Below are 132,978 nucleotides of genomic sequence, written 5' to 3'. Positions count from 1 at the left end.
TCCTGTCTACTGCTGTAGACAAAGAAAACAGGCGAGACCAAACATTACAGGTTTAGTTCAAAACATAAAAACTACTAGTTCTACTTTATGTTTTTTGTCTTCATAAATATGTCAGTGAACTAACTGCTAAATAAGTGGTTAGGGTTATCGTTGCACCAGCTTTTGAGGGAAGCATTAATCGACACTTGTACCACGCAAAGTCTCTTTTTGCTTAAATATAAACTTTCTTGGTTAAACAAACTAGCACAAACATGCATAACAGGGTCAAACTGCTATGACCCTAACAATAACCTTAATATGAAAATTTGAAAAGATTTGAAACACTTTTGCTTTACCATTGAAGAACTAAATAACAAACGTTGATTGGGTAGACTAAGAAAAACACAGCAGTTGATGACAGAAACATTGTGAGAGCTGGGAAGTAAGTTGTTAAACTTAGTGGCATTAAACCAACGACCTCTAGAGGGCAGGAGTAAAGGTATCACAATCTACTGTTTGCAGTAGAACCAGAATATGCAAACCCCTATGACTATGTTTTATGGACTCACGAGTCAAAGATGAACCTTTATCAATTTGATGGAAAGGCTAAAGTTTGGGATCTGCTCGTGATCCAAAACATACAAGCCTATCTGTGAAACACAGTGAAGGTATTGTCATGGCTTGGGCTACATGGCTTCTGTGACAGGCTTAATAATTCATTAATGATGGAACACATGATGGAAGCGGCCAAATGAACTCAGAATTCAAAAAAATTTGTCTGTTAATTTAAAGAAAGATGCAGCAAGACCCAATGATCCAAAACACACTGCCAAAGCACCAAAGTTCATCAAAGTTCATCAGGGGCAAGAAGTGAACAGTTTTAGACTGGCCTAGTCAGTCTACAGAGTTAATGCCTATAGTGCATTTTACCTGCTAAACAGGAGACTCAAGGGAGTAACCACCCAAAACAAACAACAACTGAAAGAGTCTGCAGTGAAAGCATCACAAAGGAAGAATGAAAAAAATTGGTGATATCAGTGGGACACAGGTTTGATACAGTTATTGTAAGCAATACCTAGTCTTATTGACTTTAATCTACTTTAAGTCTGTCTGTTCCAATACTGGGTTTAAACAAAGGTGCTATCTTCTATGTTGTGTATCAGATCCAGACATAACCACCTGGAATCTAGAAAGCTGATCTCGATCTTTTGTCTCATAATCATATTTTGCTGTCAAACCCAGTCTAGTCTTTAGTCTACAGCAAAAATAAAAGAACTTGCCTCACTGTTCCAACACATTTGGAGGGGAGTTTAGATAAAGTGAGCCACTGTATTGTATGTGTTGTGGTTTGCACATTTGCACAGAAGCTTAAGATGCTCTTAACTGTTTACTATGCATTTAAAGATTCAATATATAAGGGCCAAAAAAAAAAACAAACAAAAAAAAGACTCTTCATCCACAAGAACTTGAAGACCTTTCCCAACTTGTCCAATCACATTCCCTGTTACATAATTAAAACCCCTAGTAAAGTTAGTTGTGGTAAATCTTTTACAGGCTGACTCTGGATTTGTCTGCACTAACATGTTTTTAATGACATCACGGCCTCTGGGTGTAACATGTGCAGCTCACAACATGATGATACACAACAGTGCTTCCAGATCATCTCTGTTGGTGATTTTGTGTTGAGGCCATAGATGAAATACCATCTTCACTGCAATCTGCTATTTTAGTGTGGAGCCGGGGGGGAAATTGTGGGGGTCCTGCCTGCGTAAGCGGTTTCCATCTCCAGACAAACTTCCTCTACTCTGGAATAAAAGGGTTCTTGCAAGATCATGCTCAGAACTCCTTATGTCATTTCCTGTTTTAAAAAGCTCTTCAACGCCATAAAAGGACATTTCAGCCATGTGTATCCTCCCAGCTATGATTCAGCTGGGAGCAGTGGATCCTCTCTGCAGCCAATGGACAGCTTGTTTGGAGCAAGGAACAACAAGAGGCAACTCATCTATAGCTCATTCAGCTCTGAATCTTACAGCTGCTACACCGTCTTCCTCAATCTTGAATTCTTATTGTTCAGTTGCTATATTGTTATACAGGACACACACCCTCCCAACTTCTTCTGATTTACTACCCCCAAATCCAAGACTGACAGATAATACTGTTCCAAAATGCAATGTTGGGAGAGTGTACACTGTGAATTCGCCCCGCTCCACCCTGACTTAAAGAGGAAGTGCCAAGTCACAACAGTAATTACTGCTGTTACTGAAAAATGAGGAAGGGTGCAGTAAGGCCATAGCAGCCAATCACAATTAGTTTGAAAGGGAAATGACAAAAACAATAAAGAGGATGGGAAAACATTGATTTATATATTTTATAAATTATGAAAATGTCATAGATGCTGGTGATACATCTATTTAAATGAGGTTGGATGTTAGGGGACTACTTCTATAGCCCTTTCATGCAACTATGACTCTGGGAATTACTTTACTTTATACTGTGCTGGGGGCATGGTGTGATTGGTGTTTAAAAGTTTAAAAAATACAGTTGTCTTTGCTCACTGGTGAACAAACTAACTTTATCATTAGTGAGCCAACAGCATGTGGGGTCATGACCTGAAGCTTTACACTGAATATTCCCATTCAAACACAATGTGTCTGAACAAACACAGGCTGGTGAAACTAATCATGTGTACAATGGCTACATTCCAATAAATACTGGTGCTGTACATGCTGCATCACAGACATGCATTTCCTGGCACATTTAAGTTTAATTCAACTCTGCACTTATTTCCATGCTTTCAGTTCAAAATGAAAAGGAAGCGGTTGGCAGTTTGCACACAAAACAACTGACCGAACCACTTCATTTTCATTTTGAAGGTTCAAGGTTCTTGTGATTGTCATATGTTGCTATATTAGTCATACAGCTTTTTTTACATTCTGTTGTATCTCACATGTGCCAATATAGTACAAGCCTGAAGGCCCATTGGAGTCAAAGTCAACATGCAAGAACCAGAGTTGAGGAGAACTGTTGTGTCACATCATTTCACTTATAGCCTTATCACTCTGGACTGTGCCACAAAGTCAGACTAGGTGGCCTGTTCTCCTCTTTCAAAGTGGAGAACTGAAGAAGATCTATGGCTGAGGACTTAGATATACAAATTGTAAAAAAAATACAGCACTTGGCAGTGTTTGTGTAGTATCTACACACCACTCTCATTCCCCACAGGGATTTCAGTCTTGGTTTCTGAGCCATTCCAGCCCTATTGAACACAAAAACTACGCTGACAGACCCTTGCTGCCATCGACTTCTTGGGTCATGGTCCAAAAAAAAAAGGTTCTTTCCAAAAATTGGTTAGCAGCAAATCTAAATAACCTAAACAATGGGTGAATGTGAGTCTAATATGTTCCAGGACTTCAAGTATAAAACGGCACAAATACAAGGAGGAGACCATGGCAGGTGTTGGAGAAACAACAACAACAGTGGTTGAAAATGTATTTTTCTGATATTCTGATGTATTTAAAAATTATTTTTGAACTAAATGTGATGCGGTATAAATTTAACTACTGTGTTAAAATGTTGAAATAACATTGTTTATTTCTCAGCTTTGGAGCCTGAGATCCCTCTTACTCACCGCAGTGAACATGGAAAACACTTAACAAGTAAGAGACAAAAGATGAGTGCCAAATATGCCATCAGTAACTGGTCTACTGTTGTGGCACAACTAGCATAGGTGGAAATAGAGCAATAGACTGTTTGAGAGACACGACAAAAGTCCACTCTGGCAGAAAGCAAAACAATAATCGCTGCCCTAAACACTGCTTTTGCATTCTGATGTTATCAGGACACTTAAACCATGTTGGGGCACATTTTTTCAAAGGCTGCTATAATGTGAACACGAGGAGAAGTTCACTCCTTGCAGGGAATGTTGACTGACAAATCGTCCTTACACACATCAGAAAGAGCGTAGAGGGTGTGTTTAAGGCTAGCTACGGTAGCTACCTGATCATGACTTATTTGGGAGCTGGTAGTAACTGTATTTATACATGCCGGTCGAGGCAAATGGCTGCCCACCGTGAGCCTGGTTCTGCTGGAGGTTTGTTCCTCTAAAGATTTTTTTTTCTCTCCACTGTTGCCTAAAGCTTGCTTAAATGGGATTGTTGGGTTTTTATAATATATCATATTATCATATTTATTTTTATAATTTTCTATACAATTATACTCTGAAAGTTCTTAAACCTTACACTGTAAAGTGTCTTGAGATGACTTCTGTTGTGATTTGGCACTATACAAATAAAATGAATTGAATTGAATTTATAGGTGTGGCAAGGAAATTAATAATTATGAAAATGTGTGCTGCACTAAAAGTGGTATTTACCCTTACAATAAATACAATAATTGCAAACTTGTATTGTGTTTGTTTATTCAGATACAAAAAGAGAAGTCAGGAGGTGGGCATATATTTTCTCCCAGCACTGTATACGGTTTGTGAAGCATCACATTCTACATCACAAGTGCTTAGAGACCTCTCTTAGCTGACTTCACCTCCTGTCAGTCCAGTCCAGACTTCCACTGTAAAGTGACAGTAGTCAACTGTTATACTGAAGCCATACATCCGGTTTATCTGAAACAGTCAGATATTGAACATCTTAGCCTGTATCTTATGGCTTCCAGGCCTGACCAACAACAAACAGAGCAATTTACAATAACTTATCTTATTATGCCAGAACAACACATTTTACTTTGTTTAACATCTGCTCTGCAGGGCAGATAAGTCCAGCATGTGTAACTGAAGATTCTTAACCTAAAGGGGCTAAAGAAACCATCAGCCAAGCTCCTTAAGCTTTTAACAGAATATGTTAAATGCATTGCTAAGACATAAATACTGCAAATATTATTCATTAATTTTACTCAAGGTAATAACATTTGAAGTACTGCAGATGTACAGTGGCAATAAAAAGTATGTGAACCTTTTAGAATTTCATGGTTTTCTGCATTAATTTGTCATGACTCTAAGTCAAGAATATTAACAAATATAATGTGCCTTAAATAATAAAACAAAATTAATTCTCTCATGTCTATTGAGAACAACCATAAAAAAAAACTCAGTGATAGTGGGAAAAGTATGTTGTTGATTCTCACCATGCTGGAAAAATTGAAAAATTATTTCTACATGTTTCTGTCAACTGTCAGATCATTTACAAAAAGAAGTATTCAACACCATTGAGACAAGAAAAGACATGAAAGATCAGGAATATTTTGTCATTATTTTAGGCACATTATATTTGTTAATACTCTTAATTGAAGATAAGATAACATTTTATGAGAGTTATAGAAAAAAAAAAGAATGGTTTAAAGGTTCACATAAGATGTGCTTAAGTCAGATACACTTCAGTTGGCATGGGAGCCAACTGAACTGTAAGTCATAAAACAACCACTGGCCCCTGTTAACTAAAATACTAAAATTGAAGACTAAAATAGAAGCAATGTTGACTCAATGTTTCCCTCGGACAACCAAAATAATCTGTAGCACCAAAACAGAAAAATATGCTCTGCTAGATCAACTCACATTCTTATCTAGTGATGGTGAAACTGTGACATAAGCCAAGAAAAAGCATGCCATTCATCAGAGTCACAACTTTTAAATACCACTAAGTGGTAGAGAAAAATATATTATGATGTACTTTAGAAATAAACACTTAATAAAATAAGATAAACGTTACAGATTACAGATAAATTTGATAAAATCTGATGTCTGATCCATTTTCTAATGCTTTTTTGGTATTTTGTTTTGTTATAATGAAAATAACATGCCATTACAGGCCCATCCTGAACTCTACCTGAAACTTGCTATAAAGAAGAGGAAAGAAATTATGTACACAGCAGTAAACAGTAAACAGTTTCTCAGAATTGGTCCACAAAACAGTTCGCAGTCAATTACTGGAAGTGGAATAAGTATGCAGGTATACACTATACAAGTGTATACAGTTTTGCTGCCTCTGGACCTGCACAGCTTGTAATCATTGAGGGGAAAATTAATTCCTATTTTATCAGGGAATCGTGCAGGATAATGTCAGAGAAGCAGTCTGTAAGCCGGGTGAGGCAGCACAACAATGAAGCAAAACATCAGAGTAAATCTGACAGAATCCACCTTTGGAGGCCCAGTCAGAGCCCAGAGCTAAACCCAACAGAGAGGCTATGGAAGGACATGAAGAGAGATGTTAACACCAGACTGAAAAACCTGTCTGAAGCAGTTCTGAAAGGAAGAATGGTCCTAAATTCCTCCTGGATGTTGTGCGGGTCTAATCCAAAGCTACAGGAAGAGCTTGCTTATTGCTGCCAAAAGTGGTTCAACTTTATCTTTTTACTTTATCTATTATCACTCTGTTTGTTTATCTAGTTCACTTGCTTTTTCTTGCAACTGTAATTCTCCCATTTAAAAATCAGTCAACATTTCTCTATTTTGTTCTAGAACATAGGGAAAAAATATGTTATCAGGCTCCTCAGACCACAGCTGTTAGGTCAATAATCTCATTTTGGCTTTGTCTCTTCAGCAAATATGTTGACAGAAATAACAGAAAGGTAAACCGAAGCCCGTCTTCTCTTCTCATCAACATATACAAGTGTTGACTGTCAAGCGCTGTATCAAAAGTAAAACAAGCTGTGGTGAAGAGCAGTTTATGAGTTCACAGTGCTGCACATTACATACACGTCTTTGCAACACATGAGGTCTTCTGTCACTTCCTGTGTGATCACGGAGCTAACGTGCAGCCTTGCAGCCCTGCAGGCCGACGTGGGTAAAACAATACTGCCTCAGTCCCTGAGCACTCTGTACAACTAACATCAGCCTTTTTTGGGGGTTGTTATAAGACTAACCCATTTTAGCTGTCATCTTTTACTTTCCTCAATATGGACTGCCATCGCAAGTCGCCACAAAAACAAGAAGCCACAGTTTGGAAGTAAAATACCAAAAGCAAAGTCATAAGAAATGCTGCCACCGTTGCTGATTATTGTACACACCGTTCAATACATGTTGTTGTAACAATACTTATATTAACATTATATAAAATGTTTGGTCAGCGTCACCACTCTGAAAGCCCTATTAGCTGTCCGAGTAACAGATCACGATGCGGAACAACTAAATCAAACTGAGCCATCTGCTCCTATTATTAGATGCAGCTGTGTTTACCCCACTGCGACACTGTCACAATGATCTACATCTGATGAGGTTGTAATTGTGTCTACTTGTCCACCCCATGTACAGTTAAGGTGGGAGGTTTACTTGCTTTGTTAACACCTGGCGGCCTCTGTTAGCCTTTAAGCAGTGTAACCTGAATCAAACACTTGTGGAGCCCAGTTGACTCTCAGTACAGTCAATTAACCAATTTGAACTTTCTGAAATCATAACATCAATTTCTGAAGAGACAGTGAAAGTGATGGGTGTAAACGTCTGCCTGACTGATGGTGGAATAAAAGTGAAATAAATGTGTCTGATTAACTGTGGGAAAATAAAGCAGTACCTCAACTGTAGCTCAACACTGCATGTCACCCCTCAACTCTCCCACATTTTTGCCCTTTCATTTCCTGTCTGATTAACTACTGAAAAAGTTCTGACAGGGCACTACTCTAGAGTAAACAGGAAATCCAGGAGGGAACTTGGGGAAAAAAAGAAAGAAATTCAGCTAATTCATTCCGTTTCAAGATCTGGATTGTACTGCACACTTTATAGTGCAATAACTTTCATTTTTAAGGAGCATCTGGACTCTTGCAGCAAAGTAAATTTAGCATGTAGCTTTAGTCTAAAGCGGAAAGTTGTTCAACTTGAACCTGGGTAATAATTTATTAATAAGAACCGAGTGCTGCGTTTGTGCCCGGACACATACAAATTCAACTAATATCTACATACTTTCTCAATTCTATTCTTAAGATTCAACTAAAATTAGACTTTGATTTCAGCTCAGCTTTGTATTTTTATTAACCACCATACAATGAAGTCTTAACTTTTCTGTTAAGATTAGGTTAATAAAAGATTAGGCTTATAAGGGAGACTGATATTTCAAACCATAGATCCATCCCAGCCACACTAGAAAAGCACCAAACAAACTCAACTGCACCAGGCTCAGGTCAGGTCGAACAGAAATATTGCAGCATGATCCACACTCTACTGTGAACCAAAAAGGACTTAAAGACACAGAAGTAGTCTGTCAGCTATTTCTATTTTGGGGTATTTTAGATTTACATATCTCTAAATTCTCTTCCTGTAAAATGTTAATATTTCTGACGACTCATCTTGAACTTAGAACAACTTAGAATACAGTTAGAGTAAAGTTAGTCTGAACTTGACAAATATACCTCTGTGCTTAGAGACACTTTCATTTCAGAGACTTTTATGCATCTGGCGCCACAACTGCTGTGCATCGTTCAAATGAGGTACTGGAACGTATTTAGCAGGGCAACACGAGCCCCATGCTGCAGGGCTGCTCGGTTGCCTCCAGCCCAGCAGAGGATTCAACTGCACATTCCTCTGGAATACCAGCATCAGAACATAGAGACAGAGAGACAGAGGAGAGAAGAAAGAAGAGAGGTCTTTATTCAGCCTTATGTCACTAGCAGCCAGGACAAGTACTAAATGTGGCCAGTCCCAGTGGAATAAAGGAATGTGAAGAGGCAGAGAATTTGTGGCAGAGGGAAGATAGCATCTCATCTACAATCAGAGCCTGTTTTCAACTGCAAGGGAGTCAACTAAAACAACGCAATGTGTAGTGTATGCCGTTTCCTGCATGCATTTACATTTATTTCAACACAGGATTTTAAACTGTTAACTGAAATAGCTTTTCGTTCTTTAGTTATTCTTTCGACAAACCAATACAGTGGAAATGTCTGCAATATTAACACAGCAACTACTCACAGTCCAACAAAATGCAACATTACTAAAACAGCTCAGTAGTTCAATGTCACAATGAAATGGTCTGCATAGTTTAGTGTCGTATCAAAGATCTCGCACATGAGCAGACCATCAGCCACAATGTGAGTATCAACAGTTCAATTCATCAATTTGAAAGTGAGAATGAAACACTGGTTTCCTATAGCTCTATGCGGCGCCAGTTTCTGTGTGAGTCAGTAAAGTCTGAATGGTCCTAAGTGTGTCAATGGTGCTCACAGGTCAAAATCAATCACTAGGGGCTATGTCAAAGTCTCACCTTACACCTCTACTGTGCATTTATTCAAATTTACTACTAAATGTCTCACTACAAATCATAATATAAACTCTGCATGCACTCCACAACTTTGTCCAAAACACAGCACGTTATTATTATTGATCTGAAAAGATTCTTCTTGTGAATGCTTGGTTTTCTCAGTTTTCAAGTGCCTCTATAAATGTTCAGTAGGGTCAGGTCAGATGACTGTGGAGGAAGATCCTTGACAGTTAGCAATCCTTGGTCTGCTTAGGTCTTCAAGTAGCTCTCTCAAGTCTTTAAGGTGTGTCTGGGGTCATTCTCCTGCTGCAGTATGAATCCTGCTCCACAAAAGATGCACAGGGTGCAGCAAGTAGTCTGAAGTCTGAAGAATTAAGTGGTATTTCACTTTGGTCAAGGTCTAATCAATTTGGTGCAGGTGTCGGCCAAAACTCCCCAAGACTGGAAAACTCCTACCATTGTGGTATCAATCTTCCTCTGGGGCCCTGTTCCAGTTTTGTCGGATCTTCAAACACACTTGAGAAGAGAAGTGGATTTAAAAAACTATTTATCACCAACTATCGCAGCGTTACTGCCCAAAGTAACAAAGAAACCACGTAAGTCCACGCAAATGATGGTATGGTGGTTGTTGACTTGGCCCAAGGGCATGCCAACAGCACAGAACATGGCCACCCTGGGAAACGATTTGGCTGCCCCTGCCTATATTATATCCACACTTCAAACCAGGATGCATTATTTGTATAATCTTTGTATTACATTCAGAGCAAGTACAGGCGCGATAAGAGCCTGAGAAACTAAAGTAAGTTACAAGAACACTCCAAGAAGATCAATGAATTCCTTTTGTCATTAAAGCAAATTGTTTTCTGTGTGCTGTCAAGACAAAAGCAGACTAGGACTAGAGGAGGCCAGACTTAATACTTACTGAATGCTCAGAATGCTTGTTAGCCCATTAGGGCACTGAAGGGGAGGGCAACAGTAGAGACTTTATTGGAGGAAAATTTATTTCAGTGACATATTATTTTATGTGTGAATTGCATCATGGACCAATGTGATGCAAATCTTTTGGATCAGCATGATCACACTGCAGAATATTTCGCAATTTCACGTTGGATGAACTGACAATGATAATTTACACCAGCTATTATAAAGTTCATCTAAGATGCAATCCATGCTCTTTCATGTTAGATGTTTTTTTGTACAAGTTTTTATCTAACTTCAGAACAAAGTACATCAATGGCTGTACAGGCCTTTTAGGGGGAATTGTGATTTATCATATTGGACTATATAAATATAACTTGATGTGTTTACAATGATAAAATCTGAGAATAAACTGAGTAGGTCTAAGATTACAGAAGTGTTAAGGGGTCAACAAGTTCAACAAGCGTGTGGGTTCTCTTCCCAGATTCTTGTTGATCTCTAGGATTTTGTCACATTGTCAACAATAGTGTAAGCTAATCCGCATATGCCCTTCTTCTTACATGCATCCTCATTTCCATAAATCTCCAACTTGGATTAATCAGTAAACATGACATGAAGAACTTTTAAACTAAACTGAGGAACAGCTACATGTGGCCTTCTCAGCATCTCCATTCGTGACTGTGTCTTTAATACGATTGTTCATAGTCAAGAAACTGGCAATATGAGTCTATATGAGACTCTATATGAGAATATGTGTCTTTGGTGGACATGTATGCAAACATATATAGTGACATTCATGATGTGGCTCTAAAGTAAACCTTTAACCTGTGAAAAGCAAACCTTTATCTTAGAAGGTTTGCAAGCTGAACCATCTGTGAACCAGCACTAACACGAGCCCAGAACTAACACAACATTTGAAGAAGTCAGCGTGGTCAATGTCACAACTTTGCATCCATTTGAAAATGTCTAACCCGCAATTACAGCAGAATCTACAATCTGCAACTTAGGCCAAGGTCCATAAACCTGCTTTGATACAGCTCTGCTTCTCTCTTTACCCTTTACCCTTCAGTTAGTAGTTGTTATGATATTACAATAAATAAGAGGTTTACAAAACTTCCTGATCAAGTAGAAATCCTTACTATTCTGACTAATTAAAAGGAGGTGCTTCAACCAAAAGCCTTTAGCAGCAGATATCTCTGCACCTTTGCCAGTGTCACAAGTGACTTGGAACCAAGTCTATGGTGGAACATATTTCTATTTTTTTTACATATTCTAAAAAGGTTACTGTAGCTTAAATTTAAATATTTCTTTTTCATTTACATGTATGAACTTCCTTTATTTCTAAATCCTCAAATGTAATGATTATTGCCAGGACTAGATGAATATATTCATACCTCACCTTCTGGCTAAAATGTAATGTAAAATAGCACATATTTCTTATGTGGCAACAGATGTTTTGGCCACAACTTTCCTAACTTAAACCCTAACTTACTACTCTATATGACCTTTAATATCTTTGGAGAGTCCTCACTAGTCTGACTGAACTCCCCAGGCATCTGACACAGGCTTGGGAATTGGCTCAAGTCTTAAACAAATGATTTCTTGTGCTGGAGGAGTGGCAGCACATGTTGTCTTGACCAAATATGGCTGAGTGAAAACACTACAGCCTGATCTCTGCAGCACGCTGGAATGAAAAGCAGGTTTCCTTAACTGGTGTGGGAGTGGGCTATGACAACACACTGACACCTATCCTGGAGAGCCTTAAATCTACAGGCTGTTTGTCGCACGTAAATTAGTGATCATCTTACTGACATGCACTCATCACAGATTACACTGGAACTAACATCATCTGTAGATATTCTTATATAAATGTTGAACTCACAATAAAAAGTTTCACTCAGTGATTTTGGTATCATCATCACTTACATGTGGTGAGTAATATATTTACATGTGGCTAAATGAAAAACCACTAAAGTAACTAACTGCAGTCTTTCCATCAGATTACTACACATGTTCGACTATGTCACCTTTGAGATCAGCATGGAACGTGTGAATGTTTTCCACATATTGGTTAACTAACGAAGCCTGTCAATTATTTAATAGCCTTCTTTACAAAATGTCATTAGTAGCAGTGAAAAAGGTAAAAAATGACCATCACACATTCCCGAGCATGATGATGATGGTGTTAAATTGGTTTGTTTTGTCTGCTCAACAGTCCAAAATCCAAATGTGTCTAAATTACACTGAGAAACAGAGAATCATCATCAACTCATACTCTTATGCATCACCAAAGAGATGTGGTTTGGGAAAGCACCAACTTTGACTGTTTCACAAGAAACAAACACTGAGATGACTGAGTAAACACATCCACCCTCGCACACCTCACTGTGGGCATGTTTGAAACAATCCTGTATATCCCTGTGAACTTCCATATTTACATGTTTGTGGAAGAAACAAGCTAGAGGAGACCCAGCACAGGTGCAGCGCATTCGACAGAGCTGTGTGGTATGCAGTAATAACATGTAAGTGATAATAATTTAGTCTGGATAGTTTTACTATAACAGTAAAACACTGGTAAATTAAAACACCTGATGAACAGCTGCATAAGAAAATTAAATGATGCTAAATAAAGTGATGAATTTCTATTCACTGCCAGGTTATTACAAGTACAGTGTGATGCTGCACAATATGGAACAACTGAGAAGCATTGGTCCAAACTTTAGAGACCTGATGGACCTGCAAGTCCAAGACTTGGCTCAGATCTTCTGTAAAGAACCTAAGTGCGCTCTGACAGACCTGAGAGTTGACTGACCCCCAACAACAGCTCAGGACGCCTCCACCTGCTCCATCTATGACACTGTGACATCACTATTTAGAGTGGCTTGTTTAAACTACGCTGATGGAAAGAAGATAATAAGGAAACTCGAAGCATTAGTTTGAGACAAAATGACCATGGTACTATTAGTTATTTCACATTTGCACATCTGGGACGTCAGGGCAGTCCCATCCTGCTGCAGCATGCAGCATGCCCTGCAGCGCCGAGTGCAAGCTGTCATTAGGCCTCACTCAGTCCTCCCACAGCACATTGTGCCCGCTTTAGGACATGTTTTCAGACGGCAGACCGCCGTCTAGCCCGTTACTGACAGCACTGAGCTGCTTCATGTAAACGTGTATCCGCGTTAGGCCCGCTCCTGTGGCCCACAGCACATCTCCGCGGTGTAAGAATGTGCACCCGGAGGCTACGTTTGCTTTTCTTGCTGCTCTGGTAGCTGCGTTAACACGCCCAGCTCTCGCTGTGCCGCTTCGTTACAGCGAAGTAAAAGGTGACAGAAAGTCAACTGTTGCCCCGCACTAGCCGGGGCTCCCCCCTCTCCGTCTCTGGGTGCTCGTCTGTGTCGGGCTGGACGCTGCTGGAGGTCAGAGAGGGAAGAAACACAGCAGAAAAAACAAAAAAACAAAAAAACAAAAAACGGAACTCTGCTTTCACAAGAGTCAAGAAAGCGCGCTCTCGCTAATAACCCGTGCGCGTGCGCGGCCACACACACACACACACACACACACACACACACACACACACCTCATCAAAATGCCAGCCGTCCTAAGTTACCGTGCAGGGACCTGAACACGTTTCTCGCCGGGGCCGCGGCTAGCAGCGGACCGTTAGCGGGGCCGTGGCCTCGGTTCTTCCACACACACACACACACACACACACACACACACACACACTGTGTGCTGACGTCAAAGGACTCCTCGTCGCTACAATGGTGGAAACTTCTCAAACTTAGACACACTGAGACACTGAGACCGACCTGAGCCCAACACTCCACTCCCGCCGCTGGCCCCTCGAGCTGTGCAGACCACAAACGTTCGCGGTGTTTCTCGTATCCTCCGGTACGAAGCCGTTGTTTTTTTGGCGAAGGGGAAAAGGCCAGATAGCTACTTTTTCTGATTTCCCCTCCCTATCCGCTCTCTCTCGGCTCCGCTGCTCAATAAACTCCACCCCGAGCTACGTGCGTCGGCGTTCAGCGGGGCGGTGTCCCACCTCGGAGGAGCTCCTAGCGGGCTGCTGCTCCCTGCCACACTCCGTCCGCTCATCTGTTTCACGGGACATCATTCAAGTGGAGCGAGGCCCAAGGCAGGGAGGACAACACTGTGATGTCTTTTCATGCATGATCCAATGTGTTCATCTCCAGCTTAACGTTTTTATATTAACATCAGTCAACACCAGACTTGTCCAGAACAGTCCAAACTGGAAGACGTGGCCGGTTCTGAATGTCCTCCTCAGTTTCATCTGAATCTGTCAAATGCATAAATGGGAATGTTGATGTAAATAAAAGCGAATGTCTCTGACTTAAAGAGGAAACTTCTGTCGAATCATGATCTAAGGGGAACTAAAGTGTTTTTATGACTGAATTATATTCTCTAATACATCTAAGCTGCTATAAATGAACATAAAGGATTTGCTTTTATCACATAAATGTCCACGATGTAGCCCAATACGATAACAGATTCTTTGATCTGATGATGGTTTGTCATGGAGCCACTGTACAAGAGTTTGGAATTGGAATCTGTATCTTAGTGTCAAATTCAATTGAATTAATTTCAGCTCCAAATCACAACAGAGGCCATATCAAGGCACTTTACAGTGTAAGGTTTAAGACCTTACAGAGTATAATTGTATAGAAATTATTATATAGATATTATATTCCATATGTTATCATATAGGAAACCCAACAATCCCATTTGAGCAAAGCTTTAGGCAACAGTGGAGAGGAAAAACTCCCTATAGAGGAAGAAACCTCCAGCAGAACCAGGCTCATCTGCCTCAACCGGTTGGGGTGAGTGGAAAGAGGAGAGAGAAAAGAACAGCAGGCAATAAGACAACAACAAGCAGCAAGAACATTGGGCAGGTGAACTGGATTCTGGAGATGTACAGATCCAGGCCGAGGACACCTGCAGAAAAGTACAGAGAGAGGGAGACAGAGAGGGGGAAACACAACTACAGGAGAGAGAAGACACAAAGTTAATGACATGAAATGGTGGCATTTAAATGGATAGAGGAGAAAGGAGAGAGGAGAGAAGCTCAGTGTATCAGTAGAGGTCCCCCAACAGACTAACCTATATCAGCATAACTAAGAGATGGTTCAGAGTCACCTGATCCATCTCTAACTATAAGCTTTATAAAAAAGGAAGGTTTTAAGTCTAGTCTTAAATGTAGAGAGGGTGTCTGCCTCCAGAACCTGAACTGGGAGAAGGTTCCACAGGAGAGGGGCTTGATAGCTAAAGGCTCTGCCTCCCATTCTACATCTGGAAACTCTAGGAACCACAAGTAAACCTGCAGTCTGAGAACGGAGAGTTCTGCTTGGAAAATATAGAACTATGAGGTCTTTAAGATAAGATGGAGCCTGTTTATTAAGTGATTTATAGGTGAGGAGAAGAATTTTAAATTCAATTCTGGATTTTACAGGGAGCCAATGGAGAGAAGCTAACATAGGAGAAATATGATCTCTCTTACTAATTCCAGTCAGAACTCTGGCTGCAGCATTTTGGATTAACTGGAGGCTTTTTAATTAGTTATTGGGACAAACTATTAATAATGAATTACAATAGTCCAGTCTGGAAGTAACAAATGCATGGACTAGTTTTTCAGCATCACTTTGGGACAAGATGCTCCTAAACGTAAACAAATGTTTTGCTCTCTGTTTCCAGGTAGTATGAGTATGAGAGGCAGTATCCACCTTTTGGACTGACCCAGTCATAGGCCAGATCTAAACCCAGTAGAAAACTGGGAAATTATATGAAGAGAGACGTTCACACGAAGACATCCTAAGAATATGTCTGAGCTCAGGCTGTTCTGTATAGTAGAATGGTCCAAAATTCCTCCTAGATGTCTAGATGCCAGGTCTAATCCACAGCTACAGGAAGAGCTAACTTGGGGTTATTGCTGCCAAAGGTGGTTCAACCAGTTCAAAAACCATCAAAACACAGTTTCACTTACTTTTCCACCATGTCTTTGTATGTTTAATGTGTGTGTTCAATAAAGACATGATAGATCACATTTGTTTGTGCTTGTGTTATCAGCTTAGAAATATAGTCTTTGTTGATATTTGTGAATTTGGTGAAGAACAGATCACATTTCATGACCAATTAATGCAGAAAGGGTGTTGCCATGAATTTTTTCTAACTGTACATGAGTCAGGTCTTCGTACAACCCCAGAGAACTGATGTTTGTTGACTTGTTCACCTTTAAACATCAGACAGATGACCAATGATTATTACTGAAACAGATTTCTCACAGTTTAAGTTAGATCAGTGTTTAGGAAATAATGACTCAAGGTGAAATAGAAAAGAACAACTTATTGCTCATAATTTTACAACAATTAAAGGGAATCTGTTCCCACAGTGTTCTCTTGCTCCCTTTCCTTCCCTTTCCCATACTCCTTGCTTGGTTTATCTCTGGCCTCACTTGATTCATTCAGTTAAAATCATATACATCCCACATGCTCCCAGTCTCCACAGGTGTGCCCCAATGTTCTGTCCTGGGACCCTTGCTTTTTATCATTTCCATATTCCCCCTTGACTAATTTGATCTAAATATGATTTTCTCTTTTACACAGATGACACCCAGCTATTTCCACCAAACCCAACTCTACCCTTTCTCCTTCATCTCTTACTGACTGCCTCTTCGAAATAAAATTCTGGCTCATGTGCAACTTTCTCAAATGAAACAATGGTAAAACAGAAATGTTACTTGTTGGCACTCAATCTATATAACCAGATCCAACAGTTTACTATATCTATTGACAATTCCACCATGTCTCCATCTCCTCAGGGTAAGAGCCTGGGTGTCATTCTTGACAGCACGCTATCCTTTACTTCCTACATTAATAACATATGTAATAATAACATATAATATGACAGTCAGCCTACATCCACCTTCACATTATTAAATCCCTAATCCAATGTTTAATTTGCTCCTTTTGATTCCAGCTACTTATAGCTCTATGAGTCTGCAGGAGCTTGGGTCTGTAGACCTTCTCTCATCATATGCAAGGACACTAGGACCATGCAGACACATCAGCCAGTCAGGTGACAGACACAAACTGTAAGCTGTCTCTGTACTTTGTGACTGTGTTAGCTGGTGACTCTGGTCAACCTGCGTATTGTTTTTAATACAGGTCATTTGGGAAGGGAAGTCTCCTCGTTCATACAGTAGTACAGCAGCTGATGGTGGTTTCCAGTCAACCTGTAGGGGAGAGTCCACTCACTTCACACCAATGTTTCTTAGAGAGCAGCAGCGTTCTCTGTTGTGTCAACTTAGATACAAATCTGGCCATATTGTGTGGGGGAGGTACACATACTTGGTTCCAGCTCCCAGTGGCTTTGACTCCACCAGGGACATTATTGTGTAAGGCCACTGAGGACTTTTATTACAGCAGTGACTCCCACTGAACTGTTTGTTCAGGATGGAACTTGTTGTGGGACAGAGTGAAGCCCCCACACATTCCACCTGCCTGAGCAGCACTCTGCCTAATGGTTCAAAAGGTGCTTTACACTAATAATAAATAGAGCCACACATTTAGGGACTGAGAAATTGTGTATTTTTAATAACCAAACACACACTGAAGTCAGTAAAGTAGTCACAAGTCAACATTTTAATGAGCTCTGACTTTAAAGTAAACATTTATGTCTTAGCTGTTTGCATTGAATGTATGGGAATGTGTTAATGATGTGTGTGTATCACATGTGAATTATATATTCCCTCATGTGAATATGTGAAATAATTGCTTTTACACATATCCATCACCAAAATATGGTGTTATTGGAAAACAGTGTGCAGCAGGAGGAGTTTGGTGATTTTAGAGTTGGTTTAACACGAATACTGACGATGCTACAGAGCCTATAGAAGTCAACATATTTGACCATGTGTGTAGGATCATTTTCACGTCTTACAACTGTCTTATAAAGCAGAACTTTACAAGCTACCAGCCACGTAACACAGGAAGAAGTTAAACTATGGGTAGTGCAGCACATTGTGTTGGTTTTGTGACTTAGCATTAAAGCACCTTCTCCGAACATTTGCCAGTCAACATAAATAATAAATACTTGGCTTTGACTATGGCCAAAATATAGTGCTAAAAAAAATGAGTTTAACATTAAATCAATTAAACCTCTGTAACATTGATCTGATCAGTTAAGTAGCATTGGATGAAATGAACAGAGCAACAACAGCTGCACTAGAGGGGCAACAATGATGGTAGTATGAGGTGATACCTGGACCCCACAGAGGTTGAACAGACAGTTCCATCTATTCCAGGATGGCACATCAATACGTGTCATTGTAAGAAGGTTTGCTTTGTCTCCCAGCACAGTCTCAAGAGTATGGAGGAGATTCCAGGACACAGGGCGTTACTCTATGCGAACTGGACAGACCTCCAGCAAGCCAATGGTGTGAATGTCTCTGACCAAACAATCAGTTACACACTTCATGAGTGTGCCTTGTGCTCACTGTTTGGCAGCGTGGAGCTCAATTGCCATCAATTTCCGTAGAACACCAGCATTAAGAGGCCCGCCACTGGTGCCCTGTGCATGGTGCACCCTGGTTCACCCTGAGCATGTGACAGACGTGAACCGGTCTGGAGAAGCCATGGAGGATGTTATGCTGCCTGTAACATCATTCATGGTGACCAGTTTGGTGCTGGGTCAGTGATGGTCTGGAGAGGCATGGATGGGGCGCACAGACTTCTACAGGCTAGACAACGGCATCCTGAGTGTCATCCTGGTTGGGGGTTCCTCGTTGCATGTTGTGTGTCTATCTTCTTCTCTCTGCCTGTTCCCTGTATTTGTCTTCACTACTGCTACCAAATTAAAACTAAATAGCGCAAAAGAAAATATTTGTAACGTTTCAATTGATGTCAATAAATCAACTATGTTTTGTTGAATACTTGGCATGAACATGGTTGATGTCAAACATTGAACACTGTAAGCCCATGGGAATGTTGTCAAAATGCTGCCCCCTTGTGGCACAGCTTAGGCAGAGTAGATGAAGACTGGTGCGCTGTTCACACTAGGAATCCTGCACAACCTGTGGACGGAGTGAAAAGCCTTCCTCAACCTGAGGCACAGTGTGTACAGCCTCAGAGCCACAAGTTCCCCACGCCTAAAGAACTTGACCTCTCCCATTTCCTATTGCAGATATAGTTCCACTGTACATGTCCCTAGAGCACACAACATTTAAAGCTGCCTTTGTTTGTTAAGGTCGGCCCCTCTGTGTGTGTTCTGTCTCATTGGTTGGTGTTTGGTGGTTTGACTGAGGTATGCTTTATTGGTACACAGTGGTTGTGGAGGTCACCACAAATGTAACTGTTTTGAATTCTATGATATGTAGTGTAAGGACTTTGGAGGTGGAACCTCAACTGTCAAATACTAAACAGTTTGTTGCCCTACTTGTCCTTTAATACCATTAGGAATTCATGCTGTTATTTATATTGTCAACACTTTGCTACACTGTCTTGAGTTTATAGAGTGGGGGTGGGGATGAGGTTATGGTATGTCATTATGACAGCAATGGCTGGGAAGTATGGGGCTAAGCTGTGTAGTGTGTTGATGTAGAAACCCATGTGACTGACATCCTCAAATTGCTTTTGAGCACTCTCTCAATGTAGGAATCCATAGAAAACCTTGTTTGGATCAATTGCTTTAACTCTGATTGTAAAATGTGCTTGACTCATAAAAGCTGTGTCTTGTAGCTTTAAGATATTGTCCTTAATGTCTAATGAAAGTATCTCCAGATGACATCATCCGGAGGAGTTTTTCAGTTCAGATGATGTTCTGTGCATTCACTCATGATTGAAATGAAGCATAACTGTCTTTAAATAAAAACAAATCACATGCACAAATTTGAGTTTTGCCCTGACTGTAACTTTTGTTTTGATTTGGTGCTATATAAATAAACTGAATTGATCCTCGTGCATCTTTGTGTTTTCAAAAGATGTAGGGATAGTGTACATTTTTGACAGTTTGAGATTATGTTCCTTTACTTTTCAATTCAGGAATATTTTTTCCTCTGCATGACACATATTTATTGTAGAAAAAGTGAAATGCTAATGCATAGAAATTATATAGGATAATTACATTAAATGTAATAAGAAACTCCACCCAGACTGTATACAACACATTCATATTTTTTTAATTAATTCACACACACGAAACAGAACAAACAATTTCACATGAAAAATAACCTTTGGTTTAAGTGTGTCCCTGTTAATCAAACTGTCCATGGACCGGTTACTTAATCACTTTAATCAGTTTGATTAATAACTTTAATCACAGTGACTGTCACTGTGTGTACAAAACCTGGACCGGGGGGGACATTAAGGCTGTGCTTGACTGTAGCTGAGACACACAATTCTCACAGATGAGAATTTGACACCAAGACCAATTTAATATTGTCTAACAGGTATTATTAAAGAAACAGTCTTGAACCTTGAACTCATCTTACTCAACTCAGCCATGATCTCTTGGTTATTGTATAAAAATGGTCACAGTGTTTAACCTCCTATCTGAACACTGCAGTCCAACACGGCTGCTTCACAAGCTGACTGTTTGTGCCCTGGTGAGGTTGTCTTTCCACAGCCAGTTTGAGAATAAAGTGCTGCTTAGACCATCTTATCTGTGGCCATTCACACAGCCTCTAACTCTAACATAACAGAGCAGCGCTTTAAAGTGCAAACAGAGACGCAAATGAAGAGAGCCTCCAATCTCAGAGCTGGGCTCAGACCATCGACTCCTTGGACAGTTGCTTTCCTCGTTGCAAGCCTTGTAAGGGCCGCAGCGCTGACAGTTGACCACGTGACTTAGGGAGGAGGAGGAGCACTTTCTGATTGGACTGTCGCCACTCTTCATACAGTCGACAGTGATACCTGAGAGACACCTGGTGAATAGACAATGTAGGACAAAGAATGACACAGACAGAAAGAAAGAATATTGCTGTATAACATTAAGCATACACTACAGACTATAGGTGTAGAGTTTAAAAGATTCAATTCAATTCAATTCAATTTTATTTGTAGAGCGCTTTTTACAATTGACATTGTCACAAAGCAGCTTTACACAACCAAAGAAGATTGTGGCTGTTCAACATGCAATGAGGCTCTGATGAAGAGATGTCTGTATAGCTGCACTCTGGGAAATGTAGGATTAAGTGTTTTTGTAGCTTGAACTCCACTTGCACTGTTCTGCATCTGGAATACAGCCACTCAATAACAAGAACTCATCACACTATTCAGGGACAGGTACTTAGTCATGACCTCGTACCTTCTTCAAATGCTCTGCTTATTGAGTCTTTCACCTGTGTGTTGTGAAAACTTCTCGCTTGCTGTGAGAAGAGAGTGCTAACCACTGTTCTGCTCATGGATTAGCTCAGTTTTTATTTCTGTTATAGCTGTGCAGAGTTCCTCATATCGAACTGGATAATATCAAACTGTCTCTATAAACCTCTACCAATGAAACCTGTGCTTGGACAGGCAAGTAAACTTTGTAATTAACACTGTACAGTTCCCACACCTCAGCACACTAACCAGAGTCCAGAAGAGGTAAATGGTGAAGAGAGCAACAGTTAGCGTAATAAGTCCCACAGCTTCAAGCCGGCTGGACAAGTGAAGGTGATCTATGGCACCACGAAGGCAGAGCCAACCAGAGATGGTGGCCAGAGGGGTGATGAGCAGGAAACACACCATGTCACCAAAAAGTGTGCGCTTCTCCTGACGTAGACCGGGGTTCTGCATCCACTATACCACCACCAAAAAGAAATATCACATTGAGCTTTTGGATTAAATGTAATGGCACAACGGAAATGTATTCTTATTGTGGAGGTTCCTGTGTTATCCTGTACCTCGAACAGCGACCTGGACTTCCTCTGTACAGAGAACTGGTAGTGGCAGAGCTCACAGATGCTGGTTCCTGAGGCAGACAGCCAGTGCTCCAGACAGCTGCGGTGAATGGTGGCCAGAGTCCCAGAACACTCACAGGGGGACAGGAGCTCCTCCTGGGTGCCACTGTCATGACAGATACGACAAATGGGGTGGTTCTCTGGCACGGCACTGAAGAGAAGGACAAGAGAAAACTACAGGAGTAGGCCAGTGATAAATGGATGCACAGATTTCCACTGGAGGACACTGGATTTAACACATCGCCATTTTTTTAATAACACATGTCCAGGTTAGGCTTCATATGGAACAAAGATCAAACATTAGTCAATAAAACAACAAAGCTAAAACATTTTAACATTCTGACCAAATCCACTACTTACCACTGTTTGGTGTATGTGTCCAACACTGGAGATACCACTGGACTGTCCAGCTTGCTTGACACCTGTGTGTAATACTGAGGCTGCTTGCTGGTGGACATGCTGCTCTCCTCCATGGTGCTACCTGGGAGAGGTGGTTCTGCAGAGAACCTGCAAATGGGCTCAGAGTCCAGCTCGGGATGACCGTTCATATGGGCCAACAGACACTGGTTTGGTAAAACTACTGGTAACAATGTTTTGTGACTGGCCATCATGGATGAGGAGAGTAGAACAGTGGCCTCTATTTCCCATCTACAGGAAAAAGAGAGACAGAGATGTTTCTGTCATTCAGCGCAGCCTTACTGATATTAATAGAACATACAAAATCATAGATTCACCTGCTAGTATAATAGTTCAAAGTGGTCAAGAAACATGAGCAGTGATTTCGTCAGATACGTTCGAAACAAACCAAGAGTTATTCCAGAAACTGATTTGAAACTTTGTGTGAACAACTACATTAAGTACAGTACATCAAAGTTAAAGCAGTTCATCTTTACTGTTTTGTCTAAAAAAGAGTTGTTTTCTGACTTCCTGCTTTTAAACCATTTCTTTTTGCTATCACTTAGAAAGAGAAATAACAGAATAGAAATCAGACACATGATTAAAGCTGACTTGCTAATAAAGAGTTATGTGCTTGGAAACAGTTATGAGCGCCACAAAAAAGGTACTATGTGGTCTTTAGGTAAATCCTGTCTCCTAACTACTTTCCTTCAAGCTTAGCATGAGAACAACATCTGGCCCTTTAGCTACCAAAACATCCACTGGGTCTGTCTGCTGTTTGCTGCTGAGGAGGTCAGAGTGTAGAAAGGCTATAAAATCAAAACAATGAGCCAGAAGATGCTACATGTTCATCTGATGAACTGTACAGGTACAGGCACCTGTCAATGCAGCTTCAGTATCTAAAACTAAATGACTTGCATCAGACATATTAAAAAGCTATACCATAACAGGAAACACGTGTCCCTGTGTACTCATGTAACGGCAGTCCAGTCTGGTTGTGTTGCTGAAAATCCAATATATGAGGAATGTAAAAGTGGTCTGTCAACAGGCTGGGGAGTGTTTTCCCCCACACACTGAAGTCAGTCAGCGTCTAACTTTACCAGTTGGTTTTCCACAAAGAACCCGTCTGTGTTCAAAATGTGGTTAGGTTAGCTAGCTAACACGTTAGTACAGTACACACTGTTTATGTCTTATAACCCAAGATAACCGTCAACAGGAGCTATAGGTCAACACTGAAAACAGCTACAGTAAAGACAAATAAAGTAATAGCATTAGCTTACAACAACATAGCGACTTGCTAGCTAAGGCTAGCTAAGGCTAGCTAAAGTCATGCTGTCGGAGCAGTTCACTCACTGTTTTGATGTCAACACTGTGGAGAAGTTACAGTGACGTTAGGCTCATTACAAGCCACATCTCAGCGCTCTGTTTGTTTCACATAACGTTACTTACTTCTAGTCGACGCTCGGAATTCACAGCACCGCTAGCTTAGACAGCACAGAACGATTCCAATGTAAATATGTAGGCCATCTTTTAAAGAACTGTGTCAGACCGAAACAGAAACAACGGGATATGTGTTGTGATTGGACGCTGCAGCTGTCACTCTGTTGTGACGCAGCGCCTCATACAGTGGCACACATTTTATTAATTGAACTCTGAACACAGTAGTTAATAATGATAATAAGGATTAATAAGATAATAAATGAACCACTCGCATGTTTCCTCACAAATATTTATTTTAATTGATCGTTTATTTCCCTATTTCCTACCCAGTGTCAGTCTGTTGTCGGTAGTAAACACGTTTAAATTGAGTATTATGTAGTCAGATAGATGAATATATAATAGAATAACAATAACCTGGATAATTTTGTAATTGATTTATAAAAAGGATATTAATAATTGCAGAAAAAAATTTAAAAAAAAAAGATTGAAGCCTTGTTAGTCTATGAACTTGTCCTATGTCAATTACAAACAGTGGTTCAATGGTTCCGTTTAAAAAATACAGGTTTCGATAAATGCTGATATTTGTAGAACTGCTGAATTAAGCAGAAATATTTTGGTCATTTTTGTCAAGTTGCTGAGTGATGCGGCTGTGATCAGAGACAGATTTAACAATAAAGAATGTATCCACAGCTGCCAGATAGTTCATGTTGTCACTACCACAGGGTTTCGGTATCTTGTCCAAGGGCACCTTAACATGGAGCCAGAAGGAACCAGGAATCAAACCACTGGCCCTGGGATTCAGAGACAACTGCTCTACCAACTGAGCTTCTGCTTCCCCAGAAGTGGGAGTGCTTGTCATTTTTTTGTAAAGGTGGTTCTAATGTTTTGGCCCCCTAATTTATGTAAATTGATGACTGATGCTTACAGAACTCCACTTCACCTAGGACTCCTGAACTTCACCCCAGTACTTAGTCAAATGCGCAAACCCCAGAGCAGCTTAGGGATGAATCAAACATCCCTTCCTGGAAAGAATCACCTCCTCACAGAGGTTATATCTACTGGCTTCCTCTCTTTGTTCAGTCCTTCTCTTCGGTCATGTGTTGTATGTGTCCATGTAGGTTTAATTTAATCTAGAATCTCACATAATATTCCTGTTTGTGTTTTTTTTAGTTCTGTTGTTATCTACTTTCTTCATGTTTGTCACATGTTTCTTGTTGCAGAGCATAAAGCACAAATATACAAGGCACATGGAAAACAAACAACCAAGAAACAAAGAAAATAAAGAGCTTGGTCTTGAATCTTGTGAGTTCTGGTCTCATCAATTTATGGGTCTCTCAACATTACTCAGCATGCACACTAAAACTAGAATTTAACACCCAGAACAAAGGCAGTTAAGGTGTGGATAGATGGTGCTGCCTGTTATGCAGCACAGGTTTCAGCAGCAACCTCTCGGCATTTTCCCCAACCAGAAGTCCTGGATGAGGAGGTCAGCATCCTCCTCCAGGCAGCAGAAGCAGCATCCATCTCTGGAGACAGGAAGGCCTATAGCTGACAAAGAGAGGGGGAATCTCACAGAAGTATAAAGCAGGTTCAGCTGCTCTGATCCCAGATAGTGTGGCAAGAAATACAGACCATCCAGACTTCTTCTTCTTCTTACTTCACGGAGGACTCATGTCTGCAGACTGTGTTACTGTCTATTACAGTTTGATTTATGACCATCACACATCTCATTTTTCAATAAGTGTGTCATGACTCTGGACATTATTAGTTGGAACATCTCCACCTGTTTGGTGTTCTCCCTTAGTAGTCCGTACATGATGGAGCTGTAATTTACATCAAAGTCCAGACTGAGACCTTCCAGGACCGTCCACACCTCCTGAGCTCTGTAACGGTCCATCAGGAGCTGTTGCTGTGTCTCACCTTCGTTGCAGTAGATCATGGGACACTGTTTAGTTACATGTAACTACTGCTCTGACAGAAAAGTCTGTCCACACTTATCAGCCAGCGGACGTCTCTCATACTCTTTGACTAATGTTTTTTTTCAGTACTTTTATCGCCTACTTTCTCTGTGCTACTTCTACATGTTTATAACTAATTAACCCTCCATATTTAAAATCATTTATTACATTAAAAATGCTTTTACCTGTGCTCGTCACCGAGCCAGAGAGCATCACGGGAGGTGGCTGCTGAGACGTCCTTTAGGAAGGCGATCTTTAACTTTAGTTCTAAATCTACTGAGTCTAGACCTCCAGTCTGGTGGTTCCCAAGATTAAGTTTACACAATGTTTATTAAGTAACAACACTCTGACATATTCTTCTTGGACCTCTGGTGTAAGCAGCTTTCCTCATGTCATTCCACAGCTACTGGTTTAGTTCGGGGCTTGATTCTGAGTCTCTGAGGTCATTCTGTTGTACATTTACGTTGATGTTTAGGGTCATTGTCCTGCTGCATCACCCAGCTTCTACTGACCTGACATTATCCTGTAGGACACCCTGATAAACATAGGAATTCATTTTCCCCTCCAAGAAGACAAACAGTCCAAGTCCAGAGGCGGCAAATAAATCATCTTAAGGACACTGTTTTTTTCTGGTCATTGATTCTTCATCGCCCCTGTTCATGCCTTGGTACCTTACAGCAGGTGAACTATACCTGACGCACCTGGAGTCAGCCTCGACCCCCCCGAGGTTCCCACTGCCGAAGCTGACCCGACGACAGATCAAGCCGGGGACAGGAGGATAAGTTTATGATCCCCGGTGGTCGGTTCTAGAGAGAAGTGGTTCATTTCGCAAACGCGCCTGTTTATCGGACCTTTACACAGAGGAGGAACGCCCTCCTACACATGTTCACAACAACTGTCACATGACTTCACGTACAGCGACACTCCGTCAAGTGGCCTCAAGAAATCACCAAACAGGAAGTATGTCTTCAAAATAAAACACTCACAGTGGCCCACAGCCCAGCTGTCACTGGGCGGGAGGCGGGGTACGCCCTGGACAGGTCACCAGCCTTTCACAGGACTGACATACAACTTTCACCTTCTATAAATGTTAGTTTAGTTCGTTAGTTAGTTAGTTGATTTAGTTGAGTTTACTCCATTAATTAAGCACTTGCCATTTCTGACGTGTTCCATAATCTGTTCGTGAGTATTATTGTGTTCTCGATTGTTATTGTTGTGTAACAAACACTAATGCTGTAAGACGAATGACGACACTCGGAGCTGCTCTCATGTCCTAAAATGAATTATTCTGGTGGCTTTTCTTCACTTATAACACACCAACCAGTTTTATTTTGAAGGCGGTGTCGCTCTTCTTCCGGTCCTCCGCGGTGTCCCCTGTGTGGAGTTACATCACTCACACAGCCACTGTTTATCACCTGGACATGTAGTAGTGTGCGCAGTAAAGGGCGCGCTCGTCTCCCGTCAGCGTCTCCAGCCGTCTCTCCGCCGTGTCCTCTCCCTGTCTCAGCCGCGGACATGACTCTGTCTGTGGGGTGGCTCTCCGCTGTGGTCGCGGGTCTCTTCTCCGCTCGTGTTTTACAGAAACTCTGCTTCCCGTACTTCTGGACCGACGTCTTGTTTCTGCTGAACGTGATCGTGTACGGGGTGAAGCTGGAGCTGAGTAAGCTAACCTCCAGCGTGTTCACGGTGCTCGACAGGTTCGTCCAGCAGGCGGAACGCATCCCCGACAAGCCGTTCGTCATCTACGAGGGAAGGACCCACACCTACCGGGACGTGGAGCGGCGCAGCAACAGGCTGGCTCACGTTTTCCTCCACAGAGTCCGGCTGAAGAAGGGAGACTGCGTCGCGGTGCTCATGAGCAACGAGCCCGACTTCCTGTGCGTTTGGTTCGGCTTGGCGAAGGTCGGCTGCTCGGTGGCTTTCCTCAACACCAACATCAAGTCCAAGTCCCTGCTGCACTGCTTCAACTGCTGCGGAGCCAAAACTCTCATCGTTGGTTCAGGTAAAGCTCTCACCGCATCCCAAACACAAGTGAATTCAATTTTAGTTCACATGTGTCTCAGAAACAACTTTGCTGCACAAATCTCTTAAAGTGTTAGAGCAGAGATTCATTCTCTGGAGCACGGCTGGATCTAGGGGGTGGCCTGGGGGGGCTTTCTTAACATACATGGTGCCACGGCTTCAGCAGCTCTTCACAAGATTTACCTAAACTCACAGATCATTTTAAAATAAATGAATGAATGATTATGTAGATTATTTAAAGCTTTAAAACATTGAGGGTGGTGTGGGTACTGGTAATGTCTCTGGCCACCTCTATGAAAATGCTCTGACTCTGCCACTGCTGTTTGAAGGTTGATGCTTTATTATACATTATTAAATATGTCAACATGCTTAATAGGCTTTTTAAAGTTTTGTTTCAGAGCCGATTTAATCATATCCAACTTCAAATATTATATTATATGAATGTTTTGGACCAGTCATGTCTAGCAGCTTATAAAGTACTTTATTATGGTTGGTTGACAAATAATAACACATGTGGAAATTTGTGACTTTTCAAATGGTCAAACAGTAACCACTATGTGGTCATGTTAAATATGACTCCATGTAGGTATTAGTTCCCATGTTTTTATCATTATCATTATCATCATTTTATCTATGATTTAGCTTTTGTCTTAATGAATCAATGTCTTGTTTCAATACTAATGTCAGCAATTGATCAAATATTGCTACATGCAGCATTACACACAGTTTTATTAGTACTAGTATCAGTACTAAATAGGAACACTGAAGATGTGATTATTCATCACACCCCTACCAATATACAGTAGAGAACCCCAGTCTGTGAATCAGCAGCCACGTCACTGCAATGTGACAGCTATGAATTGTGTGGAGCTTCAGTGAGGGACCTGAATGATGTGGACTCTGACAACATCCAAGCCTGCTGTAACGTGGTTTAATGTGTTTAATATACTACTGTTTAATAGATTTGAAACATATTTACATACCACCTATGCTTCGCTGCAAGAATCCTGTTTGCACAGCTAATAGGACTCACCATGCCGCAGCCATGTGACAGGACGGCAGATGATTGCTAAACCTCAACAAGCATGATGTTGGTCAGGGACACTGTCCTCACCCCAACCCTAGAGAAACAGGAGAAGGATTCATGGAATAGCTGGAACAGTCAGGGGCTGATCAGAGTAGATGTGGTGCCCACAGGAAGCTGTCCTGTTGGTCACAGTATATACATCACACAGAAATCACATTGGTTTACAGAACACTATTAAAGCTTTATGACAGTGCCAAGTACCTGTCTCATAAAAAACTTGTGTGTCTCTGTCTCCCAGAGTTAGTGGACTGTCTGGACGGTATTCTAACCACCCTGCTGGAGGACAACATTCAGGTGTGGGCCATGAAGAGCCACAGCGAGCACACACAGGTCCACACTCTGTTGGATAAGATCGATGCGGCCTCTGACCAGCCTGTTCCTGCAGCATTACGTGCCGCCACCTCCCTCAAAACCCCCACCCTCTACATCTTCACCTCTGGAACAACTGGTGAGTGTGTTGGTTTTCTACAGCTCACTGAGGGGTGACATAAAGTCAAGACACTTCATATTAACAGAACATACGGAATCTGTTGTTAGAAATGTAAGGCAACATTGCACTGTGAGAGTTTTTGAGCAAAAAAATTATCAGACAAATCACCACTCAGTAAATCTGCGTACTTCTAAAAGACTGCTTCAGTTTTTGCACATTTGTATTGCAAATTTAATTGGAAATTAAATTGATTTCTAGAAATATTTTTCACCTTATTAGAAACCAAAACTGCTTCTACTTTTATATTTTCTAGTCCAGCTGTCTACACAGGCCAGGTTATACAGTATGTGCACTATTCATTGGTCATTTTGAGTCTTTTAAATCTTTTTGGGTATTTTTCTATTTTATTCAAGTTTTTCTGCATTTTACTTGCAGAACGTCTTTTGTGTTTTGGGCTCTGAATGTTTCTAAAACAGGGGTGGCCTATACTCTAATGTATCTAAAGGCCTGTGTAGAAACACTGCATGAAACACAGGCCTGTATGAAGAGGGTCACTAGGGTGAAAATTGGTTGTCTGGCATGTGAGTGAGAAAATGTTTCTAACTTTTCATTGTGTGGCCCCATACTGACACAACGAGCCGACATCAATGAACTAGCGGTAACTTTAATCACCTTACCTTGTCTTTGTCTGAACCAGGAAGTGGCACTACAACATTCCTCTCTATTTTAGCAGGTGGCAGGTAGTTTGTATTTATCATTCACAAAGTGAAAACAGAAGAAGAGCTGGGACTGCAAAATAACACAAAACAAAATGAATTTGGTAAAATCAATGTCATTACTGTTTTATTATTTTATTATGTTCTGATGATTTTACAGATGTTTTTACAGTTCTGGTCAGAGTCGCGCTTGAATGTGAAAACTAATTCAAGACACGTGTTAGTCAGAGTGTGAATAGATAGCATTTCTAATCCATCATAAACTGAATTCCCCGTGACATCAGCCTTTGCAGAAAGACACTCAAAGTTTGTTCCTGCTGGACGTCATCTGTCTGTCAGAACAGAAATGCTTTGACTTCTGCTAATACTACTGCTCATTACCGTCACAATCACATGCACATCACTACTGAAGTCAGAAACCTCTCAGGGCTTCTTCTCAGGAGCAGCCACACATTTATTAGAATATCAGTACAGTTACAATGTGAAGCTTTGCTTGCGTTGTGTAGTCATGGAAGCACCACACAGCCGCATTGTCCCTGTGTAAATGTATTTCCTGCAGTGTCATGTAATGCACTTTAATGTCTGTATTATTACAGGGCTCCCTAAGGCTGCAGTGATCACTCACCTCCAAAGTCTGAAGGCGTCAGCAGGTTTTTGGGCTTTCGGGGGAACCAAAGATGATGTGGTGTACATCCCCCTGCCGCTCTACCACAGTGCTGCTTCCCTGATTGGTATAGGAGGAACCATAGAGCTGGGTAGGCCTCAGAATCTCTCTATCTATCTATCCATCTCTTCAGATGTCACACTTTGAATTAAACAGCACTGGCTATTTAGTCAACAGTTGAACACATGATGTAGGGAAGATTCTCTACACACCAAGGCTGTGTAATAAAGAGTAACGTTGAGTCTCAGAGCCCTGCAGCAGCCCTATGTCTGTGTATTTCACTTTACCATCTACTTTGGAAGTCGGAGCTGTGGATGACATCACACAGAATTTGATTACATTCCACTACACCAGTCAAGTCTCTATGAAAATACCAATCCTAGCCAGGTTAGCCATTTTTAGCAATGGCAGTTTATAACAACACATTATAGTGTATTTTGTGTCTAGAAACATCATGTCCACAGACACAGCTGAGGGTGGATGCTACTGCGAGTATTAATGTATTAATGAGACCTAAACAGGACAGAGCTGCAAATAACAGTATATCACTCCAGCTTTCACACACTTGGTGAGGTTAGTTTAACTTTGCGTCAGTCCTACTCAACTTCAGAGGGTGTTACAACCATCTACAGATTTCTGACTGGGAACTCAGATATTCTAACTTCTCAGTTCATACGCACCACTAATCCAGTAAAAGAAATGCTCCTACAAATAAAAGATTTAGTCTAAGTAATTTATTAATTTGTCTCACTCACATGTAATTGAATGTTATCTGGGGCTTTGCTGAAACAACATTAGAATTGTTGATGTTTAGTCCATGACCACAACATAATTAAATATGTAGTGATCACCTAGTGGCAAAAGGAAGTGTGTTAGCACAGCAGCAGCAAATGGAGCTTTATAATTAGGTGTTATCATTCATGAATAGTAATTAATTTTAATTTACAGGAAAGCACCTGTCTCAGAATGACTCCGGAGATCCATCACGCCACAATATTTGCAATTATAATAATATTGTAAAAAATGTTTTCATAAAAACATCCAAACCTGCCAGGGTGTAATTATGCAGATGCAGAATGTCGACTCCTTCTTTGCTATTGGGAAAACAAAACATTTCAATTATTTCAGATGGTGATCACAGTCACAGAATGATGAAGGCTGAGGCTGAACTCATTTAGGTGGTGGTTCAATTCAGTGCAAAAAGAAGGTACCAGCACAGATATCTAGATCATCCAAGCAGAAGATCATTGAGCAGAGCTCTCTCAGCAAGCAGGTGCCATGACAGTGTCCACTGTCCACAGAGAAGCTGCTGAACTCCGTGACCCCTTTAAGGACCTGCTGTTTCACTTCGACTAGCAGCTTAATTAGAGGCTTTAGAGCAGAAACCGGACACTGTTCATTGTTGCTGTGTTTTCCCCTTCACAGATAGACCTTCTGTGTGCAGCCTCGTCTTCGGGTTTAGATGACTTAGTTATTCAGCACAAACTCTAAAGTAATGCTCAGTGTATAAAGTGGTTTTATATAGGCAGCTATCCTGATGATGACCCCCTTCTTTCATTTTCTGTATTAGTTCCAACTGCTGCTAAAGTTCAGTGTCCGTCTCTGAGAACAACATCCAGACACAGTGGGGCCAGTGACCTGACAGGTTTAGATAGTAAAATGTACTCAACTTTGTACACATTTGTCCAATAGCTGATGTAACACGTAAAATAAAGAACAAATCATTGATTCCGAACCTTTCCTAATGTAGAAATCACATTTAACCAAATTAGTGATTACGCTAGTTATAGTTTATGTTCTTTTCTAGATATATCTATTGAAGCACACATTCAGGTGGATTCAGAAGTCTGCTGAGTTAATTAAGCCTCAGTCATTTGTCACCTGTTAGACCTGTTGTGGGCCTCAACTTTCTATGAGAACATTGCTGACTAAGCAGCACTGTCATAGTGGGAAACATGGCATTAGAACTAAGCTTATTCTAGACAAAGAGGAAATGTCTTAGCGTCAATTCGCGAAGGTCTCTGGTTCTTTAATATACTTGGAAACAGGATCAGTTTAACCCTGAGCACACTCAGCCACCTTAAGTGGCCACACCATCAGCTTTGCTTACGGAGACATAGAAAAGCAACTTTGTGACAGATACAGAATTTAATTAAGCTAAATGAAGAACACAAGACTCCAGTCAGCTGGGATGCTGTCTAAAGGAGACTTTCCCGTAGTGGTCTCTGGGTGGGAACCAAGGCCAAAAGCTTGGAGAGTTGGCTACAGAGCTGCCGACATTTTACAGGGGATCTACACGTTCTGCAGAGTGACTGCTTATGTAGCGATTTCCAGCGTAGAAGCAGGAACATGTTGTCCCTCCGAACTGTAGCTGGCTAGTCTAGACTCAGGCTACAGCCAGTGTCGGTTTTTTATTGTTGGAGACAGAAAGAATGCCCTCGTAGAGCCTGGAAAACACGCAAAAAAACATAAAGCTGTGTGTGAACCTTTAGCACCAGATAACTCTGGCAGACATCACGTCCTTGTTATTTGCAATAGATTAGTTCAGTGGGCCAAAGAGAATGCTACACATGATACTTTATGTTTGGAGTATCAGTATGGCACTTTGTGTTCTCACTGTTTGTGCTACAAGTATATAGACAAATGTTTCCACCTCTGTTTGTGGAGGGAGTCCCTGCTGACCAGGGAGATCAGGAAATGGGTATGAAAGGGTTGAAGTCCAAAGAACTGCTACAGGTTCTTTGCCTGGTGTATTGTCCTTGATTTTTCTACATGTTCTACATGTATGAGATTCTAGCTGGAAAAACAATGGTCACAATGTGATTTTTCTCACTCAGATACTTCTGACAGAGAACTGCTGAGCTGATCTCTCTGCTCAAGAGTTAAAAGTGTGATGCAGTTAAACGACCCTAATAAGTATTACAGGCCTGTTTGCACTGGAACATTTCCAGTACTTTTCTTTCCTAGGAACTAAAGTCCAGGAACCTTCCTTGGGGTAAAAGTCTATAACAGGGCCAGATTAAGCAGATTAACCCAGTGATATATCAAAAGCACGGCAGCCATTTTGCATGTGCAGCTTGTTCTTAAAAATAGCGACTTTCAGTGCTGCAGGTCCCGTACCAACAGTCACTGCACCTACAGGAACTATTACCCACTGACCAGACTTTTTGGTAGAAATGCAGATAGAGCAGCTAAGGTCCTAAAAGGTTAATGGCCCCTTAGAAAAAAGTAAATGCCCTTTTTCACCTGTGGTGAAAAAAAATTGACTTAAGTGCATATAAAGGAGTAAACGTAACCTGATACTACCCAGATGCGGTAACTAGGATACAAGCTTGTGATCATACAGTACAGTAACCAATTTCAACAAGCAGATTTTTCTGAATTACTTTGTGAGCTTGTGCGAAACTGAAATAAATAAAAATAAGATTGATCACTGTTTCTGAAAAAAAAGTACACCATGAAAAGTAAAGTTTGGTTGTAGAGTAGAAGTCTCTGTCGTTGCTGACCTGTGTGTGTGTACACAGGTTTATAGTAAGCAGGTGACTGCATTGCACGTAGAGTCACTATATGACAACAGGCTTTTCCTGCCTGGTGTGGATCCACTGGTAACACTGGTAACTGAACACTTATATGTTCAGACTTTGTGTTGTGAGTGTGGCGATCTTGTCTGAACAGTAAGAGATTTAAACAATATGTGGAGATGTGGACTGTTTCAGATGTGCAGTACATTGAACATTAACCACTAATCTATATAATGTATGGTATGCAGTACATATGCTAGGTATTTAAAATAAAGAATCTATTCTGTAATAATCCTTTTAATGATGCTGCTGTCTGTTACAGGTGCAACCTGCGTCTTAAAGAAGAAGTTCTCAGCCTCCATGTTCTGGGCTGACTGTCGAAAGCATGATGTGACTATTTTCCAGTATATTGGTGAACTCTGCAGATATCTCTGCAACCAGCCTAAGGTAATCCTGAGTTCAGCAATCAGCAGGTTAATAACCTCTTACCAAAATAAAATCATGCTCAGTGTTTGAAATGTTTGTTTCTGGTTGATCGGATGTAAAACTACTATGACAAATGTTAATGACCTACCTACCTGGGAAGCTGTATTAAAGGGCATTCTGTCGTCTGAAGCAGCTGAAAGGCTTTACCAGACAGTCAGATATTTTTACTGGATCAAACTTGTTTTGAACTAGGCTGCACCCGGATTATACAGCAGGAAAACCCTGAAAGACCCTGAAACCCTGTAGTAGACCAATCTTACATTATGTGTGTGAATTAGTGTGAGACTTTTCAACAATTAAAACAAGCTGTTCCCTCTCGTCTTTACCCTGGAGAACATGGCGGCCTCACACAAAAACAGATCCTCTATAATACTTTCACTTTAGGTTTGTGCCTCTGTGCCCTTTGTCTTGCTAGCTTCATTTTTTGAATGATTTCTTTCTGTGTGACTGGAGATGAGTTATTGTTGATTCTACTCTATTGCAGCCTGAATCTTTAGATTTGGAAAACAGATCCAGATAATCACCAAATTTTCACTAAATCAAGTGGTCAGTTAGGGCGTCAGAGAGAGTCAGAGAGAGTCCTTCACATTCACTTCTACACTGTGAATCATTCAAGTAACAATGTGGACAACAGATAAGCAGGCTCTTTGTTTTAGTACTTGTGCCCCGGTGTGGACACAGGGCAGAGCTCGTCCCTCCCCGAGGCTCTACTCAAAGTCCTCTTTGTCTGTCCTCCCTCTGTTATTCGGCTGCGTGGGTGGACGGCTGCCTTCGTCGCTCATTGGCAAATTAAAGATGAGGACACGTAGGGCAAATAAGCACCCACTCCCACAATATCAATGTGAGCACACAAACGTGGTGACTAATTGCTGCCTGTATACTGTCATTATGCAAAGTGATGAATGTGCAGATATGGCAAAATACAGTAGAACCCATGCCAGGCAGGTAGGTGTGTAGATGCTTTCTATAGGTTCTGTAGGTCTGAAGGTGAGCACGTGCTTGTAAAAGATTGACACAAAACAGGAAACTTGCGTGTGATCAGTAGACACATGGCTGAGGGGAATCACTCCAGGCAACTCCTCGAAAATGTTGTTAAAAGGTTGAAAAGTTAGAGGATGGAAACAAGAGAATTTCCAAGCCAAAGAAGTCAAAGCTGCTTTGAAAGATTTACAAGCTTCTGTGGCTGAGGTAGTAGAAAGGAAATATTGGCTGGGGTGTCCACCAGTTAAAGCTTTATGACATTAAAACTCATATTAAATCTCAGCTAAAGTTTCTCAGAAGACGTGGGAGACTCTGGAGATACTGCAGCTAGTGGACACATAAAATGTTATGTAATACATGTAACTTGTAACTGGAGTGAGCTGTAGACATGGATGAATTTCCATGTGCTCCATAAGTACAACATGTGATTTCATTGACATTCTTGAAGTAGACGTTCGAGCCAGAGCAGTTAGAACTGCTACCACACATTGGATGTGTCTGTGAGGTATGATTTCGAGAGAGAAACTGACTTTACCAGTCCGATCAGCAGCATCAGTCACATTTAACCTGTCTAACAGGTGTGGGGCTCCTTGTGTCTCGTGAACAGACTTCACATGAGACTCACTAAATCTTCACTCACGTTCTATTGAAACCTTTAATGCAAGTGACCTGGTTAGAAATTATTTGTGGATCCAGCGCATTATATAATTGAGTCTTTAGTCTTATCCTAGTCCAGTGGAAACTATTGGAATGTGTTTGGCTCTGTGTGTGTGTGTGTGTGTATGTGTGTGTGTGTGTGTGTGTGTGTGTGTGTGTGTGTGTGTGTGTGTGTGTGTGTGGCGGGGTGGTAAAAGACTGCTTTTGTTGCAACAGATTTACTCTTGGTGTGTTCACACCAATTTGCATTTGTGGCATTTCTTTGTGGGACACGTTTTTTTTTTTGTGCAGCTGCAGTTTGACAGCTCATTACATAACTGCCTATTCCTGCATGATCCAGTTTGTCGGGTTAATGGACATGAAAAAAACATATTAATGAACTGCAGGAATTTACACATCAATGAGAAGTTGTCACCTGAAGTCATTTCATCTTTCTCCCTCCATCAGACAGAGTTAGATAAAGTTCACAAGGTGAGGATGGGGGTTGGGAACGGGCTGCGGCAGGACGTCTGGCGAGATTTCCAGAGTCGCTTTGGAAACATCAAAATGTGTGAGGTGTACGGCTCCACTGAGGGAAACCTGTGTCTCATGAACCACACTGGCAAGACTGGAAGTGTGGGCCGCTCCAACTACTTCTACAAGGTGAGTACCTGGTAACCTCAAGGTGCTAAGTAGTCATTTGTAGTCATTGTAACCATGACACCAAAGGGAGTCTCTGGTCACACACACTACACATTGCACAAAAACCAGGATACAGCACATTTTCGGATGCACCTCGATTGCATGTTCCTCCCTCCACAACACTAACACACAGACACCACTTCCTTTTCAAACTAATATGTTTTAGACATTGTTATATGGCTAAACATAGCAAATATATAAAGAGGTTATTATTAATAAGAAGAGAACAAGACATATTTGATATGAAAAAATGAATTCTTGCAGTATGTAGTGGTAAATTGAGTGAAGTTAGTCTTTGAGGGAGTTTGGGGGGGGGGGGGGTCTGATTTTCATTAAAAGTATTAGTAAAAGTAAAGTCCTGAAAATGTTACTCAAGTAAAAAGTGTCAGTGTCATAAAACACTAGACAGTAGTACCAAAAACAGAAATACAGAACACAGAATCGCTCATTTTACATGAATGACTGTGAATATTGGATTGTAATTACTAATAAATGGGATAATTTTAACCCCTTACATTGTATTCATGATCATATGTCTTGATCCAATAATTATAATTGGAATAACTTCAAATGTTGCTGGGTAGCTTGTTAATTTTACATAGGGACCAAAAAGTCCTATGATTATACAGTATTTTAATCAGATTCTGAAAAGTAACTAGTAACTGTAGGTATCAAATAAATATAGTGGAGTAAAAGTATGAAGTAGCAGAAAATGGAAATCCACAAGTAAAGTAGAAATCAGCACTTTACTCATGCAATACAGTACTTGAGTAAATGTACTGTGCACTGGCCTATCAGTTTGGAGCCGAACACATCAATCCTGCTGTTTTGTAACGACCACAGAGATTCATTCATCACATTGTTGTCATATCATCTCCTCTGCAACTTATGCACTCATCTAGCCCCATATGAGCGCACTCCTCCCTCTGTGCTTGATGAGCGACCATGATTGAGCATGTTGAACCACTTAGAATTTAGTCATAGCAGAAATCACTAGAGAGTCAGGACAAGGTCCAGGGTATAACAAGGTGCAGGTTATAACAAGGTCCAGGGAATAACAAGGTCCAGGGAATAACAAGGTCCAGGGAATAACAAGGTCCAGGGAATAACAAGGTCCAGGGTATAACAAGGTCCAGGGTAAGGTATAACAAGGTCCAGGTATAACAGGTCCAGGGTATAACAAGGTCCAGGGTATAACAAAGTCCAGGGTATAAGAAGGTGCAGGTTATAACAAGGTGCCGGGTTTAACAAGGTCCAGGGCATGTGTGTGTGCGCTCAGTTCAGGGTGCAGGGTATAACAAGGTCCAGGGTATAACAAGGTGCAGGGTATAACAAGGTGCAGGGTATAACAAGGTGCAGGGTATAACAAGGTCCAGGGTATAACAAGGTGCAGGGTATAACAAGGTGCAGGGTATAACAAGGTCCAGGGTATAACAAGGTGCAGGGTATAACAAGGTGCAGGGTATAACAAGGTGCAGGGTATGCAGACTACAACCTGAGCTGTAGCCTGTCAGAGGGGACGGGCAGTGAAGTGGCATTCCTGTGGTTGTCTCGATGGTGCTGGAGAGCTGCTGTTAATCAGAGTTACCAAAGAGTGACTACATGTATTTAGCTTAATCTCTGACCTCAGCTATTCTTAGATCAGTCTCTCTGCCTTCCCTGCTGGCTCCAAAAGCTCTTATAAAAGACAATTAAGTAAAGTTATCAAACAGGATCATTTTAAGGACACCCGTCCTAGTTTAGTTAAAAGATTGTAGCATTCATCTAGTTCTTGTCTGCTTGATTCTGCTGAATTCTCTAACTTCCAGCTCTTCATCACCATCTGTGGTACACTGATAACCCGTCTGCCATCTCCCCAGACCCTGTATGATTTAGCCACGAAGCCACGCTCCTTGAATTTTCATCCCGCACAATGTCCGTCCATTCTTGTTAATGCAGTATTTTACGAACACCTTGTGGAAATGTCCTCAAATTTGACACAAAAGGTCCATTTAGACTCAAAAACTGGTTAGAGTTTGTTGGTCAAAGGTTAAGGTCAAGGTAACTGTGCATAGATGGGCACTTCTATCAACCCTGAAGCATGTGAAAGTGGATTAACATAAGTGTGGCATTCAGCAAAGCAGCCATGATCCACCTCTCCCTGACACCCTAAACTTTTTCTCCACACACTTCGACACCCATAGGGGCGAGAAACGGGTCCACTCGCTCCAGCCAGATGTGCTGGAGCAGGAGCGTCTTACCCTACAGTGCCAGCAGCTAAGATCCACACTATGGAGGATCAACGTCAATGTCAGACACACACAAGGATTCAGGACGGACACTGAGGTCATGTATAGACCAACTATGACCAACTGTGGTCTGGACATCTTCAATCTTTCCCTGCAGCTGGCTGTGGTTGCTACCTGCTGTAAATCTTCCAACATTTTTACAGTGCCCAAGAAGCCTGATGTTCACTGCTTCAACAACTACCACCCAGTCACACTCACTCTAATCATGATGAAGTGCTTAAAGAGGTTCATCCTACAACACATCAAGGATATCACCTGACATAGAGAGCCCGCAGTGTGCCTACAGGGGGCACTGTTCCACAGAAGATGCAGTCCACTTATCCCTCTCTCATGTAGAGCATCCCAACACTTCACTCTCCACTGTGTTCACAGATTGGAGAATTTCTTACAAACTGGCCTCAAGCGAAAAGAATACACATCATTCACCTTAGTCCTGAACATAGGCACGCCGCAGAGCTGCGTGCTGAGCCCTGCTCTCCTCTCTTTACACATGACTGCACCCCTATCCACGCCTCCAATTAAATCGTGACGTTCGCTGGTAACCCCACTGTAAGGGGACCTCTCGGACCATGATGAGACCCACTACCTCATCCAGTGGTGTTTAAACAACAATCTGCCCTGGAACACCACAAAGACAAAAGAGGTCACTGTGGACAACAGGACAGTCCTGAGGACAGTACACATAGTCCACATATGGGGGAGGAAGGGGAGAATGTGGAGAACATCAAGTTCCTGGGGATCCACATTACATCTGACCTCAGCTGGGCTCTGAACACCTCTCACCTGGTGAAGAAGACTCATCACAGGCTCTTCCTCCTCAGGAAGACATCAAAGACATCAAAAGCATCCTCTTCCTCAATGTGATTGTGGAATGCCAGCTGTACGGCCCAAGACAGGAAGAACATGTCCATGATTGTGAAAACAGCCCAGAGGATTGTAGGAAGGCCACTTCCAGATGTGTATGCTGGTGGACTTCAAAAGAAAACCAGCAACATTGCCACAGACCCCACCCACCCAGGTCACAGACTTTTTGCTTCTCTGCCCTTAAAGCTCGCACTAGCAAACTGAGGAATAGCTTTTTCCCCAGAGTGGATGTACAATAACTACGATGTGACATTTCTAGTTTATACTGTATTTGTGGGGAGAAGAGCACTAAGCTGAATTTTAGTGCTAGTCACTCTTTAGTAGCCTCTCTCTGGACTTTTCAACATACCATACACTCTCTGACCTGCACGACAACTGTATATTCACTGCCATTCTCTGGTCACCATGTAGCTGGTAGTTTAATTCTGGGCCTCCTACTCACACATTAGTTGACTTATGATAGCAGGAAACAGCACAAGTGTGATGCAAGTCTTTAATAAAGGCTCCATTATTGCCTCATTATTAAGAATATTGTGTAACTTTTTGTGCAGCTCCTGTTCAAGTATGATCTGGTAAAGTATGACATGGAGAAAGACGAGCCAGTCAAGGACCAGCATGGCTTCTGTCAGCGAGTGAAGAGGGGTAAGTCTAAGTCCTAACTGCTTTCACAAATTACCATTTTTTATAGGATTTGTTTTTCTATTTGAGTATTTGAAGTCTGAGACCCTCTGACCTGTTTTTCTTCTCAGGTGAGACGGGGCTTTTACTGTCCAAGGTGAGCGCCACCACCCCCTTCTTTGGCTATGCTGGAAGCAAGCAGCTGACCGAGAAAAAGCTGATGAGAAACGTGTTTGTGAAAGGAGACGCTTACTTTAACACGGGCGATCTAATGTCTGAGGATCATGAGGGCTTCATCTACTTTAAAGACAGAGTGGGAGACACTTTCAGGTACAGTTGGATGAGACATTTGACAGATCATTTCTGCAGACACAAACCATACACCAGGACAGCCTCTGTCCATGTGATCAGCCACACATTTGTTGTAGAAAGCCTGCAACACAAACTGGATATGTAGGATGGAAGGATGTGAGCATCCAAGCAGGGAGTGTGTAACACAGAGGAGAAATAATATGGCTCCCATGAGAATTTACTGTAGGTTCTTAGAATCATAACTTGGTTTCATTGATATCCATTTAGTCCATTTTCTTAGTTACTACATCTGCAGTCTCTAAACATATACAGAGCTCACTCTGTGTTCTGCTCTTTGCACAGGCAGGTGATAATTGCACATAACTGTGGGGGGTGATTGTGAAACCTAAAAGACTGCACTTGTATCTCCGATCAGTTCAGTCAAAAGTATGATGCACATTGTGGCCACTAGGTGGGTTAAAGGACCACAAAACACACAGGGCTACATCACCAGGCTGTGTGTATTCAGTTCAGTGCAACACACAGTGGAAATGAATTGTGTTTCTAATTGAGGGTAGTTTAAAGATTAATTGAAAGGACAGACATTCTTCTGTTCAGTGAGGCTCAGTGACAGTTACAGACCACATTATTAAATGAAGGGAGGGACTGAAGGTCTTGGTCTGAAGGTGCATATGCTTGGAATGAAGATGTGCATACCTCTGGCCAGTTCCTGGTTACCTTCTCACACCTGGTCATCACTATGTAGAGTGTCAAAATGTTTTTCAAACTGATAGAAGTGATTCAAGATGAGCTGGAATAGAAAGGATTCAACAAAACTATGCACTTGTGTTCTGAATGTTATGAGGTAAACCTGCACTGTGAATCACTTTTATTGAAGTCAGTGTTTTTTTTTCTGATTTCAGGTGGAAAGGGGAAAATGTAGCAACGACAGAAGTAACAGAGATTCTCGGGCTGGTGGATTTTATCCAAGAAGTCAACGTGTATGGAGTGGAAATACCCAGTATGTTTAAAATCTGTTTTGTTCCTCCAACTCCAATAAGAAACTTTCACAGGCTTTGAAATCCTACAGTGTACATGTTCCAGTGTAGCCTCTGATAATGTGCCACATGCAGAACGTCTGTCACTGCTGTTTCTAATTCTGCTCTTGATAATGAGCACATCTGCAGTGAATCATGGAGCTGGTGAGTAAGGGGTCTAACAGTTCTTAAACCAAGACTAAGACACTCACCGCCCCCAGTGTTGGATGAGCTGCTGGGTTCTTGACCCGCCCCACCTCCCCCATGGTGGGATGTCCAGATGCCCCCAGCGTGTAAATCACCTGTGTTGTAACGTGTTCAGCAGACAGTACAGACTGCAGAAACTGAGGTCTGTACCCAAACCATGTTGTCCACAGGGCACGAGGGCAGAGCAGGAATGGCTGCCATGATCATAAGAGCCGGTCTCACGTTTGATGGGAAGAAACTGTTTGAGCATGTGACGAGGGACCTGCCTGCGTACGCTCGGCCGCTGTTCGTAAGGATTCAGGTAATGATGGCACACTGAGTCTTTATTTTGTTCTGATGAATGTTGTATTAAATATAAAGAGGGTTTAGTACAGCATCACTGCTCTCTGGTTCTAAACGTTCCGTTGAATCTGAAACACTGTTTCATCCTCGAAGGAAAATCGAGTTAAGATGACAAGAAACTAGACATAAACAAATCTATCTAAGCATATCTAAAAGAACCAAAGGACTAGCTCATTAAAACAAATGCTAATCATTTCCCACTCGTTGCCAGTTGTTGCCAGAAAATGAAAAGTTGAAGCTGTGTGAGACAAGTTCAGGTAACCAGCCCGATCCATCCCAGCATGGTGCATGGTGCATGCTGCCTGCAATAAGTGGGTTCATTCTCAGCAAGCCCCACTGTCATCCTCATTGTTACTCTCTGACACTGTAGTGAGCTCTGCAGGCTTTACCACACACGGGGCTGCTGGAGAGGAACAGAAAAGCAATGATTTTGTGTTAAAACCTGGTACGTGGGCTCAGTTCTACTTGATTTTACTGTATGTTGACTTGGTCTTGATGAAAAGTTTGAGAGAGGTGAGGTGAAAACATGTTCATACCTGTAGGACTGTTAGAGAGAGAGTGAACCCCAGCTGGTCATTAGCTGGAGGTTTTAGTAAAACCTGTCAGTCAACTTCTGTTGAGTCATCAGGAAAGGAGGGTGAGCCGCTCCCAAACCTTTACACAGGAATATTTCTACTCCACTGTGTGAAGTCGCAATAATCAACTAATGATTCAGCTGCACTGCAGTGTGTGCTCAGCAGTAGAGCATGCACACTTAAGTCAATCACCTATAGAGTCCACATACTTGTTTTATATTACTGATATTAACCTGGTCTGTGGCGACGTTGTGCTTTCCTCTCAGGAGGTGATGGAAATGACGAGCACCTTCAAGCAGCAGAAGTTCCAGCTGGTGCAGAGTGGCTTCAACCCCTCGACCATCTGTGACCCTCTCTACGTCCTGGACTACCAGCAGAAGAGCTACATTCCTCTAACTGACTGTATCTACCAGAGCATCCTTGCTGGAGAATGCAAGCTGTAAACTCACAAGCAGGGACGTACGTGAGCTCTGCTTATTGTAGGAATGTAGATGATACAAAGATACAAAGACATTGAACTAGTGAATAAAAAGGATCACGAAGAGCTGACTATATACACATGAACACCTACAGTATGTCCCTATGACACACACCACACCATAGACACACACACACTGTATATACATCAAACACACATATAACAAAAATATATAAGTTATACCTAAAGTTTTCAACAAAAAGGCAAAATGTGACTGTTGGTGGTAATTAAGAAGAGAATGAATGACACTGTGTGAAGGGGTTTCAATATATCATTAATGAAACAGTTTGAAAAAGGTTTGTCAGAGGTAAAACTCGAAGTGACCAGAGGACTAGAAGTTACCAAGGATGATGAAAGTTCTCTCTGAATGCCACGTGCTTAGAATGGGCAGTTTATAGCTGCATAAGGAGCGGCCATGTTGCATCAGCGTGTTTCTGCAGTAGCCCAGAAAGGACAAACACTGTCACCTTGAAGTGGTTCTCTGCATCCTCAGCATCACCACTAGATGCCTCTAAATCTTACACACAGAGCCTGCAGGAGTAAATGAGATAACTTTCCTGTTACTTTGTCAGTTATGAGGGATTTTAAAGCCTGTGCAGATGATCTATTAGAAAAGAACTTAATATATTACAATTCTACAAAAGTGCTTTAATTACATCAGCACTGAAGGATAGATTGATGGACGAAGGAGGCGCGTTTGATAGTGCATGAAAATGGAACTTGGACAGATTTAATGGTTCACAAATGTATCAGATGGCTTAAAATGTCTCTTATTTTTCATGAACTCAGGCTAATGTATCTACAGATATTTTCACTGATCAGATTTTAAAACATTACATTCATTCATTGAAATTCTAACAAAACTCTGAACAGTCTCAGCATCAGCTGGAACTGTTTGTTGAAGTCCTCGTTATTTATATATTGAAACAGAAATCATGTGCTGATATTTCACCACAGCAATTTTTTTACGATCATTTATATATAAATACATATCTATTTTTTAATGCAATAAAAGTGCTAATTCCATGATTTATTTTTTATTTTTCTATTTAATTATGTTTGCTGCTAAATTCCCCAGGTTTGGTGTTTCTACCATTAGTTATGAGCTTTGAGTGTTTGCAGTTTTAGTCTTAAGTGAGACATCAGCAGCTCGTTTCACGAGATGTTATCACAGCTCTGGGACTAGAAGAGAAGTTAGTGAACACTTAATGTTACGGTGACGTAACAAGTCAGTTTATGAGAACTCACAAAAGGTGGGTCAAGAAACATAAGCGGTCAGCTGGAGACAAACCAGCAGATTAAAACTTCTTACGTGGACAACAAACCAAAAAGATATGACCGCCACTGTTAACAAGCTTAATTCCTGCTTCAATCTGGACCCAGTCTGCCTACTGTTGTTCAGCCACATGACTCGTGGAGCTGATTTTTATATGAAGGTAGAATTTGTGCAGTGCTGGTGTCCAGGCTTTGACACCTAGATCACTATTGCAGCAAGTGGTTCTAATAATTTCCTCAGGGGCATGAAGACTTGTGAGGAAGTGGGGCTTTTAAAGTGCTATGTGAACAGCAGCCCCAGCAGAGGTAGACAGGGCCTGTATACAGTGAACTGTAAGTGTAGCATCTCCTAAACGAGCCTCATTTGTGCATTCACTCAGTTTCCCTGCACAGGGGTAGATTATGACACACTAGGTTCATGTTCTTGATGCATCTGACTCGCTTGTAGTTGTGATTTACTGTGTGTACAGTTCTCATTAGTCAGTATGGAGTTACTGTAGCTAATAGTAATGATGACCATAACTACACATGTAACTCTAAAGTTACAATTAAGCAGAACTATCCTTTAAAGAACTTAGACTGGGCACCCACAATGTGAACTGTGAACATTTCTACCTTTTTGTATGAGCACAGGACACAGTGACTCTGTGGAGAAGAGAAGGGTTAGAGTCAGGATGAACATCAGTGAAACTGCTGGTATAAATACAGCCGTGCTGCAGGTTCACTGTTCATCTGTGCAAAGCTGAGTTTCTTTTTCAATGTTTGTACCAGTGACGACTCAGGTGCCTTCCTGCTGATGAGTTCCTATGGTTCCTTTGTAGCCAGAGCTTCACAGCTTATATAGATGTGTTTGATACTTAATCTTCTGAAACAAGCCTCGGATGAAGCCTTGTGTGTGGTGTTTAACTCTGACCTCATGCTGACTGGACCCCTAACCCCTTTCAGAGTTACCTAACTGGTAAATAGCTCCACTGGCTCACTGTGTGTTGTAGCAGCTATTCCTATGGTGACTTCAAGAGCTCCGATGCTTGATGATCACTACGATGACGCAGGTTATTAAGTCACATTAAACTACCAGTAAACCATGTGATTTGTGCTTTGTTGATCTGGAAGCTGATTTATGAATATGAACTAAGATACAGCTGTTGTCATATTGTTTTAAACACTAAATAAAACCAACACATTCTCAGACTCCGTATGTTCATTTCTAAAACTGCTCAGATCTTTGCTCAAATGTAGGCAGATGACGATCACAAGCAGCAAGTGAAAAGACTAATGGACTAAGCATTCTTTAAACTAGAACTGCAAATGCAGCATTTGTTTTCGGAGTAAGTTGTATTTTCTTATCGTGTGTCATCATGTTAATGTTCTTATGTAAATGTGCACTGATTTCAAAACCATTAATGCAACAAGACATAACTTTTGATCATAATTAACACTTTATCACATTATGTGATATTAAATATGATGTGATAGTGACATGAATTTGATCATATAATGCAGTGACGCCTTAAAGTTTATGAACCTGTAAGAATTTGATCTCTTTCCCCATGAATATTATCTAGAATGTACCAATAACTAGAAACCAATGAAACCGATTACACAAAGCTATTCTACTTATTTAAATGTATTTACTGTGTGTGGCTGAAGTATGTGAGCACGTGGCTTCAGTTACACACTGACACACTAACTCAAACTAAATGTTTCTGGTTCATGAGCCCTGCACATCGCCATGAGGAATTTGGGGTCATTCCTCCTAATGGAGCAGCTTCAGAAATGAATTTTTTAAATCTTATTAATGCGTAAACAGATAAATTCTGATGCAGTCTGTCCTACTTGTTGTTGTTGAGACATAAGTTATGTTTGGATGTCCTTACATCTAGCACCGTTTGAACAAACCAGTTTCTCATCTCTAGCCCTGAACTCTCTGTTCCGGCTTCACTAAGAGAGGGAAAAACAACGTGAACGATCCCCCAGTGTTCACTTTTATATCTCTGCCATGATCAAGCCGAGACAGAAACAAAAACACTTTTCTTTCATTGGTCATTGGTAACTAACAGATCTTCGTATTTACATGGAGCAATAATGAATTCTGACAATATTAAATGTTGATGGGAAATAATTTCAACTCTTTCCATCTTCTCAGGACAACGTGGGACGTGTCCCAGTCATGTGGGTTTGTGCGGCTGCTCATTCTGTGTTTTCTCTTCCCACTGAGGAGTTTGACTGATGTTCTTTCTTTGGTTTTCACCTAGGGATATTTTGAATGAGTAGAATGTAGCTCCTCTGCTCGTCGTTTAGGTTTGAGTTTTTCAGACAGACCCAGAGATATGATCTGAGCTAGAACGCTCAGCTGAATGTCAGCTACTTTTCTGTTAACTTTCTTTTTTTGGGAGATCATATCACTGATTCAGAAATGAGCACATACCAGTACTTTGTTTCTTTGGTAGATGATATTTGCTCTGGTACAACATTCTGCACAGTGACATGCTGTAGTAGCAGTAGTAGTAGCAGTAGTACTGGGGATTCAGGTGTTTTGAGTTGCATAGATGAAGCCGCTGCTCTCCAAAAAGAACATTACTGCCCATCTACAGTTTACTCAGAGCAATGTGGATAAACCAGAAAGGCATTGCAAGAAGAATCTGTGGAGCAAGCTCACTAAAATAGAAATACAGCGAGACAAACACACCTGAAACACTTAAGATCTGCCCCTGGAAAGACGTGAAGGTCACTTTCAAAACTAAAGCAATTTGTGTGCTTAGTTCCCAGGAGGAAGCGTGACTGCAGTCCATTGGTAAACATGTCCTGTGCCGACTTTAGAGAAACGTCTACTGCACTGAGTACATTTTCTTGATAAGCATAGTTCGTGTGAGATTAGGAATTTTACTTTCTTGCTTATAGAAAGACCTCTTGGTGCAAATGAATGTGGCATACGTATAGCACGATGTACCCTGATGAACTCTCACGTACTGTCTGGGTTTCCCTCAGCAGCCTGGAGATCCTCTCTCGGGTGGTTAGAATCCCCCGGGGTATTATCCATTAATTATAAGTTTGTGTGAACTCAATTCAAACTCTCTTGGGTTTGAAATTGTTCTGAAAATATGGGCTGGAATGTGATTGCAAGAGTTTGAGACGTATTCAAATGTTTTACTTGAGTAAAAGAAAGATGCCACTATGAAAACATTCTCCAGTTGGATCAAGGGTTTCAAATCTGTTTTTCAGTTTCTGGGCTTCGTCATGGTGAAACAACATATCAGAAATACCTGTGAGATCATGGCAAGACCGAAGCTTTCTCAGCTTTCCCAACTGGATCAGTCGTGTGCTTGTCTTTCGCCACCAAAAAAATAGATCAATGACGAAAGCAATAACAGGAAAGTTACATACTTCCTGCTGTTCCTCCTCACACGGAATCAGATTTACTGGAATGGAATATGCCTTCAGGGCCCTTTCTTGACATTTTAACATCTGTCGAGCAGCATGGATATCGGCGTTCATGATGTTTACTTAAGGATTCAGCCGCTGATATCAATACTCCAGCTTGAAGAATTCGTTCTGGTTGTGCTGCCACAAAGGGCAGCAGTGTGTACAGACTATCCAGCCAAAAAATGTCCCACCTAAGCAGTGTGTACACAGCAGCAGTGACCCTGTGTGTATGCACGGGCTTGTTGGTCAGTAGTGCTCTGTTTGTTAAGGACTTGTAAAACCATGCAAAGAGCTTTCCCTGCAGTGTTGAGAGAGGCCACGCTTACTGTGTAGTAGCACGTGGATGAGAAGTTCGGTTTCAAGATGTTGTGAAAAAGTAAAAGTCCTCTCAGTGATTCTGCTTTGTCTTGTGATGTTGGATTTGATTGATTTCATTGGGAATGGTGTGTTGGAACTTTGCTCACTTTCTCATTTCCATCCTGGGGAAATCTCATTTGTCAAGATTTTTACATCACAGTCACATTTTTCCTTCACCTCAATATAATAGAGGAAAATGATGTTAGAGAATTAGACAGAGGTAAGAGGCAACGTACAGCCTTCACCTGGTTGCAAACTCATTTTCGGTGATGGCTGAATGTTTAGAGGATGATGGATTCTGATAGTGATCAGTAAAAATGAACGTTAGCAAACACAATGTCTCTAATCTCCATGTCCATGAATTTATGTCCTGATGATTCTTCTATATATTTCAGCAGTTCCTGTTTGTGTTACCACATCCACTTCCTTCTCCCATTTCTCCTCCAGACTGTCTCTTTAATGTCTGGTGTTTGTTAATAATTCATGATAAAAAGTTCATATGATTCTTATTGTACTAGCTTTAGATGCTGTTTGGATTTTAAAAAGCAGTTGCCTCAAACGACCCCCTTGGTTTTGCTTGATTTTATTGTAATAATCTCTTATCAGGAGGTAGCAAGATAAATCTTGTGAACTAAAATCACATTTTTCTTATACAGCTTGGAAACGCTCAGGCTCTCAAGGCTTTGCAGAAGAAAATGAACAGATTTCAAGGCCCCAATAACCACAATGAAAGTGTGTGATTTCAAATCCTCCTGTCTCTTAGCTCTACTAACAGTATTGATGTTAACGTATTCAAACCTGCAGCACACTCTCTCAAAACTCAGTGAAATCCATCCATCTACTTTCTGAACTGCTTGTCTACTTAAGCATTGCAGGAATGCTAAAGCCAATCCCAGCTTTTGTTGGGCCAGAGGCGGGGTCCACCCTGGACAGGTCGTCAGTCTATCACAGTAATGACACATAGAAACAAACTCTGGGCAAATTCAGAGTCACCAATTAACCTAACACACATGTCGTTAGATGGTGGGAAGAAGCTGGAGTACCTGGAGAGAACCCACACAGACACGGAGAGAACATGCAAACTCCACACAGAAAGGCACCTGACCTACCCGATTCCAACCTGGGTCCTTCTTGCTTTCAAAGAAATCATCCAGGATGTTTTTTGACATACATTATTGATCCCCATGAGGGGATTCCTTTACAAATCATGTTACAAATGGCAACACAATCATCGTATCTATTTTCAGTAGCTCACAGCTTTGCATTTATAGATGACACAGAGGGTTGTTATCAGTTAGAACACTGAACTTTGAGCCAACTAAGTCCCCACGAAATGTCTTAACTATGGTGCCAGAAGTTCTAACTTCATGCCTCTGTATTTCTTATCATTTCTTTTTGGTCCTCGGAGCCGTCTGCTTGCATATACAATCATTCTTTAGTTATCCCCTTGCTCCTGATACAAGATAACACCTAAACCCTGAACTCTTGCATCAGTTTCCAGAATGAAAGGGAGAGTGACATTTGCAAACCCCAAAACTGGTGCAGTCACTTTAACATAAAGTCCTTTAACGTGTCAAAAGCCCTTTGACAGTCAGAGTCCCACAATGCTCTGAATCTCTGAGTAGCTCCAGCTGAACTGCAAACATTTCGACACTGATTCACTATCTCATGCCAAGGGGCTGCAATCTCTGAAAAACCTTTAACATAACGTCTGTAGTAGCTACACAGACCTAGAAAGGACTGCAGATTGCTCATGGTGGATGGCACTGGCTGTTCCTTAACAGCTACCACCTTAGCAGGGTCTGTTGCAATGCCATCTGCAGATATCTGATGCCCTGGGAACTTGACTTCTTGCTGAAGGAAGTCACATTTTCCTCACTTCAACTTCAGTCCTGTGTGTTTTAGGTGTGCAAACACTACGTCAAGCATATCCCGATGGAACTGAAAGAATGTATGAGGTATGCTAGCATGTCCTCAAGATACACGATCATTATCTCAAAGATCAGGTAATTCATAATTGCCTGCAATTGCCAGACACCCATCGACATGCGCAAATACTCGTAAAGCCTGAAGGGTGTTGTGAAGGTGGTCGTATGCCTGTCACACTCATTTACCACAACCTGGGGGTATCCACTTGCCAGATCAATAGTGGAAAAGTATCTTGCACCTTTCAACGCATCAAAGCTTTCATCAATGCACGGTAGTGGAAACACATCTTTCCAGGTATTAAAGTCGAAACTGAGATGGTTCACAGATTAGTGGATGCTGCCATCACCCGTGCACACTATAACCACAGAAGCAAGTACAAAAGTATAAGAACTCTCACTTTCCTGGATTATGCCCTGTACAGCTTTGATATGTGCTCTTTGTATTGTTTGTATTGGTTGGGTGGGATCCTGTGACAGGGCGGGGTGACAGGTGTGTCATCAACCAGCGGTTCATTTCTGGTATCCACAGAAACCATATGCAGAAATACAACAAAACTTGACTTCACAGATTTGGCTCCTTTTAACACACTCAACAGTAGATATGGTACCTGGTCTGGTGCTTGGTCCAAAGTAACAAGCTGCTGGCATCTGCGGAAGACATTTATGGCAATGATACAGTTCTGTTCTGGCTACACTAGGAATATCATCATCATTGCCCAACAAATGCTTCCTGAAAAACGTATCTGTAATCGTGCTAACTTGACTTCCTGTGTCCAGTAAACAACAAGTTGGCACACTGTTGAGCCTGAGCTTAACTGGACATTGACCTATTGCATGTTCAATCACTTGCTTCGGGGTTGGTTGAGTCTAACACCAGTCCTTGCAGTGCCCTACTCACTGCAACCGGGGGTTCCCGTTTCCGAAACACAAGCACTGCGCTTATCTCCAAAAGCTTCTCTAAGGTAGTTAAACGGGTCGTTTGTCTGATCATTTTCTTTCATCCTTGCGTAAACGCATTTATTAAGAAGGATGGTTTAGCAGTCAGTCAGAGTGTTTAAAGGACATTAAGACCAGGATGGCTCTTAATTTCTTACATTTCAATGATTCAAAAACTGAGATGTTAATAACTAAAGAACTAATAAATTAAGAACTAATACTTTTAGAGGGGTTGTTCTTTTAGATTTGGGACCCTTGGCTGAAACTCAATGACTGGTCTGATTAAAGGCTCGACATATTAAAACTACACATCATTCTTCCTTTTCAACTCCCACCACTTCGTGTTCTACTTTGCCTTAGTCCTCTTCATCTTCCTCACCACTATACTCATTTTACACACCAACATTCATCCTGTGTTGTCTGGCTACACTCTCCCCTACCAATACTTTGCAGTCACAGATCTCTCTCAGGTTCTAACTATGGAACAAGAGGTAGTTGACCTGAGTGCTTCTTCCTCTGCTCTCATATGTCACCCCATGTTCATACCTCTTCTGGAATGAAGTATTCACTACAGCCTTTATTGAAAATGGTTGGGAACCTCTTTAGACAAGACAGAACCTACTAAAGACCAGATTGGAATCACTCTGAACTAAAAACCTGACTATAACATTGCTTTTAGCATTCACACAATTATGCTGCTAAACACCTACATGTATTAGAGCTCCAGCCTAGTTTGCCGTCCAAGTACACTCCCAGGTATTTGTACTCACATACGACCTCCACCTTCTCTCCCTGTATAGAGAGAGGGATGACAGGACTCCCTTATTTCCTGAAGTCCATCACCAGCTCCTTTGTTATCTTGATGTTCAGTTGAAGATGGTTGAGCCCACACCAGTCAACAAAACTGTCCACCACTCCCTGATACTCTGTGACATCTCCACCCTTAATACATCCTACAACTGCAGAGTCATCAGAGATCTTCTGAAGATGGCAGGGTACAGGGTGAAGAGGAATGGAGACAGAACGGTCCCCTGTGGAGCATCTTTGCTACAGACCACAGTTTCAGACACACAGTTCTGCAGGCGAACATATTGTGGGCGGTTAGTGAGGTCCAACTGGTCTGTAGACATTGAGGACTCTGGGACGTGGCTGCTGTCTCCAGATGCAGGCTGAGGTTGAAAATGTGCTGGAGAACACCACATAGCTGAGGAGCACAGGCTTTCAACACCCTTGGGCTGATTCCATCAGGACCGGGAGCTTTTGTGGGGTGAAGCCTGTGCAGCTCTCTTCTCACCTGCTCAGCTGTGATAATTTGGGTGGTGGCTGGGTTGTGTGGGGGAGGGACTGAGGAGCGGTTGGTGAACTGCAGGTGGCTCTGTGGCTCAGCCAGGAATCCATTTAAAAATGTATTCAATTTGTTTGCTCGGTCCAAAGCCCCCACAGTCTCCTGGCTGCTGGACTTGTAGCCAGTGATGGTCCTCATACCCCTCCACACCTCCCTGGTGTTATGTTGAAGGCTTTGTTCCAGTTTCCTTCCCCTCCCTGATCCTGACAGACAGCAGTCTCTGGACCCTCCTTGCTGCCTCCCTGTCTCCTGACCTGAATGACTTCTTTTTGTCATTCAGGATGGCTTTGATGTCTTAGGTGACCCAGGGATTGTTTTTCGGAAAGCAGCAAATGGTTTCTGTGGGTAAGTGTGTGTCCATGCAGAAATTGATGCCGCCCGTCAGTCCATCAATGTCCTCACCGTGAGGCTCACAGAGAGTCTTCCAATCTGTCTCTTCAAAGCAACCCTGCAGAGCAAAGTGTGTCCCCTCTGTCCACCTCTTTACAGTTTCAATGGTGGCAGGCTGCCTCTGAATCAAAGGTGTGTATTGCGGGAGGAGATGTACCAGGTTGTGATCTGACTTTCCAGAGGGGGGAGGGCAGTGGAGATGTAGGTATCTTTAACATTAACATACAACAGGTCCAGTGTCCTCTCCCCCCTGGTGGGACACTTCACTAACTGGGTAAAGGTAGGTGGTGTCTTGGTGAGGTTGGCGTGATTAAAGTCTCCAGAGATCCGTTCAGAAATGAACAGATAAATGCTATGTATAATATAATAGATGAATAGTTCTGTTACAGTTTGTACGGTTCTATACCAGAGCTAAGTTGATGATGTATGGTAGCATTTTAAAAAAAGCCACTCTTACACAAGTTGCACTGCACTTACCTGGCAAAGCCACCCGGCAATAAAATAGTTTAATAATAATACTAATAATAATACTTATAATACTACTACTACTACTTACCTCAGTGTGCACTGTGGATTTGGTTGCCCTTGACCTACACTGAGACTTCTTTTATTGTGATCAATGAATACAAGGAAAAATTACAAACAATATCCCTTGAAATGGCAAAGTGGACAAAAGTATTAATCACTGTCTATTTACTGTTTTGTAGCATTTTTACTAATGCTCATACTAATTTTAAATCTCTCTAAAACATACCCCTCTACCAGCAATCCTTTCCAGATCTCCTTTAAACAGATACAACTCCATACTTGGGACGACTTCCTATTGACTTTGATAAATGTGAAAAAAAAAAAAGTGAAAACCGGTTTTCTTATAGACTGCTATTGCAGTTGTTGTAATTTTTGTTTATTATTTCCCACACCCCAACTGGTTGAGGCAGTTGGCTGACTAACTTGAGGATTAGTTCACCACAACACTGATCAGAAACAATAACATTTGTTCATTATCTCGCTCTCTGAATGAGAAGAGTCGTACTGATATAAACATAGAGTCAATGATTCTCATCTAATCTGTTACCTTGTAACCTAGACGCTGTACAGATGTATTTCCATTTAGTTTGTCTCATCAGTAACATTGTATCACATAATGAAATTACATGCATCATACATGCATTTTTACTACACCTCTTATTTCTTGCACTGATCCTTCATACTTTCACAACAGCTATATGCTGTAAAATCCACCCCCCCACATGAGGACCAATAACAGCTTTTGCACAACACAGCTACTTATTGACCTCTATACTGGTGTTGAGTGCAGTCTAATCTCACAAAGTTCTATTTTGCAAGAACAACTTAAAATGAAAGTGATCTCTGCTGTGCACTTCTGTAGACCTGAATCAGTGGGATGATGGGAACTCATTCTCATACAGACCACTTGACACTGACCAGTCCATGACACTGCCTTTTACCACTGAAATAAAATACATTTTAGTTTTATTCAGAATAAGAGTAATTACTAGAAATGTGCTGTTACCTGTTACAGTTTAGAGGCAGTGAGAGCAGCAGAGGACTGAGTGTATGTCACAGTAATTGTCTCCCACTAAGGGGAGCAGCATTAATTGGATTAGCAGTCCTCCTGGCTAATGAGTAGGAGAAACTATCTTGGGGGGTCTGACCTTCAACACTGCTGTGAAAAGATATGCTTTCTTGTGGCTACTGTGAGCATAAAATTTTTTTTCTTTTGCAGTCCAGCTTCTTATAGTTCCCTTGTGTTACCTTGCTATACTTCTGCATGGTGATAATGTTTGAAATTGTGTAGCCTATAATCTCATGTGCTATGTGATTACACAAATCTGTATAATTGTTATTTATATTTACCTGTGTGATATGAATTGTAATGACTTTTGTGATGCTCACAGCATTCAAATAATGTTAAAAATTGAACATCTAAAGCAAATCTGTGAAGAACTATGAAATGTTACCCAAATTCAATAATACAGAAATATTTTGTGTGCATATGTTTTTATGGATGCAATAATTGATCTGTTTACAAGAACCACTGGGTGGATCTACAGTGATGATGTGTTAGCCATGCGAGTTAAATGTGGCTAGAAATGCACCTCCATCCTTCTGTTATCCTCAATGTGTCATGGTGGCGACCCCATAAGCAGACACCATCTGTTCACCTTGTCTGAAGCCCTGATGCCTTAAGTTTGAGATGTATCTGCCAAATTAACTCTGATGTGGGCTTGAATCTGAGGAGCAGTTAAAATCATGATTTCTGAAGCTAGTGACGCTGATGAACTTCAACTTCTGCCAAGTTGAATTGTCCTTGGCATTAATGGACTAGTAGAATAGAAACAGAGCTGCACACACTGAAAAAAATTCCGTCAATCAGCTCATGAAAACTGTGATCAAGGTGAACAGTGGCTACTTTGAGGAATCTAAAAGATAAATATAACATATTTTTGATTTGTGTGTTTTGTTATGTGTGATTTCATATGTGGGGTGTCTTCAGTCTTACAGTGTAGTTGAATGAGTTGTGTCCGGACATTTTACAGGTACTATTAAATGTGTTATTCTTGTTTGACGTGTTTTTGTTTTACTGGGATCACCTTTAACGTAGTGTTTATTGATTTTATGTTGGCAGAGATATTAGATAAGACATTGCTCAATTACCAGCATGTTGCCTTTTCAATCATCAGTATTCTTTCCTCAGAAAAAGCCACTGCTTTAATCCACATTTCATTAGCTGTCATTTCTGTCACACTAATCACACTCTCAGATATTTGTGTGAATAACCGCAGCGTGTTTCGTTCTGATTTGGAAACACTTGATTATGCACACTACTTCTGCTCTTTGTCAGTGGTGGCAATAAACATGAAAGTAGGGTATATGACATCATAACTAATATGTTGACACAACAGTAGTGAACCACAGATATTCACTGGGCATGACCATGTGCGTAAACTGTGTAGCCTTCATTGTTTAAAGAGCAACAATCATTGTCTTTAATGTAAAGCTCAAAGACGACTAAAAAACATGACTCTGCTTGTAGCGTTATTTTGGCCAAAGCAATAACTTAACCTTATGCAGATCTGAACTCGGTCAGCCTTAAGATTGATTGAAAACTAAAGTTTTTACAGTGTTCCAGCTGTTCTCAACCTAGTGTTCACCTCTACCTGTACTCACTGACCCATGCTATAACGTAGCTAGTATGAGATCACTGAACTATCCCTGGTCTGATTTAATTTACCACAAAAACAGCCAACCTGATTACAGTGATTCACTTAGTGGGGACAGAGTGGTGCAACTATGTCTCCCAAGGTTTTGTTATAAGGTCAATAGTTGCATTTATGGGGAACATTGGTCCTGAGGGTTCATTTAAGCAAACTGTTTGCAGACTCAGTACTGAGAAGTTATAATAGGCTGGCAGTCCTAATGCACAGGCTGCACTACAGGATGTGGCTATAAGTACACTATTTAGGTATCAGTATGAAACAGATAACAGCCTCCACTCTTCTAATTTCAGGTCTCGGACACCTGGCTGCAGGAGTCCCAGTGCTCCACTCATCCCAAAAGTGTTGGATGGGTTTGCAGTTGGAATCTTTATGGAGCTGGCTTTGTGCATGGGGGCACTGTCACAACGAAAGACACAAACACAAGCTGCTGACACAACAGCAGAAGAACACTGGTCTGAAAATATCAACGTGATATTGGAGCAATAATTGTCTGCACACAGTATACAGAGTATGAAAACACTCCAGTGATTACACATATCAGAGTGTATTCCTGTGTGTTGGAGAGTACCAGAAGTCTTTAAAGTACACAAACTGACACTCACACTACCTGACAATGTTTCTAGATCTGCCACTGACTGTAATTAATACTAGTATATGTCATTTTGTATGTGTACTCTTCTCCTCTATGTACTGTAGCAATACGATTCAAACATACCTGGTTAAATTATTTTACACTTAGGACTATTTCTCTTCTAGGCTTACTGGTTGATTTGGGCATTCTATATTTGCATGTTATACATTTTTATAAATTCTCGGCCTTTTTATAAAATAAAATGAACTTGTCTTGATTTATGGTGGTTGTGTAGCATTTTTTTTAACCACTAATTTTTACAGTGTTTAGACTACTTACAGTGCTGTGTAACAATGTCAAATTATATTAGATAAAACATTATGCTGGAGCCAAGGGTACAGGTGTAGATAATAAATCTAATTCTGTTTTGGGCCTGGTAATGCTTGGCAACAATGAAGTACTACAGGGGAAGTGTAAAACCCATCCAGAAATGAAAATGTCAGTAAAGATCACCATGCTTGTTTAGACCTCGCAGTACTCTGCAGCAAACACCTTCAAAGTTGTCACAGGCTGCTTGTATTTGAAGCCAAACAGGAAGCTGACAGAGAGACAGACAGATGTACTAGTAGGTATGTTGGTGCAGTTTCCTCCCTCCACCCCTCTCCTCCTCCTCCTCCACCTCCTCCTCCCCATCTCTTCCTCCCATAGGAGCCTGATAACGTCACGCCTACTGTTTAGCTATTCTGATGCTTTCTCGCGACATTTCCTTTCAGCCGAAAAAAGGAAAGGGGCGCGATCGATGAGATCTCGCGAGCTTCCCCGCAGCGGGAGCCCACCCTTTGGTGCTGCCAGCCGCAGTGTGTATAATAGCGGCGAGGGAAGCTGCGGGAGTCGAGGAGCAGCCGCTGCAAGGTCGACAACAGCATCCTGCTCTGAACAGACACCCCACAGGCGGATGGACTTTAGACCAGTGGCTGTGAGCCGAGCGAACGAAAGCAACCAGGGAAACTTTGGCTCACTGGCGCAGAAGAGGAAGGAGGAGAGTAGCTGAAAGTTTCCAGGCTGTAGCCTCATGTTCCGAGTTAGCTAGCGAGCTATTTTCCGCGAGAAGCGCTCTCCGCTCGTCAGCCCTGCGCCTTTTCTGCCCGGCTGAACAGCGTGTTCTTCCCCGCTAATAGGAAGCCAGTTGTGCGTTTGTCACGGGGTCGGCTCCTCGGGCTTCCACACTTCCCCCCAGTGAGTTTTGCGGGCCATTACGTGGCTCTCCCCCGCACCGCTTCCACGTTAATTGGTATTATTTGTGCCATGTCAGCGCCATCCCCCGCGACTCCCGCCCCGCCAGAGAACGCCGCCGCCGCCGCCACGGAAAATGATTTTCTGTGCCCTGATGCGGGGCAGAGGCCGCCGGGTCCGACGCCCAGCCAAAGCCGGTTCCAGGTGGACCTTGTGTCTGAGGCAGCAGGCATCATAGAAGACAAGTCTCCAAACTCCGACGCCTCCACCACAATCCCATCCAGCGAAACGACCCACAACGCCGCTCCTGCGAACTGTCCGGGTGGTAATTCGGGGGTCGTCGCAGAAGAAGTCAGAGATCGGTTTCGGGTGGTGAACTTCGCGGATCCAAGCGGATCAGGGAGCGGGGCCTCTCCCGAAGGGCCGAACGAGGGGCTACAGAACGGGGATACGGTGATGAGCGAGACCAGCTTGCATTCATCCACAGGAGGACAGCATCACTATCACTATGACACCCACACCAACACTTACTACCTGAGGACTTTTGGTCACAACACCATCGATGCCGTGCCCAACATCGACTTCTACAGGCAGACTGCAGCGCCGCTGGGGGAGAAACTCATCAGACCCACCCTGTCGGAGTTGCACGACGAGCTGGATAAGGTAAGCCGCCACACATAGCTGCCAGAACACAGACAATGGCAGGAAAAAAAAAAAAAGTCTGGAGACACAATCCACATCCAGAAGACAACATGACAAGCGCCCACATCTTTAACGTCAGCATTAACTCATAGATGCTGTTGTTTCATTCCAGGTCATGTGTTGTGCTTAGATATTGGCAGTCTGCTCACAGTCAGAGCAGCGTTTGTTCGCTTTGAATGCTCCTTCTAGGTCACAGCAAGCCTGCACAACTGCTGCGTGTGTTGTGACACTGACAGATTTAAGTCCTAAGAAACATCTGAGAATGTCTCAACAAATGACTGGAGCGTGGTTACAGGTGTGCAGCTGCTGTTCATATGGTCAGCTGTCATTGGGTTTACATGATGAGGTTTAAAGTATGTGTATGAGCCACTCTGACTGAAACCCATTTTAAAAGTGTGAGTGTGTGTGTGGTGAAAACTTAATGGACTCTTAAGATGTTGTCTTGCTCTTAAAGTTCTATATCATTCACTCCCACTCATTTGTTTGCCCCTGTATGTGGACACCTGAACACGGGATTTTGTGTGGCACCATATGCTGTGATGACAGCTCCTGTCCTCCCTAAAGTTTTTGGCCACCAGAAAAGGGGGGAAAAACTGCCTGATCCTGATCAGGAGCATTAGTGATGTCTAACTGGTGCTGCGTGACAAAAGTCTGGCCCGCTGCTGAAATTGGAAGGGAACTAAATAAATGTTGCTGTATGCTGTAGCACATACTTCACTGAAACTACAGAGAATAGGCCAAAAGTCGACAATACGAGCCTTGATTTCTGCAGACTTATGACCATAGGCTAAAACTAGCTGCTTGTTACTCTTGGTTCATCAACAGGCGTTAAACAAACATCGAGATGAGGGGGTTCATTATTTTGAAATTAAAAGTATGTGGACACACATGTTTTTGTATTTCCGACTACATAAAAACCTTGGTTATGCCACAAATGGCATGTCCACACGTATGATTTTTATGATGTGCGAGCACAAACCACAAGGTCAGTGGTTCAATGCCCAGTTTCCTCTGTCCACATGTCGGTGTTCTTGGGCAAGACTCTGAAGCCCCAGCTTGAATGTATCAGCTGTCCAGTTTCATCATGGGATCAAAAATTAAAATATCTCTTCTGTCTGTTGGTTGGCTTTAGCTCAGTTGGGCAATGAGCTTCACACATGTCCCATCAAGTGTTCCCTTAGGCAAACTCAACAACCTCTGACTTGACTGATTAGTTTGTCCTCTGTGAATATTATCATCAGTGAAATCAGCTGCTTGTGTCACGGCGGCATGTGACTGATGGCTGTTCTCGAAGATGATCTCTGGTGAAGTAACTACAAGTGCCCAGATGGCTTGATTTTTAAAGAGTAATTTATGCTGGAGTGCAGTGAACTGGAAGGAGTTTATCTGACCCTGAGATGCCTTTAATTTTCAAGGTTACATTTTGACAAACATCAAAGTGGCTGTTGGCTACAGTAGCCAAGATGATACCTCATAGTCGCAATGAATATGCAAAGGTTACTTATTCTGGACTACAGCTCTGCTCCTAAGCCTGTACTGTAAATATCTTGGTTATGAATAGAAGATATTCATAAAGTACAGCAGTAATCTCTGCTGATACCAGTATTTGTGAGTTAAAAAGATCGGATTACAAGTTTCTGTGAACCAACATTTTTGATAAGGGTCGCTTATCCTAACATCCATCATTATTGTTAACACACATTTTCTTAAATGTCCCCAATGTTCTTTTGGTGTTTTCATTCATCAGTGAAGTCTGCTAAGCATAAGAACTGGTTTTATAGTTTTTTTATAGACTTCAAACCAAGATATGTAATGAGCGGGACATTTTACTGTTTAAAAAATGTCTAATGCTGGCATTGTTTCTCAATGACATTGAACATACCTTGGGCATTTCTAATATTGTTGGCTTATTACATACTCTACATATCAGTACTGGAGTACTGTATGTGTGATAGGATATATTAATGGAAATCTCAGGACAACACTTCCAGAACCTGGCTTGTTTTATTAATGAAAGTTTTATTAGTGAAAAAGTAGTAACATTATTTCTTAAAGCATGTATTGGATTGACAGATCAACACTGGTAAAAGGAGTATAAAAGTAGAGGTATATAGTAAAAAGTAATACTATGGCCAGGCTTCCTTTTAGGTGTGTAATCACCTATGTTTTTGACTTCCAGATACTCATACCCAATAATAGTACTGCTGATAAGCCTTTGTTCTTTATATTCCTTTTTCTTGAAATTTGTTTGTCGTCATTTTCATTTATGACTATGAGAAGTGCTTATTGTGCAGGAGCACATAATCTACTCTTGCTGTAGCTTATGTGCATAACTAGGAAGTTGATATTGAGTAACTTCCTTTGGGCACATTTATATGTCATTGCTAGTTAGTTGATCCTAAGATGTGAATGACATAAACACCTGATGTTTTGGAATGACAGCTCTGCATGTATGTGTGAGTGGACAGGTGATTAGCAGGTTGGAATATGGCATTGTTTAAGTAAACTATTACAGTTAACATAAGATCAACCCCCATTGTGTGGTGAAGTGCACACATATGCTAAAACATGACAGACCAAACAGGTTTGACACTTGCTCATTATCTATCTTGGGGTGTGTCTGTGTCTCTGCAGCCTGATTTTCATATGTGCAGTACTGAATGAAACCACTGGAGAAAGTGGGAAAAACACATTGACAACTGAACCACAGTAATATTTATGAAGCCCGTGCAAGTATGTGGCATTTGTAGGAAACATCGTGGATTTAAAAAAAATCCAATGGTAGTATGATTTGGTACTGTGCTAATTGCCCAGTGCAGGATACTGTACTCATTATCATTGGCTTTCTGTGTTAAAAAAGATGGAATGGGTCCTATTGGGCATTTGGATGCCATAGTGGTCACATGATGTCACAGTAATGGACCAGAACCTTAAAGACAGAAACTGGCTACTGACACTAATGCAGCTGGAGTTATATATTGCAAAGACCCTATTAAAACTTGTCGAAGTGCCATTAGTTGCTTCTTAATTGAACCTTTTTCTACCAGTTTTTGGATTTGTGATGAAAATATCTTAGTTTTATCCATGAAGGGGTTGGATCAGTTTACTCTACTTGCTGTCAGTCTGTGTAAAGACTATAAGAGAAATGCCACTGAACATTAGAAAGGAAGGGTTATCAAGTATCAAACTAAACATTGTCAGGATTTAGAGTTACTTTACTTAATATTCTAGAGTGAATAAAATGAACACAACAGCAGTAAATGTTCTACATATTTTTAGAAAATGGTTAAATGTTTGCTTAACCACGACACACTTTTATAACTTAAATTGCCTTTGACATTCTGCTGGGAAATATGTTAGAATTACATTATGTTAGAATGGTACTACAAGGCCATGTGCAATAATATTTTCTGAACAGGATTCAGAATCCTGGAGGGTGTGAATACCATCTCTATAGGCATATTAATAGAACCAGGTCTCAATAATGATTACTTCCTAAGCTTAAAATGTGCAGATGTTCACCAGCCTATTAATTTTTGGTTGTATGTTGAATATATCACTGGATTATTGACTTGCATCAGAATCACTTCATATATAATCACAAGTATACAAATATTTTTTGGATTGAAATATATGCTTTATTAGATATTTTTTTAACCGAAAAATATAGATAAAGCTTTTAAATTGCTGTTACTTTTATCTTTTATAATAAGATTGGGCAATATGTTAATTTATACCATAAAACATGATAGGAATTTGTGACCTGGCTTCTGTAATAATCAATGTCATATTTTGTTTTAATAAACAGTTTCCTAGTAGTTTTATAGATCAGCTTTAAAATTCCCTGTTTGTATTTTGTCACTAGATAGAAATTATATAATCAGTCTCAGTGTTCCAGTACTGAAATTGTTGGTGTGGTATAGAGAATAGAAAAACACAACCAGGTCTGGTGGTTGGGCCTGGTCCTGTTTTTTTTTTTGTTTTTTTTCTCTTATCAAGATCTCAAAAGGTCCTTCCTGAGATGTCTCGTATTGTTTTGAATCTAATGTATGTTGTTTTCATTATCATTTGCATCAAAAAATCAGCCCTGCAAGATGTTTGAAGCAGGGTTTTGTTTGGTCTCTGGCCCAGGTAAATGCATCAAGTTAGTAAAATTTCAGTAGCCAGCTTAGTGGACCTAACCCGACTGTAAAGCTCATCTTCCACTCTTTCATTTCCATTAGTCATCTAGCATTAACTCCTACATTCTGCACAAAGTCTAGGCAGCGCCGGTTTTAAAACATGATTTATCCAGTGTCCAGCACATATTTTGCCATTGAAAATGTTTGATATGTAATTGTTATGTCTTGTTGTATCTGCTTCTTTGTGAGCCTTTCTCTTATGTGTAGTGACTAACATTACAACAATCATTTGTGAGCTTGGTTGCTTGTGCTAATAGTTCAGGATGGCAGACTGTCTTCCTGTATACTGGGTTGATAGGGGGTTAATGTTAGTTTTTAAAATAGTGGAAGGAGTTTGATGTGTGTGTTTTGTTGGCATAGGTTGGCTGCACATCTCACAATACATAATGTTCTGCTCCTTACCCAGCTTTAGAACCATTTCCAAATCAGATACTGTGTGAAATGTCTTTGCTTGTTTTATTACTTATCAGAAAAAGACACAAGGTCACAATAAATTATTTTTTTAGATAGCTGAGTTTGGCCAAATCCTGAGACCTGAGCAGCAAGATCTCCTGAACCCAACTAAACCTTAGCTGAATAAGTTTGTGTACTATACCTTGGGGTTTTAGGTCGAGTTATGGTTTGGGCTGGGTTCAGTTGGGTCAGGTCTTTAAAACGTGGGTATAAGCTGGGTCCTGGATTTACACTAGTCTGTCTAGTATGTTCTTAAATATAAGCAGGATACTGATTTGTCCAAGATCACTGCCTCCATTCAGTTGTTCTGTTGTAAATGATTAATGGTGAAAAGCAGCCTAATTTTCCTGTTCCTTAATCTCCGATTCAGCAGAGGAACTGTCCCCATATCCAGCCATAAAGTAGCTGGTGATGAAAGCTTGTCTCATATTTTCTCAAGGTTGTGTAGCTGACAGAGGGCTCCTATTGTGTCCTCTGACTATGTCAAGTATCTAGTATAGCATCAAGCGCTGAGCCTGTTTCATCACTAAAAAATTACTGCTGCTAGCATATAAGGTCTGATTGATAATAGCACTTAATTAGATCTAGACTTGAAATTTGGTGGGTTGGTGCTGGTGCGAAAGTCATAGTGACCTTGGTGTTGACCATTGAAGAGTTGTTCCCTCAGTGTGCAGTGTGCCCAGATCAAATATGGAATGGAAATTCCACTGTACCAATTGACTGTTGCCCATGAACTTCAGAAATCAATGAGTCATTCAGCATAGTGTTGGAAGTGCCATTGCATTCCCCCTCGTGGTGGCTTAACTCAGGTTAAGGTTCTTCATTTCCTGTCTCGCGTCAGTGACTGTGAGCTCCACAGGTAGAAAACTAGGAGTCTGAGGTTGTGTGGGGACATTACCAGCAGGCACAGGAAGGAATGTATCTCTGTCCTGGTGCATTGGGCCCTTGAAAAGCGGAGTGCTGTAGATCCATATTGACAAGCCCGATAGGAAATGGTGACAGGGCAGATTTAGTCAGTCCAGAGCGGCCAAGCATAAATGCATTGTGCTTAAGTATTGATGTCACTCTTAGTGTTGCACTCATGTAGCAGGTCCATTATGTCTGAAAAGACTGGGACACCATGTGCGATTGGAGCATTGTAAGAAGCCCTTTAGGTTTTGAATAAATAAGGTGATTTTTCAGATGTTAGTGTGAAGAGTAGAGAGTATCAAGTTCTTCATTCAAAAGTAAGTGATAGTGAACCTTTAGAATAGGTGTGATTTTGTACAATCCTAAATGTATCTGTCAATCAATGTGAAAATTATATTTGATTGTGATATTGGCAGTCATCCAGCACTACTACACCAAGGTCACATCTTCCAATTGTTAAATTGTTCAATTAATACCCTAAAAACTAAAACGCATTCAATTTGCAAAGCTACAACATAGAGTTGTACAGTTTATTGGCAGTCCTGTCCTTGCACGCTCAATATGTTGTAGTAGACTGGGCAACTTGGGCCTTTTACAATGTTTCCTTTGTTTTTGGTTTTTTTAAGTACTTTTGGTGATAGTAGAAAAACTGATAGTGTGTGTGTGTGTGTGGGGAGGAGGCGCCTGTGCTCATGTGACTTAACATTTGGGCTGCAGAGCGGGGTCCCTGTTTGTGTGTGTGATGTTTTAAATTTATTAAATGCATGCAGAGCAAAAATGAGCAGTAATTTTTAGTGGCTGTGGATCAGGATGTAGAGCAGTCATCTACCAGTCATCGGATTGGTGTTTCAATTCCCAGCTCCTCCTGCCACATGTTGAAGTGTCCTTGGGCAAGATACTGAACCCCAAGTTGCCCCAGATGAGTCAGGTCAGCTGCATGGCAGCTCTGCCATTTGTGTGTGTGTGTGTGTGTGTGTGTGTGTGTGTGTTTGTGTGTGTGTGCGCGCTTGTGTGTGATATGGGTGAATGAGACACAGTGTAAAAGTGCTTTGAGTACCAGTAAAGTAGAAAAGCGCTATATAAGTGCAGAACATTTACCATTTGTCTTTTTATCTCTGGTACCTGTTTGTCTTGTCCTCTGTGTGTGCAAAACCTGAAGATCCTTTGACTGAGGAGCAGGAGTGTTATATTTTCTCTGTATTACAATGGCAGTTGTTTGTGCGTGTGTGTCCTCCATGTGCCTCTGGGGCTTTAGTTAACGAGAGTTGCTGTTCAGCATCTCTAAAGCTCTGCTGTTGTCATCTCTGTTTTTTTAACCAGCATTAACCCCTCCCAGGCACTGGTCACTATGGACACCGAAGGGAAGCTGCTGGGTGTGGGGGTTATCATGTGACCTGTGACTTCTTTTAACAGTAGACCTATGCAGTTACAGATCCCTCTGTATTGTATCAGCACTATCTGATTACAGATCTCCTGTTACATTCAACATAGAAGAAAATCATCATGAATGATATGTCCTGAATTTATCCAACCTATATCTACCTGTGCCAGGTGAACACAGCCTGTCACATGATCCTGATATTTTTTTCATTTTCTCTTTAATGAAAAAAAGCTTTCATGTGACCTGGATACTAGCTGACGTGTCTTGCTTACATGAGGGGGACGAGGAGGACGAGGAGGAGGAGGAGGCAGGGGTGAAACAACAGGTAGCATAATAAATGTCGAGTGTGTCTGGTTACTCAGGGTACCTGAACAATCAGCTGCTCACCTGATATCTATTAGCTGTTGTTTCTTTTTCACCCCTGCTCCAGAGGGTGTTTTTGTAGTGACTTTACTCTTATTATTAATAATAAATTAATTATTAGGGAATAAATTATTTGTTGAGTGAATAAGTGAATAAAGCACAAACAAAGCTGAGATTTAAGGTGAGTTGGTCCATTACATGTTTATTATATCAGGAAAAGCTTGCAGTCATCATTCAGGAAGGTGATGATAATTATATACTTGATTGATTCCCCTGGGGAAATTGTTGTCAGACAGTACATGTTGGCACTACTATGGTGTTTCAGTGTCTTGTCCAAGGACACCTTAACATGTTCACAGGAGGAACTTAACTAAAATATTACCTGAAACTACATTAAACACTAATTAGATTTGATAAGGTGGTTTTGGAACAGTCTGACTGGGGTTCGAATCCCAGCTGTGGCCTACCTCCAATAGGGGTCCTTAGGCAAGACCTCCTTACACTTACCCTGCCTACCCCTGTAAGTCGCTTTGGATAAAAGTGTCTGCCAAATGACTAAATGTAAATGTAAGAAGTACTATTGAACTCCTTTCTTAGTCTGAAGACATGTCACCTGAAGGTCAGTTCCTTACAGTAGTTGCTGTGAGGTTATCTTGCACACATACTTGAGTGTTACGTTTTTTTGTTGTAGTTTTTTAGCACATTTTGTGCTCCCTGTTTCTACACTGCTGCCCTATCACTTTGTATGCTGCACACGTTCACAGAAACAGGAAGTGAAGGACACCCTTGACTTTAGCTGTGAAGTTTGACATCAGCTGTGACTTACAGCCCTACAGGTGTTGTGATGCACAAGCAGGTGTTAGCCACAGCTCATAAACCTGTGGGTGCATGTGTGTTTTTTTTTTTTTTTTTTTGCACAAGAGTGGGTTTAGTTTTATGTCCACACCCAAATGTGTCACACTGTGCCTGATGGTAGAAATAAGCACCACTTTTACTACATGTTCAGTAGTAAAACTGGAAGTACATTCTTTGCATAATCCCCCATCCCCAGGAATGTTGTCTCCATAAAACTCTGTGACTTGTGATTCATTTCATTATAAAATAATAATTCTGCCAGTTTCATTGATGTATCACAGCCTGTTCTCTCTTGTGCATGACTTGGTCATCTTGTCTTTCACACACACACACACACACACACACACACACACACACACACACACACACACACAAACACACACACACACACACACACACACACACACACACACACACACACACACACACACACACACACACAATTCAAGTATTAACATGGATGTTGAGTGGTCACTCTTTGTTCTCCTCTTAGAAATTATAATGTGCATTAATGTTATCCTTTAACATATAGAAGTATTTTTGTTCTGGTCAGACAAACCACCAAACCAGTCTGTTAATCCATTTGAAATTGTCTTTCTCAGTTGTATGTCTGTGCGTAAGTGAATTATACTGTGTAATATTGCTGCAACATTTGCTTTTCCAGTCACATGCAGTGCCTTGAGAAAATAGCTCTTCATGGGAGGTCTTTGCTTTCTCTCCTTCACTGGTGCCACTGGCCTAAAAACTGGTTCCCATATTGCGCATTGCAACATATGTTTTGTGCTGAGGTGATGGAGCAGTGGTTGGCTCAGAAAACACTGCAGCAACAATAGTTTCTTAGTTTGTCTGTTGCATCTTTACTTTCACTTTGTTCATCCTGGATCTCTTTCTGTTAGTCTACAACTACCGTCATAGCCTGGTGTCTCCCAGCTGTTAAGTGTTTCACTACTGGGCTAGCTGGTGGTATGTATGCAGCATGCCATTCGGCAGTGTAAATTGGTAAACATACAATTATTAGTAAGTGTAGATTCTTCACATCCACACTTCAGTTCATACTCTGCTCTGTGCCTAAATGCCCCACAACATAGGTGATCTAAACTTTGTACTGTCCCTGAATGCAGCACACTGGAGCAGTGGCTGATAGACATATCATACATTGCTCAAAAGTAAGCAATCCTGTCCTCATAAGGGAAGAGATATTGTTAGGAAGTCACTAATGATGACCTCCAAAAGGTCACCCCCAGAAGCCATAAGACATGCCTGTAAATGTGTGTCAGTCTCTGTTTCAGAATCATGCCTCCCCAAATTATTAGCATTAAAAGTTGTTTGTGTACCATGCTGTGGCATATTAGTAGCCACAGACAATATTACTCTATTGTAAACTCATGCCAAACTCCATAGCTCTTCTAGTAACAGTATTGTATTACATTTCCCGTTGTACGTACTTTGCCAACATCAATTTTCTTGCTACTGAAGGCTACTATGGAAAGATTTATGCTGTGCAGCTTTATTCTTTCTTTCATGTTTTCATGCATTAATTTTTCAGATAAAGATCAGATCACATTTTATAAGTCAAGAGCATTAACAACTGCAGTGTGTTAAAATAATATAAAAAAATTCTGATCTTTCATGTCTTGAGAACAACCATAAAAACCTCCACAGTGACAGTGGAAAAAGTATGTGAATCCTTTCAAATGAGTGAAAATGAGTTTGGTGGTGTGGACTAGAGCTACTTCAACTGACAAAAAAACACTGACTTTTAAAATTTGCTTTACACAAGAAGAATACGCTTATGTGATCCACGCCTCACCAAAAGGAGCTTTCAGAGGAACTACAATCAAGAATTAATTTACAAAAAGCTGGAAAGGGGTTACAAAGTGATGTCAAAAATTTTAGAAATTCACGAGTTCACAAGTCGACAAACAATCTACAGTGGAGACACTTTAGGACCGTGGCTGCTCTACCAAGAAGTGCTCTTGGAGTCAAAATGACTCCAAGAGCACAACAAACACTCATTAGTGAGGTAAAGAGGCAATCCCAAGTGACAGCCAGACTTGGGCCTGCTTTGCTGCATCATTGCCTGTCTAGCTTACAGTGATTGGGGGAGGAGATGAATTACCAAGTGTATCAAACAATTATTCAGCCTAATGTGACAATGTCTGTATGTCAGCTGACACTCTTTTGAAGTTGGGTGATGCAACAGGACAATGGCCCCAAAACACACAACAGAATGGCTTCAGAAAAACAAAATCCACCTTTTGGAGTAGCCAAGTCAGAGCCCAGACCTCAACCCAAAAGAGATGCTATGGTAGAACTTTAAGAGAGGGAGGGGTAGGGTTTGAGGCGGTGGGGTGTCAACCAGTAATTGATTGCACATACTTTTTCCACTAGCACTATAAGGTTTTTATGGTAGTTCTCAATAAAGACATAAAAGATCAGAATTTGTTAATTATTTTGGGCACATCACATCACCACTGTAGATAGATCAGTGTTTGTCATTTTTTTTGTTACCTTTTGGTGTGTAGCTTGTTGGAGCCTTGTTCAAAGGTCTCTCAGTGATAGTGATGAGGGAGGGGCACGCACTGCTACTTTACTTTCTCCCACTCTGTAATCTGCCAAGAAGCCAACTTGCAGACTTTCTTAGTATTTACTTCTTCAATTATATGAAGCACAAAAGCATATTAGGTATCATAAAAAACCTACACAGTTTGAGGTTGCCCTGAATGTGACTTGCGTAATTATTAATGTGTAAATGTAGTTTTGGCCCCTTATTGTTCAAATTGAGCAGCCGAGATGAGATCAGCTCCTGTCAGATGTACTCCAGTTGGAATTGTGGTTGTATCGATTAAACCAAACGTGCTGATAATGGCTGGGTAAGGCCTGAGGCCATTAGAAAAGCACAGTGGTTCACTAAAGAGCTTACTGTTCTGATTGGACATCAGCTAAAAGCAAAAAAATAAATAAAAATGGCCCAATTTGAAAAACACATTTTGTCTGTTTGTCACTCAACATGTAAGGCTGCATTCTTAGACATTTACTTTACATTTAAACAATGCAGGAGTCTGTTGGTGGAGGTGGTTGGGCGTTCATGTACTGGGGCCATGAAAATACAACCCAGAAAGCCTCATACAGTGGGTCACTGGACTGGATTTCAAAATAACGTATCAGAGAATAACTGGGGCTTCCAGTGTTCGCCATTTCTATGGGCAGCAACCTATAATCCTAAACCCCACTGTCCGCTGTCTGCACTGCTAAACTCAGCACTTCACACAGCACATGTGCTATTTTCACCTAGGGGCTCAGTCAAGGTACGAGGGACGAATGTTGACATCGCAACATTGCTTTCTCCCCTGAAATTTCCCCCATTTTGGGCCCTAACAAAACTCCCTAGTGCAGGACTGTGAGGACGTGACGGATAAACAAGAAATAATTTGATTAGATTATGGTTCATATAGTTATTTAGCAAATTTCAGACTAGATTTACTTAAGCAAAGTTCTTGTACAATAGTGAATTTTTTTTTTTTTTGTACTAAAACTCGGGCATGTTTGGTGTTGAGGTTAGCCTGTTCTCTAAACAGGAAATGAGTGCTGTCTCTTATTCCCTTAAGTCAACAAGAAAGTCAAGGCTTCCAGCTCATAATTATTCACCTTGAACTAAGGACACGTTACAATGAGAGCCTTTGTGTGTAAATCAGTTAACATACCAGATGTGTGGAAAGCTGACCTGTGCTCATTGCTCTGAAGGAAACTGTTTGATGTCGAACTGTATATTTACCAAAGATGTTTGGAAGTCAGTTTGATGGGGTTGTGTCATGAGGAGGGACTTACAGTCAGCTTCCTGTCACACTGTCATGGACATCTGGCAGACATTTTTTTATATGCATGTTTACAAGCTGCTTCACGTGTGTTTGTGTATACACATGCAAGCCGTGTGACAGGATGTGCCCACAGACTAGTTAATTTTCATTCATTTGTGAGATTAAATCTGTCTTGGTGGCCCGCTTCTGTAAACATGTGTATACAAACGCTTTGTGATGGAAAGTTAAAAACGAACAGGACAGAAGAGCAGAAATGCGTATCCTGTTCAGTTAGCTGAGAAGCGTGCTGAATGTTGGCAGGTATTAGTGCGTGCTTGGCAAACAATACTCTGCTTATTGTCAGAAATATAATGGCTAATAATAATTTTGTCTAAACTGCACTTCCCCTATGAGACATCCCATTCATGTTTTCTGTTTAGCCTAAATCTCTGACACTACAGACATCTGCAAAGAAGAAAAGAAGCCTCAGTGATGCTGTTGTAAACAAACAAGGCAGACCGGTTAAACATTGAGTGACCTACAGCAGGACCAGAAATCCAGCCTCCTTCCTGTCATTCCAAAGCTAATATTAGCTATTTGACGTACTAAATCTCAGTTTGTGGTGCTGAGTTGTAATGACTTGAGCAGCACAGAGCATTTCACATGACTGACAGAGAAAATTTGCCTCCTTAAGAATGCAGATATTACATCCACAGGTCAGGTTTAGCATAGCCTGTGCTGAAGGTCTAGTTTCAGCTGTGGGGCACGCTGCTATTATCACTTGCTCCGAGGAGGAGAATGAGCACAGAGGTAGAATGTGCTGTGCAAAGGGGTGGGCAAAGCTGGTGGATTGCCCGTTATAACTGTTTCACAGTCCAGCACTGTTATTTTAACCATCAGCACTGAAACTAATCACAGTATGTATGAACAGAACACAAAATGAAGGAACACAGACCCTGTGCTGCTCGCTTAATACGGTCAGATCCCTACAGTTATTTAAGGCTAAGTCTCCACTTCAGATTATTAACTGTAACACAGCATATAAATGCTCAGCAGTGTTTCCAAAACTGGCTTTCGTTCTTAGGACCTTCACAGATGCTGTTGCCTTGCTGAGAAACAAAGCTCCTCACTGTTTGGAGGTGCCTCACTCATCATGTCTTTCACACTCACACCAGAGTCGGAACAGTAATTCGACACAATTCCAAAACAAAAATCTGTGTGGTGCAAGGTGAGGCCATTTTGGTTCCATCAACAGGCGTCAGTGGGCAGCAGGGAATCTAACTCTGGGAGAGTTTCGGTACAGCAAAGGAATAAAGAACATAGTGGTGGGAGGTTTTTCCAAACAATGGTGCGAGGTCAGAGACAGTGGACATCTGATCGTCCACTCAGTCACTGATGGAGTCATGACGTGAGGACAGGGGACTGACAGCATGAAATGGGTATCTGAGAATCCATCAGTATCAGCTGGAGTCAACCTCAGATAAGTGAGGTTTATTCTCAATGGAACAGGTTGCCTTTGATTTTTAATCGGTTATACAAAACTAATTACAACTATTTTCTATTAACTTTTACTTGCTGTTGCAGTTTCATTGCAACCTTTTAGACAAGTTGCCAAAAAATTAGTAATTTCACGCCACAACAATCCCTCACAAATGGCTGTGAAATTCTGTTGGGACTGACTGAAACATTTTTGCCTGTGTTTTTGTCTGCCAGGATTGATGTTTGCTGTTTTGCTATCAAACTGTTAATCACCACATCAATGAAAAAACTTGTCTCTGAAGAACCTTGTCCAAATTAAAGTGCCTCCTTTTTTTTTTTTCACATCATTCAAAACCGTTTAGAAACTTGAAGATTGTTGGGTGTTGACAAATTAATAGTATTATTATTTTTTTTTTATTATTATCATGTGGTCAAATAATAACTATGTAAACTTTTGTCAGCAGCAAAGCTTAAATGATGCCATACTACATTACATTCATCCTGTGGCTTTTAATTTAAGTGCTTCAGTCTTACACAACCCAACACAATCCTCTTCAGAAGGAGTAAGTGCCTGTAGTGATGTCTGGTTTTCCATGATGTGGTGTGTAGTTCAGGGGGAACTGGCAGTTCCAGCCGCACTGACACAAACAAGAGTCTTATTTGTTTTTTGATTAGGTGTGTTGCGTCAGTCCGGATAATTTATAGGCGATTAATTATTCAGTAGTATGCAGTCATGCCAGAACACTCCAATGTTTCCTGGAAATATATCTCTGTCCTCCCTGGCTATCTCTTAAGGAAGTTGATCAAGGTTATTGGGTACTGGAATGTTTGTTAAAACCTTAGTTGCATTTTATACTTTATTATTTATTTGTAGAACTTTTTTTTTTTTTTTTTTTTTTTTTTTATTGTCTTTGGATCATTGGGTTTCCTTTTTAGTAATGAAGCCCTTCGTCATGGTACAGTTTGCACTACTTTGATAAGCTCTCGATGCTTTGTCATTGTTGCACAAATCCAGTCTTTGTGTTGCTTCAGCCATGTAGATAATGTTAACTAACTCATCCTGTGCCACTGGCGTTGTTCTCTGGGCTGTGCACTCTGCAGTGAGACAAACTATACCAGTTCCAGTTAGAACGTCTGCTTCACACCTTCAGATTGTCCTAAATGTACAGTGTCTGCTTTCCTCCCTTATTTTGGTGTTCAGACATTACGGGAAGTGTAACTTGTTGTTGCAGTGTTACATGGTCACAGAACTTCCCGTACTAACAGTATGCTGAGGCTGGGCATTCGTCCTTCTCACGTTATAAAAAATTACACATATTCTTACTTAACTTAACATGTTGGACATTAGATACATATCTTAACGAAGGACTTTTTCATTTTCTAGTTTTTTTGACTTTCGAACATTTAAGTCAATCTGCAAAGTTTGTTTACAACAGCATCACTAAGGTTTCACATTCACATTATCATTCACATTATGCTGCCTGTAGTGTCTGAGAGAATTACATTTTTGAAAAGAAATTTGTTTTCATTTTTACACCTTAGTAAGTTTGCTCTGGTCCAAATAACTTGATGAGTTTGTAAACTTGTAGCATTTTCTTCTTGGTTCGGTTTCTTTGCAGACAGAGAAAAATTTAAGCGTACCAAAATGTGTCCATAAAAACCATGATGCCTGCTTAGTAATGGCACCTAGTTCAAGAAATCTGGGAACCGGGTACTAAATTCTAACCTAATTCTCTCAGACACTACAGACAGCATAATGTGAATGATAATGTGAATGTGATACCTTAGTGATGCTGTTGTAAACAAACTTTGCAGATTGACTTGACTTTTGAACATTTAACAAAACTAGAAAATGAAAAAGTCCTTTGTTAAGATATGTATATTTTACATAAAATTAATTGGATAATCAAATCTCTGATCCATGCCTACTACTGATCGTAAAAACCAGCGCTTCCACATAAATTTTATGATCTATACCAGAACATATCTATAATGGTGTTGATGTTTGTCTCCATAAGAGGCGACACAAAGATACTGAGGCAGAAAGGAGTTGGAATCAATTTTGACCCCCTTCTATAAATCAGCCAAACAAATGCTTCCTAATCGACATTGTGCCTGATGCCACATAATAGCAGCAGACCTTGATTTTATTGTTGCATAATGAGTTCAGCAGCATGACCTGACATCAACTCTTAGCTAAGAATGTGATGTCCCTTTTCCCAGCTGTTTCAATAATGTGCCAGAATCAGATTAAATTATCTGCAAATGGGTAAGCTAATGTCATGCCTCACAAAGTTGTGCTTTTTTTAAATGATTCAAAAAGCTTTGATCAGGTAGTTCCTGATTGAAATCACAATTTTATTTAGTGGTGATACTGTGGCTTTGCTTAAAACAGCATTTTTCATATGAGTGTTCATACGAGTTTTCCTGAACACATTTTTACTGAAAAAAGCAATTCCTTGGTATTGGCAATAAAGCTGAAATGTTTACCCTAGTATCTAAAAATGTTAAATACTTACCCAGCCCTAGTACTCTTACTGCTTTCTGCATTGTTTGGCATCAAAGCAAGTTTTAATTTTCATGAATTAACAGCTGAAGTCTGAAAATCACTGGCAGTCCTCTCTGTCCTCGCTCAGGCTCTGTTTTTGTCATCTTTTACACATTTCATTTGTAGTGTCAGTCATTGTCGAACCTCAGAAAAATATCTGATCATATTTCAAAACCAGTTTGTAGTTTACATAAATGCACGTCATTGCAATGAGTTAACTGTTCAGTTGTCCTGTACCTTAAATTGATTTCCGTTGATTTCCGTTTCTGATACCTGACATTTGGTTTGATACCAGTAGCCTGTTTGTACCATTTACTTTTTGTGTTGAACTAGTCATGAGTGTGCCTTATGGCTAGACGATGGTGCACATCCTCCTATTGTCTTACTGTTTCTATTAAAGATGGAATTTTAACTGATGCAAGTACCGCATGTAATTGGAGATATCTTATCTCTTCTAACACGAATGCACAATAACCAGAACACTATTCTAAACACCTCCTCAAGGAAACATCTGTTTTCAGTTTATATGCTTTTGTTGTTCTTCAGAGTGATAGCATGCACTGCACAAGTTCACGTCATTATGGTGATTCAAACCCCACACCTGATGTGTGTTTGTAGCTGCTAGAGGGCACGCAACAATTTAGCATTCTGGTAACTTAGTAGTAACACAGTGGCAAGAAAATATATGTGAACCTTTTGGAATTTTCATAAAACGTGATCTCAAGTCAACAGTATTAACAAATGCAATGTGCATAAAATAATAATACAAAACAATTCAAATCTTTCATGTCTTCAACGTGAACAACCATTTAAAACCTCATTACCTCAAGCAAACTCAAAAAGTTAGTGTTTTTTGTCAGTTGAAGTAGCTCTAGTCCACATCTCTTAACACTTATGCTAACACCAGTTAGCTTTTTGAGGGTTTACATACTTTTTTTCACTATCACTGTGAGATTTTTATGGTTGTTCTCATTAAAGACATGAAAGATCAGATTTTTTTTTTGTATCGTTATTTTATGCACACTGTATTTGGTAATACTCTTGACTGAGATGAAAATCATGTCACAATAATGACAAATTAATGCACATATTTTTTTTGCCATTGTAAGAATAAGGCTTACAGGATGCCTTGCTATGCTTTGCTTCCTCCAGGTTCTGGTGCTAGCTTCCAGTACTTGATGATAAGACAGGGCCGTAAAACAATCTTGACAATTATTACCATATTTAAAAATTCCAGAACAATGATCATAAACAGACAAGTTATCTTTCACCAATTTATAGTATGTGCTGTGCATCTAGGTTTGTCATCTTTGTATTGGTCAGGAAATCCATTGCATCAATACATTCAGTCCCTTCTTCCTCCATAAGCAGTATCAACAAAAGACAGGACTATGCTGTATCTGATTAAGAAACGCAAAACAAACATTAAGTGGTATTTTTGGTCTGGCCAAACTGTGTTATTATTTTGACCATGTCTTTTTCATTCATTTGTTTAAAGTATTTGTGGGGCTTTTAATGTGTTCAACTTCCTGGAGAAAGGAAATATGAGTAAAAATATGAGCCATTACTCCTGGTTTAAATCACACCAAGTCTCCCTTTCTCTCTCATAGTCTGCATTTACATCTTGCGTGACTTCTGCAACACAGTACATATTCTCAAGAATAAAAAAAATTCCCCATTCTGAGCCGAAAAGAAAAAAGAAAAATAGGATTGATATTTTACCCAGAATCACTCAGCCTTAGGGTATAGAGATTTCTGTCCCACTTCCACAATAGATTTTCCCCTTGCCTCTATTCTATTGTGTATATTTGCACAGAGACTTACTTCATTCTGAGATTTTATTTTTGGGCTTTTTCTTCATGTTATGCTTAATGCTAGTAAAATACCATGGTATATCAACAAAGAGGTCCCTTTCACTTGCAACAGTCCATCTACATCAGAAAGTCACAGTTACTTAACTTAAATGTAACAAACCTTTGTTTGATTTTACTAGCAAGATTAGTTGTAAAGCCTTCGTGTTTTGACTTTACAGGGAAGAGGCCCTTGTAAGTGTAAAAATACACTTGGAACAGAAGTTAACTCTGATGCGGAGAGGTAGCTTAGCTCTCTACAGCCTACAGTCTAGCTGCGACTGCCAGGTCTCAGCAGTGTTGCTGAGTCATTGAGGGGACAAATGCAGGGTGTGCATGTTGACAGATGGTCCAGGTGAAGGTGAGTGATGCTCATGACATCCCTCCCACACCACAGCTTTGTATACAGCGCTGTTGGATAATTTATAACACCTATTTATACTCCCATTGTAACAGAACCTCTCTGCTGAGAGATGTTCAATCACATTTGTTTCAGGTTTCCTTTCTTTATTTTACTATAGACCTTGGTCCATTTTCTAGACAGTGTAATAAAAGTCAACACTTTCTACAACTGTACTCATAATATTGTAAAATCATAATAAAGAAAAAAATCAGGAACATGATAACAGTACTTCTGAATGTTAGTTTGTTAAATCTTCATTTTACATGTAGTAATTTAATTATTAACCTGTCAGAGATTAATAACATTTTATCCTCATTTGATTTTAAGCAAGGCATTCTTTTATGGTACGGTTTCTGCTTCTTTACCTAATAAATCATATTTTGCATAATAATGTAGTAGAACATACAAGGTTAAAGTTTGTATTGATTGCATAATGAAACGGAATCTGTTAAATTATATGATAAGATGCTTATGCTTGAAATTTACTAAGTTAATTGCAAAAACATCCATAAGACCATACCAAGTATTTACTGTACCATGACACCAGAGGAAACATTTTCCTGTGGGGGTTGCTACCAGATAAATATGACTTAAACTAAAATGAACAATGGGTGTAGCTATGAACAAAAACTAATTTATAATTTAATTTGAACTTGGCTGTCACATTGGGTTGATGATTGCTTCAGTTCGGTGCTATTCTGATTATACAATTTAGAATAACCCTAAATGTAGTGTAGTGTTAATAGAACAGCTGTTTGAAAGCAGGTACCCACCACAAAAAATGTGTTGGAGAGTAAAGGTTTAGCTACAAACAGTTAGCATCAGAGGTGATTGGTGGCGTAACTGTCCCTTGCGTGAATTGCACAGTGACAGGCCAGTCAACTTACCCGACATGCTTGTACTGGCCCCAGGCCATTAGGCCAGTCCCCATGATGAACCTGTACTGGTTTATTGCAAAATTTGGCTTAGTCTAAATAACCTAGAATGGTGAACCATGAGTGGTTTTAACGATACTACCCTTAAACCCAACTTTCCTCCAGAACTTAATGTTAGATGTTACTGACTGAGATTGGAGCTTTACAAGTCAAACCTTCTAAAGCAGCATGGTTCCACAAGTAATATTGTCATTCAAGTTCCCACTTCTGTGTGGCTTGCAGCATTGCTAGTGTTGCTTTTGTTTCGCCCTAAAGAATGTCCAAGCTTTTCCGAAGTCATGCTGTTAAGCTTGTTTTGTCTGATGCCCTTTTATGTTCAGTCCTGGTTAGTGGAGGGAAGGGGAGGAAATGCAGAGAAAGTAATGGTTTACAGACATCATGACTTAAATGCAGGAAGGTCAATACGCTTTATATTCCTGGCAGAGACGCCACCCACGTCACACCACTGTCTGTGAATAGGAGGAAGACTTCCTGTGTTTGAACTGTTGTAGTAAAATAAGGACAGACTTCCTCTTCTGTGGATCTGTCTGTTTTTTAAAGGGCTAGTGCCAAAGAGAATTGAGACCTGACCTTGTTGTTGATGTATCATAGTTAAAATACTTGATTATGTTGTCAGGTAGTTGTAGTGTTAATTAAATAAAGATAAGATATTAGATGGAAGTAGAGTCAATTCAAATCTCACATCTTACACATTTCACCTTATCTAAATAAACAGCATCCACAAAGGAGGAGGCTCTCTCAGCCAGTGCACTGATCAGTCTTTATTTTGTTACCACACTTTGAGAACAGTTCCATAAAGTTCTGTCACACTCAGCTATGGAAAGTGCTCTACTTAGTCGCAAAACCAGTGTTTCTACTGTGGTCGGTGTGCGGTGTAAAAACACGATTTCATCTTTTGTCCTTTTTAGGAGCCATTCGAAGATGGCTTCGCCAATGGTGATGAGCTGACGCCAACGGATGATGCTGCTGCTAAAGAGTCAGCAGAGTCCAAAGGAGTGGTCAAGTTTGGCTGGATTAAGGGGGTGCTGGTGAGTCTTTTCTAGTCAATTAATATTCTGTATTTATTTTCCCTGTCTGCACTCAACACTTAAATACGTTAAAGTGAAATTATTTTGTCATCCTGTGCAGGGCCAACTGCAAACAATATGATTTAATTAAATACTTTAATAAATAATCTTTTCTGTTTGTGTGTGACTGAGACCTCTTCACTCTGTGTGGGGCAGTGCAGAAAAATGTTAATTTGACCAAACAGTAGCCAGAAAGAAGCTTAAAAAGCATCTACATTACTTTATTAATAGAATCACAATTATGACAACTTTTGAGACTTTACAACCGTCAAAATATATTATGTGCTTGTATTAGGTAAAGTTTTTACATGATGCACATTGACCTTAGTGTTTTGCCATCCAGTTAAACTCAGGAAAGTGGATCAAAGTGGATAATGTAACACTATGTAGTATAATTTGAACTGGAAGTGCAAGTAGATGACACACTGTTAAGGATTTTAGACCATGAGTGTGAATTACTAGTGGCCCAGATAGTGGTTTGGATGTTTAGTGGTTCAACCACTGAGGAAGAAGTCACTCATAACAGAAAGATGTGGTTCACGCTGAGCTGTGTTTGGTGGTGTGTGTTTAATTTTGTTGAAAGTTCAGTCAGCAGAGGATGATTACTTTATATTAAGATGTGTCTGGATATTATCTTCCTGCTTTTACTTTGACATGACTAGACCTTACTTCCTCTCCAATATAAACCATGCACTACTTGTCATGTCTCCTGGTGTCTGTAAATTTTCTTAGAATGACTTTACAGTGTGACACCAGTTGATCGATTTAGGGAAGACAGGGTCTTACATCAGGATTAGCTGAACCACTGAAACCTGTACTCCTGAAGCTGCGAGAGAGATTCTGTGTTGCCCTAGAACTCTTCAACAGAGTGAGGAAATAAAGTGTTAAGAGCTGAGAAGAGATTACATCCATGTAAGTAGCAAGGCACCCCAATCAATGACCTACTGTAAGCAGCAAGCAAGCAATGAATTGAGCACAGTCTATGCTGTGTTTGTTAGGTAGTTCTTAGTGATTTTTTACATTTTGATGAATTCAGTTGTGTTACAACTGTCTTTCAATATTTTTCTCCTGACTGGCTTAGCTCACTGACCAAAAAGCTGAGGTAGTAGAAGTACACAAACTCAAGTAAAAGTACTTGCTTGTTCTACTTTAAGTAGAAGTACCACTTTAGGTTCTTTAATCAAGTTGAGGTGCATGCTTTAAATTTTACTTAAGGTACAAAATACTAGGGTAGAAATAAAACATGGAAATGGTTTAACTGTTTGAATATACTGTACAGCTAAATTTGAACCAGTTTATGTACTTGGATAATCCATAATGATACATAATCATGTTTTAGTTGATTTGATTTGTATACAATTTAGAATAACCCTAAATGTAGTGGAGTAAGGACAATTACCTCAAAGCTGTAACTACTATACCCCTATACTGTAACTATGGGTGTAAGTATTCCAAATCCACAGTTCAGGCCATACTTTGGGTTTTTGTTTTGTTCATGTTTTTTGGGTTGAGGACCTACACTCCGTTCTGTGCCTGAACACACCAGAACAGCAGCGAATAGACTGCTAAGACTGCTTGGACACAGTGTTAGTTTCTTAGCATTAAGCCAGTGTACAAATGTAGTTGATAGGTCCTCTTACAACAAGAAATATCAGCTTTGGGGTTATTTATTTTTAAACAGGAACTTTAATTTTGTCTTGCTTTGGCAGATACCAAAACAGCTACTTGAGCTTGAAATGAGTCACAGGTTAAAAATCTTTACCATGAGTTATTTTTCTTCATGATAATTATAAATTTTTTTAATGGCCTAACAGTACAGGCACATTTAACCTTTTGCTGCCTTAGAAAATCTAATAGGTTCAAGCACACAGTGTGTTTCAGTATTGAGATGGAAGCAGCTATTGTTGCTACGATTTATTGACCAGAATTGTACAAATCAAACGTGAAAGCACTACATTGACATACGCCTTAATGCTAGTCAACACACCAACACAAACCTGGACTGCTGTTAACAAAACCCTTCATAAGAGTGAAGGAGCTGCATTTAGGCATAAGAAATGTTTGGTGTCTTTGGCAAACTGTGCTAAAGGTGCTAAATTCAGAAGTTAGGTAGCTACATTGATGATGGAAAGTCTTGCTATGTGCTGCTGCCCCCACAGTAACATTCTCCCTTTTTTTGCAGGTGCGCTGTATGCTGAACATCTGGGGAGTGATGCTCTTCATCCGCATGTCGTGGATCGTGGGTCAGGCTGGAATTGGTAAGTAGAGTCACCTGCTAACCCAGTGTACAGCGCATACACAGCTAATACTACAAATCCCAGAATGTTTTGCTAGTGCGTTGTCGCATCAGTTGAGACCGCCAAGCGCCCTCTCCTTTTCTGTTGACAATTATTAGCATCAATGCAACCAGTCACATTGGACAAACTTAATCCACCCCTCCCCAAAACTAGAAAAAGTGCACAGTTTGCTAAAAAACTCAGCGTACTCCGTACTGAGTTTACACAGTGATTTGACGACTATGAAGCCCAGAAATGCAGATTTGAACTGCTCAGTAATCCGTTTGTGGTCGACGTGGAAAGCTCAACAGCCAAACTCCAAATGGAGATGATTGAACTCCTGTGTAGTAACACGCTCAAGTCAAAGTATGACTCTGTGGGTGCTGCACAGTTTCCATGTTTCCTCCCCGACACACTGCCCCAACTCCATGCCCAAGCTGTTTAAATGCCCTCTATTTCCGGCAGCATATATCTATGTTGATGAAGAGGAACAAAACACCACTCAGGAAACGTCTCACTGATGAACACCTTCGCTCAATATTGAGGATTTCCTCAGCTCAGGACCCTAACCCCAGACGTTGATGCACTTGCATCTAAAAAGAGATGTCTGGTATCTGACTTGAACCAATGTGCATCAGAGTAAATCAGAGTGTAGCAAACTGAGCTTGAATGAGGCTGTCTTTATGAACTTTTTCTACTCCAAGGCATGGACTGGTAATAGTTGAAAGTTTTTTGGTGGTTTTGTTGTTGTTTCAGTGGTGGAAAAAAAACTTTCATTAAAAAGGAACTCGAAAGACTACAGATAGAGACATAATAAGAAATGAATACCACTGATGTGTTGTGAGAAATGTAATTTCTCATTTGTTTAGAATATTAAACTTTTCTTGCTCCAGATTTAATGTTTACGCAAAACTAAAGTTTGTTTCCATATGAAAAGGTTCAACATTGCATATCTGGAGAGATGGCAAAACATGCACAATTGCAGTTCATTTTTCAATAAAGTTTGAGTTTGGCCCGCAACTTCGTCCTAGTTTTAAATTTTGGCCCACTGCGAATTTGAGTTTGACACCCTTGACATAGAGGATCCAGCTCTACCCCCAGAACAGAGACAACCACCTTGATCAGTTTAGAGTCAGCCTGTTAGTGTCTGCCACCTTCATGTTGCGGCTCCAGCAGACCACAGCATATAAGATAAAACTGGCCACCACAGACTGAACACCCGCAGCCGCAAGTACATCTGGCTCTGAGCCTTATTGTACAGTGGTGTTGTACTGTTCTTTGTTCAAGTGCACTCCCAGGTATTTGTACTCAGATACGACCTCCACCCCCTCCCCCTGTATAGAGAGAGGGATGATGGGACTCCCAGATTTCCGTAAGTCATTCACTAGCTCCTTCTTTTACTGATATTGAATTGAAGATGGTTTAGTCCACACCAATCCAAAAAACTGTCCACCACTTTCTGGTACTCTGTGATGTTTCAACCCTGATACCGTTCCACAACTGCAGAGTCATCAGAGAACTTCTGAAGATGACAGGACTCTGAGTTGTACCTAAAGTCTGAGGTGTACATAGTGAAAAGAAATGGAACAACTGTGAGAAACTGTGCTCTGTGGAGCACCTGTGCTACAGACCACAGTGTCAGACACACAGTTCTGCAGGCAGACATACTGTGGGTAGTTGGTGAGGTCCATGATCCAGGTAATCAGGCGAGTGTTAACCTACATGTTTTTTAATTTCTCTCCTATCAGTGCAGGCTGGATGGTGTTGAAAGCACTGGAGAAATCAAAAAACATGGTCCTCACTAAGTCCCCAGGCTTGTTCAGGTGGGTGTAGGTGCGATGGAGCAGATTTTTTGTTGGCGTAATTTACTCCAAGTTGGGGTTAATAAGCAAACTAGAGAGGGTTAAATGGTTTGACCAGAGATCCAGGATCAGCCTCTAGAAAGCCTACGTCATATGTGAGGAAATGCGTTATGGTGTAGACATTTAAAGTAGTGTGCAGTCTGCCTGTGGTTAAAGTGTTGCTTCACTAGCAAAACTTTATTTCCTGCATTGTAATACCTTATTGCGGACCAAGCATAGATGACAGTGTTGAGTAGATGTCACATCAGATCTGTTTAAATGGACCAAGAGATCACTGAAAATCACCACTTTTCCACAAGGTATATAATTCACTGGAGTTTATGGCGATAATGTGCATCTGTTGTCGTTCAAAGAGAAACAAAGCAGTCAGGCTGGTCAGGAGCCTATTTGATGTACAGCCAGGTTTTTACTGTGATGTGACAAAGACTGCACATAACTGATAAATTTAAACCTTACAGTCCAGAGACGTTACTGAGCCGTGTGGCACACAGTCTGTGTTTACTGATATTCTCGTGCTCACTAAGTGTTCATTTCCGACCCTGTGTTAGTGCCTTTTCTCACTTCACACACGACACAACTCATACCCTGACCTCCAACAGCACTTGTTGATGATTCTCCACTTGAATGTGAAATTTCACCACAAAGCGACACATGTGGCAGACTTTTGCTGTGGCAGCTCCTCTCCATCGTGATGCTGCTACTTTTCACAGAGCTCAGCATGATCAGAAGGCCTGCTACAAACAATGTTGCACATTTTTTCATTTAAGAGATTGGTAGAGTTCACACTGTTCTTTCTTCTGCAGCTCTCTCCTGTTTGATTGTTGCCATGGCTACAACAGTGACAACCATCACCGGCCTCTCCACCTCTGCCATTGCCACCAACGGCTTCGTTCGAGGAGGTACGCGTGATTTTCTTTTATTTAGACACAAAAGACAATGTCAGAAAAGCAGAAAACTCCAGTGATTGACTTTAACCCTCCTGTGGAGTAGCATGGTTCTCATGTAACATCTCATATCTACCTGCTGCTCAATGTGGTAATCCATCTGTGTGATTTTAAGCAGCGTGAGCAGCCAACAGTCATCCATCACAGTGCAGCATATTGTGTGCAGCTTTATTAGAAGTCAGATGAACAAAGGGTTAAGCACACATCTCTTTCCGCTGTCTTAGTGAGAGAATAAATTCAAGATCACAGCAGTTTGTGTTGAAGTCAATGAAAGCAATGTTAGAGTGGGGGGTCTGACACATTCCTGAGTTACTGGATCAGGCAAAATAGCCTTTTTGTAATCAGGTCAATATTTCATAGTGAGATCAAGATTAAATTATTTTGTATCCAAACATTGGATAATTTCCTGATGTGTACACCTGAATTTGCTGTACATACATGCTATAGAACCACATCAGGAAGTGTTTACACTGTGCCATACTAGCAGGCAGTTTGAAGACCCAGCCACGGTAGAGAGAGTGGGGTGGGAGTCATGACATCAGCACATACAATTCTGGACTCCATTCTCACCTCTGCACATCTAACTAATCATGGTGTGGTGTGAATTTGAATGATGGAACACTGGTTCTGGAAATTGTCATACACAGATCTTCTGTAATCTCATTTTGGAAAGGGGCAGGTTTTCCAAAGCTGGTCAAACATTCAAAAAGGTTTGGTCATAGAGGTTAAGCAGTCTTTAGAGCCCAATTCAACTTATACTCACCTCAAATGTTCAGAACCACAGGTACACAGAAAACAGTTAGGAACCGTCTCCAGAGCAGCCCACACTCCACATCAAGTACTAATGTGTACTACTTTGTACTAGTGTCACTCTGCTAATCAGCTGCTTGAAAAAGCATGTCTTACTACTCATGCTACTTCTAGCACTGTTCTGCCGGCTAAAATTGCCTGCAACAAAGCAGCTTAAAATTACACAGACGCCTGTCTGGACAATTGAGCAGCACACAGACAGTTGCACTGTGTTGCAGTTTCTAGTGATAAAAAGGAAGGAGGAAATCATATTGGCAATCAGTGTTGCTTCTAAGCAACCTGTGCCAGAGCTGTCAGAAAAACAATCTCTTTTACCCTTTTTCACCACTCATACACGCAGACTCAAACAATGGAGGTGTTACAGGATGCTATTTAATGAGAGCAGATTCTCAAATAACATCTCAGTGCTGCCCACCATGACTTAAACACTAAAGTGACTCAGCAGCATGATGAAAGGAAGCCGAGAGACCTTTATGCAAAACAGAATTGACAAGTTGTCTAATATTGGATATGTGTATCCTACTTAGTCTGACGAGACGAGTTACTTCAGTCCAATACTGGAGGCCCTGGTTCAAAAATATGCATGTAATAAGCTTCAATTACTTATAGGATGGATGAAGAAAGATTAACAGGGAGAATGCAGTTACTGAACACGACACTCTAGAGTGAGGACATGTCATTCTGCAGGATTTTTTGGACTACAATTAGTCTACTTAATGTTTTACAATAGTACAATGAGACTACAGCCTAATCAACCATGACAGATTTCTTCCTTATAAACTTCAGCTCCTCAGCCAACAGAAGCCATGGTGACATTCAGAGAGGTATATGTTCAGTTCACAGCAGAGAAAATGGCAATGATGATATAAATGACAGGTATGTGTATGCAGGTAGTTATGGATAAAGTCAATAGGTTAGTTTTTAATACTCTGTTTCTGATTCAAACCTCCGGCTGAGATAAATTTTATAGTTGCACATGCATGCTACTCAAGGCCACCATGGTAAGTAAGTAACTTGTAGAGCAACCAGGATTAGTGGTTCAATTCCCGGTTCTTTCTAGCTACCTGCAGAGGTGTCCTTGGACAAGACACAGAAAACCTATAGTAGTGCCAATATGAACTGTCTGGCAACTGTCCAAGGGGAACAATAAAAGAATGTCATTGTTATTCACTTGAAAGTAGCTTTGGATAAAGGCGCCAAATGACTAAATTTAAATATGCAAAGTGTATGTGCCTGTAAGGGGTTTTGTTCTATCCTCTGCATGTCTTCAAACCCCAAGTGGAGTGGCTTAAGAGTATAAGTTTATATCAGTTTATTTATGTTCTTTCTAGGTGGAGCATATTACTTAATTTCAAGGAGTCTGGGGCCAGAGTTTGGAGGCTCCATTGGTCTGATCTTTGCCTTCGCCAATGCAGTGGCTGTAGCCATGTATGTAGTGGGCTTTGCAGAAACTGTTGTGGAACTTCTTGCCGTAAGTCTCTCAACACCTTAATTAAGATTAATAACTTATTCACAGAAATTCCAAAAATTAATGGAACATAACATTGACATAACATTTGGCCCTGATTTAGCTGCATAATTCTGTACTAAAAGTCTAAAACCCTAAAAGGTCTCCTCTCTGATTGATACAATCAGACTGACTCCAAAACCTGAAAATTTCAAAGAACTGCAATGTGTGTACAGTCAATCATTTAATGAAACTTAGAATTCTCTCTCAGGATGCAGATATCGTCATGACGGATCAAACCAACGATATCCGAATCATTGGCACCATCACAGTAATCCTTCTGCTTGGCATTTCTGTGGCAGGAATGGAATGGGAGGCCAAGGTATGAACATGATCTAATCTGAAACAGTGACAGTGAACATAAGTTGCATACAAACTAGAATGTCCTAAAAGATCTGATTAAAAAAAAGCCCATAACAGACTCCAAAAATAAACCCCTTTCAAACTCAGGACACAAACAATGAATGATACATACACTGATGACTAATGCCTTGGTTAATTTACTTTCATACAGGCACAGGTCTTTTTACTTGTTGTCCTCACAATAGCCATCATCAACTTCTTCATTGGAACCTTCATTCCTGTGAAGGCAAAAGAGTCTTCTGGCTTCTTTGGCTATGACGGTATGACACACCCTGATCAATTAATACTTATTTGAGGCTAGATTCAGTTTAGAAACTGAAGGCTCAGCTGGTTTTTTTTTTGTATTCAATATTTTCTTTTCTAGGTTCTATCATGTGGGAGAATATGGGTCCGGACTTCCGAGGTGAAACGTTCTTCTCCGTATTTGCCATCTTCTTCCCTGCAGCCACTGGTATTCTGGCTGGAGCCAACATTTCAGGAGACCTTGCTGTAAGTCACATGTGACATCAAGCCAAGTGAGCTCACTTTGTGTAGCGTTTTCCGCACTGGTGTGTCTGATGCTTTCACTAATTTACTCTTTTGGAAATGGTAAAATGTAACAGTGGTTGATCTGATGACCTTTGGTGTGCCAAAATCCTGTATTGATTATGATTAAAAGGTTTATACATTACAGACTGCTTGCTGTCTTACATCTGTGTTGTGGTTGTTTGTTCCAGGACCCACAGCTAGCCATTCCTAGAGGAACCCTCCTGGCCATTTTGATCACAGGAATAGTCTACCTGGGTGTTGCTGTTTCAACAGGTGACGTAGTACCTGCTACTGCTCATATTCTCTGTAGTCTTTTCAAATCTATTAATTTTTTTATATATACATCATGCTTTTCTAACTCTAGGTGCCTGCATTGTAAGAGATGCTAGTGGCAATGTGAACGACACAGTGAGTTCTCAGTTTATGATGAACTGCACTGAGGCGGCCTGCAAATTTGGCTACGACTTCAATGCCTGTAAGAGAGATAAAAACAACTGTCCCTATGGACTTCATAATGACTTCCAGGTATGATGGAGTGTATCAGAACATAAGGTTTGAAGCATGTTAGAAGTATATGATATTGTTAGCTGCAGAAGTTAAACTGTTAAATTTGCATACATCTTCAGGTGATGAGTCTGGTTTCTGGTTTTGCACCAATTATCACTGCTGGAATCTTCTCTGCCACTCTGTCCTCGGCTCTGGCCTCTTTAGTTAGTGCACCTAAAGTTTTCCAGGTGAGTTATACAGATGCTCAATAAACATGGATTTTGATTTACATAGTAGTTCATGTTGTGTCTTTTCATTAAGCACGACTAAAAAGTATTTGATGTGTCTGTTTTTTCCACAGGCTTTATGCAAGGACAACATCTACCCTGGCCTGAGCTTGTTTGCAAAAGGTTACGGCAAGAACAATGAGCCCCTCCGAGGCTACATTCTGACTTTCGGTATCGCTCTGGCCTTCATCCTCATTGGTATGGCAGCATACCCTGCTCATATAGACATAAAATATATATATATATATATATATATATATATATATATATATATATATATATATATATATATATATATATATGATTGCTAAGAATACATAAAAAAAAGAATTTAATTTGATTTAAATGGAGTTGTTATTTCAAGCATATTGCTATTGTTGGTGCAATTAGTACAAGATTACATAGTTTTAATCTGAAAATGTTTGAGAAAAATACTGAGAAATCTATACCTATAAAATAAAGTTCTTTGCTCTGAAAGAACTTACAGTTAAACAATCTAAAAAAATATTTTGTTTTTATATTGCAGCTAAACTGAATACTATTGCCCCCATCATCTCCAACTTTTTCTTGGCATCTTATGCTTTGATCAACTTCTCAGTGTTCCATGCCTCGCTGGCTAACTCACCAGGTAAGATCAAGACCTAGAAACAGGAGATAAAATATAAAATGTGCTATTTGCTGATGTTAGGACAACACAGGAACTTACTCGAGCCATTCCTTATCTGCTTTTGAAAGTGAGCAGCTCTTCAGGGTCACAGGTAATCTGGTATTTAGCTGTGATAGTGATGTGAGATGATGGGGTTTCAAAAGGAATTATTTAAACACTTAGACAAGTCCTGAGCTGTAGAGTGCCTTCAAAGAACTTAGAGTATTGTTTGACACATCACAAGACTGGTCAAATCAGAGTGCCTACGGAACAGATAACAAGACATCTGAGGTAAAAGCAGTCAGGTGATCGTTTACATGACCTGCCATTTATTCCAACAGGGACATGGATCATCATAGCTGTAAAGTGTAAGCCAAGTGTCTAGTTTTCAAATTCTATCCTCTGACCAGGTGTTGAATTATCCCTTGAAATAAAAATAAACCAGAACAAGACAATATGCAACATGAAAGCAGTTAAACAAAGGGTTAAAAGTAGGTAGGTTGTACAGTGGGTGAGTAGTAGATACCACAAACACTGGTTCAGCATAAGGAAATCAGTACAATGTAGATACAAACAATGACAGGTAACAGGCACGGAAAAACCAATTTAGCAGTTTATAATACTTCACTGTATTGGTGGTGAATTCAGAAAGCTCAGACATAGCCATCTCAGAACCTGGACTAATGAAACCCAAACTGTCTGCATTATTAATTACCAAAAATAAGTAAGTGAGAAAATACTTTCTTTTGTAATTTGGGTGAACTTAACTGTATGATGTAAAATGTAAATTGAATATAGTGTAAATGTATGTAGTTGATTTTTTGTGTATTGAGTTATGTGCTTTTTCCTCCTCAATACCAAAGCTCTAGCAGAATTTCAGGTACAGATTCTTTATCTGTTTCTAATTCTTCCAAGCGGGTCATATAATTACATGGACTTAAATGGTACATGACTCACTTAGAGGCCAACAATAATACAGACATTCAGTAATGGATTTTACTGCCTCTGCAACAAGAAACTATAAACCCCATTTAGTGTTTTGGCCTCTTTAGGGCCAATCTCTCCTCACTCTGGGGGATGTATAAAACCCCTGAATTGGGCTGAGAGAAACATTACCATGAATGTACCCTTTATGTCCTGTGGTTTGTCTTAGACTGTCATTGTGTAACTACACACAGTCCAGCTATATCCCATCACTAAAATCCCACTAGTCTAGTTTCTATGGTACCTAATAATTACGTAAATAAATATGGTCCCTAATAGCTGATATAACTTTCTGGTCTCCAGTCTAACAGGCTAACTCCCATTCTTTAACCCCTACCACATATCCTACTTCAGCTTTATCCATGCTCTTTAATAGCAACATTTACAATGTTCAGACCATGTTAATGATGAAAATGATTGCAAAAGGTTTCCTTTAATGGAGGATGACCACTCTTTTTTTCTGTTTTTCAGTGTTTAATAGCAGGTCTTACTTAAATTAGTCACAGTAAAGGACTCTTGGACAAATCGACCTTTACACTAAGTGCAGCTCCATAATTATTTGGAAGATATTGCAATAGCTTTACAGTGACTAGCACTCTGACTTTTAATGTTATTAAACAAACTTTTGCTTTTTTTGCGCTGTTGTGACTTGTCTGGATCTGCACTACAGGGTGGCGCCCCAGCTTCAAATACTACAACATGTGGGTTTCTCTTGCTGGAGCCATTCTTTGCTGTGTGGTGATGTTTGTGATCAACTGGTGGGCTGCTCTCTTCACCAACGTCATTGTTATGGGTCTCTACATCTACGTCAGCTACAAGAAGCCAGGTGAGTTACAGTATTAACTGTAACTATTGGCACCAATTTACCCATGATATTATTGTAACCAGCCACTGTTCATAGAATCATAATCATAATTCTGCAACCTAGCCTAGCCCATAACCTTAGCCATTAGCTATCTATGTAGTCAATAAATAAATCTGTCTCTTAGCCAGCAAAGGGTACCAACTCTGTGGAAACGATCAACTGTGGTCCCTGTTGCTAAGCTTTCCCACACCAGGTCACTGAATGATTATAGGCCTGTAGCACTAACCTCATAGAATAAGAGCCAACGGACACTTCTCAGACCAGACCACAGTATCTACTGGTTCACCACAGGGCTGTGTTCTCTCTACTCTCTTATACATCTTATGCACAAATGACTATATCAGCAGGTTTAAAAATTGACATATCGTGAAGCTTGAAGACGACACAGTGATGGTCAGCTTGCTGAACAATGACGAGTCATCTCGTGGTCCTGTGGTGGGTGAATTTTTAAAATGGTGCTCTGAATCCTGGAGTTGAATATACCTAAAACTTAGGACATGTATATTGATTTTGGACGTAATGCACCAGGTTCTTACAGCACTGTAATAAATAGCCAGGCTGTAGACGCATTCGAGTCCTTTAAACACCTGGCTACTATAATTGAGAATAAACTTTCATTTGAACAAAACACAAACATACTGTGCATAAAAAGTCAACAACATCTTTTCGGTCTACGAAGGCTGAACAAGTTTTAGGTTGATGGAACTCTAATAACATTATTTTACAGAGCTTTCATTAAAAGTGTCCTTTCATTTTCTTTTATCTGTTGGTTTGGCTCACTCAGTGTTAAAGAGGAAAAATGCACTAAATGGGGTGGTTAAAGTTAGTAGTAAAATCATTGGAATTCCTGTAAGCAGCTTTTCTGACCTCCATAGGAAGCAGCTGCTGAACAAGGTACAGTCAATCCTTTCTGACAGCACCCATCCCCCACACTCTGAGTTTCATGTGCTGCCTTCTGGTTCTCTTTTTAGGCAGCCACGAGCCAGAACCAATAGAATACAAACACTCTTTTCTACCCTCAGCTATCAGTATGGTGTACTCAGAGAGAATACGGTGATGAAAGTACCCCCCCCCCGTCCTGCATATTTTATATTGACTGTGTCTGTTTTCCTGTGTCATGTGCTACTGTGCTGCTACAGATTGATTGGTTGATTGAAACAAGCTTAAGGCATTTTGATAGTGTTATTGGTGTTAATGCATTTTTCTATTTCTTTGTGATACTGGACACATATGAAACATGTAATAAAAAGAAAAAAAAAAAGGTTATATATACAGTTTTGAATGTTTAGACTCGAACTCGGTTAACCCTTTTCCCTGCTTCCTGTCTTTGTCCTGCCCTAGACGAAACACGACCTGTCCTGATCTAAGTTGTAGCATTTCCAAAAATGTTGATAGTTCATTAGGCTGAATAGTTGTAAAGAAATAAAAAAAAAATATATATATATTGTGTGCTGTAATATCACACTGCTACATGATACTGCATTGTCATATTGTTCCTCTCTGCAACACTCATCTGTGCAGCTCTGTACACACACCTGTGTGTACACTCAGTTTGAATTGCAGCTACACACACATAGGAGGTATTTCCAATGCCTGTAACACCACATGTGTCAGACAGCCTTTGGCCCAGCACGATGGCCTGTAAACACTCATCTTAATGGCACTGTGTGTTTCTGCCTGCGTGTGTCCTCCCCTCCAGATGTGAACTGGGGTTCGTCGACCCAGGCTCTGACCTACCACCAGGCCCTAACCCACACTCTGCACCTCAGTGGAGTGGAGGACCACATCAAGAACTTCAGGTACCAAACATAGGACACACATTTCACATCTGCAGTTACCACACAGCTTAAAATTGTAAATAAACACTGAGTTCTGGCTATTTGCATATTAATATCTATCTTTTGAATACTGCCAGATTTGTCCTATCAATGCTGTAGTGCTTTAAAGGATCTATTAGTGATAATGTGCCTTTGGGATATTCCCATGGCAGCAAACCAAGTGAGGGATTAAAAGGCATCTGATGGTGTCTTCAGTATGACTTGCATGTTCCCCTGAGCTCCTTCTTGTCTCTGTTTCACTGCCTGAATTAAATCCCATGGTGCTTAACATATTTGCTTTGATGTGCGCTACTTTGTTTTTTCTTTTGTCCTATGCTAAGAGGACTAGAGGGTACTGTGAAGGTCACAAGAAACAGTGGCTGCAGATATAAACGCTAATAATGCTACTGTTTAGATGTCAAAGCAAAAGATGATGACTAGTGCATTGTTTGAATATACAGTTCTAAAAAGTTTGGGATCACTTATTATTGTTTTCGAAGGAAACAGACATGAAATTAGTCTGAATAAGAAATATAGCAAAAGAACAGGACATGCTGACATTGTCTGAGTTAGAAATAATGATTTTGATTGAAATGACGAATGTGTTCTTTAGAATTTTTCTGCAACACCTTTTGCAGCAATTACAGCCTGGCAAACCTTAGGCATTCTAGTTTTCAATTTTGATAGCTTTCCTTCCACAATGTCCCTTCCAGTCTGTACAAATTTCCTATTTTACCACCTCCAAAGTGCATCCAGACCATTACGCTGCCTCCACCATGCATGACTAAAGGTATTAAGCACTGTTCTATCATCTTGTCTTATCTGTAGACCCCTTCTTCCAGTCTTTCATTGTCCAATATTTCATGGCCCATCTCAGTATTTTGTTTATATTGGCCAGTCTAAAATATGGCTTCTTCAGATCCAGCATACTGAAGTCTTCTCTTCACTGTTGACACTTGTAATTGACGTGTACCATTTAGTGCAGCTACCAGTGTGTAGTTAAAGACACCTCACATGTCCTCATCTTAAACTACACACTCTCAGCTATTTGTCTTCTTGCACAGTTGTGCATCAGGGCCTCCCACTCCTTTTTCTGTCCCTGTTAGTCAGTTTGTGCTGCTGTTAACAGCATGATAAGAAATTTTAAGTTTCCTCACATTTTCTAGCATTGACTAGCCTTCCTTTCTAAAGACAACAATAGACTGATGAATCTCTAATGAAAGTTCTTTCTTTCTGTTGGTACTTATTGGAACCCCTAAACAAACTGCTGATGTTCAGATACTAAACTAACCTAAAGAATGCCATGCTCCCTTGTTTGCTCCGTTTGTTCAACTGTTCTCAGCTGTGCAACACAATTGTAAAAGTGTTTTCTCATAATTAATTAGCCTTACAAAATCATTAACTTGAATTACCAGCCATACCAGGAGATTAATGCAGACGAGTTGTTAATAATAGGTCTCTATGCAAAAATGTAGATAATTCTTTAAAAATCATCAGATTAATTTTAATTGTTTGTGAAATGGATAACATTGTTTGCAAATTGCCTTAAAATGTGTTTTTGGAAAACAAAGAAATTCCCAAGTGATCCCAACCTTTTGAGCGAGTGTGTGTGCGTGTGTGTGCGTGCGTGTGTGTGCGTGTGTGTGCGTGTATAGATATATATAGATATATAAAAAGTGACACTAGCGCTGATAAGTTGATGAGTTTTCTTGGATATGTCTCAATGTAGACCTCAGTGTTTGGTGATGACTGGATACCCAAACTCTCGGCCAGCTCTTCTGGATCTGGTCCACAGTTTCACCAAGAACGTAGGCCTCATGATCTGTGGTCACATTCGCACGGTGAGCAGATACTCAGACACTGTTGCTGTTTGTACTTTTTCATTTTGTGGTAACTGAAAAGATGTTTTAAAAACCCACAATGGTCCTAAAATGCTTCAGAGACTCATGAAAGTCCCAACACAGACAAATATATTATTATTATTGTTGAGAGCATGTAATTAAATACTGCTGGCGGTTTTTGAAAAGGAACTTTGTTGGACTGCTGTGGTGCTTAGAAGTTTGTGAACCCTTTACAGTTTTCTCTACACTTGCTTAAATATTACAAAACAAACTAACCAAAATATTACTATTTATAGTGGAAAATGATGAAGATCACACCAAGAGCAGGAGTGTAGTAGTCCAGGAGGTCACAAGGAACCACAGGGTAATGTCTAGCAAACTATCGGTGTTCGTCCACTATCAGGAGAACATTGTACAACAGTGGTGTTCGTGGGAGAGCTTTAAGGAAGGCGCCACTACTCTCTGAAACAAATTTTTAGCTGCATCCTATAGAAATTCAGTGTCATCTCTGCACATAGTTTTGTCATACTGAAATTTTTGACAATAAAGAAATAAGTGCCTTTTTGTATTTGTTTCCCTTCATTTAGTTTTAGGACTATGGCTGTGAATTTGCAGTCAGGTTTTAGGTCGATTTACAAGGCTTCACAAACTTTCAAACACCCCTGTATATAATAATAAACATGCTCACTGTAGTATTACGCAATGAACCTAATTGTTGAGAATGTAGGGATGAAAAAAGATGAGATTACACTTATTACGCTATATCTTCTTGTGTTTTAGAAAACTATTTTTTCCACAAAGGCTGACAACACTGACTGAACTGAAATATGAGGCAGGCTCAACTACACAGGATTGGGTTACACCGACTGTGTAAATCTATTCAATCAAAACTGTAGGGCTGCTCCAAAACTCACTTTGATTGCTAATGTATTACAAACTGTGTATGTATTAACAACTTAAACATATCTAATGACATTTGAGGTTGCTAATCAGCTAACATATGTAACATGTACCTTGTTCCTTTAAGAGTCACCTTAGAGCTCATGAGCACATCAGTGAGCCACAGTGGTGATAGGGTTGACGTGTTAGTTCCACTCCTATATACACAGTGTAAAAAGCCCCCGCCAGGCTGAACTGCTTCACAATGGAAAAGCCATCTTGATTGGATGAATGCAGGCTCTGTGCTGTGCGGCCACTCTGGCTCTGTGGAACACGCCACCCTCTACAAGTGGCCTCTGATCTGCCCTGCTTCCTGTTTGTATTGCTGCCATTAGGAGGACAAATTAAATGGTGTAAACATTCCCAGCCAATGGAATTACTGTTTCCTGGCTGAAGAACAGCTTTGTGAATAATTTTCTCCACAAATAAATAAACTCCCTGATGAGGAGATTGAAAGCAGGACTTCAAGTTAAATTCTTCAATCAATGATCACAATCTTATCTAATTCATCATTCAATGACGTCTGGATCGACACATTTATCTGGACAGCCATGTCATTTGTTTTGAACTTCTGCCATGCTAAATGCAAGGCTTTGGGGTTAGTCACATTTTCTGTCTTTGTGTGTGTGCACCTCTACACAGGGCTACAGAAGGCCAAACTTCAAAGATCTAGCCACAGAGCAGTCCCGGTATCAGCGCTGGCTGCTGAAGAATGAGACTAAAGCCTTCTACACACCAGTGTTCGCTGAGGATTTAAAGCAGGGCGCGCAGTACCTGCTGCAGGTAAGAAAACAGCACTGCAGTAATGATGATATAAAAAGGATCTTACATGTTTTGAGCCTGTGTTGTTCTAGGGGATATTACTGTGTAAAAAGCAAACAAGTGTGCTGAGATAAGTCAGTTGGCTGTCATGTAACAAGTGTTGTTCAGGCCTCTTGTACCAAGTGCCAACAAATACCAGCAGCCAGTAGTGTTGGCTCACTGTGCCGTGTTTGTTGGTATTGATAAGAACATGCCTCTTATCATGATAGTAAGACATATTATCCACCAACACTCTGTTCTAAAGTAGTTATTTCAACCTTGTAGATGTGAGCTTTGCTGTCTCCAGGTGTCTGCAGCATTTAGCCCTATTGTTATTCCAGACATATCTGCCACCTGTGGACTCACACATGGCCTTTTATTTGTAGCCAGTGAACTCCTATGGTTCATGGGAATTTTTTTAAAAAACTTTTAATGGTATTCTTCATACTTAAATTACATGAAAATACTATTGGGAAAATCCTGTGTTCCAGATTTACATCATTTCATCAGTTGCTTCAGTGCCTCATAGAGCTTCCTCTCCACCCCAGTCAAAAAAGGCTTAGTCCACATCCAGTACTAAATATTTTTTACACGCTTTTAGCAATAACTTTTTAAAAATGTTCAATGTTTTGTAAACAAATAGGCAATTTTACTTTGCCCAGACTTTGAAAAGCAGACCAATATATAATTAATTTTTTTTACAAATATTCTAATATGGGCTTTAACAGGTTGTAATTTAACTAGTTGTGGAACACTTAGTTTGTGAGTTTCTGCTGTGCTGTTAATGTGGTGAGGAATTAAACTTGCAGGCATCTGTAAAGTGGCTCTGGCATAGGTGAGCCAAATGCTGGCAAATTTTTCACTGTCCAGTGTTAAAGCTGGATGGGCTAGCCTGGCATGAAAAAAAGTGAATATAATCAGAAATAGCACAGTAACAGCATTTTGAACTCAGAGAAAGTAGCCATCCTTTATTTTGGAAGCGACGTGTGAGTTCAGTGTTATTTCCTTCTTTTACCCTGCAGGCTGCTGGCTTGGGTCGCCTCAAGCCCAATACTCTGGTGCTGGGCTTTAAGAACGACTGGAAGGACGGAGACATGATGAATGTGGAGACTTACATCAGTATGATCCAGTAAGTCCAGTTGTTTTGAAGAATTCTAAGGCTCTCCTGTGACAATGCAAAGTTAAAATAAGACTGCGAACAGTCACTAAAAGAAGTGTTGCTTAAAAACAGTACGTTACTCTTACCGTTATTTAACTTCTGACATTTTTTACGAACAGTTATGTAGTGTAGCAGTAAAGCAACTTTAACAGATGTGACAAATTCAATTATAAATAAATAGCGCATGAATACTGAATGAAGAGCCACTTTTTATAGTAACATCTTTCGTCAGCAGAGAAACAGCTTTTCTGAAAGGAGATATTCTTTCCTGCAGCTATTTTTTTCTCTCTCTCTCTAACCCATTCAACCTTCCTACACACATGAAAGCAGTGTAACTGAATATGTGGTAATACAGTCAGACATGCACACACAGGCCTGTAAGGAGTAGTTTGCACATTTCCTGTATGTTTGCGTTCAGTTTCACTAGTCTTGGAAATTTGGATGACTTGCGTAATTGAAAGCAGTCACAGTAGTTACCACCTCAGCTTCCACTTCTTCAAACTATACTGAAATATAGAGTATAGTGAGAGATGGTACTAATTACACCCATTTTATTTACTTAATATGAACTTATGAACTTAATTAATACACAAGTCCATCTCATTGTTATTGTAAAATCTTGTTTTCCTGCCAGATCCTTTATTAGCCATGTAAGACCGTAAGTGAAGGACTTAAACACACTGTAAAGTGTGGGGCTTATAGCATTAGAGCTGAGGGTCAGAGATGGTGCAGTATTGAAATCAAGCTTAATACTCTCAGCAATGTGACCTTTACTCTCCATCCAGTAGCTGTGCCAGTGCACTCGCTACAAGTTTCAACTTGTAGGCGTGAGAAAGATGTTTGAACCTGGCTTTTGTTGTGTGTAGTCAGTGCTTATTGGAATTCAGCTTCATTTTGTTCTCTGTTTATGTATTTTTCTCTTTCAGCGATGCCTTTGATTTCCAGTTTGGTGCTGTTATTCTGCGACTGAAAGAGGGACTGGACGTGTCTCATATCCAAGGACAAGGTATCAAAGACACATGCTTACATACACAACTTGACTGCAGAGAACTATATAGCTGTCAGGTTTTTCTTCTTTTCCAGTATCCATTTTTGTATCATTATTTTGTCAATATCGGTAAAACATTTTGCATGGCATAGTTGCTCTCATGGCATTTTCCACTGTCTTAATCTAAAATATATTTTATGGGAGGATATATATAAAAATCTTTGGTTTATTATAATCAGGCATTATAATCTGTGGTCCTTTCTATCCATAGAGACAACATTATCTATAACAACCTAATAGTTGTTCAGGTATTCTTGCTTTTTTTTTTTTTTTTTTTTGCTTTAGCCACACCTCCCAGCCCTCTAGAGCTTATGATATCCTGTTTTGTTGCTTTATGGGAAAGCATAGCATTTTGTAGCATTTTTACACAGCAGCATTTTTGGGTATGCCAGACACAGGAAGTCAGGAATATCTCATGCTCCATTGCTTAGAATTTTATGATACTTATTAAAAATGTCTCTTGTGACTTTATAGTAGTTAAAGGCCAAATCTCTGCTTTTCTTTGCTTCTTGTGTGTTTTTTTTTTTTTGTTTTTATGTCCTCACCATCACTGCTGTTTGTAATTCTCATCATCTTAATTGCTCTCTCTGTGACTTATTTTGCTCTTCTCGTTCCACCTTTCCTGGCATCTTACCATCTGTCCTCACATTCCTCCCAGATGAGTTGCTGTCCTCCCAAGAGAAGTCCTCAGGGATGAAAGATGTGATCGTGTCCATAGACACCAGCAAAGACTCCGAAGCTGATTCATCCAAGCCGTCCTCCAAAGCCACCAGCCTCCAAAACAGTCCAGCTATACAGAAAGGTTGGTCAGCCTCAGTATGAATGTCTCTGCATTCATCTCAGTTTTAGATTCCAACTATTGTCTATCAAGCAGACTATAGAAGAAAGTTGTTGTTTACCCCAGAAAACTATTACCACAGTGCCAGTAAAATGGAAGAATGAAAATGAATGAAATTAGATGAAACTCTTGCACAGCAAAATGAATACTGTAAACAACATGTCTATCATTGTTTAGGTTGTGTGTTTGTGTGTTGAGATCAGTTCATAGCAGAGAAAAGCTTTTCAGCACCATTCTCACAGATCCCTCTAAATCCATCAATGACCTCCCTTATTCTGCCTCCACACACACACTACCGTGACAGGAAGTCACCCCAGTGGCCCACAGCCCCAGTCGTCCCACTGCGCCCAGTTTGTTAGTTAACAGATGTCGTGTCCTGTGTGTGTGTGTGTGTGTGTGTGTGTGTGTGTGTGTGTGTATACACTTTGGTCCTCACTTTCTTCAAACTTCAATGGGCTGTTGGACTAACCTAGTATTAGGTTAGGGTGAGGCATTTATTTAAGATGATCAAGGTTTGATTAGGGGTTAGCTAACGCATTATATCGGTGAGAATTCTTACAAAGGTAGTAAAAGTAAAATCCAAGAGAGAGAGGTCAACATCCCTGTTGTCTGCAAGTGCCATGTACACATTTGTGGGCAGAGCAAGCAAACAAACTGTTCCCAGATTGTGGGAACTGTAGTATTAAACATTCCTAACTGCATCCTGATCACCAGCCCTCATCCAGCCTGTGGACGTAGATACTTATTGTTGTAAAATTGGGAGTTATAAAGTTTACATATAGACAACAAAGCACTCTACCTCTGCACGCTTAGTTTATCATACATTCTAAATGAATCAACTGTATTTTCGATTTAAATTCATAATCTTTACAATTTTGAAAACAAAATATGTCAAAACATGTCAAGCCGATGGTCGACCAATACTGACAGTGTATGTCTGTATCCTTAGTACATTGGGTTTTCCCACTGTTGACATCAATCCTTAGTGAAGTATGTTGATTTTGCAGCGGTCCCTGTTTGTGAGAAACCACTCTGACTGGCTGTTCAGCATAAATAATCAGTGTGTACGAAATCAGTGGTTGGAGACAGCTTGATGGTGTAGTGGTAAGATCTTTGCCCTCCATGCAGGAGACAGGGGTTTGAATCCCGGTTGTGACACACCTCAGTAGGGGTCCCTAGGGAAGACCTCTCTACGCTTACTCTGCCTGCTCTTGTACTTTGTACCACACCTGTAAGTCGCTTTGGATAAAAGCGTCTTAGCAAAATGACTAAATGTAAAAGACAAACGATGATGGAAGCAAGCAAACAATGTTAAGATTAGTTTGTTTCCATTTTCCGAACGGCCATTGCAGACTGCTACCACCTGCTGGTTTGGAGAGTTATTTTCTTCTCACACAGTCACAAATGTACGCGCTAGCTGGACACTGTAGACTTTTTGGCCCAGACAAAGACAGCGTAAGGCTCTTTGATGCTGACATGTGTCTCCATCCAAACCTGTACCTGGCTTAAGGAGTTTGTTTATGCTGGCTGCCTATTTCTTTGTTTCTTTCTTTTTTTAAGCCCATAATAAGTTACACTGTAGAGTGTAGAGTGTGTCCATACAGCATATCATGCTAGTGGAAATGATTTGTGCCCATACTGATGGGGCCATGCACATTTTGAATATGGTCTGAAAGGACAAGAAGTAGCAAAATAAAGAGGAATGCATTAATATGAGTAATCCTCTTACTTCCATCTAAAGCTCTTACCTGAGCTATCATGTAGACAGACTGTTTGCCCAGTTCCCCTCTGTTCAGCCTCTTCACTGTGGGAGATTTTGGCTATAATTCTGGCATAGTCTCAGTAAAGTTGTCGAGCTTTGAGAATTAAAACTGAGTCATTCGCACCTAATACTCTCCCATGTCCATGTACAGTGTGTTGCTTACCAAATGGCCAGTGAAGGCCAGTTTGATTTAACTAGACAATCCTGGCTCAGAGCCGCTGCTTTTACAGCTTAGGAAAAAAGGTTGGGCTCTCATTTAAAAGTCCTGCTATTGGAAACAGGGTTCTTGTTTTTCCACGAACCTGCATGTCTGTTAGCATGAAGCTCACAGCTCATTGCTGTCCTCAAGACCTTACTGTATCTGTGTGTGTCTTCTTTTTGCATTTTTGTGTTAAATTTTTTTTTTCTGTTCATCTTGCTTTATGACCAAGAAACCTTGGCTGTAAGTGATGGCACATCAAATCAGCATTTCACCTCAGTTATAATTTGATTGTTTTCTCTCCTTTTTTATTTCATGTTTCCCAGATGACGATGATGATGGCAAAGCTACAACTCAACCCCTATTGAAAAAAGGCAGGAGATCCACTTTATTGAGTTGCCTTAAACTTTCTCTGCTTTGTCCTTCCCCACCTTCCTGCCCCAGTGTGATCATTTCCTGTTAAATCATGTGTTCCCCTTTTTATGCTTTTTATTTCTGTCACCTCGTTTTTCATAGTATATTTAAAACCTGCACCCTGCTGTCTCTGTCTTGTGTCTTACTCTGTCTCTCCCATGTTTCTGGCCTGCCAGCTACTTTGCGTCAGAGAATAACACTTTGTCTTTTCTTCCTGCTCTCCTGTCCAGTTTCCAGCTTGTAGCTCAAGCCCAGTTTGTGAAGCTGGGCTCTTTGTGGTAGTGCCTTTGACTCAATCCAAGTTTTGAGTATTTACCATTGTGTGCCAGTATTTCCATTTCCTCTAAGGTGTCTTTAGCCTGTTGCTTATTCTCTTACTAGAGGGGACAGTTTGCTGGTAGCTTTCTCTTCCAGGATGAAAACTACTCTCGTGTTTTCATGTTTCCAGGGCTGTCCAGTTCATTTCTGAGCCTCTTGCAGCTTTTCTTCCTGATTGTTTGCTGTATATGAATGTGTCTCTCCTGTGTCCATTAAGTCAAAATTAAAGAAATATTTCTGATAACAGCTTTATCACAACTTACTAACTGATGTTAGCTAATATTAGCATACATTAGATAAATTGACTATCCTGAATCAGTTCACTGACTTTAGGACCCTTTCCTTAAAGACACCCCTTAACACTCAGCAGTCCTACAGGTTTGAGCCCAACTACAATTAGCTTTTGCTTTACTTCTCTCATTGATGACTATTTTCCAAGGCATATGTTCTTTATGTGATGAAATGATTAGTCTAAATGACTGATCACAAAATTTGTATTTACCATTTTAAAATGGTACCATTTTGGTTAAAAGCCCCAAGCAATCTGAGGATTCTATTCAACATACTTCACTTATTCTCCAAATACCACACTGTAAACATAGAAAATGCATACCTACATTAAAACCTGTCTTATCACGTTCATACCTTTTTTTTATAAAATTGTAGTCATACTATCAATCAAACACAAAGTGATGTTATCCGAGAGCCACACAGTTTATACAGGCAAATTTCACATAATTACATAACTGACTAATCCACATGAACTGCACACTATTCATCTGTTCAGGATGTTTAGTAACTGTCCAGTGTGAGTTGTACTTTCTCAGGAATCTCCAACACACCAACAAAAGATAGTGATTCTAGTTTTATATTACAGACTAAAAGAACTGTCTTCTGTTGTTGACTGTGTCTGCTGTGTGTGCTGTGTACTTTTTGGCAACCATCCCTGCAGACAAGAAGAGCCCAACTGTACCGCTGAATGTGTCTGACCAGAGGCTGCTGGAGGCCAGCCAGCAGTTCCAGAAGAAACAAGGGAAGGGTACAGTGGATGTCTGGTGGCTGTTTGATGATGGAGGTGAGTCAGTCAGTTTTTACTATATTCACATAGCTGATTATACTATTGTATTATAAGTACAATAATGATATGTAATGCATTTTTGCATCATACTCAAAATGACAGTTAGTAATGTAGGCTTCAGCCAAACTGATGAAACCAATATGTCCACATAAGTCGTTCTTGCTGGGGTGAAATTACTTCTGTCAGTTCATCAGGCTGGAAATATGTGAGAACAAGGCCAGAGGCATGGTTTATGTGTCTGAGACAGTGACATGTGACACTTCAGATCTGGCTCATCATGTCAGCCTCTTCAATGACAGTGTAGACACTGACACTTGTTGGGGCAGGCAAAATGGTAGTTTGGGCTACAGTGATCTCACTTCTGGCTTAACTGAACTGTACTAAAATCTAGGCAATCTACTTGGGTCATCTTCCCAACAAGGTGGAGAGATCTGTGTTTACATCTGAAAACGCTGTGTTGAGCACTTATTTCTCCTATCTAGGCCTGACTCTGCTAATCCCCTACCTGCTGACCAACAAGAAGAGGTGGAAGGATTGCAAGATCCGTGTGTTCATTGGAGGCAAGATCAACAGGATTGATCATGACCGCCGAGCGTGAGTACTGCACGTCCTCCTCATCCTCTTTGTCACATGTGAAGGCTCAAACAAACAGATCATATGACAGTACAATGCATTTACAACAAAACCTAGAATAATAAGAACAATGAAAAGAATATAAATAATAATAATAATAATAGGAAATGAAAATAAAGTGGGAAAGAAAAATGATAATGAATGCATTCAAAAAAACAGGATGAAGCCCTACAACAGAGCTGGTGCCTTGTTATTAGATTTTAACATATTTTGTCATTCACTATTTACTACTGTTAGTTAATACTACAGCTGCTAGTGATACTATAAGTATTCTGCCCACCATGTGTGGCAGGCATTACAGTAGAAAGCTTTGCCATATAAAAGCAAGCATGCAGCTTGTTGGCAGTGCAGCCATCTGCTTTCCTTTCAGCACCACACTCCTCTGCTCAGCTGCTGCTGACAACATACCACACACTGTTTGTCTCCAGCTACAGACACTGTATGATCTGCTGATGCTAGGCTTGTTCATGTTAAACATTAACACTTATACAGTCTATATACTGATCCTGTCTTGTGAATAGGCATTAAGTTATTCAACATTTAGTTGCAAATAATCTAAATATCATGTCTACTTGCCATTTGCAAAGTTTGAAATTTACTGTACAGGACACAGTGCAGCACCAACAACTACATAAACAACTTGTGATTCTCTAAGTTTTTACTAGCTCTACTCACTCATCTTTCATAAACTTGTGGTCAATAGGCAAAGAACTTAAAGCCAAATGCAAAAGGAGTGAACTCATTTGTAATTTTGCAATTTTTAAAAAAAATTTCTAGCACATTTATATTTTCTGCTTACAAAATCTGTGAGATGTGGTTAACGACTAATGGGAAAACCACTAATGTGAGCCTTTTAAGGAGACTGCAAAGTGGACTAAATAGTGTAGTTCTCATTGGAATAACAATGTATCATGTGGTCATGCTGTCTCCTTTGTGGTTGATGAAGCCATAGTCCAGAAGGATTAGAAAGCCATTAGTTTTAGAACAGAAACGGTAATTTCCTTGTTATTGTGGGGAGAAGTATTTCTCATCAAAGTTAATCACTCTCTGTTGATCATAGAATCGACAGACATATGAAGTCATGATGAGTGAACAGACACATTTTCTTCCATTATTTAAATACATTTTAAGCCTCGTTTTATGTTTGTTTTGTATCGATTTTTGAAAGAAAAGTTTTTAGATATTGCTTTCTTTCTCACATTGGCATCAGAATAGAATAGAATAGCTTAGCTGAAGTTTGCTTATCTTAGCATAACTTAAACTTGCCCCACACACACACACACACACACACACACACACACACACACACACACACACACACACACACACACAAACACACTGGTCTGACTATAGTTGACCTTTACCTAATACATGCCATAGTTACTGAGCCTAATCGCAGCCCAAACCTAATTTTAATGTGATGTCCTCCAATGCTCATGTTCTCACACTCATCGTCTGGCATTAATATTTGTCCAAGCAATCATTACAAGACACACACACACACACACACACACACACACACACACACACACACACACACACACACACACACAGTGTCTCTTTCACCCCTTCTCAGTCTCTCATTGTCCCCTACAGCTGCCTCCTACCTCCTTTTGTTGGATAAAATTAGCTTGCTGCTAGCAGCCGAGCCTTTTATCTCTGTGTGCAAGCACACAGCTCTTTGTGCACTTTGAAATCCTTTATGCATTTGTTTACAGGAAGCTACATGCCATTTCAATTTCTGCTGACAGACAAGCCGATAGTAGAATATAATAAAGTGTATAGTTTCTTAATCGTAGACGTATATTTGTTGTATGTTTGTTGTTGTTTTACTTGCACACATAAATAAAAATGTTACTTGCAGAACTCACTTTCAGTAGTTTTTATAGGCAATGTTCTTTGATGGATGGCAATGTAGTCTTTGCACCAAATCTGAAGGTACTGTAGAGACAGTTTATTGAAATAACGTGTTTTAGCTCAGTAGTTATTTGTTGTCATGAGAGAATTATTTGTCCTTTTAGTTGCCAGGTTCTATGTTGACCAGCTAGCCTCTAACTGTGTCAGTCAGCTGTCTGGGTTAGGATAAAGCTTTCAAGCACTGAGCTTCTTTGAAGTTAAAGCTGAAGGAAATGACTCTCATACACAGAATACCATAGTGCTCCCAGAACCTCTATGTTCAAACAGAGCTATTTAAAGCAGCTTCCCTTGGCAGTCAGGGTGACTCTGTGCTGGTATCTCCATCTATAGCTCCTTGCACTGAAAGTTTCTTACAGCTGGTATCTGTTATTTTTTCCGAATCTCTTTGTTTTTGCTTTTTCTGTGTAGGATGGCCACTCTTCTGAGCAAGTTCAGGATAGACTTCTCAGACATCACCGTGCTGGGAGACATAAACACCAAGCCTAAGAAGGAGCAGTAAGTCTTGTACAATAAACTTAAGAAAGCAAAGCATTACTGTATATTACTGCTACCCACCTGCCTGCTCTACTGGTCATGCAATAGTTCATGTAAGCTCACATACAAAAGGCAGTGAAATAAATGCCAGGTAAGTACACATGAGTACACAAGTACCTGGGCTGCAATAGCCTAGATAGTAGATTTAGTATAATCCACACTGAGTGAGTTTCCATGATTTGTAAGGCTTAAACATCTTTAAGCATCCTACCCAAATAAATAATGGAAGATGGAGAAGTTGGTGGCCAGAGTGAATTGATGCTGCCCTCATGTGGTGGGGTTGTGTGAAGACATGAATACAAGTGAAAAGTTATATTATACAGCCCTTCATATGGTTTTAGAAATGACTTGATAAAATAAACAATGCAGCTCTACAACTAGTGTTCTGTATATTCTGACATAACATGATATGAGCTGTAAGGCAATATTGTGGCAATGAAGATTGGAAAGAATACAAATTAAAACTAACTAGCCAAGCATTAATCACAGTTGTACAGACACCGTTGCTGCTATTATTCTTACACTGTAGTTGTACACACTCCTGCAGTGAAGCAGGATAATCTAGGAGCACTTTACATAGTAACAACACAACTGTCAGTCATTATAGTTTTTCAAATTACTATAGAGGCTCAGAGCTGAAGTGGAGTAAAGTGAAACATATTATGGAGTGAATTCTTTCTTTCCCCACACCGGTGGATAAAGTTGTGTACTGCAGTGTGTGTGATGGTCAGCCAGCCTTGTTGTTGTCTGCTCTTCTCTACAAATACCTGATGAACAACAACCTGTGTCTCGCAAAAGAGACACCACACCCATTTTCAACTTGGTTCCTTTGGTTTTTTTTGGGTAGCGTGTGTGTATATGTATCATATGAACTCTCCCTCTGTCTACCTTACATTAGAATATTCCTACTCCTCTGCAGATGATGTCATCTGGAGGAGATTTGCTTTAAGCTGTAGTTCCTCAATTTTTGTAAGACTGCTTCTAAGGACAGTCATAGAGCAGGTCCCTTTGCCATGTTCTCTCACTGGCACTAAAGTACCCGTGTATATTCAAATGTAAATGTAGTGAATGCTAATTCATTTTATGCTGGACCATATGAAGTGGAGTTATTAACTAAAACTTTTACAAATTAAGATTTTTGGCATTTTTGGATTGATTCAGAATTGTAGAAACACGGAGGGCAGTGTTTATTGTTTTTTACTTTTATTGGATAATGAAGCTCTACTGTTGTTGTTGTTGTTGTGTAGCACTGCAGCCTTTGAGGAACTGATCGAGCCGTATCGGCTGAAGGAAGACGACATGGAGCAGGAAGCGGCAGAGAGGCTGAAGAACAGTGAACCCTGGAGGATCACAGACAACGAGCTGGAGCTGTATCGCGCCAAGGTCAGACCATACCTACTCTCTGTAATTCACTTTATTGCTGTTGGACAAAGTTATGTATGATTACATCTTCCAAACCAAAAGACTTTGCTTATCCTTCACAGCCTAGTTTAACATAATCTGGAAATGTGTTGGTGACAGTTTAGTGTAGAGCACTGTGAGTGTTGCAGCAGCTACTGATAATTACAGTATGTGGTAAGCTGATACCTGTATAAACTTGTTTTTTTTTTTTTTTTTTTTTTTTTGCTCTTTAGACTAATCGTCAGATCAGACTCAACGAGCTGCTGAAGGAGCACTCAAGCACAGCTAACCTCATTGTCATGTAAGCTGAACATGTTGCTAGCAATTTTAAATGAGCCATATATATTCAATATGTCATATGTCTCTGTCCTATTTTCAATCAAATATGTTTGAAATGATTGGGAAACATTTGGTAAACATTTCCTACATTTTTGCTGGAAGCAGGGTTGTTACATTTAAACATTGTAGCTTTTTTGTAAGGCTACACCGTAGAGAGGTAGCACCTTGTTTTTTGAAGGGAGTCCTGGTTGAAAATATACACAGCTCAAAAAATAAAGGGAACACCTAAACAACACATCCTAGATCTCGATAAATGAAATGTTCCAGTTCAAAAACTTTTATTACATAGTGGAATGTGTAGATAACAAAATAATATAAGAATGATCAAAATCATTATCCCATGGAAGTCTAGATTCAGAATTGTACTCAAAATAAAAGTGGAAAAGTCAGATCACAGGCTGATCAGGCTGTAGCTCTGTGGAAATTCCTCAAGACAATTTAAAATTAGGGCCTAGTAGTGTGTGTAGCCTCCATTTGCCTTTATGCACTCCCTACAAGTCTACGCATGCTCCTGATGAGACAATGGATGTTCAGGGCATCAGTCGACTTCTGGGCAGTCTGTGGTGTCAGTGGATGGAACGAGACATGATGTCCAAGAGGTGCTTAAATGGATTCAGGTCCAGGGAAAGGGCAGGCCACTCCAAAGCCATTCCAGCAAAATGAGGCCTAGCATGGTAATGCATCCAAAGTAACCAAGAGCCGAATGCACCAGCATATGGTCTTACAATTGGTCTGTTGATCTCTCCCCGGTTCGTAATGGCAGTTGGGGCACCTCTGGCTAGCACATAGAGGTCCGTGCAGTCCTCCAAGGAAATGCCTACCCAGACCATCACTGACCCACCATTAAACTGGTCATGCTGGAGGGTGTTGTAGGGAGCCGACTGTTCTCACCAGCGTCTCCAGACTCTGTCACATGTGCTCAGTGTCAACCTGCTCTCATCCGTGAACAGCACAGCACACCACTTGGCAAAGAACAGCCAAGGGCGAATCCTCCAATCCTGGTGTTCTCTAGCAAATGCCAATGGGCCTGCACGGTATTGTGCTATGAGCACCGGCCCCACTTGTGGACATCAGGACCTCATACCACTCTTATGGAGTCTGTTTCTGACAGTCAGAAACATGCAGAGTAGTGGCCTGCTGTAGGGCTTCTCCTGTTCCTCCTTGCACAAAGGAGCAGATCGTGGTCCTGCTGCTGGGTTGTTGTCCTCCTACAGCCTCCTCCACGTCTCTTGGTGTACATGCCTGTCTTCTCGTATCTCAGAGGGACAAAGTAGTTACTTATTGTTGTGTGGTGTTTAATTTTATTGTTTGTACTTTATTTATGTTAGCTGAAGAAAAATGGCTTTATTGAAAACCACCAGTTTCAGTACTAAAAATAATGAGTAGGTACTAGTATCAAATGCAGTGCTGGAAGAAGTAAAGTACCTCAAAATTACAAGTACAGTGATTAAACAAATGTAGTTAGTTGCTTTCCACCTCTGATCAAACTGCCCTCTGCCTTCTCTTTTTCTTACTTCCTGTTCTGCTGTACAGGAGTCTGCCATTGGCCAGGAAGGGCGCGGTGTCCAGCGCTTTGTACATGGCCTGGTTGGAAGTGCTATCCAAGGACCTGCCACCCATCCTACTGGTGCGCGGCAACCACCAGAGTGTGCTCACTTTCTACTCCTAAACACACATACATGTGCGTATAGAAGAAGACGTTTAACTCTAACATCCCCTTCTGAGACTGGAACACACACCCACACACCCACCCACACACACACACACACACCAGCTCCAGTCCAAACCTTAAAGGTGCAGCACACAAACTGCAGAGAAAACACAGCCACTGATGGAAACGATGCTGGGAATCTGAATAAAGCAGACGCAGGTGATATTGGTTGATGTGTAAATGCTCTACAAGTGTTAGAGGAATGTTGGGGTTGGAATGAAATTTGGGGGTTGGATTTGGAAGGTTGCCCACACTGCTCTTGTTTTGTTTTGTTGTTGTTTTTAAAAAAATATTATTCAAGATGTTTGGGTTTTCCTCTCGTAGCGCTAGTTTCTTCTCATTTCCTCACGAAAATTCGGTGTTTGTCTCAGGCTCCATAGCTGTCATGCGCAACGTTCTCGGCGCCGCTCTCATGATATGGATTATCCTGATGTCATTCTCGTTAGGTTAATTGGACCAGTCAGTGTGTTTGCGATGCAGCAATAATCACTCTTGTTTTCCTTAAAAATTGGGAGAGAACCATGCAGGAAGCTTTGCAACACCTTCTAAAGCCTTATGGATGTGCCTTCCAGTTGAATCAGATGGAATAAGTCAAATCTAATCAATATATGGTGGATAATGGTTAGTTTTAACAAGTTTTTAATGTGATTCCTTCTTAGTTCAAGCCTTGTATTTATAAGAGTGGGTTGTCTGAATTTAGTGAAGGTTGTCCACTTGATTGCATGATGATTTTCTTTCATCTCTTTCTCTCTATTTAACCCTCTTCACCTTGTTTATTTTGGGCATAGCATTTTACTTTGTATTCACTTTTGAGTCTTCCTTATAAAGCTGTTGAATATTTGCGACACAAGACACAATTGATCTTATAGGCTCTGCGCCTGAAAACTGTATATGGATCTTACATTTAAGATATCTTTGCTTTAGTGTTTTTCTTTCCTTTTTCAGGTCAGAAAAGATGTGAACTAAGTGTTTTTCATTAGCCTCGTCAGGTGGAAAGACAGTCTCTCCCATGTAGCTGCTGACTGACTAAATTATGTTTTTCTTTGAACATGTTTTTGTTTTGTTATTTTTTGTTTTCTCTGTGAAACTTCTTTACCCAACGAGCTAGTTTAAACTTTGCCTTAATGCTAAAAGTAACGATTGTCATGAGTTCCTTTTATCTTATAAGCCATACTGGCTGGACGGTCTGTAGGTAAATGCATCAGTCACGTGTAAGAAGTGTTTCAGCACAACTGTCTTCTGTACTGTATATATGCATCTTCATTTCTTCACACAGTCCTGCATTAGTCTGTTACATAGCTTACTGTAGGCCTGCAGGCTCCTGATGATGCCAGCGTTAGCTCCACAGTTGACTTGAGTTTTGTACTCATGCACGCCTCTGGCCACTTGGCTGCCGTGTGACTGTATAATGGACTGCTGGTCTCCCCTTACCCACAGAGCCTGAAAGGGTGGAGAGAATGAAATGAGCTGCAAGCTTTAGAGTGGAAGACTTGCTGGCAGGAAGAATGTGACATTAGAATGTGTCAAGGCAGAGTAAAGAGATACCTCTATGCATATGAGCTTGTGTTGCGTAAATACTTGTAATAAAGGTCCGTCACTTCTTCATGCGAAAGGATTGCCTCAGTTTATTTAAGGTCCTTTTTAAGGCACATCTCTTACTTTACATGTGTTATTTCTTCGTAGAACACTGACTTGTAGCCTTTTTAACTATAGTTCTAATAAAAGCCGTATAGACACAACGTCATGTTTAGAAAAAGTTCTACGTAGTGTAAACATACTTCCTGTCTGTCCTATGGTCATAGAGAATAGTGACTTGACCACATAGCATGGATTATTTTCGGATAACCACACTGCTCTCGTAAATTTGAAACGGTTTCTGTTGTTACTTGGCTTATTTCTGGAGTGATACAGTTAAACTTACTCTGAAGGTGTGTTCAGATTGAATGCAAACTGCCACAGTGGATGGTCTGAAATGTATGGCTGCGTAGTGCAAACTAAGTCAAGGATACATCAGCATGTTTTTGACAACTCTGTTATCCAGGTCCTGGTTATTACAGGGGTACTGTTCAGTGGTTATGGATTTGCTTCAAGACAAAGGATTTAATCCGTTCTAACCGACTGGTTGAAAGTCCTGGGTATTTAAACTGGGGTGTTATCAGGGTCACAAGAGCCAAAGTCAGCTATGAAACTGCCTTAGGAGGCACATGTTGCAACCTGGTAATTTCTGCATCTTTTACATTGATTAAAGAAGAAAAAAAAAAAAAAAAGAAGAAAGCAAAATATTTATTCATTTTTCAAAGTTTCAGTACTCATCTATGTAGCTATTTAAGCAAGAGGAAAGTTGTATCCTTCAGTGTGGTTTTATCTCTACACTGACCTGAATAGACTAAGGAAAAATAAGGTCTGTAACCAGCTGTCATCAGACTAAAGAAGCTGTTTAAATGAGCAGTAAAACATTTCAACCAACATTAAACAAATCCAGTTGGCATGACTCACCTTCATGAGACAAATATATCAGTCTGAACTCACCTGAATTTGCTTTAGGTGCAGCCTCATAAATTTTATTCGAGTGCATTACCCCAAAAAATGAATGGCTCCGTTTAAATGGTGGGTAGCGTAAAGGCCATTGTGAAAACAAAATCATGTTTGCTTGCTGTGCTGTTTAGCAAAAAAAGGGCCACGTGGGTTATCCAATAAAGAACAGTAGAAGTGAACTTGGACTGGACTATAACAGAATTTAGAACAAAAGTCTATTATGGTTGGCTGTAGATCAGAAACTGCCACAAAACTAATGGAATAAAACAGGGTTGTCTGTATTTGTAATGTACTTCTTTTGCGCCGTTTCCCTCAAACAGTTTTAGCATTTTGCTTGTTACTTTCATGTATTCTGTCATTGACTGTATGCAATCGTAAAGAGGAATGTGACACAATTCTTAGGTTAGTTGAATGTACTGTATAATAATGAACACTACCGCTAGGAGGTATCATACATATAATCTCCTTTTGTTTTTCATTCTCTTGTATATGAACAGTTTTCCTGCATAGACTGTAGTTGGCACAGCGCGTTGTAGTGTCTGTCCCTACATTGTGCTGTTAGAGTTTATACAACTGCATCCCATCACTCATCACTGCTTCACCTGCACAACATGCAGGCCAGGACTTTGGTATGCATATATGTGTGTGATGTTGGGGGTTATTGTTATGAGTGTATATATGCATCCAGTATATACACATCAACATACTCCTGTTCACCTGTGTAATAAACATACTTTCCAACAAGGTACCTTGTGTGTAAGTTCTAGCTCACAAAGTACCCCCCAGTGCCTGAACACAGCCAGCTAAATTATGTTTCCAAAGAAGCAACCCAGTCCAAAACCGACCAGAGGGAAATTCAGCTTGATTCAAAATATGATCAACCCAGAGCTGATACAGTGGCCAAAAAAGTATGTGAACCCTTTGGAATTTCTTTCTTCTTTTCTGCATTAATTAGTTATAAAATGTGATCTGATCTTCATCTAAGTCAAGAATATTAACAACTACAATGTGACTAAAATAATAAAATAAAATTCTGATCTTTCCTGTCCTTATTGAGAACAGCCAGAAAAACCTTATAGTGCTAGTGAAAAAAGTATGTGAACCCATGCAATTAATTGGTTGACACCCCCCAGCAATAACCTTAACCAGGTGCCTGCACATCACTCAGGAAGAATTTTAGCCCACTCTTCCAGGCAGAACTGCTCTCTCATATCATTCGAACATCTCATGAACAACTCATTTTATAGCATCTCTTTTGGGTTGAGGTCTGGGCTCTGACTTGGCCACTCCAAAAGTTGGAAATGTATTTTTATTTATTTTTTTTTCCTGAAGCCATTTTGTTGTGTGTGTTAATACACTTGGGAATTCACCCCCCCCCCCCCCCCCCCCCCTCAATCACTGCAAGCTGGACAGGCAATGATGCAGCGAAGCAGGCCCAAATCATGATGTTTCCTCCACCATTTGGATGATGTTTTCATGATGATATGCTGTGCCCAATGTAGTGCTGCATGTTTTTTCCAAATAGTTCAATATAGTTTCATCAGTCTACAAAACATTTTACCAATACTGTTGTGCAGTGTCAATGCGCTGAACTTCAGGCATTCAGCAATGTTCTACTTAGTAAGCCGCAGCTTTTTTCATAGTGTCCTGCCATAGACATGCTTGTTTAATGTTTTACCTACAGTAGACTCATGAACACAGATGTTAGCCAGTTCCAGTGATGCCTTCAAATCTGTCACTCTGGGTTGTTTCTTTACCTCATTAATGAGTGTTTGTTGTGCTCTTGGGGTCATTTTTACTGGACGCCCACTTCTTGGTAGAGTAGCCTCCATTTGTGGATTGTCTACCTAACTGTAGACTAGTGAGTTTCTTTCTGACATCACTTTGTAACCCTTTCCAGCTTTATGTAAATGATCAATTCTCATCTTCTGAAAGCTCCTTTTGGTGATGCATGGCTCACATAAGTGTATTCGTCTTGTGCAGAGTAAACCCAAAAACTCAGTTGAAGTGGTTCTAGTCCACACCTCCCTGTGAGGTTTTTATAGTTGTTCTCAACAAAGACATGAAAGGTCTGTGTTATTACTTTAGGCACATTATATTTGTTAATACTTAGAGGGAGATCAGATCTCATTTTATGACAAATCAATGCCGAAAACCATGAAATTCCCAAAGGTTTACATTCTTTTTCTTGCCAGTGTATGTCAGAGCCAATTGAACTGATTAATCCTGACTTTGGCTTCTAGGAACTAAGACTGCAGCTCTACTGCATTGAGTTGAGCAATTTTAAACAACAGCTTCATTTATTGTCAGTACAAGCACATACTGTACTTTTGTTAATTGTTAATATGCATTTGAGACGAGAGGGGCTCAAATGCTTAGACGCTATGAAGAGATTCTGACATTTGGGGGTGCTGTTGTGCACTATAACAAAATCAACGGCTGGATCTTTAATGCCCATTCATCCATTCTGATGTGAAGCAAAATATATATTTGTATAACAAAAAAAGTTTCTATATACACACATGCATATATATAAATGTATCAGTCTGACGTGGAGGGGAGCTTCATCTTCAATATGTCACAAAATAGAAGTGAAGACCTCCTGTCAACATTTCCAATCAAACTAGTTTTTGTGTGTGTTTTCTTCATTTATATTCTGATAGATAGATTTTGAGACTTGTCTGATAATACCAATGTGTTCTACTGACGATACCAAATGCCACCTGTACTCATGTCAACCACCATGTCATTATTTGAACTTTTTCTATTCACTATGTGTATTTCTTGCCAAAGCCTCTTCCCTCTTCACTGCAGTCTCCATCTGTCATGTGCCATGATGATGGATGACGGTTTGAAAAGAAAAAAAAAAATCTAAGTTGGTCTTATTATCTGATGTTGGTGCATCCCTTTGTCCACACTGCAAACATGAACTAATCTGTAAATAAACAGCGTAGTCTGATGTCCTAAAATCTGGGGGTGGAATAATTACGTTAAACTTCAACATGAAGTTAGGAAGATATTTATTTTAGTCCTGAAATATGTCTGTTTTTTGTTTGTATTTTGGTTTTAGTTGTTAATTTGCATATTCTTTCCCCCTTCATTTTCATCTTTTTTGCCATTGATTTCAGCAAATGATGTCCTTTTGGGTTTTTTTCTCTTTTTGAGTCTGTGTGTGTGTTTCTATCTTTTTTTTTTTTTTTTTGATGTAAAGAAAAGACACAAAGACAAAAGCAGATTGAACCCGTTTTCTCCTGCTTTCACGCAAACATGGATGGAATCAACCCAGCCGGTTGAAGCAGTAATGTTTTGATACACTGTACTGTTAACAGTCACAGATATGCTTTTTCTAACATTTTAACATTTATGATTACCAATACTTTGTACATCTTTATTGCAATAAATAAATGAAATCAAATCAGTTGCAATCAAAGTCTCCCTGTGCTCTGTATTATTTTTGAAGTTACAGAACAGGCAGGAATCCACTGTATTGACTAAACCACCTGCTTAACATTATTAAAGTTAGAAATATACCAATTCAACACCAAGTTGTTTTGCTACTTCTGGATTTAGTTATGGGAGTATGTGTACAGAGTTCATGAAGAAATCATTTTAAGTTTGTAAGCCCTAAATTTTGTTCTAATGGCACAGTAAACAGGAAAAATGTCAGGTCTAAAGCAGAAACCTGCTGATGGTAAGATGGATACTAGTGACGATGTTTGTCTTGACATGGAGTGAGGATAACAAGTGATCTTCTAATGGGGAAGAGAAACATTCCTTTAGAAAGCCCATATTATGCAAAGTGTACTTTTTGGTCACGTTTCTACACTCGGGGCTCGATCCAAACACTATAATTCAACAAATAAATGTTGAACTGGTAGTACAGCCTCTTCATCCACGAGTCATCAGGCAGGACCTGGCCTGCACCTTCAGAGGTGAACGAGTTGCGTCCCGCTCTTGGGATGAGATGTGTGAAGTCAGCTGTGTTCAACTTGTTTTGCCCCCCCTCCTCTGTAGATGTGAGTGTAGGACCCAGATGTCTTTCCATCTTTGTAACAATATTACATGTGACTGGTTACCAGGAGGTTTCTGACACCTAAGACTAGTGTCGTTTAGTCTTTTGAAGGTAGGTAGAGAGGCTGGTTAGAGAACTCTACCTCCATCCATCCTTCAATCCAGATTTCATTTTAATTTGAATCTGTTTGTTCACTCTGACCTTCATCATTTCATGTTACTGGTTTAGATTCTTTCCTTTTGTTTTTGGTTTTTACAGCACTTGACATAATAGAAACATCAAAAAGTCTCCACTGGATGAAGTGAACGTTAAAGACATATAAACCAGACTCAGTTCAATTATCAGGTGAACGCTGTTATTGAGTTTCTACATTGTTCATAACATTTGTTTCAACGTCATTCAAATGAACTTTGTTACATTTGATGAATCTGAATTAAACCTCTGTGATTAAAGTCGGCATCAGTAGAAACACTGTTAGATAAACTCTGCAACACAGAACTAATTGATAAAAACAAACAACAGTTGCCCAACTCTTTTCTTCCAACATGAATTGGCAGCATCTTTGTGTTCTAGTTTATTCTCTGATCAACGGGAGCACAGCTGTTGGTTTACTGGACCAACTGATGTCACACACAATTCATGCTTGACGTTTTAGCCATGGAATAAAATGACCAATATAAAACAGTATCTCAGGTACATATTTTAACTTGCTGGCCCACTGCTGACTCCTCCACCAACCCATCCAGGTACAGTTGGAACAGCACTGTCCTTTAACAACAACCTAGTCAGAAAAAAAACATAGAACAGTCCTCTGTAAAATGCTGTGAACATTTCTTGAGATCTGTTTCTAGTCTCGAACTCCATCCATTGTCTCTCTGACTATGTGCAACATGGACATCCAACTTCACAGCAGTGTGACCCCTTTTAGCTCTACATAGCCCTCAGCTGTAACCTTTTCTCCAGAGGCAGATATACCAGCAACTGCCCACGGTTGCCACATGCTTTTCTGAAGATGTTCATGGTCCCAGTGAGCAGCAGTCACCCACTTACTACTAGTTTTACTTTGCAGTGACAACGTCCACATCAGTTTTTCTGTTTCAGAACCACAACTGGGACTAAGATAACAACGAGCAGCACACAGACAGACACGGTAATGGACCAAAGGATTTTACAGAGTCGGTTTCTTCTCTTTTCTGCTTCTTTCTTTTTCAGCAAAGAGTCAAATCCTGGTGTGTAGAGGTCCTCGAGCCAAAAGTCCAGATCTTTAGCAGTCTTCTCATCCTCCTGTATGGAAAATGAAAATATGCATAACTGTCAAACATCATAATCTATAAATACGCTCAGTGAACTTAGCTGAAGCTTGTGATGAGCTTGGAAGTTTCTCATGCCATGCTAACTGCCCCTTTTGTGTTTTCTATATGTTTTATCTGCCAAAATATTCAGACTGTTCTTCTACTATAATATTTAATTTTGCAGTTTTGTGCCATTGTGCGACCACTGAAACAACTTTTCACAAACACTCCTTGTGACAGGTTTGATGCACTGACGTCTGTTTCCCTGGAAGTCTGGATCTGTGGCTTCATCCTTTGAAGACAGTGTATCACCACTCAAGCTCTTGTACTATTATCAAATCCCACTGGACACTTTCCATATGGAGTCATGTTGCTTTAGACACAATCCAGGTCAAACTTGAGAAACTGTGTTTTCAGTTACAAACCGATTGGACAAAGAGGCTCTTCAGATGCCAAAAGGGATTATTTCACATGAAAAGTCAATACAGCAGGAAATCAAGTGGATAAAAAGGAACATTTCAGTCTAGAGATCATAAGCACAACTTGAATGTCAACGAGTAAAACATTCAATTTTGTGGCAAATTGCACCCGACATGAATTATTGAAAACTTGAAATCAGTGTTTTCATTGAAGTTTTACTTGAGGTCCCATATTTCCACTGACATGTTTGTTTTGAACTATGCCTAAAATGAAGTACTATTCCTTTGTCGGTTTGTGGCGATTTGACTTAAACTTGTTCCATCTGAGCAGAATAAAAACTAAAGTAATGAAGGCAAGAATCACAGGTTTAGTGTTTGTCTGTGTCGTGGTGCAAACTGTCCTCTAATATTCACATTTAAAACATTAGCTGGAATTACCACACTGCACTTGTTTGTCTCCACCAACCAGTGAAGCTGTAGTTTAGCTGCACGTGAACGTGAGTCCAAGACTGAAGACAGTTTCTCGAGGTGTTTTTGAGATTACACTGTGTCCATCTGTCTTTGTCTCTGCACCAATCCACCCACAAACACCCGTCAGCCACCCCGTCAGTCACAGCCTCTCTTCCTCCCCTTTGATTACCTTCAAGTAATTTGCGAGGTTTCCGTGGATTGTTTGTGTGTCGTACTCTCTGACAGTCCACGAAGGCTTGAACTTCTCGTTGTCCACTGCATCCATCGACCTCATGTCCATGTACAGAGGATTCCTTTTAATGTTGGACTTCAGGGTGACTGGAGTGATGTGTCTCTCCAGGTATCTGTCCACAAACACCACAGGACTTTCTTCTGGAGACGGAGGAGACCTGCTTTCCGTCTTTACCCTATGTTCCCTCTGTGGAGACAATGAGGATTTGAAGTGTCACCATGTGCAGCTGTAGGTTTGTAATAGTTTCTACAGTCAGAGGAGACAACTTTAACTTATTTTCGTTCTCTCCTCTTCTACTTTTTCTATCAACCCTCCTTCTGTAGTTCAGTGCTGTTGTCACAGTGTCTGGATGCTTCATCAAATACTAGACCAATGCTCCAGCGTGATGGCTGATAAATACTGAATGCTGCACTGCCCTGTTCTCCTGTTTCAAGTCTTTATCTCCACACTATGATCATCCCTCAAGATTATTCACACACATAATACATACATAATGTATTTAAGTCTATCTGTAGTTCAAGCTGTCGAAAGCAGTTTATCCACATCACATGCCAGAAACAGAACAAACAGAGATGAACATGTAGCAAGGGTGGCTAGTCCATACCTGGAAGTAGACCCTGTTCTGCCAGTGTCTCTGACTGGACATAACCGCCCCGACCTGGAACATGCCGTGCGTGGCCGGCAGCATCCCGACGTCCAGCTGGAGGAACTTCTCTGGGTGGTTGTTGTTGGGCAGAGCCGAGATGTCCATCGTGGTCCTCTTGATTCACACTCACTGCTGGATTGTCAGGCAGGATGCATATGCTCACTACAACTCGCACGTTGTGCAATAATTCATGAAGAGCAAGATATTTATGAGCCTGTATCACTTGCAGGTGTGTGTAACCCAACCTGACCATTAAAAGCCCGATGCTGAGAGCCAACAGTGTCACAGAGAGAGAGAGAAAGACAAGGTCGCCTAGTGCCTGTCATCGAAGCCGTCTGAGCACTGGGTCACATAAAGCTGCTCCAGTGTGAAGATGAATTACACTCCTCTGTGTGAGGCCTGTTATAACACACAGCCTCTGATCCCTGATGTTATTACCTTCTGTGCTGTAACCTGACAGTGGTGATGTCCAGAGCAACACCTGAGCAGCTGCTAAACCTCTGACAGGGTATATTCCTCCTGACCTTTCAGCACTGAGGTCAAAGTTTCTCTTGATCACTAATTTGTATCAACATTAATATGTTAAAAACTAACGCACAGATTTCAGTGATGTCACCATCGAGTCAGAATCAATATCAGACCTCCTATTGTGAGGTGTTTCTGTCAAACTCCATGTATGTCATATATCTTTTTTAGATAAATGAGAAATATACATATAGGATGCATTGCATTTTACAAGGAAAAGCATTTTTCCAAAGCCAGGATCTTCAGGGGTAAAAGGTCATTTAACCCTTCCTTCATTTATTAGTGATTTGCAGCAGTGGTGAATTTCTGAAGATAATAACAACCAAGTGAGTACTGTCATTAGCATAAAGCTACCAAATCACTAATTGTGATGATCTCTGTAGAAAGTGCACACGTAAAGGCACAACATCATATCAAGCCAGTCTCTGGCAACGACGAAGAGCTGTGATTGGCTGGGTGTAAATGTGTGGTCCGTCATATCTGTGCTTTCATCTGCTTCAGTGATGTATTTGTTGCTGTCCTACAGGACACCCCTCTACCAGCCAGCGTAAATGTACTTTCATCTCTCTCATCTGCTCCTTTGCTTTTTGCAGCTTAGCGCTTGGTTGATTGGTGCCCTTTGCTCTATATATGTCTTTAGTTTTCTGTCTTTTCTCAGCATTGTTTATTCACAGGATAATCCACTGGTAATGTCCCTCTTTACAAAAGCAGGTTAATCCAAGCTAAAGAGTTGTGAACATCTTCTATGACATAATACTAATAATACTTTTTGGCATTTTTGCCTTTATTTTGATAGTACTAGTAGTACTAGTAGTACTAGTAGTAGAGAGGGAAACATGGGACAAGAGCTGCAGTTAGACTGTAACCATTCAGCTACCAAGACGTGCTAAATAATACTTGTTCTTAATGTTATTACAACATTTGATCATTTGATTTGCAGTTTGTACCAAATAGTTTGCAAAGAGGTGGACAGCTATTATTCAACTCATTGTTCCACATGTTGGACAGATTTGGACAAACCCACATAGAACCAACTTATAAAGTACAGTCTACATGATAAAACCTTATTCCAATTGAATCTATACCAAACACAAACACAAGCACATTATTCACACATGTGAGAACACATCAGACAAGGAGAGAAGTGAAGCCTGAGTGAAGAAGAGGACGGGGAACAGAGGAGAGAGAGGGAGAGAAACACACAGCTGTGATGCTCATGTGCTTGAGAGACAAACATAGTGTTAGAGATGCATTTAAAGTGACCTTACTGTTTTGTACTGATCCTGCCTCCATTTCCTATCCCGTGTTTTTGTTTTGGTCTACTACCTGATCCCCACCGTGTGTCTCTTCTCCAAGTTCACTCACTACACTGTTACTGTGTAGTTATGGTCTTTCCAAGCACCTCTCTGATCACTTTGTTTTCCAGCCCAGTAACCTTGCCTTGTTTCTTGCGTTGTGTTTCTTGTCCTGTGTGTTTCAGCCGTGTTTTTGACCTTGACCTTGACCTTGCCTCTGCCCAGCGCTTGTATTCTTGTTAGTGTTGTACCTGTTTTGTCTGGACTCTTGTTTCTCCCTCCTGCACTATCCCTGACTTTCCTGTTCACCTGGCTTGTTAAACTCTGGTCCCCTCACCTTTGTTTTTTAGATTGTGGACCTTGAACACCGTTGGTTTTGTTCTTTGTTTTCCAGTGCTCACCACGCTTTCTGTTACTCACCTTTATTTCTAGTTCATGGACGTCTTGATTTGGCCCTCCCGACCACACAGGGTACGTCAACTAGGCTCCTGCCATCTTGTCAGTGGAGGCATCAACTCCCAGAGTTCCCCTGTTTCCCCTGACTGTATCCTGTATTCACTTTCATCACATTATCCTTTAACAACAAAACTAATTTCCATCGTGTCTGACATTTTAGTGGTGTCCTCAAACTACTAGAACCCAGACATCTGTGTTTACTAGGTTCAATAGATTCATTAAAACTAAGCTGAGACTGGTAGCAATGCAAGCCCTGAAGTCATCAAATAATAACTCACCAACAGAGATGTAAACACCTGGAATTAAAAGCTGAAATGTTGATTTATTTTCTCATATTCATCTTTTGATGTCAAAGGAATTATCCCCACATTTCCAATACTTTTGGAGGAGTATGTGACCAGACAGTGACCAGAATGGACAATACCCTACCAGCAGCCTCTGACTGAGCCCATGTGTGACTAGAGCAGATCATTGGGGAATTCAGAGACAGTGAGGGGGCATTCACAACATGGGAAATATATATATATATATAATATTTGTATTTGTTTCTAATCAGTGTGACAGACACTTCTTCAATGAGCTGTAAACAACACAATGCGATTTCTGTTGTATATGTTTTGACCACCACTTGCTCAATACAAATAAATTCAGTGCTCAAAAAAAAACAAAAACACATTGAACAATCCTTCAAAACTTGAAAATATCTCTTCCTTTATCTTTTTAAAATCTGTTGACGACTGATTCTAAATAACTTTCACAATCACCTGCTCTGTTCTGTTTTAATCTTACATGATTTGAGTCCTATTCTAGTTTATACATAAATCCAAGTGGACATTTGTTCTAAATACAATACAATTTCTGAGATTTTTGAGATATAGCATTGACGAGAAAGGGACATCCATGAGGTCACAGTGACCTTGACCTTTGACCTTGGACCACCAAATGTAGTCAGTTCATCCTTGACCCTAAGAAACTGAACTGAAGAAATTCCGCCAAGGTGTTACTAAGACATCACAGTTGTCCGAAATCTGAAGGAAGTGTTGCTCAGACATTGCATTCGTAGAAATTGGGTGGATGGATGGACGAACCTAAAAACTCACTGACTAATATAAAGTATAAAAAGGTTTAGCATCAAGAAAACAGCAGAATGACAACTGCTGCTGATAGATCCCACCTCACCTGACTCGGAGTTTTAGAATATACACTGCTGCTGTGTAGCAGGGCTCCCTGCTGTTACCTGAGGACCCTGGGCTTCAGCTGCCTCCCTTTGCTTCCCTGTAGATCCACCTCTGAGACTGTATAAACCTGGATCACCATGTGTAACGACCTCTAACCAGTCCTCTCTTTGGTTAACCTAACCCAACCTTCTCCTGGCCATAGCCAGTACTCTGTGCCTGTTCTCAGAGGGCTGGGATCTAATGTGTACCCTGCCTGATGGGAGCATGACTGTGCACAACAGATTCCCTTTTTGGAAATATGTTCGTCACAGGGAAACAGATGGAAGACGGAGGCAATCACAGCCTCCTTGGCAGAGGTTTAAAGCGCGCTCCTGTCAGTGCTGCAGGCGCGATGGAGGGAGATGGAGAGAGAGAGAGAGAGGGAGAGAGAGGGAGAGAGAGGGGCGGGGTGGAGTGGAGGTTGGAGTTGCGGTCGCCACATAGATGTGGTTGGTGCAGCAGGGTTGCGCAGCAATCCTCCAACGATGTAACGTTGAGGAGGAGGAGGAGTGAAAAATCCGGGCAGTCTGACCAATAAGGCGGATATTGCAGTTTTACCGTGTGCACATGTCCGATGTCGTCATTGGGAAACCACTATCGTCCTGCCTCATATCGCACAACTGACAGAAATGGATAAGCACAGGCTGGGAGTCCGGACTGATGCGGTAAGACACGGAGCCTTTCATGTACAGTACCGCGCCGTCGTGCGCGCTGCTGTGCAGAGACGCACGATCACGACGCGTTTTTACCTCCACTCATTTCAACAGTGTCCCTGCTTGGTTTCTGTTTGGTCTGACATCAGTGCAGCGGTCATCGAGGCTGAACACGGTACGGACTGTGTGTGTGCACACATCAGATTCATTAGCAACATGTTGGGTGTGTGTTCGCATGTTCTGAGCACGGAGGGGTGCAGCAGGTCATCTGTCCTCCTCATTATTTGTCCAGTGCAGTCCTTTTCCTGCTGGCTGATGTTGGACAGATGTAGGCTATTCCCATCCTCGAACACTGACATCATCCTCATCAGGATTCTGACTCCAGGCAGCAGCATCAGCAGCATCAGCATCAGCATCAGCAGCAGTCAGAGGAGCTCACTACGCAGTGTGTGCTAGCTCTGCGCCTCAATGCGACGGTTGCTCCTAATTGATGCATTGCTTCGCAAAGTTCATTTGATTTCTAATCGGCCCTCAGCACCGCACTGTTGCAGTGTGAGGGAGCTTGCATGGGATGTGTAGTTTTTTTAGCCGCCAGAGTAGCTTAGCCAGATGTTGCAGAACTGTACATAGGCCACAGCAGGCCTGTGTGTGCAGAGAGACTGATGGATGGATGGATAAACAGTCTTTATGTAGTAGTCTAAACCTTTTGTAATTATAGGAGCTTTAACGATAAATTACATTTTCAATTATCAGTGATCTGTCTAATTAATATCTAATGGCTAATTACTTGGAGTCAAATACTACTCATCACATAACAGCCTGAGTGTCTGTCTATGATGATAAATATATAAAAGCACCAAATTCTGACATAGAAGCTGAACCAGATGTTTTGTAGCTTATTTGTATGAGCTTGGTGTTTTAGCATTGGCTGTCTATTCATTTTGCTTCAATAGACCCACTAGATTCACTAACTAATTATTTCAGTAATATCTTTTCATTATTCACTCCATGAAATGAGGAGCTCTCTGTCAGCCTGCAGCACCCAGGTGGCCAAATATGTCTATGTCTCTGAAGACAGACAGTGATGGAGGGAGGAAACTGCAGCTGAGGCCGAACCCGACACACACCTAACGCCTAGAATCATAGTAGTTGCTACTCGGTGATGTCAAGAAATTCTCTCTACACTGGGAAATTTTAAACTGTCCCAGGTAAAAGATCCAAATGTGGCAACACCCAAAACTGTGGGAAAGGATCAAAGATGGCTGTCATTGTCTTACAACCTCAGCTGGCCTGTGACAAAAATGTGTCAGTGACCATCTTACAGCGTTGACTGCTGTTATGACTTGTGTCTACTAATGATGTCATCTTCAAGTTTATTAGATGCAAAAAAATCTAACATGAATATTTGAAACAGATTTTTTTTACAGCTGTTCATCTAATAATTAATACAGCTTTGGACTAATGTGATGGACAGCCCGACTGTCCAAGGTGCCATGAAAACTGAAGTGTAACCTTGCAAGGTGTTTGTTTCAAGATTCAAGATTCAAAAAACTTTATTAACCCCAACGAGAACTTGTTTTGCCTCATTACAGTTGTTCCCAACACAGATAGAAAGAAAGAGAACCACAACCAGGAGAGATCCAAAACAACACCAACACTGAGTAACATCAATACAGAGAACTCGAAATATATACAGAAAATGTGAGATGAATGAAAATGGGTCAATATTTATAGTTATGACAGCAATTATATGACAGAAATAGTCAGTTCCCCCTCCTCTTACAGAGGGGGGAGGAATTGTAAAGATTGATGGTCACAGGTAGTAAGGACCTCCTGATGATGTTCTGTGGAGAACTTGATGTTGATCAGTCTCTGACTGAATGTGCTCCTCTGTCCAGCCAACACTCTGTATAGTGGGTTGGAGGGATTGTCCAGGATTGAGAGGCGTTAGGACATCATCCTCCTCTCAGCTACAACATGTAGAGGGTCCAGCTCCACCCCCAGAACAGAGTCAGCCCTCCTGATCAGTTTGTTTAGTCTGTTAGTGTCTGCCACCTTCATGTTGGGGCCCCAGCAGACCACAGCACAGACGTTAAAGGACTTGAGTCTCCTCAGAACGTATCAGGCATCAGGCTCTGAGCCTTTTTGTACAGTGGTGCTGAGTTCTTAGTTCAGTTCAGTTTGTAGTCCAAGTACAGTCCCAGGTATTTGGACTCGTATATGACCTCCCCCTGTATAAAGAGAGGGATGACAGGACTCCCAGATTTCCTGAAGTCCATCACCAGCTCTTTTGTTTTACTGATGTTGAATTGGAGATTGTTCAGTCCACACCAGTCCATCAAACTGTCCACCACTGTCTGGTACTCTGTGACATCTCAGCCCTGAATACATCATACAACTGCAGAGTCATCAGAGCATGTCTGAAGATGACAGGACTCTGAGTTGTACCTGAAGTCTGAAGTGTACAGGGTGAAGAGGAAGGGACAAAGAACTGTCCCATGTAGAGCACCTATTGTGTCGCTTGTCTGTGCACATGGCTTTGACATCCCTGACACCTTCAGTCAATTCTAGTCATAGTCTAGTTCGGTACAGTACGTTGCCTCTTATGTAGATTCCTTCCTACTTTCATGAGGTAATCCACAGTTTTTGTCTTATCACAACAACAGTTGAGATTTATGTTTGAATTATGATAATTGGCCATGAACCAATATAAACATTTGGGCAGTGCACAGCTATAGTGCTCTGAACTTTTCCCCTCTCAATTAACAATTCATAACCTTCAGTACTTTGACTACTCGCTTGTGGTAGGCCTAAAAACATGACTATAATAAAAAATAAAATACAGAGGATACAAAGGGGAAGATTAGGCTCTCTGCATTGGCCATGAAATAACCATAATTAAGCTGTAGTATGATACCAAGATTTTAAATCTTGGTATCAGCAATCTATCACAGTTCTTAGGGCTATTTTTACTTGATACAACTGGTTGAGTGGTCTTCAGTCTTTACAAGAACATACAGCTGAGTATCATCAGCATATGAGTGTAGTTAATTTGGTCAAGACCTGAGCCACCCCCATATTCTAGAGAGCACTAATGCATTGTGGTAATGATATGTGTTGTTATGTTAAAGTGAAACTTTGCTACTGTTGGATAAAGATAACAGATAAATGGGCTGAAAACACAACCCTTTCGAGTAATTCAGTATAAATCTGTGCCATTAGAGGTAGAATGCTTCCAGTTTTGATTTTCACAATTTGTGGCAGAGTCTTATACAGATCTGCGTAAAATATGTCTTGGACTATCTGGTTTTGATAATGAGAGGTGCAACAGGAGGCTAGACAGAGCTGTTTGAATGTCTAGTGCAGTGTTTAACAGACTCTAATGATGGTGTAAAGGAAGCCACGTCCATTGGTAAGGGCAGTTAAAGTTGATGTATTAGTTAGTCAAGTGGCAACTACGCTTGCGCCAACATTGCAAGGACGGGCAATTAAAGCTTTAAATGTGACATCGAGGTGATTTAATATAATGGATGTGATGTGATGGACAGCTAGATGAGAAACCACTATCCCACAGGACGGAATCAGGTCATGGGTGTTACCACTGCAGTCATAGGCTGATGACACATGACACATTCAGTAGGATTTACAGTTTATGAAACACACACACACACACACACACACACACACACACACACACACACACACACACACACACACACACACACACACACACACACACACAGGTCTATGGCACTCTGTAAATGATGTGTGAATCTGTAGCACATGTCACTTTTATCCCCTGACTTCCCTGATCTCTGTTCAGAGTCATGTAGTAGCATGAAAATGACTCTATCTATCGATGTTGGAACAGTAGCAATAACTGTCTTTCAGCCTGATTTTGTGTACAGGTCCAACTGTATGTAATGTGTGAAGTAGCATTGAAGCAATTAAATAAAAAAGACAGATGTAGAAGAGAACGCAGGGCATCCAAGACGTGCTGCTGGGTGAAGTGTTGGTTGCAGCAGACTATGGTGGCAGATTTCTCCCCAACATGGCCTCTACATCAGAAGTAGTAAAGAGACTCGTGAGTCCTGCAAATGGATGCGGGGAACAGAGCAGGAAACACCATTTATAGAGCTGAAGAGTCAGCTAGCCAGCTCAAATGTAATGGCATACTTCAGTGAAGAGGCAGGGACACGTGATACGAGAGGATAGCCCAGTGGAATCTGGAACGGTCAGGAGTCAAACCAAGGAGATTCAGCAGTGATGTACGGTGATGCTAGGGTTGGGAACAAGACACCGTTGGTTTGTCTGGGCATGAGAAATGTCATGTGTTACAGAGGTTACATGTGTCACTGTTATCCTGGTAAAGTTATTATCTTCATATATATAATATAGATTAATATAATAATATCTAATTATAATATATTTTTCTCTTTCATGTCTCATAGTGTGTGTGATCACATAATGAATCCTTATGACAGATGAAATTAAAGGTGGACTCTGGGAGGGTCAAACTCTCAAACCTGTTAAGGCTGTAACAATAGTCGATTTATCTTGAAATTTGCAAACCTAATCTTTCTGGGAATTCTGTCTAATATTGGATCTACATTTACTAATTATACAATACTGAAAATCAAAGGTTGGTCAGCTCAGAATGCAAAGATTTATAGATAAATGTTGAAACACACCACTGTTGAAAGGACAATTTAATATCCTCTCAGGCTTGACAGGCTCAGTGATTTGACCCTCACACAATAGCTTCGTTATTACAGAGCTTGTGGGTTGCAGGGCGCTAACAAAGCAGCTCATTGCCTGAATTAGAAAGGAGCTCGTTCCTCATTCTTGTCTTTCTTTTGGTGTTTAGTTGCATGTCTGGCTTTCCATGTCAGACACAAACCACGTGTAACCTTATTTTTGCGATGAGCAACATAGTGGAAGTACTCTAACAGTCCCGGAGTCTTTATACACCCTAGTTCCATGGTCTTGATACATCCTACAGGAAGCAATACATCTTAAATGACATCACTGCACAGCACATTTCTTTTTCCAGGATTCCATAAATGGAGGAGTACAAAACCAGTAAGCACACATTTTTGGTGGAAGCCGTATTCAAGAAGATGATATTACTTGGCAGTGTTAGTGATCCCTGCAGTATCTGTGTGTGTATCTCTCGAGCAGTTTGTGTGCATCTGTTTTTAACATGTGTTTAAATTGGCGTTTCTTTTGGCCCTAATGTTTTCATCGCCGTGTTTTTCTGGAGCTCACTAATGAAATGGCTTCCCACAGTGATGAGGGCTCTGGGAAAGTTGGAAAGATCACACGAGAAGAGTTTTTAGAGTGAGTGAGCGAGTGCTGGCAGGGCTCCTGGAAAAGATGGAATTAGTGAATAAGACAAAGATGTCTCGAGCAAGCCGGGACAAATAAAGGTGTTGTAGACAGACATGGGGTGCAAATTGTGATAAAGAGTTTTGAGTCACTGCTTGATGTGTGACTGACATATTAATTGGCTTGTTGTTTTTAAAAGATACATCACTGTGTTTACACAGAGCACGGCTTGTGAAGCCGATCTTCCTGTTATATATATATTCTGTATATTATTTACCATCTTAGCCGACTGTGAAATGAACTAAAACTATGTGGTTGGCTCCGAGGTATGTTGAGGGGAAATCTGACCGGCAGTGCGTTCTGTGGCAGGTGCTAGGTGTGGGGGCTGACGGGGTGGTTGAGCGTTGAAACACACAACTCTACGCTGGAGGAAAAAATTGCTGCCTTGCAAAGTGCCAGCAGTCGGACAAGTGCAGCAAAAGAAGGTGGTCAGTTTCTGGTGACACAGCCCAAACAGTCATCCTGTGTTATTATGCTCAGCCAGACTCCAGTCTCACTCCAACAAGTCTTACTCTGCCTCTAATCATACACATGTTGCTGAAACTGAATCTGTGACCATTATCATTTATGAACGAGCTTAATTTATGGTGGAATAAATGTAATTATTCTGGAAACATTCCTTTGAGATTTTGGTCCACATTGACATATTAGCATCACCCAGTTGTTGCAAATGTTGGCTCCACATCCAGCATCTCCAGTTCCACCATATCCCAAAGGTGCTCTACTGAGATCTGGTGACTGTGGAGGCCATTTGAGTACAGTGAACTCACGGTCATGTTCAAGAAACCAGTTTGAGATGATTTTGATTCTGAACATGGTCATCAACAATACTCAGGTAGACTGTGGCATCTCAACAATGCACAGTTGGTACCAAGGGGCCCAAAGTGTGCCAAGAAAAGATCCCCTACACCATTACACCACCACTAGAAGCCTGATCCATGCTTTCCTGTTGTTTATGCCAAATTCTGACCCTACCATCCGAATGTCAGCGGGATTTGAGACTCACGAGAGCAGGCGTTTGTCCCAGCTTCTGTTGTCCAGTTCTGGTGAGCCAATGCAAATTGTAGCCTCAGTTTCCTGTTGTGTGGTCTTCTGCTGCTGCTTTAAGGTTGTACCATGGTTGTAGTGAATGTGTTTTTTGGGTTTTCAGTTGCCTTTCTATCACCTCAAATGAGTCTGATTATTCTCCTCTGACCTCTGGGTTCAAACTTGAGCGCATCATCTTGACTATGTGTACAGTCCTCAATGCATTGAGTTGTGATTGACTGATTATATATTGACATTAATGAGCAGGTGAACAGTTGCACCTAACCGAGTGGCTAATATATAGTTATTGAGTAAGAAGAAAGACTGTTGAAAATGAGTACTGTACCCTGTCATGGATTGTGTGCACCCTTACTCTCGTATCATTTACAGTGTTTATAGCAGTCATTACAGTTTTTTTTCAAATTAGCATCCACTTTCATGGTGGGCAGTAAGAATATCAACATCAGCAAATCTCCTCTACAACCATTTTACTTTTGCAACCCCCTACTCCCTTCAAGCTGGTGCAGGTACAACTCTCAGAGTAAATGTGTGCATGGAAATATACAGTATGTGTATTATAATGGTAAGTCCGTGTGTAGTGGTGCATGTGGATGTTGGGGGAGGGGACGTCTAGAGAGGATGAGTTAGGTCTCCCCAGGGAGTGAGACATTTTCTAGGGAGTTCAGTGCCAATGGTGCAGTGATGCAGTGCTCCAAAGAAAATCCCCACAATGCACCATAAAAACACTGCTCCCTATGCTCACTGACCAGAAGTAACACTAATACACTAGAGAAGTGACATCCATTACTCCGGAGCCATTCATCTTTTGTGTGAGGGATCAGTTAGTGAAATGATTGTGGTGCCTCCATACTCAGCATCACTGATTAAGTACAGTTTGACTGCTTTTGGAAATACATAAAATTAGTATCAAAAGAAGGATTCAGTGATGTCACGTTCACACGTGCCTGCAGGCCTCTTGCAGAAGAGCTGACAGACTGAGTGCGAATGCAGAGTAACACTCTGCAAGCTGACATCTGCAGCTCTCACCATCACATGTAAATGCTTGAAAATTTGCATTCAGTACTGTATTGTGTCGCTTGTAATGGTTTTGTCTGTGGTGCTGTTACTGGAATGCTTGTGTTGGATGTCTCCATGTTACAATTTTAATGAGTTCTCATTATGAGAAGAGGTTCTTTTCAGTTTGCATATCTGTTTTTTGTAATGTAGAAATGTAGAACGTCTGTTTTGAGTTTCAGTATGTTCACTTCAGCTGCTGCTGCTGAGCAGAAATCATGACGTTTTCAATAAAGACAAAGCAAACCATGTTTCTCAGCAGATTATTACGGAGCCAGATAATGAGTAAAGCGTACATTCAATTCAGAAATATACTGGCAACTGGAAAAAATTAGAACAAGCAACTTGGACTTTAGTTTTTTCTTTGCTGACCTTGTATAAAGGAGTGCGTTCAGCGCTACAGTGTATTGTGGAGGAGTACTGTAGGTGGTTGTGAGTCTGAGCTGTTGGCATATGTGTTTTTGCATTTAACCATAAAATACCTGTATATTTATGAATATTATTGGTCCATGAATTATTTAAATATTTCTTCATCATCTATTTGTGATGATTTCTTTGTTGCACACAAAAAGTCTGAAGTTTCCTGTCACGTTATGTGTATGAAGGAAGTGTCCTGAATCAGAGTGACCAAGTCTTGACTCAGTTCTATGTACCTGCAGCAGCTCTGATAGAGAGCTGAGTCTAGTCTGACTGTACAAGAGCTAATCAGAGTGGAAACATGACTCACTGCAGTAATCACATATAGGCCACTTATACAGAATGTTTAACGAATATGGGATGACAGGGCTATAGTTTAGTTTATATACACTCTTTATATGAGTGACTAGGGACCTGAAAGCTGGTTTGGAAACATCACTTTCTCAATATATCCAGTCCGCTGTACAGTAAAGTATGCAGAATGATTTGGTTTACAGTGTGGTGGACTGAAAGACTTGTCGTCTTTGTAGTGAGTCAGTTCGAACATGACTTTCACTGAAGTGTTGCTGCACTCTGACAGTTGCATTCTTTTAAAAAAGCATTTACAAATGTGCACACGGCTGGAGTTGCTGCAGGATTTTAAGAAGACATCAGCCATGTCAGCTCATAATCATCCCCCATCTGCTCCGGTCTGAGCATCTGCTCGACCAGTTGCTCACCCTGGGTCAGCTCCTTCTCCTGTAGTGGTCTCACATAAGCCACAGCAGATTGTAATTGTTTTTGTTATGTGAGCAGTCTTTTTATTTCTGCATTGCCGTTTTTCATTGAATAAGTTCACAGACAGATGCAAATATAATTTGTTTTATAGTTTAATTGTTTGCTAAATATTTGATTTAGTTCAGCAGCTATGTGTTACATTCTTGCAGATTGTGATCAGTGGCACCAGATGTTATAGCTCATCATTCATCTAGGATTCACGAGTGATTGGCAACAAATTAAAGTCTTTCGACTGTGTTTGTCTAATTCTTGACTTAACAGAAACCAACAACCTGTAAACTCATTTATTTATTATAAAGCAATTTGCTTTAGTAAAATCCAAATTAAATATTAACATTAAAAATCCACCAACTGGAACCTGAACTGTACACTCACTCAAGCGCTGCACCTGTCTGTCAACAGCAGAATTTGCGCTCCAATTTAAAGAAATAGCATCCACAGCATCAGCCAACGGGATTTTAATTTCCTCTATGTAACTTTATTTGCTTTGGTGGAAGAAAACCACAATTAATGTCCACACTTAACTCACTCCAGATGCATAAAACTACATAGTCAGATGACTAAAGTTGTCTAGCTCTAGACACCTGTCAAAAGTGTACCCCTAATATCACCTGGTAGGTGATGGTAGAGAGCAGTAGGGAACTGAAGAGAGACTTGTATTTTAATGTAACTGGATATTTTTCATATGTAAGCAGAAAGACAGATTGAGATAAGAGATATCTATCCTGTAAACAAAAAACTGTATATCAACAAGATCCAGAAATGTTTTTCCTGGGCCCAAACTCACTTAGGATGCACTGAGGCAAAGTAGAAATCACAAACAGAACAAACAAAAT

General features: G+C 40.7%; 4 protein-coding genes across 6 annotated transcripts; 2 read left to right on the top strand and 2 right to left on the bottom strand.

The window, feature by feature from the left end:
• Positions 1-20,292: 20,292 nt before the first annotated feature.
• On the bottom strand, positions 20,293-23,970 carry LOC113148053 (E3 ubiquitin-protein ligase MARCH3-like). 3 transcript variants are annotated; one of them, XM_026339511.1, is made up of 5 exons: positions 23,884-23,970; positions 22,399-22,686; positions 21,982-22,189; positions 21,668-21,877; positions 20,293-21,021 (listed from the first exon to the last, which is right to left on the bottom strand). In XM_026339511.1, exons 2-5 carry the CDS (start codon positions 22,647-22,649, stop codon positions 20,863-20,865), a joined length of 828 nt encoding a protein of 275 aa, XP_026195296.1. In that variant the 5' UTR covers positions 22,650-22,686; positions 23,884-23,970; the 3' UTR covers positions 20,293-20,862. The 3 variants fall into 3 exon arrangements, with proteins under 3 accessions (XP_026195296.1, XP_026195297.1, XP_026195298.1); XM_026339512.1 differs by lacking the exon at positions 23,884-23,970 and adding an exon at positions 23,788-23,877; XM_026339513.1 differs by having other exon boundaries at positions 20,877-21,021; positions 21,652-21,877.
• Positions 23,971-27,224: 3,254 nt separating this feature from the next.
• Positions 27,225-43,788, top strand: slc27a6 (solute carrier family 27 member 6). Its single transcript, XM_026339510.1, has 10 exons — positions 27,225-27,834; positions 29,180-29,389; positions 30,684-30,842; positions 34,595-34,719; positions 36,844-37,038; positions 40,781-40,871; positions 40,979-41,177; positions 42,062-42,159; positions 42,553-42,683; positions 43,566-43,788. Exons 1-10 carry the CDS (start codon positions 27,348-27,350, stop codon positions 43,740-43,742), a joined length of 1,872 nt encoding a protein of 623 aa, XP_026195295.1. The 5' UTR covers positions 27,225-27,347; the 3' UTR covers positions 43,743-43,788.
• A 14,761-nt stretch (positions 43,789-58,549) lies between these two features.
• On the top strand, positions 58,550-112,990 carry slc12a2 (solute carrier family 12 member 2). The gene is made up of 27 exons (XM_026338850.1): positions 58,550-59,140; positions 79,242-79,361; positions 81,583-81,658; positions 84,342-84,437; positions 86,624-86,763; positions 87,011-87,121; positions 87,314-87,422; positions 87,527-87,651; positions 87,879-87,963; positions 88,055-88,215; positions 88,317-88,424; positions 88,538-88,661; positions 88,990-89,091; positions 90,764-90,919; positions 92,658-92,757; positions 94,505-94,616; positions 96,198-96,338; positions 97,379-97,485; positions 98,442-98,521; positions 99,222-99,365; positions 101,689-101,736; positions 103,047-103,169; positions 103,655-103,766; positions 106,131-106,217; positions 107,504-107,639; positions 107,891-107,958; positions 109,530-112,990. The coding sequence occupies exons 1-27, from the start codon at positions 58,550-58,552 to the stop codon at positions 109,663-109,665; spliced, it is 3,498 nt and encodes a 1,165-aa protein (XP_026194635.1). The 3' UTR covers positions 109,666-112,990.
• Positions 112,991-117,337: 4,347 nt separating this feature from the next.
• Positions 117,338-119,419, bottom strand: LOC113147690 (major intrinsically disordered NOTCH2-binding receptor 1-like). The gene is made up of 3 exons (XM_026338851.1): positions 119,273-119,419; positions 118,606-118,854; positions 117,338-117,538 (listed from the first exon to the last, which is right to left on the bottom strand). The coding sequence occupies exons 1-3, from the start codon at positions 119,417-119,419 to the stop codon at positions 117,338-117,340; spliced, it is 597 nt and encodes a 198-aa protein (XP_026194636.1).
• Between the last annotated feature and the right edge of the window lie 13,559 nt (positions 119,420-132,978).

The sequence above is a fragment of the Anabas testudineus genome, chromosome 22 (genome assembly GCF_900324465.2).
Source record: "Anabas testudineus chromosome 22, fAnaTes1.2, whole genome shotgun sequence".
NCBI lineage: Eukaryota > Metazoa > Chordata > Actinopteri > Anabantiformes > Anabantidae > Anabas > Anabas testudineus.
Note: the sequence above shows the minus strand (reverse complement) of the source record. Positions and strands in the feature narration are given on the sequence as shown.

Coding starts and splice junctions, on each gene's coding strand:
- slc27a6 (XM_026339510.1), top strand. CDS start 27,348: ATGACTCTGTCTGTGGGGTGGCTCTCCGCTGTGGTCGCGGGTCTCTTC. Junction 30,843..34,594: donor AGGAGGAACCATAGAGCTGG/GTAGGCCTCAGA, acceptor TGTCTGTTACAG/GTGCAACCTGCGTCTTAAAG. Junction 41,178..42,061: donor AGAGTGGGAGACACTTTCAG/GTACAGTTGGAT, acceptor TTCTGATTTCAG/GTGGAAAGGGGAAAATGTAG.
- LOC113147690 (XM_026338851.1), bottom strand. CDS start 119,419: ATGGACATCTCGGCTCTGCCCAACAACAACCACCCAGAGAAGTTCCTC. Junction 118,855..119,272: donor AGAACAGGGTCTACTTCCAG/GTATGGACTAGC, acceptor TTGTCTCCACAG/AGGGAACATAGGGTAAAGAC. Junction 117,539..118,605: donor ACCTCGCAAATTACTTGAAG/GTAATCAAAGGG, acceptor TTTTCCATACAG/GAGGATGAGAAGACTGCTAA.
- LOC113148053 (XM_026339511.1), bottom strand. CDS start 22,649: ATGATGGCCAGTCACAAAACATTGTTACCAGTAGTTTTACCAAACCAG. Junction 21,878..21,981: donor AGTCCAGGTCGCTGTTCGAG/GTACAGGATAAC, acceptor GTGGTGGTATAG/TGGATGCAGAACCCCGGTCT. Junction 21,022..21,667: donor TTTACCTCTTCTGGACTCTG/GTTAGTGTGCTG, acceptor TCTATTCACCAG/GTGTCTCTCAGGTATCACTG.
- slc12a2 (XM_026338850.1), top strand. CDS start 58,550: ATGTCAGCGCCATCCCCCGCGACTCCCGCCCCGCCAGAGAACGCCGCC. Junction 97,486..98,441: donor ACTTACATCAGTATGATCCA/GTAAGTCCAGTT, acceptor TTTCTCTTTCAG/CGATGCCTTTGATTTCCAGT. Junction 103,767..106,130: donor ATTGATCATGACCGCCGAGC/GTGAGTACTGCA, acceptor TTTTCTGTGTAG/GATGGCCACTCTTCTGAGCA.